The sequence below is a fragment of the Lipophrys pholis genome (assembly GCF_963383615.2).
Source record: "Lipophrys pholis genome assembly, chromosome: 10".
In the NCBI taxonomy this organism is placed as follows: domain Eukaryota; kingdom Metazoa; phylum Chordata; class Actinopteri; order Blenniiformes; family Blenniidae; genus Lipophrys; species Lipophrys pholis.
Window position 1 is genome coordinate 25,083,168 of NC_137640.1, and position 144,179 is coordinate 25,227,346.

Here is a 144,179-nt window from a genome sequence, read left to right on the forward strand (position 1 = left end):
TTGCACTTTAATTAGCAAATGTATTCACGTTATTTATGTATATTTAAAGAACAGTTGACTAAGATGGTGACTGGAACATTCTTTTTTAATTTACATTGTGAACAAAAAAAACCTTATGTGGATTCAGCATTTTGAGGAGAATTTTACACCTTCATGGATACTAGGCAGTCCCATCGTAATGCCCAGACTCAAGAGAAGTGTTCAGCATAGTCTGGTAAGAAGGCACTTTTTTTTAACGTTTAAAAACAAGAAACCGTGGACAACCTTCAACGGATTTACGCACCTGGTACAACGCAAATGATGTATGAAGCAATAAACAAACAACTTTCAACAAATATTAAAGTAAATTAAAAATTAAAGTGCCAGATTGATGCTAGATTTTTGTACCATTTTTCTTGTAAAAACAAACAAACGTAATGTGCATAACTTGTGAAAAATATGCCACGTCCACATAAGCCAAAACGATCTTTTTTCTCCCAGGTGTTCTCAAAAAGTCTTCCGTCCACACGCGGCTCAACACGAGGCTTCAGGGCATGTAGTACACATGCCAAGCCTTTAGGGGCACTGTGACTCACCAAATACACAAACACACAGAAGAAGAGATGGAGCACATAGAAATTTAAAAGTAGATTCCTGTACAGAGCCTTCTATAAAAGAGTTATAAAGCTCTATGCCCCCCCCCCCCCTTCCTTCCCGCGATTCGCCAGCCGACACCCGCCTTCCGTCACAAGTCGGTATCCGAGGCGGTGCACAATGCGACCCTGTAGGGGTTTTGCCCCGGGCGGCTGCACCACTTCGCCCATAGCAAAATCCGTCACTGGCTGTGAACCACCTCAGTTTATGTCGGACAAGAATGCGTCCAATCACCTGTGGAGTCCGGGCAGGTGTCTTATCTTGAGGCGCGGTCGCGCGGCCACGTGACGCCGCCCCCGTGGAGCTGAACAAGCTTCCCGTAAGTAGACCTTATCATCACTGACATGTTCGGTTCCATGTGCTTCTGGGACCACGCCACACCTAAATAAACAGCTTAAAATCATGAATTTATGATTTTTTTTTTTTCCTGCTGATTAAACTGAAAATCGCAAATTTGCAAATGAAGACATTTGATTTGCACTGTTGGCTCTGGAGTTGCTGAGTGTCCAGGTGAGATTAAGTGCTCACCTGATTCGTTCCCCTTCACACTGTTGCTTTAGTAGTGCCACTGATATGCTAATGTGGACGCGTGTGTTTGTTGGGCTCGGATTAAATCATATTTTGGTCTTGCGGGTGGCATATACTCCTTGTTTCATTTAAAATAGACTTTTCTGCTGATAGTTTCTCATTGATTCCCAACCAGGGGGCCCCGGCCCCGGAAGGGGCCGCCAGAGAGTCATGAGGGGGTCAGAGGGCCCTCTTGATTTTAATGATACATTATTCTGCATTTAATTAATTTGTCATGAAACTACAACATTAAAGCGTCATTTATTTGAAAATATCATATGGAAACGAGGGTTGATTATGAGTACTTAAGTGCCATTTAGCCTCGTCAATATGCAAACAATACGTGAACGCTATGCCTATGCGCACTGTGGACCGAGGGACTGATCCTCCTGGATCCACTGAGCAGTTAAACTTAAGAGTGACATCGGACTAACTCTGCTGGTCAGAATGTTACTGGTGTTGTACCAACTATCGTTCGCCTCCTAATGTGGCCGAACGTAATTTACCTTGTGTCTTACTTTTGTCGTTGTCATTGATATTAAAGAATCTCCGATCGACAGACGTCGCTCGTCCTCTTTTGCGTCCCTGCGGTCAACGTTGCTGGCGGACGACATCACTTAATGATCGCCACGTTGTATTATTTCACGAGTACACGTAGGCTGTGCAGTATCGGTCCTGATGCTGGTGTCGGTGCATCCATAGTTTATTTCCTTTTTTATTTTTTTAAGAATGACAATGTGCAGAACGCTTCCAGATTTCAATTAAGGGCACTTAATTTTTAAAGGTAGTCACATTAAATGTGCAGTGGTAGTAGTAATGGTTCCAACACGCAATGCTAGCCATCTGGTTTGGTAGTAGGCTTTTTAAAAATATTTTATTTTTGCTACTGAATTAATAAATACAGAGAGAGAGAGATGAGAGGGGTGGGTAGGAGACACAGGACATCGTTCAAGGATCGTATGCAGAACATCTTCACTTCAGGGTACAGTTTACTCCACAACACCCCGTAACAGTGCACACTGCTCTGTACAGCATGTCTGCTCTTTTCGGGATAGATATCTGTTGTTTATCTTGGTACTGGCAAACAGGGCAGCTGGGGCTCGGGATGTGTCATCATTTTTTTGTGCGTGTGGGATGTAGCTTGTAAGCTTTTCAATACAGTCACCCAGCAGACAGTTTTACTGAGGCCTTGTTCACACCACAACATTTTCAAGTGTAAACACAGAACTTCAATTGAGTTTTGGGTGTCTGGGAGCCGTTCTGGAAAAGTTGCATATTCAGTGGCTCCGAGCTCCGTTGTCATGGAAACAAAGTGGAAGTTTTTGACATCGCACCAACTCCTCCATTGACGTAGTGTAAATGTGGGGAAAACACAACTTTCTGACCAGGCTTGGGGTCCGTCTCTGCTACTGTGCATGCGCACCACGGCCATAGGCCACAGTAATACTTCTTTATGTGCAGGAGTAGATGGACAATCCAACTTGTAAACGTGAAACTTTTCTGAAGCGATAGCACAAAAACGATTCGTTCTCACGTCGTCGTGTAAATGGGGCCTGAGATGATATAATCTACTCCTTATTCTTGCATTCAGGACAACTTCTGATCAACTCAAATCTTTGCTTTTGTCTTGATGTGTAGACGTCAGGATGCAAACGTCTTGTCTTCCAATGGATTCCTGCAATCCGCCTCCACCACCGGTGGTAAATCTCCAGAAGCCTGGACGTTCAACCAACCAGCTGCGTTATCTGGAGAACGTAGTACTCAAAGCCGTATGGAGGCATGAGTATTCATGGCCTTTTCAAAGTCCTGTTGATGCAGTGGCACTGCATCTCCCAGTAAGTAGTGAAACGGCAATGGTCAATTTGCAGCGCTGCTCCAACGTGTTGCTGCCAGGAATTCACCGTGTTCTGATGATGTTTATTTGTTTTGTTCTGTTTTTTCCAGGATTACTATTCAATTATTACCAATCCCATGGATCTGGGCACCATCAAGCAGCGTCTTCAAAACAAATACTATTGGAGAGGAAGTGACTGCGTCCAGGACTTTAAGCGTATGTTCTCCAACTGCTACATTTATAATCGGGTAAGAAGACGTATTGTTCAATAACCAATGTTGGCATTAACACATTAGTGCAGGGTTGGAAAAATGGAAAAATCTGGGGTCATCAGGATGCCTTTTCCCAATAAATGTAGGCTATAATATATTAAAGTAAATTTATAACAGATTGTTGTGCATAAAAATGATCAAATTTGTTTAAAATCAGATTGTGAATGAAGAACTGCCAGATTTCAAACTTGTATTTTTTCTTGCCTCTCGACCTCAACAATAACTCTTGAATGTAAAAACAGAAAGTCCGACATTCAAACAAAAATTACAAGTTTGAGGCAAGACGTGCACTTTTAGCATTAGCAGACATCTTAATGAAAACTATTTCACTAAACTCACTCTCTTCAGAAAGATCATGACGTTTGTCCTAAACTGAATTCTCATTAAAAAGAATTGTCTTTACCATTAGCATCAACCTATATCCAGATTATACAGAATCTTTCTCCCACTGACTGACTCCTCACTCTATACATCAGTCATTGAACTGGCCCACACAGTGCTGACAACTGGGATGAATATAACATAAGAGTTACTTTGCCAATTTAGTAGTTACTTTTCAGTTTTGGTGACTCAGAAATAAACTCGTAGTAGGATAGAAACCTTTCTGATGGTCTCACCCAAATCTGAGCTTTATTACTTTTTATAAATTTAAAATTTACCATGAAGCTCGTTGTATTGGACCACATCAGATTACAGAACTTGACCTGATAAAGTTGTACCATTTAATTTTTCCTCTCTCAGTCTGAGCTTGACATCCACATCATGGCGAAGGTGCTGGAGAAGGTGTTTTTGAAGAAAATGGAAAATATGCCCAAAGAAGAACTGGTTCTAGAGAATGGAGGAGAGCACCCTGTAAAACAGAAGAAGACCAACGATGGTATGTTCTACAACAAAGTGTCACGCCTGATTCTTGTCTAAGTTCTCTTGTAATTCCAAAATGAGCGGTAAAAAGCGCTGACAAATGTTGCTATGTTAGAAAGTTCTTTGGCATTGTCCTTTATATTTTAGAGCTGCAACAATAAGTTTTTGTTTAAGTGAAAATAATCTGATTTCAGAATCACAACACAATGGAAAATCACCATTTGGGTTGAGGACTATACATTGTTTTATCTCTAGTCTTCAGCTGTTTCATAGATCAACCAGCTAATTCAATTCAATCGGTCCTATTTTTTTAAACCCATTTAATACTCGACCCAGTTATTGTGCTTGTAATGTCTTGAACTTGTGTTGTAGGTTCTGTAAAGCAGAAGAAGAAGGGCCCTGCTTATCAGCCTGGATCAGAACCATCCAAGCAGCCCTCTGCACAAACAAATACAACTGTAAGTACTGACCATTTAAACTTTGCTTATCAAGTCAGACCCCGTTTCCATGGCAACTTTTCTTTTTTTTTTTTTTTTCTGCCCTTGTCCTGTTCGGCAGCTTGGGCCAACAATATGATGTGATTGAGAGCCTTCGGAGTCAGAACAGTTTTTGGTCTTGCAACAGGGAGAGACCTGGAGTCTCCTCCTGTTGCCTTCTCCGTCAGAAGTTGGCACGGCTGCCGCACACGACCGGGGGGGAACGCACAAAGAGAGAGAGAAGAGAAGAGAGAGAAGAAAGTCGAGGGGGGAGGGGTGAGGGGGGAGGGGGGAGGGGGGAAGGGGGAAGGGGACAACATACAACGTCCTTGTTGTGCTACATATATTATTTGCAAATCACACTCATCCAAATACTTTCCAACTGTTATTAGATTGAACCAGCCTGAGCAGCTCTATCTAGACAGTAAGATGATTTTCTAGATTAACCAGCCTGAGCAGCTCTATCTAAACAGTAAGATGATTTCCTAGATTAAACCAGCCTGAGCAGCTCTATCTAGACAGTAACGTGAAGCAGGAACATGAAATAACAAAGAGGCAACAACAAAAGAGGAACATGATTTTTAAAGTTTGAGCAAATGATGACAGACAACAAGCAACTTCAGAAGCACCTTTCGTGAGGAGTGAAAGTGTGTGTGTGTGTGTGTGCGTGTATGTGTGTGTGAGTGCGTGTGGCTTGTCCACTGGGTGTGGCCGGAACTGTTGTGGGGGGACCCGTGGTGACACCCCGGGGTCCGAGGCCACCGCGCCCGGACACCGCCACCCCGGCAGACAGAAGCCCCCCAGGCCCGGGGAGACCCCAGCGAACCACCCCAGAGAGCCCCGCCCCCGCCCAAAAAGCACCCGACGGAGAATGCAGAGAGGAATCCCCCCCAGGCAAGAGGGGCCCACAAGAGAAGGACAAAGGGCACAGGGCCCCAGGCCCCGACCCAAGCCGCCAAACCGAGAAAAGGCCGGAGCAGGGCCCCCGGGCCGAGCGGGCCGAGAGCCCCCCCAACCCCGGCGGCGAGTCCCACCGCACCCCCGGGAACAGGCCCACCCACCGCCCCCCCCAACCCGGCAAGGCAGAGACGGCCCCAGCCGCCGCGCCCCGGACCAGCCCCGCCCCCAGACCCAGGAAAGCGAAGTCCGGCGCAGGCCCCGGTCGGAGAACAGTCAACTCTACACCCCCAGGAGCCTCATATTCCACCCGCCCCATAACCCCTCCCCCCGGGTCTTGATTGGGAAACCCAACCCATGACCCACCCCGCACACACACACACACACACACACACACACACACACACACACACACACACACACACACACACACACACGGAACGGGGGGGGGAGTGATGACTCTCGCACCCTCAGGCCGCCGGCCGGGCCCCCTCCCGGCCACCGCGGTATCCCAACCTCCACCAATCCAACAGCAAGTGGAGAAGGAGCACCGCACCCCAGCCCCCCCACAAGCGCCACGCCCGAGGGAGCGCGCCCCCCGCACTCCAGCCGCACCCACCCCGGGCCGGGGCGGGACCCCAGCGGGAGGTGCTGGGGGGAGCCACGTCTCCCGCCCTTCCCCTGCCCTATATGCAACTTTTCTGGTGGAAACGCATCGTTTGTACGTTTTCGTTTCAGAGAAGTTCGGCATTTACACAACAGCGTTTTGAAAAGAATGTCCGTTTTCACTGCAACAGCAGAACCACTGAACATTTAGTAGTTTTTATGTTGGGCCACTAGTGGGTGCTGTTGGTTTATTAAGATGAAACCACACACATAGGCAGAGAACAATACGCAGTCTGCACGAAACAAACTTTCGTTTACATGGAGTGTGTTTTGTTGGTAAATGAACGACCACAACAGTCGATGCTAACGTAAAATGCTAATAGATGCTAACAAGGCTTACTTCAAGCTCCCGTTGCAACATTCTCTCTCTCTCTCGCTCTCGCTCTCTCTCTCTGAGCCACTATCACGTCCATATTCTCCTCCTCCTGTTTTTGTGATTTCTTTCCAAACACATAAATGCCACAACGCTGAGGCTCCGTTCATGTGTATGTTTTGGTGAACGCGACTGCGCAAGCCCAACCCCCGCAACTCAGCGTGTGTTCATAGAGTCTGCAGACTAGTGTTGTCACGATACCATCATTTTGGTATCGATACCAATACCATCATGTATTTCGATACTTATGACAAAATCAAAAGAGAACACAGTTGTGGCCTTATAGATGTAGCAGCAGCCATTGTTTCCCTTCTTTCTCTCTCTCTCTCTCCCTCTTTTATTCCTCTCTTTCGCCAGACTCTTGATCTTTGCTGCTCCGTTAGTGATGCACTCAGTTTCTTTTTACGGAGTTTCCGCATGCGCATCCGGTATTCTTTTCAAAGTACAAGCTCGGTTGGGAGAAGAATGTTTTGAAAATACGTTGTTTTGACTTTTATTTTGAAGTTGTGTCCAGGAATGTTGTTGGTAAATAAGATCGAGTATGAAGCGCTTATTCAGTTGCAGATCTCAGGTCCGAGCGCGGGAGCGTGTGCGCACCCCGTCTCGGCTGTTATTTTCACAACTCTCGGAAACCGGAGTGCAAAAAAGAAAAAAAAGAAACTGGAGCGCTGTTTTCCGCACTTTCGATTATCAAAAACATCCCATAACCCCCCCCCCCCCCCCCCCCCCGATCGCGTAAAGAGCTGTCAATATCTCGTGTCCATCCATCCATCTTCTTCCGCTTATCCGTTTCCGGGTCGCGGGGGTGGCAGTCTGAGCACTGCCACCCAGATCACATAGCACCTGATTAAGAACCTTCCTGCAGGTGGTGAGCCCACAGGAAGGTGGCGCCCGCCGTAGGACACGAACCCACTACCCTGAGATTGTGAGTCTCATGCTCTACCAACTGAGCTGGCCGGGGGACAGCAATATCTCGTGTGCACCCCAAAAAAAAAACAACCTCCGTCAACGATGGCTGTCCGAGAGAGATCCCCCGGTCATTCGCCACGCTCCCACGTCTACAAAATCCTAAGTGAATGAAAGTCAGAAAGAGGAGCAGCCAGCCGACTCTTCCCCCAGCCTGACTACTCTCCTCGGTACAAATTACAACACAGTGACGCTACGTGGCAACATTAAGAAAAAAATAAAGATACTGGTACTGGCCGGGCCCAGTATAGTATCGTTTTAAAGGCGTCAGTACCGCGATACCAATGCAGTACCGGTATACAAAACAACCCTACTGCAGACTTGATTATTTACATTCGTCTTGTGCAGTGTGAGAGGCTGTGACGACTAAAGAGTGTTAAAATCCAATCTCCCAGTGTGGGGAAGCCTGAAGACAATCTTTACAGATTAGTCTGTTTTTGCACCTTCAGTCCAACTTTTCAATACAAAACATGTCCTTACTAGTGGTGCAATGGATATTGATCCGTGATCTGTTCGGATCAATATCTTCGGTTCGGCACACACATGATTCTCGGATTGATTCATGGAAAAAAAAGTTGTGCGCTCGTTCAGTCCACACACAGCGTGGTCATGGCGAGCGGAGGAACGGAGGAGCTTGAACGGCCCCGCGTCATTTAAATCCCCTGTATGGGAACATTTTGGCTTCCCTGTCAAATTTAATGATGAAGGAAAGAGGTTAGTGGCTAAAACCGTGACGGTGTGTCGGCACTGTGGCACAAGAAAGCCATATGACAGTGGAAAGACATCGAGCATGGCCACGCATTCGAAGCGACGCCACCCCGGTATTTCACCGACAGGAGTGAAAACGAAGCCTGCTCAACAGCCGCTTATCACCGCCGCATTTAAGCAGCCCCTTGCTGCACAATCCGACCGGGCAAAAGCCATCACAAAACGGTATCTGTGTGTTTAAAGGTGCATATATGACCCCCTATTCAGTTGTGCAAAACGAGGGCTTTAAACACACGGTGAAAGTGCTTGAGCCACGTTACAACATCCCGTCGCGCACCCGCTTCAGCTAAAAGATTGTGCCAGATCTTTATGAGCAGGAGAAGAAAAAAGTTGTGGGAGAACTATTCCGAGCGTCCAGGGGAACGGAGAGCTACGTGACAATAACCGCTCACTTCATCACAGCAGACTGGGAGATCAGACGTCCGGTGCTGCAGACACGCCGCCTCTACCAGAGTCACACAGGCACTCATCTTGCGCAGGTACTGACCCAAGCAGTGGAGGAATGGACGATAAAGTGGCCCAGTACTAATGTCCCAGTCACAACTGACCAAAAATCCAATAAATGCTGTGAATGAGGCAAGACTGGGCCCACAGATAGGGTGCTTTGCACATGTAGTGAATTTGGCATCCCAGAAGGGAATCTCAGTCAATAGGATGGACCGCCTCCTTGGGAGGATCAGGAAGGTGGTTTCCTACTTCCACCGAAGCACAACAGCTGCTCATGTGCTTAAGACAAAGCAAGAAATGCTAAAGCTGCTGACTCATAAGCTCATACTTGACGTCCCAACAAGGTGGAGCTTCACTTATATGTTGGAGCGTGATCTGGAGCAGCAGGCAGCTATATACTCTGTATTGACCGACAAGACCCTGAAGAAAAATGTCAAAGACATCGTCACCCTGTCTGATGATGATATGAGAGTGGCAGAGGAGGTCCTCCAGGTGCTTAAACCCCCTCAAAACTGTTACATCTCTGCTGAGCACTGAAACTTCACCATCTGTGTCAATGATCCTGCCGCTGAAAGCAAGGATTCTACAATCCATGGCTCCGAGTGTGGAAGACGGCACCATCGCTCATGTCAAGACTGGCATTAGAGAGGACCCGAAGCCCAGGTACACTTCACCCACTACTCTACAGGACTACCTTCACGGCTCTACTGCCCTGGATCCGAGGCTCAAGTCCCTGTCTCACATAGACCCTGACCTACGCCAGAGGACAAACAGTGACCTCACCACTGAGGTTGTGAGCAGTCTGGGCACTGAACACTGTGATGAGGTAAAGAAAAAGAATATTATTTAAAAATGATCAATTTGAATCGACATACACTTTTTATTTTCAGTGATAATGGCTTTTATTGCCACATTTTTCATGTCTGAAAAATGACAAGAAATAATGGGTTTAATTAATCAACAATTTTCTTTCTGCAGGGTCAAGCTGCAGAGCCAACAGGAGCAAACTTGGTCACGTCTCCTCCACAAAAGAAGTCGGCGATGGCAGAGCTTTTAGGAGAGACCTTTGCCCGCAAAGACATGGACAGCAAGACTCCCGCTGACATCATCAAGGAGGAGGTGGCATCCTCCCTGGCAGCAGGCGGCATTACAGTGGATGGTGATCCACTGACATGGTGGAAAAGCAATGAGTGTAAATACCCTTATATTGCCAAGATGGCAAGATGCTGTCTCGCCGTGCCAGGCGCCTCAGTTCCTTCCAAGAGTGTTCTCAACAGCAGGGGACATAGTGACTGCAACGAGGTCCACACTCTCCCCAGACAATGTAGACATCCTTGTCTTTTTGAAAAAGAATGTGAAATTATAAGCTTTTATAAGTATAAGTATGCTTTGCTGTCTTTCTTTTATTCTTCTTTTCTGATGTGAGCATTGACTTTATGTCACTCTCCATGTTTCAAGGAAGATGATGCGCCTTTTTATGTTGCACTTTCAGTTGTTTTTCATTAATTCTGTTCAAAAGAAGATATTATGCCTTGTGCACTTTAAGTTGATTTTTATATATTTTAATTTAAAAGTGTTAATAAACGAAAAGACAAAACTTTTGTTTATTTGTCTTTTATTTTCATTTCTTTTTTTGCCGTTAATCTGAAAAATGATCCGATCCGTGACTTTTGTGATCCGTTGCACCCCTAGTCCTTACGTCATTGTTTTGTGGCTTTTCTCATATCCAGATTAAAACGGCGGTCAAGAGGAAAGCAGATCCCGACATGACCAACAGGGAGGCCTTCTTTCATACTAAACCAAAGAAGCGGCCAGCAGATACCGCTGGCCAACAACCTCACAAAAAGGTAAACACTTTCACTGCTGGCTTGACACAACCAAGAGGTTGTTGAGATGAAATTAATTGCAGAGATAATTCACACTTTTTTTCCCTCAAGTTAAAGGTTATGCATCCTTCTGGAAGTGAACGCATACTTGTGGAAAAAGACGAATCACTGGAGAGCCTGTGGTCTTTTCTGGACTCCTTCCATACAAACAGTAAGTCTTGACCTTTTCTAAATAACTCTTGTTCCTAAAACGAATGAAATGTCTTCAACAGCTGTCTTTATGTTTACACCCTGTTTACACCACAACGTTTGAGTAAATGGTTCTCAAGATGGGACTTTTTGAAAACAGTGTTTTCCTCCAGAGTGTCATGACTCCCAGTCCATCTTCTCCTGGGACTCGATAGTTTAATAGTCGACAGTCACTGTAATAACAATCCAACTTGCTCGTCTGTCCAATAAGAATGTCTGTGCACTCGCTATTGTCAAGGTTTAATTGTAATTTGAATTGGTGTCGTTTCATTATAAAAACGAATGGCAACCACTAGTGGTCCTATATTAAAACATTATTTTCAGTGTAGAAGCAGACATCATTTTCAAAATGTAGACATGTAAAAGAAAAATGGAAAAACAATTTTCATGAGAAACGTTGTGGAAACGGGATCTAAAGTTACCTGACCCTCCTCATGTCATGTAGTGACCTTCAACAGCAGGTGTCCAGTTAAGAAAAGTGTCTTTGTCCATCACATTTCATCATTCATATACTACATCTTCTGTACTCTGCAGTTATCTTTGAAGTCGAACATTTAAATAAATTTCCTTCCCTTAGTTTGTTATTGTATTGATATAAATGTATAGACGCATGCCTCCCATTACATGTTGATCATGCTTTTGTCTTGTTGTTCATTTAACAGAATTGCCTCCACTGTTATCTCCATTGTCATCTCCTCATGATGTGCAAGACGTTGCTGCTCCTCCTGCTGGAGTTAAGGTACTTCCTATAAAACCGGCTGTTGTTGAAACAGTCTTTCTTTGCTTTCAAATGAGCTTTTTTAAAACCTCACCTAAAAGGGTTGCACAATGAGTTTTCCACTGCGTTATAATTTTCAAAATTTTTTTTTTTTACATATTGATAACCTCAACAATTCACTCATGGGATTGTTGTGACCTCTTCACCAGTGCCAGAGGAACTCATTTCGTGCACTCGCAAATAACAATGAGGAAATGTTGCTGCGGGGAAATTTGTGACTCTGACATTCATCTCATCCTCCATTTCTTTTCAACTGAGTCATTATAGACTCTCATTTCATAGAGCTGCTTATTTGGTTTGAACAAGAAGCAATCCTTCTCTTTAGGTTACCAGTTTCAGACCCTCTCATTTACCACCTTCAGCCTATTATCAGAATGTTTTCTCATCACCATACATGTGAAAGAATAGTGTGAATGCAGATTTCAGGACATGTTACTTTAACTCAGGAAAACCATTTATTTATTACAGCCAAACCCAGTGAAATTGGTGAAGTAAATTATGCTAAATCTTATGAAATGTTATCATGGAACTCTTTTAATTGTTAGCTGTTATGACATTTGACATTTTTCTAACTCATTCTGAGGTCAACAGGCACCACCGCTGTCCAGGGCCACGCCCATTAAGTTCTATTGAAAACTGCATCCATATTCTAAATGTACTAATGTCTTCACAGAGAAACAAGACTGAAGAACCTCTGACAAACACCACCAGTCAATATGCCAACGAGGAAAAGCCTCAAACTCACAAAAAGGTTAGAAATGGTCGACAATAACATACACACAGATGACTATGGCATGTAAGAAATGCAAAAAAAGAACAACATATTTAGTTATGAACATATCATGCATCTTTTTGTTGCTACTGGAGGTCGATGAAGCAAAACTTTGCTATAATTGTGCTCCGCTGTGGGAAACGACAAGTTTACTCATAGTTCTTTTGAAACCGTGCAACTTCTGACTTCCTGCCTTTGATACCTTTTACATTTCAAACAAGTGATGTTAATAGACCAGTGCACATAATTTAACTTTCCTCTTTACTTCTTGTTTAACATTTGTCAACTTGATTCCCATTGGGCTGCATCTTTTCCAGGTTCCACCACAGCTGTAGTAAATAGTGTGAGGAGATGGACAATAACAACAAGGTTTTCCTCCAGAGTGTCCTGACTCCCAGTCCATAATCTCCTGGGACTTGGTAGTTTTCTAGTCGACAGTCACTGTAATAACAATCCAACTTGGTCGTCTGTCCATATGAATGTCCGTTAAATCGCCACTGTTAATGTTTATAGCGTTTTGTTCTCTGCATGCATGTTTGTGTTTGTGGTTTCATTACAAAGACAACAAACGGCACCAACTTTTGGCCCGGCATGAAAACTACATTGTTTTTAGCGTTTCTGCCTTTGTCTTTTAAACACACAGTTTTTCCAAAGAATTGTGTTTTCAGTTGAAACGCTGTCTTATAAATGGACTATAGTTTTTTTTTAAGAAAATTGTATGATAATCTGCATATGGTTAATTTTTTTTCAGTGAAATATGAAAAACTCCTTTAAATGGTCAGAACTGATGTGGAATGACTTTCATAGTGTACAAACGTGTTGATGTCAACAAATTGTCAGCACTTTTTAAAATCTTTTTCTATATCTTGTACCTTTCAGGCCGTTGTGTCTTGGGCAGGACGTGGGAGTCAGTCGGTCACTTCAACCCACATCAAGTCCTCAAAAGAGCTTTTCCAGCAGTTCCGTAATACGGCTTTAGAACAAAAAGGGGAACATGAGCAAACTAAGAAACGGTTGGAAGACGCCACCAAGGAGGCTCCTGAAAGGACCAGGTGTTTACACACAAACAGAAAACATGTCTCACCTGAGTACTGAACTGTATTGATTTAAAGAGTGGCGTCTTATTAACGAGGACATTGTCTTTGCAGCCTCACCCTCCCGTCACAAAGTCCTGCGTCTGCTTTGCCAAAGGACATTAGGACCAAACTTCCCCCTGAGCGAGAGAGAGTCCGCCAGGAAGCACAAGAAGAACGTCGACGACTAACCGTGAGTAACTGTGTTGATTGTGAAACTGGGCTGTGTAATCTTCAGTGGCATAGTGCTTTCAGGTTTTATTCAGGTGTGGGAGCAAAGAATAAGCATTTTGGTTTGGAGTTCAGCTTTTAACAAACTTTTATCTTAAAGGAGACATATCATGCTTTTAAATCCTTCCTTTTTACATATAAATCATACAGTTGTGGTCTATACAACGCGAAACTGCAATGCTTGGGTCTGAATTCCTCATTATTATAGCTCCACAGGCCCCTTTTCAACCCCTTTTCTGATGTGCTTCTGAGAGCAACTCGTTTTGGGGCGGTCTCTTCAAATGCAAATGAGACACTTCATACCCCGCCTCCTCTCCAGGTTGCAGAGGTGACACTCGGTTCAACGTCACCCTGTTCGGCCATCTTTGTAGTTTGATAGAACAGATACAATTATCTAGCGGCGCAGAAACTTTATATTCACACATTATTTACAAAATGTCAACAACGGAAGATTTGTCCATCCAGCCATACATGTTGGAGCCAGAGTCGGACCCGGCGGAGCGAGATGAAAATGACGATGATGCACCTACAGAACAACGTCTTCATATGGATGTAACGCAATGGTGTGTTACTATATTTACACTAACTTCTCCATCCATGCCCACTACTACAATACTGCCTGTATTACAACGACTATTTAACACAGACGTTACATTATAATCTAAAACGAGCACACAGCGCTAACATATGAAGACGGTGCAACTGCTAATGCTAACAAAACAATGACAGGGACGTCTTATCATCACACTTTTTAGCGTTATATACAGCTTACCGAAGTGCTCTGTTCGTCGTCTCCATAGATAGAAGGAACTGACCGCTCAATCAGACCAAGTCTTTCGGCAAATCCTTCTTTATACTGGCGGAGGTTGCTGAAGCAGTCGTCCTTAAAGTGATTCGCGCACACAAAAATGACCTTACCCACAGATGTGGGTACATTTCTGTGAAAAATAAAACTCAACCAGGCACTTCGAAAAGGTTCTGATGCTGGGAGACGGTGTAACGAAGCTTGTGGGTTACTACATCCAACAACCGAACATTTCGACTTATCCTCTCGTAACTTCGGTTGGACTACAAAATCGCAGCGAGAAACAAAAATGGCGGATTGCTCGAAATGTCGATGTCCTAATTTGGCAGTTCCGCTGAGAATACTGTGACGTCATTGTTCAAAAAACGTAATAGAGAATAGAAAAATCGAAACCGATCGCAAAATATGACCAAAACAGAATATAAAGATATCAACGGAGCACCTGAAGAGACTACTTTGAACTTTTCTGTACTTCTAAACACTCTAAATATACAACAAAATGCATTTAAGGGCTAAAAAAGTGGATTTAGCATGATATGTCCCCTTTAAGCAGATTCAAACCATTTGTGTTTTTACTTCTGTCCCCTAAAGGAGAACACAGTCTGTCAGACTGCCTCAGGTTCTCCCAAACTGCCCCCCGAGAGAGAGCGAGCCCTCCAGGAAGCGCAAGAAGAACGCCAACAACTAACTGTGAGTAACTACAGCCGTGGTTCCACCGCGCAGTACATGCCGGAGCGGGAGGCTAAGGTACGGCAAAGCGCACCCAGACTCAACTCTGTCGCTCGGTCCTACCACAGAAAGTACGGTTAAAATGTAAAGGGACGTGAACGACGCAGGGGCGCGTCGAGCGAAGACTCCGCGGTCATCCGAGGCGTTCTCTGTAACACAGCGCAAACTTTCTCATTGTGAACAGCAGCGTCCAGCTCCTGCTGAATCTCCTCCTCCTGTTACTGAGTTTACTCGTTAAAACACCAAGCAATGTTGTGTCGCGTGCCGACGTTTCCATAAACCCAGTTAACAAAACAACCAGTGAGCGGCAAAGTGGCGTAATGTAAACCAGAGATGGGGAAACTTGGACTCGACTCGGACTCGAGTCCCGATTTTATGACTTTCTGACTCGACTTGATGAAATTAAAAAAAAAAACTCAGACTTGCTTGGACTCTAGGCTCAGTGACTCTAGACTTGGACTCCACGAGTCATATCAAGTCATGCCATAATGACAAGTGTGATATATAAATTCTACTCATTCTTACCCCTTCGTTTCATTATATCGACGAAGGGGTAAGACGCCTGCTGTCGGTCGCGGTAAGTCAGAATTAATGGAAATGACAGGGTTTGATTTTGCCCACCAGGGGGAGTGGATCTCATTCCCTTCCATAAGAGCCATTCATTCTCGATTTCTTGAATGAATGTGACAAAAATCGAAATTATGCTTGTATTCAACTCATTGTGGTGGGTGTCACTGATAGAACAAGTCATTTTAAAGGTGATGTGGACCTTCAGAGTTGAATTTTATTTAAAAACAAAACATTACACGTGAGTCATTTTTTAGGCAGTCTTGTATAAATAAGCCCCAAAGACTGTTATAGGCAACACAGAAAGTTGTGTGTTGGCTTTACTTTTGTTAAAATTCAGTGGCACCTTTTGGGGGAAAAACACATTGAAAGGAATAAAGATTTTTGAAATATTATCCGCATATCTTTTCTTTCAAGTTTCTTTCAAGTTTAAGGTAATAGATTTCTATTATCCTTTGCACAATATGACAGCAGCAGAGGGTTTCTGGATCCTTCCATCCATCCATTTTCTCCACCGCTTATCCATTTCAGGGTCGCGGTGCGCTGGGGCCAATCCCAGCCTCCTGTGGGTGAGGGCAGGATATACCCTGGATAGGCTGCCTGGCTGCCACAGGGTTTCTGAATGCTTAATGTATAAATGCTTCATGTTATTTAATTTTATTCAATTCAAGGTGTGAGAGTGTCTTCTGGGATTGTAGGAGTGGCGTATTGCATTTGTTACACTTGCTTGTGTTTGACAGATAAATATTGTGAAAATAACCTCCAAAAGCTTCCGTCTCAAAACAAGACTATGGATATCTCAGCCAGAAATGTCCTGCCTCAGCAGTTAATTATTTTAATGACTTGTTTAGGAATTGAGGGAAAATGTTTAGGACCTGGGTCTCGACTTGGGTTTCGACTTTGACTTCCTAAACAAGGACTTGGTCCCAACTCTGACGTAAACAACAACGGGAGGGTTCACGGCCGATGAAATATTTAAATATTGCGGGCAAGTCGAGAGTGACAATCGTCACGACCAATCAGCAGACGGCTGCGTTGTCGCTCCTCCTCACAGACCCGTTCCTCGGCGCAAGGTACCTCAACAATCGCAGCCGGTGGTCGCGTCTTCTTTCCGTACCATCCTCAACTTTGTTAGTCGGACTGCGCGAAAACCCGTCCTGCCCCGCGACGTCCCGACACAGAAGTGTTGATTGTGAAACTGGGCTGAGTTTTCTTCAGTGGCATAAAAGTTGTAACGTGTGCATATTTAAAACCTTCTTAGGAGGTTGTAGTGAATATAAAATACGAAGATACAAATGGCTGTTGATCGATGTGAATAAGTTCTGCTTCTTCCAGCTCCTTTTTGAATATTTTGGGCCATTTCTTATTAGTTATCTGTTACTTTTGTTTGCTTTGCTCTGTTATGTTTGTTTGTGTTAGTTTGTCTTTGTTTTGTTATGTACCCACATGTCCGAAATAAACTACACTTAATTTACCATTACCAATACCATTAGTATATATTTTATTTATTTTTTTCCAGTTTTTATTCAGGTTTGAGAGCAAAGCATAAGCGTTTTGTTTGGGATGAAATACTTCAGACAAATTCAGTTTTGTGTGGTTTAACAAACTGCTTCATTAAGCAGATTCAGACCATTTGTGTTTTTACTTCTGCCACATAAAGGAGAACACAGACTGTCAGAGATTCTCAGGAAGAACAAAACATTGAAACTCATGGTGGATACAGCCTCTCATCAGCCGAGAAAATTAGCTTTCTAAATGTATGATAATGGAGAGATTTCCACATCTGCTCTAGATTCTAGAAGGTCTTATCATGGCTTTATATCTACTGAAGTAAATGTGCTGAACATGCAAAGCCCCCTCCCCAGGCTGAGAACCACTTAAATCAATCATAGTGACTGGGGATGCACTGATACCGAGTAGCGATACGAGTACATACTGAATCCCATTAAGTCTGAATCACACTCCAGATGATGTGTGAACGCTCTGCGTTGCCGCGACCTCCCTGGATAGTGGGACCGAGCTCGCCGTTAATGTATCAGTCAAACTTTGATCATGTTTAACATGTAGCATCACTGGTGTGTGAGCCATGAAACTCTTTAGCATGTAGCATGTAGCATGTAGCTCAGCTCGAAGTAAAATCCTACTGGATCGGCGGAGCAGTTAAACTAATGAGCAACATCAGACGAAGTCTGCAGGTCCAAATGTCTCTGGTGATCAAGTTGCTGATCTTCCTCCATATTTTGCAGAACCTACTTTACAGTATCTCATACTTTTGTCACACCGATGGCGTCACCTAATACTCGCAGGGTGGCTCCAGGGATCTTTCGAGAACTCCCGATTAGTAGAACGTGATCTGTATTGGTGCATCTCTAATGGTGACAGTAACACTATGTGTTCAGACTAAACATTCCAACATTTTCTCCACCTTGCCTCCTCATACAGATGTTTCCTTTTGACTTGTATATGCAACGGGACATCTTGAGAGAATTTGAAATGGAAATGGACTCGTACTTGGACTTGGGTTAAATGTCGACTGCCTTTCACCGGAGACGCGACGTCTGTCTGCCGTTATGAATGTGGAGCTGCTGCACAACTGTGATTCCAAGAAATGGCTGTATGCAGTTTTTCAGTTCTTGTGTAAATTTACTTGTAAGGATGAGCCATGGACACAAACCTGTGATTGGTTACTGTGTGAACTGTCACTGCACTTTTTCATTCATATTGTTTCAAAGTAGTTTTTGTGCCACTAAATGTATAAAATAAATTAATGTATGAAAGAAAAAAAATTCTCTGGTTTTTTAACTTGAAGGTATTTTCACTAGTTTCAATTCAACTTTATTTATATAGCACCACATACAGCACAGTCCTTTCTAGGTACCTTTAACAGAGAGAAACCCAACAAATCCACATGAGCAAGCGTGAGCGACAGTGGAAAGGAAAAACTCCCACTAACAGGAAGAAACCTTTGCAGAACCAGGCTCAGAGGCGGTGGCGTTCTGCTCTTCTGGTTGGGGTGAGAGGATCCAGGAGAGAGAAGGACAGGACAGATAGATCAGGGTTGAGATACAGACACTGGTTTGGGTTTATTTCTCTCCCCCCCCCCCCTAGTTCCATTTGTCTTCGGTGTTTTGCAGATTTTCTGTGAAGAGGTTCATGTAGAGTTTAGTTTTTTTTAACTGCAGTTATGATCTGATCATTTTAAAAGGTGATCTTTTCTTTGATTGAGCTAAGGCCCCGTTTACATGATGTTTTAAAGTGAAAACGCAGAACTTTCATTGTGTTCTGGGCGTCCGTTGGAAACACTCGGACTCCGTCTCCGTGGTAAATAGTTCTTCTGCACATGCTCAGTAGATGGACAACAACATTGTTACCATTATGAAAGGTGTACACTATTTTTCATGTTATACACATTGCATTTTTCATGAAATTAAATGGTGCAATACAATCTGTTTTGGATCATTGCTGCAACTTCTACACAGTAGAGGGGGGGCTCTGATTGAGCTGGGGCTGGAGCAAGGGGACGTTTAACTATCCCTTCCCTCAATCACAATTTTCACTTTAAATGTCATAAAGAGCACTTCCTGCATTTATGTTTGTCATGCTGTGGTGGTTTCACTTTTCATTTTGATTACTGCAGTACAGTACACGCCACACCAGTCTCCATTCTCCCCTCGAGAGGTGGGCGGCGTGCGTGAATCTGAGTAGGCACCGGGCTTCGGTACTGTTACAATAAAGGAGAAGGAATGTTTAGAAAGGGAAAGGGTGCCCGCCTTGAACGCAACCCAGTATGCGTCCCACTGACAATGACAGGAAGCTTGTTCAGAAGGGAGGAGGTCATAAAGGAAAAGGCTCTGCGTGCTGATGTTTCAAAAATGAGGAGATCACAACTATTTGTTTTTCAATGAACAAAAGAGAAACTCCCCCAAACAAGGCCAAGGGCAGGGATTATGAATGACTGCGCATAGTTAGGAAAGTGCTGCACTGAATTCAGATTTGAATTGTCTTACATTTGGCCTTAGTGTTACATTTGGGATGATATCTCATAGTTATTCATGACATTTGCAATGTATATTATGTTATTATTATTATTATTATTATTAAACATACTTAGTCAACATTTAAAAAAATGTAGAATCTAACATTACAGAAATTCATTCATTTATTTATTTAAATACATTTTTGTTAGTGCGTGTGACGCCTGTCATTAGAAGACCATTCAACAGAGCAGGTCTCTGCATCACTCCAGATCGTCCATAAGAGGGCAACAGAATCCACATTTCAGTTTAGTTTTCTTTCTCCGGCTCATTTCACCACAGTCAGTGGCTGCATTCAATATGCTGCTTCTCCTGAGTGGGAAAAAAAACCTTCCTCTATGTCTTTGACTTAATGTCATCAGTATATCATAATGTATGGTATCTTGTAGTCATTTTTTATTACATCTCATGACGATCACTTGTGTACAAACTCATGTGAACTTAGAATTTCATAATTGTGAAGTCGCATGTTAAAAATTTGACCTAAATTCTTGACTTGTTTGTTTAAGTATGTAATATTAACCTAGTGTGTCATAATTATAACTTAGTACAATTTGATTAAAGTAGTGGTATCAATTTATTTTAATAATGCATTATATGAAGCTTTTTAGATTTGTATAATACCATATATATAATCTATACTTGTTTATAGATGAGTCTATAGAAATTACTTGTAAACTATTTGTTTACGTGAATAAAGGCTGTTTAGTGTTCCTGTATTTTGTTGTGATTATGACTTCAAATTTCATCGTTACAACTTAGTTAATGTCAAGAATAAGAATTTTGTTTTGATTTGGTATCTTGTAATTACAATATAGCATCCTGTTATTATGACTCTTCATAGTTTTGGCCTAGTATGAGTTTTATCAAACTGTGTTTAAACTGCGTGTATACTGTAAGGTGGTATTTAAAAAAAAGAAACGACCTAATATCTACATAACTTGTATGCATGGCTTGTAAAAATATTTACAAATTAGTATCTCTTAATTGTAGCTTCATATTCCAAAATTATTACTTTGTGAATTACAATGATGGGATTTTCTTTTTTCATCTTTATGAAAGGATCATTCGTAAATACAAGGTTACATCCAACAGTCCATCCTTAGTATTATTCATTGTCTCATAGTTTTTATTTAATATTTCATAACTATGAGTTATGTTTAGTGATTCCATCCTACTATCTAATAATTGTTATTGTGATTTTGCACATTTTACCTTACTATCTTGTATCGGTATTATTTTAATGTTTACAGTATTCTTTGATTAGAATAGCACATAGTTTCAACCCTTATAAATTCTGATTTTGCATTTTATTGTGTCTAATAATCCCAACCAGATCTTTCCTACATTCACTGTACATAAAAATCAGATGTGTTTCTGTAATGATTTTGGACATAAAGACTGTAGCGTCCCAACTCCTCTTTGCTGCTACTGATATGTATTTGTAATCAGAGCGAGTCCTGGTCCTTTTCACAGTCAGTGGATTATCAAGAACCAGCTGGAGAGGCTTTCTAACACTGACTCTGTCATCCTTTTTGTAGCATTTGTACGATTGCAAAAGTATGAGCGAGCAAATCCCCCTTTAGTCTTGCTCTTCGATAACACCCTGCAACTTAAGTCCGCTGCAGTTCAATAACAATCCCTGCCCAAGTCAAACATTCGGAGCATCACAGAGACTTAGCTGGACCAGAGAGAGAAGAGAAGGGGATTCTACTAGAGATGAAAAGTTATACTTTTCATTTTAAGTAGATTACTGCAACCTGGCTTGAAGTCGAATAAGCAAAAAGTAGAAATACACACTCTTGTAAATGCATTACATTCTGTAAAATATGATCCTCTTCGAAAGAGAAGCCAAACATAAAAGACATATATAGAAAAGAAAACAACAGTTTTTCAATCATTCATTCATTCCAAAAAAAAAAATGTAATCAGTGGAGTTCAGGGGATAAAAAGTAAATACGTTGCTGTCGCCAGAAAACAATTTTTGCACAACTCTCAACAATTGGCCAATTTCTTCTGCTTACAACATGCTTGAGGCCGTCCGTTTCTCCCACATGCCCATTTTATCCAGGATTACAGGGTGCTGGAGCCAATCTAAGCTGACAATAAGGAAAACGCAGGGTAGGGAAGCAGTCTTTCACAGTGCACATGCACCCATGCACAAGGACAATCTAGAGTGTCCACTGAACCTAACACACGCAGGTCTGAGGCAGGTAGCTGGAGCAGCATGACAACATCCAAACAAGAGAGAGAACATGCAAACTCTTCACAGAAAGGCCCAGGGGCTGCACACCATGGCAGATGTGACTTAAAGAAGGGTTTTGATGAACATTGATCTTTTACTTTTTGAGCCAAAGGCCTATAGATTTATTTGCAGGCGGATGATCACATCCCTATCTTGTTTAAACGACAACGTTTCAAGTGAAAACACGTTTTTTCTTTTGCATTATCATCTCATCAGATTTTTAGCGTTTACGTGGCCACGTCTTGAAAACTACGTTTATTTACACGGGAAGGGCAGACACTCTGTGTAGTTTTCATGTAGGGCCACAAGTGGGTGCTGTTGTTGGTTTTTGTCATGAAAGCACACGAGAACAATAAGCTGTGAACATTAACGATGGCGAGTGCACTGTCACTCGTATGAACAGACCACCAAGTTGGATTGTTATTACGACGACTCTGAACTATAAAACTACCAAGTCCCAGGAGAATATGGACTTGGAGTCATGACACTCTGGAGGGAAAAAAAAAATGTTGTTATTGTCCATGTACTCACGCATGTGCAGAATAACTATTTACTACGGCCGTGGTGGGCACACACAGTAGCAGCGTTTGCGCCGTCTACGTGGAAATGGAACCTGAGCGTTTTCAGAAAGTTGCGCTTTCCCCTGCTTGCCCGACGACAGAGTCAGAACATGGTCAAAAAGTTCCACCTTGGCGGCTGGTTTCAAAAAGTTGCTCTGAGCACCGTCGTCACGTAGACACAATGTAAGTTTTGAGTTGTCACTGGAGCACGTTGACGTGTAAACGAGGCCTTAACCTCAGCTTATGAACAAAAGGTCTCACATCATCATTACACTTTTTTATGACAGGATGTGGAATTTATACAAGTCACTGACTGTAAGCTGCCCAGTCCCTGTAGTACATGAATCCAAAACCACACGTCCACCTCCACAGGTCTACTTTTAGGCCAGACATCCCTCCCTATGATTTGTCTGACACAGGAATACATTCATCCGTCTTGGCCACTGATGTCCGTTGGCAAGCTACAGTTTTGCTTGAACACTTTGTCGAAAACTGAAAACATATCATTTTCGCACAATGCAGATCGAATTTGTAACGTCCTGTTGCCGTGTCATCATACATGCACTTTCTTACCCAGTGGTAAAGTGTTGCAAATCTTTTAATGCGATATGGCCCGCGTACCAAAACCGCAAGAGGAACCATTCCAGTATGTGAAGATCACACCCAAAATGTTCCAGTTGTTATTGATGGTTTTTTTTGTAGTAAAATGTCTTATAATAAAGTACATTTGACTTCAGTGTTTTGAATGGCCGATCCAGAAGTTGTGGTGAAAAGTGAAAGTACTGAGCTTTTCATCTTGCTCAACTTTTGCTCTGTTGATAAAACATCAGCTTTGCTCATTCCTGACTTATCCTGCAGGTTTTTCAGCCAAACTGAGGCATAGTTCATTCTTCCTGCCGCAGTATATACCGGCAGAACAGTTTCACTGGTATACATGAGAAATGTTCACTCTGCACATTTCCTGAGCGCCTTGAATTCTATCTAGATTCATTAAAGAAAAAAGGAGTTCAGCATTGGGTTTTGTTTCCCACGTGTGTGTAACAACATCACCCACTAGTGGCCCTCCATAAAAACCACATCGTTTTCAGTGTTTCTGCCGTTGCAGTGGACATTGTTTTGCAAGGCAAACGTGTAAATGTTCTGAACCGAAATTGCAAAAAACGACACGTTTTCACTTGAAACACCGTCAAGTAAACGGGACCTGAGATGCCCCCTGGATTGCGTCTACCAACATGTTGTGGTCAAACTAAATTCTGTCTCTCATGGACATGGACAGACAAAAAGAACGAGCCTTGAGAAGAACATAGTGAGCAGTTCCCCAGGTCTGCTGTCGATTGACGAACGTGTCTTATTTGGAATTTACTTGAGACATTTCAGAGCAGATACTCAAAAAGCAGACAGCGGCCTCGTTTACGTGACAAGGTTTTCGAGTGTAAGAGCAAACTTTCCGTCGTGTATTGGGTTTCCGTTTACACGACAGTGACGGTTGGAGCCACTGAAAGGCAACTTTCTGAGAACGGCTCCCAGGGTGGAACTTTTTGAGAGCAGAGACCCTTAAAGCAGACAAAACATCGGACTGTTGTGATCTCGCACCGGGGGGGGGGGGTCCAGGAACCCATGGGGGGAACCACTACTTATAAAAATGTTGTCAATTTTGAACTCCATCAATATTATAATCAATGCACTGATGTATCTGTAACTTTTGTACTCATTACCTTATACACCTTTTCATTCCTTGAGAGGCAGAAAAGAAGAGAGTGTCAGAAATGTATCATTTATCGTTCCATGCAGTGACATCTGGCGGCAGTATATTGAGCACTGAGTATGATAAGTGAGACAACGGTTGGAGGAAGCAGATCCCGCAACCATCTCCGTCATTATAAAGTCAAATAGTGAAGTTATATTAATTGAATGTGAGGCCGCCTCAGATTGCTCATATCTTTGATGCACTGTTACACTTCCTATTCCCCTTCATCTCAGCTGCATTCACAACCCTAACCCAGTGTAAATAAACAAAGTGGAACGCTTTAACGGAGACATGCATATGTATGAGATGTAAAATACCTTGATCCCTTTGAGCATTTCCTTGTCAACTCTCAAAAGCAGCACACTGCTGCGGTTTTTTTTGGTGTGTGTGATTTTCACAACAAAAGTTTCCTTCCCTCTTGTCGCAGGTGCCATCTCATTAGTGGTGAATCACTAAGCTGACATTTACGTTGTACACAGTCACGCAGCATCTTGTTTGGTTTTTTCTTTTCCAGCAGAAGTCTGATATCACAGTGAAAGCGAGTTGGTCTTTGCTCGGGAGGGAGTGAGAGATTTCACGCAAGGAGATCTTTCGGCACACAGTTTAGTGCTTGTGATTGGAGCAACTCTGGGAAGAGAAATGAAAGGATTTGACAAAAAAAATACCTTGTGAGAACGGTAAACAAAAGAGAGCATCTCATACCGGTCTTCAAGTGTGCTGGTGTGATCATGATGACAATCTTCCAGCCTAGAATCAAAAGGAGCCGAAAGGAGAAGTAATGTACAGTACAAGCGTGGAGATTAGGCCCACATTATATGAAACATTCCTCAGTAATTATGCAGAAAATAAAACACAGTTTGAAAAGTTGTGCCTTCCCACAAAAGTCTGAATGGAGACTCTCCTATGCAGAGGATGAACCGGCAGCAGGTCATTGTTTAAAAATGTGTTTGTTGTTTTAAAAATTTATATCCACCTTCTCTTTATGTTACACACAATTTCATCACACCAATAAGAGTAATTCTCCAGAAAGTTTCCGTCAAGTATGGTTTTTGAGTTTACGTAATTCAATTCAATTCAATTCAATTCAATTTTATTTATATAGCACCAATTACAACACAGTCATTTCTAGGTGCTTTTAACAGAGATAAATCCAACAATCAAACCCTTAAGACTTAATACTTTAGACTCCTCTATTCAAATCAAGTCTTTGGTTCCTCCTTCTGGACCTTTGCCTGCATTGTTTGATCACCAGTAGCTGAACTCGGGCCTGCCTGAACATGTCCTGCAATAAAAAAAAACATTTTGCAAAACCAAGTTTGAGCAGCGCAATTGTGTCAAGTGTGAAAACAATAGTACAAATGTTAGATACGATCATTGCTTTGTACTTTTTTAATCCCAGGAGGATTATATATATATATATATACACACACACAGTTGTGTGTGAAAGTCAGGGCACCCCTTTACAAATAGCATATTTTATATATTAAAAAAATTACATTCATATTTTTAGTCTCTCTGGTATATGGGGGGGGGAGAAGATAATATTATCAGGAAACATTAATGCACAGTGACATCTTATTTTATAAATTGAACAAAATTACAAAATATTTTTTCAAATATTGTCTTTTTTTCCCATATACCAGACAGACTATAAATATGAATATACATTTTTATTATATAAAAATATGCTGTTTTTAAAGGGGCGCCCTGACTTTTGCACACAACTGTATATATATTTAAATACATTGATTATTTCATTTCACAAATGATAAATCATCTTTAAATAATCGTTTACTTTTACACCTGAGCATGGAATGTTTTGTCGTGCACTTGCAGACGTTTCTTTATGTTAGGCATGTTCAATTTGATTTGAATCAATTGAATTCAATGAATTTAGACAAAAAGAAATGTTTTTAGTGCCAAATACAACACAATTATCTCAAGGCACATTCACAGAAAGAAAAACAAAACAACAATTCCACATAAACAAGCAAAGGAGATAGTGGAACGAAAAAACTGCCTTTCAACAGGAAGAAACCAGCAGAACCCGACCCAGAGGGAGGAACTTTCTGCAGAACCGGAGTCGGAGGGTGAGATCTTTGGCAGAATAAGGCTCGTTTTCGTTTCAGAAAGGTTTTGTGTTTACATGGCAACATTCTGAAAATGAGGTTCATTCATACAGCAACGGCAGAAACATTGAAGACGATGTAGTCGGCAACAAGTTACAAGTTAGGCGCTGTTGATTGATTTTGCAGTGAAATCACAAACACGCGTGCAGAAAACAATATCCTATAAACATGAACAATAGAGAGTGCATGACATTTGTATGAGCAGATCACGAATTTAATGCTATTAGGGACGACTCAACTATAAAACTCGATATGGACGACAAAACTAGAATATAAACTGGGAGTCATGCCACTCTGGAGTCGTCGCACTACTTTCAGTGGCCCCCGAGCGCCGTTGTCGTGTAAATGGGCAACCGAAATGCTATGGACGTTTTGCATTTTCACTTGAGAACATCGTGTGAACGGGGCCTAACAAAAGCACAAACCTGGAGAAGGCACCTACAGAAAGAGTTAAATCAGACCAGAAATGTGTGACACGGAAACAGTCAGTGTGGAAAGCGGCTCAGAACAGTAGCAGACTAATAGATGTGGTGATGAAACCGATGAAAGTGTGCTCCTCGACCCAGTGGGTGGAAAGTTTCAGCTTAAGAAAAAAAAGAAAAAAAAACAGGGACGTAAGTGTGGTTGAGAGCAGGGCTCTGTGCAAAATATGAAACAATGACTTTCCATTGAGGCTATCACCTCGCAGTTAAACATGAAGCAGCCAGCAAGGACGCTTGAGCTGCTGTGAGGGTTATAGTTCTAGTGATGAAGTCAAACAAGACAAAGTTGAGCACAGATGTAATGGATTGGTGACTTGTGAAGGACGTACCTGCCTGTGGGGCATTTCGAGCTGGAATAGGCTCCGGTGCCGTGCAACCCTGAACTCAACAGACATTTGAGCCATGAAACGGTATAATGAGTCACTCTACAGAAAGAGAGAAAGACGCAGTGAGCGTCACCACCTGTACGACGAACAATAAACACCACTAGATATGAAGCCCATCATAAATATGATTGAGAGCACAGACCTGATGGAACTTTGCAATGACTTATCACGGGTGTGGCTGTGCCTCATCCGTCATCATGAAAAGTACAAAACAAGTATGATAACATATTATCTGTAAATTGGCAAATATCGTAAATGCAATTCCTGTATGATACCAATTATTTGTGTAATAATCAAAATAATCAAATCTCTGTAAATATTGTATGAATCACACAGGTTTACACCTATTCTATTGTTGCTTTTCTTCTATGTGGAGATCAAATTAGAGGAGCAAGTTCACGATGACTGACTATTTTCTGTGAATACAGAAATTCAAGATTTGATATTTGATCCTCAAGATCTCTCAAAACTGGACTCCATCTATTCTTGCTTTGGGACGAGGGTGCTGACCACTGCTCCACCGTACGGCCTTCACATTGGACTCTCAGAAAATATCCATACTTGGAAACGAATTGATTAATGGGCCTATAATGTAATCTCTGTGTTTTCATTACATTTTTTAAATAACCTTCTCTGTATACTCACATATTCGACATTACTTCAGGGACATTATGAATGCCTACAGCAGTTATGTGATGAAAAACTATGAAGGTGCAGTGCACACGGCACAATTTTAAAAATGTCTTCCTTGATTGATGAAATATTTCAACTGTTATATCTGTGTGGACTTTTTTTTAATTTCACATGAAACACAATCAGTCGGTGTGCAAGCTGGTGACTGAATGGCAAATTAAAACCGTTCTATTGAATTAATCATATTCATATTTAAATATTGTCGTACTTGTTGTAATGACAACAAAGATATTCTATTCTACATATGACTCTGAAAGATATTAGATAACAAATTTGGCATTAAATTGCCATGAATGTGGACATTACAACAGAAAGCGAAGTTTTACGTCACTCTTATGTGTTTTGGTTTTGAAGTATTCTTTAATAATCTAGGAAAGATTATTAAAAAAAATACTGTACAATAGGGCCATTGATAAATAAATAAAAAAATCTAACATTTCTGCAATTCAGACTGTAATAAACGTCTGACTTGGTTGAAGCATAGAAAAAAAAGCACCAGCAAGCGTGTTACCTGGTTTGATCCGTGCTGCCCCCTACAGTGAGGCAGAGGTACTGACAGCCTTTCTTCCTGCCCTTTTCAAAAACAAATGAGCAAGGCATATTTCATGGATGACATGGTGTCCGATACTTTTGCTTATGCCAGCTGTCCACTGACATTATATTGATGAAAAACAGTGAAAAAGCCAAAGATACACACTCAACTTAGAGAATGTTTGCATGGGATCGCACAAGCCGAGGTGAGACTCACCTCTGATCGCTTCAGCTTGTGAGTCCCCTTGCTATTTCAACAGGAAATATGCAAAGTCTGTGATTTTGTTCATGAAGACAATAGCTGAAAATATGTCAATTACCCAGAAAATACATTTACAGCACGTGCATGCATGTTCATCTACACAGGCCAGGATTGCAGGGTGCTAGAGCCAATCCCAACATACGAGATATGAAGACAGGGTCCATACATCTCAAATCGCACTCTCAGATCTGCCTCCTCCCAGCCTCACTGTACCTGCGGCCCGCATGTCCACCATGGGGTCCAGCGCCTTCAGCCGCTCGGCCTCCGGCCTCTGGAACTCACTCCCACCCAACAACAAAAAAAACATTCATTCCCTGTTCAGTTTTAAATCTCATCTTTAAAAAGGCGTCAGCACCTGGTAATCTCACATGTCCAGTCTCCGTTAAATTGTTTTCAAACCAATTGTAAAAAATGTATTAGGAAAAAGAATTCAAACGTAGAGCTTGTTCCGACACTCTTTCATATACTGCAACGTTCTCTCGTGAGAGTACATGCAATATTTTTTAAGTAGTTTTTTTTATAGCTGTATTAAAACAAATAAAATGTATTATTATTATTATCCATCCGGACATTTTATTCCACTTATCCGTTTCCGGGTCGCAGGGGTGGCAGTCTGAGCACTGTCTCCCAGATCACATTGCACCGATTAAGAACCTTTCCTGCGGATGGTGAGCCCACGGGAAGGTGGCGGCCGGCGTGGGACATGAACCCACTTCCTTGAGAGTGTGAGTCTCATGCTCTACCAACTGAGCTAGCCGGGGGTGGTATTATTATTATTATTATTATTATTATTATTATTATTATTATTATTATTATTATTATTATTATTATTATTATTATTATTATTATTATTATAGTGCAGGGGGTAAAATGTGACCGTATTTTTGTAGAGAAGTGAAGTTGGGAGGACCGTGGGGGCGTGTGGAGGGGCTCCGGAGCAGCCCGTGCTCCCCGCTTTGAGAAGCCGTGCCGCGGCTCCTGTGACGCAGGGCTCAGCCTCTTCCCTCCAGGCCCCGCCTCCCCGGAGAAGCCCTCACTCAAAAGCCAAATAGACAGCGGGGAGATCTTCTGAAAACTTTTTCGGAGAGCGCCTCTGCCCAGCCTCGCTGTCTGTCTTTGTCCACTGTCTCCGTCCACGGCTCTTTTCCGTCGTGAATGACTTTCCGGTTGAGTTTGACATCCAGCGGGGGGACGACTTCAGCCTCTCCCGGACTTTCTTGGACGTTTCTCGGAGGACTCTGCATGGTACGTCCGCTCGTTTTTCTTTTTTTTTTTCTTGTTAATGCTCCCCCGAACAGGTCACGGCTTATTTTTCGGGAAGAAGCGTCGCTGCACGATCAGCCTCGGTGACTCTTGGCGGTCCAAGCCCCGGAGTTCACTTCACGATCTGTCAACATCTGTCCGCGGATCCGTTGACAGGCTCCGTCCCCCCTCCAGAGGCTGCGCCGATCGCTTCTCGTTGCTCTGGTTCATATCGAGCGATTGCTCTGGTTTTGCCTCGTGTTTGCAGAACAACAGTGTCCAGGAGGTAAACAGCAGTGAGGGGGTTCCCTCCAGAGAGTTTGTCCTGATTCCCGATGCCGGAGCGTCCCTGTCCTGCTGCGTTCACCTCGTGGCTTCGTTGCTCACTGGCTCTTCTCAGGATCTTGTTATTCTCACAGCAGCACAGCATTCCGACTCAGGTGTGTTGAAGCAGGTTGGCGTCTGAAACATACCTGCCAGTGGATCTCCAGGACCAGGTCCAGATCCAGGGTCACTCAGGATGATCTCAGGAGACACCGATGAGGCACTTATTGACAATACCTTCTAGTCCTTATGATTTCTGCATTCAGAGCAATGCACGTGCATGCATACTCGGGGAATGATATTGCAATAGAATGAACTATATAAATTCAAATCTAAGAAATGCTGCAATCAAGGGCACAAGCTGCAGCATGTTTGTCTTGAGAGACATATATATATATTTTTTTAAATTTAAACCTATGTAGGTGACCCCACTTGCACCACACCCATATCACACTATATGTGAAATACAGTTTCTTTGTTATATCCTAGTGGATCGACTCTTTGGGGTTACACACCGTCTCAGAGCCGCTTTATCATGCAGTTTCCAACTTCCATTCAACAGTTTTTCACGACAAAAATTGCATAATGCAAGCGCTTAAACGGAATATATTCTTTTGTCAAAAATTTATAAATTTTAAAGGGTATAACTTTTTTTTTTCAATGTTTTAAAAATAGGTGAGTCAGCATTTAAGAGGACCTTGCAACCCTCCCAGGGGCTCCCCGGTTGGGAATCACAGGTTTAAATGAAATGATATGCTCAGGAGGAATTGGGGGGGACGCTCCCACTCGATACACTTAGAACCTGTCAAACTTAGAACTTCGCAGTGGGAGAGGAAAGCAAAATGTCTCGTCACTTAACAAGACATTGAAATATTTCTTTCGGCAGTACTAACCAGGACGTTCTGACAGTCCGTCATTAGGAAAGGTAGAAATGGGCATGTTGTGAGGAGGCGCTCGCACGGTTTACTATCATTTCGTTGGTGTTCAAGCCTTTACAGCATTGGATCATCTATACCTAGTTTTTAATATGGCATTCAAGTATACCTGGGAATTGGTAGAAATACACTTTATACACAATTTCATGATGTAATGTGTGTTCAAATTAAGTCCTCGAGGAACATAGCCAATCATCAAAACAACACAAAACAAGAGCAACCTTACATTTGTAGAGACTTATTTCTAAGTGAGCCACATGGGTGATGACAGCATTGCTGGTAACCTCTGAGGATTATTTGGAGTCGTTCGGGATTGTTGTCGTCCTGTAAATGCTTTCATCTAAAAAAAAGCATCACTTCTCAACAGCCCGTAATGAGCAGGAGATAAGATATGGCTCTGTGACTTTCTACAGTTTGATGGTTCTAAAGTTCTGCTACTACGGCCTTGTGGCTGCAACATGTAATTATCTTGTTCATAGAAAACCACCGGGATAATGATGATAAATCACAGTGTTGTAAGGACTCCAAGGAGGACAGTTCAAACATTGGCAAAGGCGTCAGTTAGTAGAGAGTAAATGATAAGTATAATGTCTGAATTTCAAGATGAATTTGAGGCTCTGAACAGTCTTGAATGGTTGATATAAAGACTTAATTGAGAAAATCAAGTCAAAATGTTAAAGGCAAGTAAGTGGAAGAGCGTGTTACTTTGATTCCATTGAAAAGCTTTCACTGTTTAATTATATATGTCAAAGTGTTGATGGATGTTGACCGATCCTCGTGATTGAGATGAGCCTAAAATGAATACTACCATTAAGATAAGTACAGTAATTATTTTTTTCCAGGGACAACTAGTCCCTATGTTCACGGTATTCGGATTATTCTTATGGTTTCCCAAGAAAAAGAAACAAAATTGCCTCCCCGGTGGTTTTGATCAGAGCATTTTAGGAAAACGAGGCTCAAAACAATCAGTTGCTTTATTTTGATAAACTCATTTTATTATGGTAATCATTCTGTGTAGTGTCTCTGTTGTTGTATTTGGGGTGAAGGACTTTGTGACATGTAGTACATGTAGGTCAAACTGCTACAATTTCAAAATCAAGCCACAGAAATTAACATCTTTTCACTTCCTGTTATATCTGATTTCACTTTAAGTTGATTAACCTCAGGTTTTTTTTTTTTTGTTTTTTTTTGGGGAGGTATTGCGACATTTATAAAGCCACTATTCAAAAGGGCTATTTAGGAAAATAAATTTAAAAAAGTTGCGGTAGCTTCCTGAACTATCCTCTGTGTGATGGAAAGAGTGGGACGTTTGGTGGTTTCTTGTCGGCTTGGCTCATGTAGAGGAAGTTAGACTGCTGTCAGATTAGAAAACCTTAACGTCATAATTTTACTCCACCGGCACCTTTTTATTTCTTTACTCTGCCGCTATCTCTACATATGGCTTTGTGATCATGCTATTCCAGCGTGCACCCTCTGCTTTTCCTGATATTAATCTGCAGCACATAAGTGATGACACAGATATAAGCCAGGTCTTTTAACACTAAAGTGACCACAAGAATGCAATCGGTTGTGGGTCTGCGGGTGGGGGTGGGGGTGGCGGGGGTCTGCTGAGTCCTAATGTGCTTTCCAGATCCTCCAGTAGTCACTGGGCTCAGACGGTCAGGGCTGAGGAGAAGTCACATGAGGTGATTTGAGTTGTTGCTGCAACAAAACCAGCGCTGTGCACCTTTCCTCTCAACCTCGAACAAGCTAAAAAAAAAAAAAAAAAAGAGAGACTGCCAGTAAAGCTTTTAATGTAATAAGAACTGCTTTCCCTCAGCTCCTTTCATCGTCTGCCTCAGTGGTGCATCAGAAGAGCCCCGTTTTAAGTCATGAAAGCTACTCTCCTTTGATTGGGTCTTTGCACAGCAAAAAAATAAAATAAAGGCACAGTTAACCATTGTTGATCTGGTGAGGAGATAAAGGTCAAGGAGGAGCATGAATCAGACGGAAGGCTCTGGCGCTCCTTCTCTGCCAATGTGTAATATTCGTCACGATCTTCCCCCCCAAAAAAACGTAACCGACGCTGCAGCTGCCGCTCGCTGAAAGGCCCGTTTGTCACCGCGCGCGAGCTGCTGTCGCCCTGCGCAGCGATGCACCGCGGCACTTTGTTCATCACTTCCCATGTGCACCTTGCGGTTCACCGCGTGTCACAGAGGAGCACATCTGTTTTCTTCCACCCGGTGTTTTTTTAGCGCTCGTAGTGCGAACGACAAATTCCTGTCATAGCGGCGGCTTCGCCGTACCGCTTTGACTTTTCCACGTGAGCAGCAGTGTGCATGTTGTGTTGAAAGTAGTTGTGGCTTTTTCTGTGCATCACGTCTTTGGTGGGAAACTGATTTGGTTGTGGCTGCAGAACACGCTCGGTAACAAGCTCGAATTAGGCAGAGCCACTAGCCTCTACAGTGAGTAAAGACCCGTTTACAAAGCAAAAGCCTGTATTATTGTTTCCTTTTGTTTAGTTTTTATATTATATTTATTCATATCTAGAGTGCTGGGGTGCGTGTGGGTAAAAAAACACAGGGGTTTCAATATAAACTACACAAGTTATGATTCAATAATGCATGTTGTGATATATTTGATTCTCCCTCAAGTATTGATACCACCTTATGTGCAATGCATAGAAAACCAGCTGCTTTTATAAAAGGAGGATTTAAAAAAAAAAACATCCTATTTTTCTGTGTGCAGTGTTGTAATGAATGTTCTAATGAATTTGTTGATGAGAACAAGTTAGTTAGAACAAGTCAGAACAAGTAACTATGAAGACAATTCCAACTGTCACATATCGTGTTTTGGGAAGTGAAATACATTTGTCATTATTAATATTGGAAGATTTAAAATCGATTTTTGTGCATGCATGGGGCATAAATGATGTTAAAAGTTATTCTTAAACTTAAAGTGTAGTGTTCTTGTTCTGGACCAAACTTGGCAAAGAAAAAATGCAAAAAAAAGTTGCTCGAACTGAAATTTCCAATACTGAAACTAAAGATGCAAACAAAAGTCATGCTGCTCCGAGGTTTATTCTGTGGTATAACTTCCACAACAGTGCTGTATGATGAGCTAAATGTCAGCCAACCTCTGTTGGATTGTTGTGGTGAGATTTATAAACTTTGTTTACCAGCGAGGAAGTCGCAGGGTTGATATGAACCCCTCCTTTATGCCAATCAGTTACAATAAACCGCAGCATCAGGACACTTCACGTCCATCACGTCCTATGTTTGATGTGCGTACAGTCCATCGTTCCATGTTGTGTCTAAACATCCATCAGACTTGAACTGAACCCACCAGAGTACTTTTGCAGAGGTACAGAGACCCGTGGGTCCAGTCCGTTGTTTGTGGTTTGCATCAGGGTGCATTTACAACGACAACGTTTTCAAGTGAAACCTCAAAGCTTGTATTGTGTTCTGGGTGCCCGTTTACACGACAACGTTGCTCGCAGCCACTGAAAACGCAACGTTTTGGCTCTCAAGGTGGAGCTCTTTCGAAAATGCCTCCAACTCGGTACCAACTTGTGGCCCGACATGAAAACTTTGTTTTCATTGTTTGTGCCATGTAGACGGACGTCGTTTTCTAAACGTTGCAGTGGAAGGGAGGACATTTTCTGAAACGAAAATGAAACATTTAGTTCAGAAGACAACTGATCCACACTTGTAGTTTATAGCTTTTACATGAGTTTACATCATCTATACCACTTTATCAAACAGTTTGGAGTCCCAATTGGTGGAACACATTTTTAGATTGTGGAGGAAACCCGGGATGCTTGGAGAAAACTGACACACGCACAGGGTGAACATGCAAACTCTACACAGAATGGTCCTCAATCTTGGGAGTAGAACCAGCTCTATTCTTACTGTGGGGCGAGAAAGCCAACCAGTGTGTCACCGTCGTGTAAACATTCAATTGGGAGTTACTGCAAATCAAATGCGGCACTTGTAACGGATTCCAACTAAATGCAGTATGGGTCGAGTAAGTACAGTATAAAACACAAACGATCAAACAGTTATCACTCCCCTATGATCTCTATTATGTGAAAGTGTCTCTGAAATGCAAACATCTTGGTGTTTTTTTTTTTCAAAGGGCAGCAGCCGATGGACATTTGAGGGTCGGTGTTGCTAAGAGACGCAGGGACATCCTCCGTGATGCACTACTTACTGGAACTGGTCCTGGCCTTATATAGCCTGATTTTTCCATGTCTCTTTAAAAAGCCCACTTGGCCCCTTTTTTATGTGAGCCATCTGTCATCTCAAGAAGCATCCACGTTCCTCTCTTTGATTCACGTGTAAAGCATAACCTTGTTAGCTTAGCTGAGAGAACGTTTCAAACTAGACATTAGGTTTGCACATATCTCAACCCCCGCTGAGACGTCTTGTCGTCCGAGTGTTAGTACCACTTCGAAAAAAAAAAAAAGACTTCAGTCAAGTGGGTGACAGCTGTGTCAGTCAAATGAATGACGTTTTGATGCAACACAAACTCTGCACAGAACACAAAGCATCGTTGTCTCCGCAAACTCGACAAAGATTTTACTCATTCACAGGCTGTGCTTGTGAGATCATCGAGATAAGTGCGCTCATCCCCATGCTAAAACAGCGATAGCGTGATATCCTCGCACTCCCAAAATGGAATTGTTTTCAACAACTTTATTGGACTTAAGTCGTGGGGGTGGCATATTGTGCAATGAATTCTGGGTAGTAAACAAACAAAGTTGACCACGCGAATTACAAGCAGGCGCAGAAAGAAAAAGATGGAAAGTATCTCGCGGGCAGACGTGGAGCAGTGAGGACAAAGTTAATATCTGGTCTGAATACTATATCTTGCAGTTGTTTGTGGCTATCCATTAGCCACGAGCTAAATAGCCTAGCCACCACGGGCTAAAGCAACGGGACTTTCGCTTTTGGTCCGGACCAATCAACGAGCCGTGTTTTTTCTTTACTTCCTCTCTGGTCGGTCAGTGTTTGTTTTGGGCCACAGCGCCCCCAAACGAGCAGCTGTTGTAATTGCGTGACATTTCCCAGGCGGTTTCTCAAAGGTGATTGTGAACGCCACCCGAACGAAATGAAGGTGTGAAAATTCTCGGCTCCCCTCCCTCCGAAGTGAACCAAGTCCTGGACTATCCTAATGTGAAAGGCCCTTTAAATGACAGCTGTGGTCAAGTGACTGGTGAATAGTGACCCCTGGCATTCAATGAAGCCATTGTTTAAGTTTGAGCTCCGACACAGCCATCGGAATCGACAAGTACCATTATCTGTTGTCCTCGTGACTCCAGCACTTTCACTCTAGCTTATTACAGAGGCATCGAAGAAGGTACTGAGAGTAGCACTTTGAATGATACTTCAACTCAATTCTTGACAGAAGCCGTGTTGACTCTAGGGTGGAGGATATAGACGAACCTGGAGAAATCAGTTATAGTGGTAATCACAACTAAAAGTAGTCATGATGGCAAAAGCATACAGCTGTTTCTTAAGTTATGTTACCAAGTTTGGAAGGCACTGCTTTAATGATTTGTCCTGTGTGTGTCCATGACATTATGGTGTGGCGATAACAGAGTGGAACCGCACAGTGCCACAACCCGTCCTATCATTATTTATTCTCTTTCTCTATGAAAGAAAAATGCATTTCAAGCGTCACTGCTGCTATAAGTGTGAGCGAGTAGAACATGACTCGGCAGAAAATCTAATATGTCAAGAAATTTTAATGGACTACCACCAAATTGACAGGTCCACTTTGTGCTCAACAGCAACAATTGACCAGCTCGAAAGACGTTGTGTTACTTAAATTGAGCTACAAAGATCAGATCTTCAGAAACACTTGTGTGCTTTTGGAAAAGATCAAGGCTTTTCTTTAAACGCAAGTGGCCTCATGTTACTCTCGCTTAAAATGACATGCTGATTTGTAGCTCCTCAACGGGCCCAACCCCTTGGATGAAAGTCTTGTGTGTGATCTGTTTATCCACTGCCTTGTCCTCCAAAGTCCTTCTAAGTCCTCTTATTTGCTTGCATTATAAATACTACGGCTTCTGCAATTTGGCGATTCTATATGTGGGGCCCATTTTCAATACAGTGACTCAGTTTTGCTTCAGAGGATTTGTTGTGTGTTTCCTTGTTCGACGGTCTGCTTGTTTCTTTCAGATGTCAGGTTTTGCATAGCAGTAAGTTAAGTGTGCATGAAGCACAGTAAATAAACAGAAATTCCAACAATGCACCGGTGATTGATTTTGATTATTCCAAAGATGTAATAGTGGATTACTTTTTGCCGTGTCCCAAGGAAGTGTTTGGGGTCGGATTACAAAAGTTGAAGCTTCAGTCAAAGTCATGCTGGTTAGTGTGTGAGTGCTAAGCTGCTTACTCAAGACCCCACCGGAGAGTCGCAGTGTTTCCTGACGCTCTAAATGAAAGTGTGTTAATAACCTGTGGCATGTTCCAGAGTCCTTCACACCAAGAGAGCCCCAGCGAGCCGTCTCACACCCCTGACACACTCTAATGACCAGCCAGCTGATCTCGGGGCAGGGGCCGTCTGTGTGGTGTTTATGCTGTGGTCCTTTGAAGCGTGTACGACCCCCAATTAACCTTCCCGGATTAATCCGCGGTCCTCTAAGCGGCCGCGCCTCTTGTCTCATCTCATAGTACCCGCAGCGTACATGAAGCAGAGCACAGTTTCCTGCTGTTTGTCCACGTTTCACGTTCATTCCACTTCTTCTGGGTGACGTCTTCTGTTTTTGTTCTCTTTACAGCTGGGGCTGGAAGGCAATTCCCAGTAGACCCACACAAAAGGAGGGAAACCGTTTGGAAAAAAGAGAAAAAGACAGGTTCACCAACCCACACCAGACTGGAAGCAGCTGTATTCTACGATGGCCATAGGCTCCTACATTCCTGTGTTACTCTCGGCAATATTTTGCCTGGCTTATGCAGGTAAGTTACACTCACATTACCACTAACAGATATTGTGTAAACCATGTATAATTACTGAAATTAGTTGCAGTAAACAGCCGGTGTGTCAGGAGTAAATCTAAAACAGAGCAATTGGGGCACTTCGCTTCATGAGTATCAAACACAGTTTTGGCCGTGACATAAGATTTTCCGCTTTCTTTTAATGTTGTCTTTATAGACAATGATGTTCACATGCAGGAAAGTGCTAATACGTTTTAGTGCAAATATTTAGCAGGCCTATGTGTATTTGTCACATTGGTGGGAGGGACACTTGCTCGACCTGCCAGATACTTTTTGATATAAAGTTAATATAACAATCTGACTATAGACTGAAATTCATTCAGAAAACAGCTTAATTGACGAACTGTATCACATCTGCTGTCATGTTGTCATAACAAACATTGTATTGGCTGAATAATGTCACCGACTGACGGAAAATGCTGTACCTCTCATAACGAGGGCACTGCTTGTGGGAAGATTTTTATCAATGACACCCGAACTCTCGCTTTCATGGTTCATCATCTTTAGATTTTGAACGGTTGATTGAATTATATTTAGGCGCAGCAGGAAACGACTTAGCAGTTTGAATAACACGCGTGCACTGTGAAATGTCCTCATAAAAATGATTGTCAGTTTTGTTTCTCTAGTTCAAAATATTACTGGTACATAGTGATTCAATCCACTTTATTATAGTCTTTAAAATTCCTTCTTCAGGCACCTGTCTCGAAGCTGTCAGATCCTCAGGAACATCCTGTGGCCCTCTGCCACACATGGAGCTGAGATAGTCATCCTGGCACCTGCTTTTAGGAAAAATGCTTGCATACCATCAAATGAACAATACAGTGATTAGTGGACATATATTTGGCACCACTCATACCTTTACGAAATTCACCAAACCAATTGAGCTGATAAGTTTTTATAAGATTTATCCTCTTTGGAGCTGGATTGGAGAGATGAGATGGGACACTGTCGGAGTCATTACAAATCCTGTTTTCCGATAAAGAGGAGTTAAGTAGGAAAAAACGTTTACTTCTTAAGTATTAACTCCCAAGAAGAGTTCAAATTCAAGAAATTCTTCCTCTGGGGAGCAGGATTATACAGGATTAAATGTGCAGCTCTCTCATAATATCTAGCAGAATCTTGTTGAAACAAGTCATGACAAAAAAACGTTTATTTTTTATTTTTTTATACCTACGTTGGAGTCCCAATGGAAATGTCGAGAGATGGTCAAACGATCTAGAATTCATCCACTGGGGCAAACATCTTGAAGGAATTGTTGGCCTAATCAATTACACCAACATTATCCAAAGATAGGTTGGTTCGGAGTAAGGGTTTATACTCTCAATAGTTCGGTCACAGGAAAGGTTTGACTTTGGATAACTATCAGAAAAATATCACCTGGAGCTGTTGAGACTCATCAAGACAAATGAAAATGTTTTTCAGACTATTTGGATTCACCCGGGTCTGTTTTCTTCCTGTCGTTCGTTTTCCCTCCCGTCCACACAACACCATAAAAATGACTCAAAAGGATGTAGTACACATGCCAGGCCTTTAGGGGGGCGCTGTGACTCTGCCACAGAAATACACCAAAAGCGGAGAAGAAGAAGACCCAGCATACAAGACTGGAGAAGAAGACCCAGGACATGAAAAAAATCCTCGTATTCGAGAAATCCAATGTCTCACTCTGGAACTTTTGAGCCTGTTTAAAACATAACCTCGTTTTCTGGCTCCTGAAACGCCACGCCGTGTGGATGATCGGCCAAAAAGCGACGCGATGACATGAAATGCCATTGTTGTGTGACTGAGGAAGTTATCAGAGTTGTATAAAGTGTCGTTTGCACGAAGTTTTAAGTCAAAACGCATGGTTTTTGCATTATCGTTTCAGAAAACGATGTCCATTGCAGCGAAAAAAATATGTAGTCTTCATGTTGGGCCACTAGTGGGTGCTGTTGTTTGTTTTTGTAATAAAACAGTCAGGCCCAAGACAGATCCTGTATTTGTTCATTTTAGTTTGAATTATCAGAGCAACACTTGTGATAATAAAGGTTATTATGTATATTTAATCCATTTTTCTTACCTTGATCATTAGAAATTTCTTAGGAAATAATACTTTTACCTTTCATTGTTAATGATTTCATATTAAAAATGTAAAAATCCATGCTCTCTGCAGACGGACAGCTCCTGCTCCCTCCAATAGAGGCCTGCCTTATCCTTTGAACGATAACGACTAGAACGCTGAGAAAAGTTTGTCTCTTGCTTGTTTAAGATGTTATGGTAATTACTGTAATTATGGTAATTATTCTGAAAAGATTAACTAATAAAGTTACCTCTTCTGGGCCTTTGAAATCCAGTGTTTGGAGATCAGCTTCATCCAATAGTTAAACAGCAGCACATCAAAAGTTGTAAAGAAAACAGTATTGATGTTCTGTTTCTGTGGAGAATTTGAGAGTTGTGGTCTCGGCTGTATTGGAAAGAAGTGTTTGAAGTTTCACGTAGTTATGAGGTCGGCCGCAAGATGTAATTTGAGGCTCTGTCACTGCTGCAACATCCATGCTGGCTTCAGAATTCAGCGGTGGCTTCCGTCGCTTGGTAACTCAACCAAAATATTCAATTTACCGACCCAGGCCGAGCAGTTTGATGAAAAATCCTTCAGTTTGGCTACAATTGCGTAGAGACCACATTGAAAAATCTAGTGAACATTCCTGCTCTCTGTTCTCCACATTGTTAAATGTCCTGTTTATAGGGACCTGCTTCACAATATACGGTTATGGACTTGAACTCTCTCCAGTTTCAGGCTGCATCTCGTGTTATTTTTCTGTGGCAGGCACAGGAGTAATTACTGTGCGGTTGGCGTTTTTTTTTTTTTCATTCTTCCACTGCGTTTTGGACTGGAGGTTATGATTTCAAAAGTGTGTCTTCTACTCTCTGGAGGGTTGAACCGCACTCACGAGGGCTGACTTTTACTCGGAACAATAGCGGCGTAGTCGGTGTTCGCTGCGGGTAAAGCAAACATCATTTCCTCCACAATGCCAGGATCTAAAACACAATGCAATCCCCTATGAAGTTTTCCTCTAAATTCTTCCTCATACAGCAAGACACATTGTTATGCTGTGTCACAAGGGACAGATATTTACAGCCAGACCACCGAATGCCCTTTCCTCCATAAGTGCATTTGGCGCTCGGCGTATTCAGTTTCTGCTGCTATTGAGATTATGCAAATGCAATCATCTGGTTAGCGATTTTATGTTAGAGCTCAATTTATTCTTATATAATCCACTTTTGGCTTCGCAATTTTCTATTGGCGGCAATTGAAATGTTTTGGCTTTACTTCATTCTTTGTTTCAATTCCATGTCAGCCTCTCTCTGTCACCTTCTGTTTTACCGTCTATTTCGAATATCACGCAGCATCTGTGTAAACACTCACGTCTGCCTTTAAACTTGTCAGGAGAGCTCTTGCGTAATGTTTAGATTAGTGTGTGATGAGTCCTCTCTTGGTGTAACGCAACCCAGGATCTGAGTCTCCCATAACACTTTAAAAAGTCAGACTGAGAGCACCTTGACGTCCATATTTCCTCGGTGTAACTTTTCACTCTTTTCTGTCCCCCCCCCCCCCCCCCAATGTCATCACAGCCATTTTATGGCTGTCTCTCCTCTGCTTGCCTTCATCAATTTAAGAAGGATATATTATGGACTCCTCCACTGGCTTTGAGTTTCACCTTGAAATAAAGTCTTTTGCAAAAGCAATGCCAGGTGTTAATTTTTGAGGCACTGGCCAGAAACGGCTCTGGCAGGTTGCTGGTAGAGGAACTAGACCACAGTACACCCGCACATTGTAAAAAAAAATGAAAATCAACCTCGTTCAAGTTTGAATTATTTGTTACCTGGATGTGATGAGGCGAAGAACCTTTAGTTGACGGTACATAAATCAAAGGTTTTCCTATGTTCTCTTCACGACATTTCACAATGAGTGTGAAGTTCACATTTTGTGAAAATCCTAATAGTTCCTGTGACATTTATGTCTCTTTTTAACGACAAAGTTTTGAGTAAAATTGCATCACTTTTGCTTTTTTGTTTCAGCAAAGTTTCGCGTTCACACGACAATGACAATGGAAACGATGTAGTTTTCATGTTGCTTCACTAGTGAGGACCGATGTTAGTCTTTGTCATGAAACCACACATGTATAGATGATGACAGTGTCAGATCATTTTCAAAAAGTTCCCCCTTAGAAGCTTTTTTCTGAAAGTCGCATTTTCAGTGACTCCCAAAACCTAATGAAAGCTTTGCGTTTTCGCTTGAACACATTGTTTTACTGTATTGCTTCACTTGAAGACGAGAAAGTTGCCATCATTGAAAGCACTATTTGAAAAATCCATAAGATTTCTTTTATGAGAAATACCTTTTGATTGATTTTGTGCGAGTGAGTGTGCAGATATTCCCAAACTTGGATGTTGGAGATGTAGAAGATTAAGGCCCGGTTTACGTGACACCGTTCCAGGGGACAACGCCTCGTTTGTTTCAGAAAAGCTCTGCGTTTCCACTGCAACGGCAGAAACACAGAAAACAATGTGCAATGCCCATGACCATGAGGTCGTGCTGTTGGTAGTTTTTGAAATGAAACCACACATACATGTGTGCAGAGAACGGTACGCTATAAACGTTTAAATGTTTTGGTTTTACTTCATAGGATCGGGGGCGTCGCTGTTGTGTGAAAACAGAAGAGAAGAAAATAACTTTTTTTACAGACAATAAACGGAGTCAACCTTCGCTTCTTCCAAACTCCACTTTATGTGAGAGGAACGATAAAAATTTAGATGAAAATTTAACGCCATGCATTACAGATAAATAGTTTATGGAAACGGCACTGAACTGAAACTGAGCCTAAATGATAAAAAGCCTGTCAGTGTAATATCACAGAAAAACATTTCAATTCGTCTTCTGGGACTATGAATACATGAACCAACCCAGAGCTGCTAAATTGTGTAAGCAGTCTCTAATTGATGCTGTGTTTTCTGATACATAAGCCGTTATCCCATTTATGCCCAGATTTTTTATATATAATGCATATAATTTTCTCAATTGAGTCCCTCTGAATCATGTTATGTTTTTATTTTTTCCATTTTGTACTTTATTTTGAAGAAAATTGCATTTTTATGACGGGCAGCAATTGTTGCCAGTAGTCACACAGCTCGTCACTCGGTCAACTATCAGCTAATAATGATATAGAAATAATAATATAGTAATAACAAAATAATAATATAGTCATATAAAATGGGTGAAAATCATAAGAAATTTATGAAAACGACCTCTTTCTCGGAGGATTTGCATTTGCCATGTTTTCAGCCAGAAGGAGCGGGAAGCAGATGATGTCATGTGACAGGAAGCACTTGGAAACAATTTTTTATAAACCAAAACCTTTGTCTAAGTTGTCTACTAGCATATAAGTTGAAAAAGTTGCATTAGTACCTTTGAGATTATTTATTGTGAGTAGAAAACGACAGTGGTACACTTCGGCTACAATTGTTGCCAGTGGGGCAAAACGGGTTAGTTAATTCTAGATACTCTCAGTTAACAGGAAGTCATGACGTCGGTGTCTCGTTTTGCAGAAAGATCAACTGGATCTTCCTCTGAGGACCAAGAGTATATTTATTGGTTGATAAGTTGGTTACAAAAAGTGCTGGGATGGAAGTGAAAAGTTTACAGATCAGATTAATTTGATCCGTGCGCACCAGACCATCCGCTGATACCTAAACTTTTGGGTGATTCTGTTCAATGGATTTGTAAGTAGAAATTGGGACGAGTCACCCTGAAACTGCAGTACCATCGAGGGATCAAGTGCTTAAGATTCAACTCCGGGGAGCTGGAATCTCTGTGCGACGTTTGTCTCAGACAGTTAAATTGTACTTTTCCAGGAACATCTTTTATGACTGTGTTACTTGGGCGCAGTTAAAGTCCATACTTTAAGTCAAAGTGACTGAGGTAAGTTGTTTTTTTTATCGTGCACTTTCTCCTCCTCTTATTGTCTGTCCTGACTTTACTGGTGTGGCGGCTTGATGAATGATGAGGCTGTTAGGGCAAATTTGCCTGTAGGATCACGTAGCCGGTTACGCAAAAAAAAAAAAAGTGGATACAGATTGTGTGCAGGGGCTCGTATTCATATGTTCCATTTTGAGCTTTAACAGTAAGGTAAACAACTTTTTTTTCTGTCCGCATTTTTGTATCCTCTTGGCAGACACAGGTCACTGTAATGCCAGAAATGGTTGTGAAGTCACCCCAAGCCCCCCCCCCCCCCCCCCCCCCCCCTCCACCTTTCACTGCAGTTGAGCAAAAGGTTTGTCTCCATATCCGCAGTGCTTTTTTTTAAAGGGGCCAGCAGGAGTGTGACAGGACTGCCAAAAGGTATTGTGCAACCACTGTAATCTGAGAGGTGGGTTCGCCAAGGGGGGAGGAGAGTGAGAGTGAGAGAGAGAGAGAGAGAGAGAGAGAGAGAGTGTGTGTGTGTGCAGGCGTGGGTCGTCCAAATCGACACACTCCGCACACGCACGGTGTGCCAAACCGACAAACTCCCTTCCAGCACGCTAAACCAGATGTTGCCCCGTGATTCATGCGAGGGAGCTGCAGCAGCGCAGCGCCGACGCTGCGCTGCTGCTAAGGCAGAGTGGCTGGGATGTTGACATAGCAACAGGGAGTCCTGAGTGTGTCTAATTGCAGGACTTGCCCCACCCACCCCCACCGCCCCCTATGGCGAGGCCTTTATCTTAACGGTACCGTCAAGTAGGAGGCAGTTGTTGTTGTTGTTGTTGCCCCTGTCTGTTTATAGCTGTTGCTCGTTGAACTGGGGGCAGCCCCCAGCATTACGCAGGTTTAATTAACAGCGGCGTGGTGTTTACGTTTTTTTTTTTTTTAAATGCACTCTGGTGCAACGGTGTACAAACTCCCTTCGCATTTCCTGTCACACTCCCATTAAAGAGGATGCTTACGCAAATCTGGAGGAGCAAAACCAAACACACCCCCTTCTCCTTTTCTCTCTCTCTCTCTCTCTCTCTCTCTCTCTCTCCCGCTTTCTCTCCATACTTCCAGTAAGCGGGCGTGTAAATAATTCTGGTCATAGCCAGTAATGGGAGACAGCTGGAGTGATCGTGCACTATCCATTGTACTTCTCTGCATTATGAATAAGAAAAAAAAGAAAAAACAGACGCTGGGGAGAATTACATTAAAATGGTGTGACGTCATTAAAGAAAGAGAGAGTGCTCGTAAAAATCGAACTCTCTCATTTCAGATAACCTTCAGAAGCAGCGAGGAGGTAAAAAAACTAACCGTATCGACTCAAAAAGCTTAAGGCCTGCGGGTCGTGTCTTTCACCGACGACTCAGGTGGACAAAACTGTGCAAAGCTGCAGTACTACAAAGCTTTTGTTTGGACAATCTGCTTGACAAGATGACAGCAGGAAGTTTAACTTAGGAACAAACTTATAACTCTGAATCATTTTTCGACAATGCAAATTGAATGCAAGGAAATGATGAGCAATAAAGAATCATTAAATGTAGGAATGTGATTGCGTGATTTGAATTTCATGCCTTCAGTCTGATCGGAACTGACGAGGCCAACTGTTAAAGTAAACTGTTTAAGTAAAATAAAATAGTACTTGAAAATACACAGCAAGTTCACCAGTGGTCAAATCCCTCCCCGTTCCTCCCTGGATCAGCAGAAGGTCTTTTCTCCATCCTGTCAGTTTATGCCTATTCAGCTGAAAAGTCAACAAGCTCACTCCTGGCTTGTTTCTACTTGCTATGGTTGCTGAACGCAGCCCGAACCAGTCAATACTCAAAAACGTCATAACGGCACTTCTCCAGCCCACCGCAGATACTCTTAAATGAATGAATAAATGTGTATGATAGATATTAAACTATCACCAAAAAATATATATTAAGCTTTAAATCCAGTAAAATTAGACCAACATATATTTCCCAGATGTTTCAAGAAGATTGCTTGAGAAAATCAAATTCTAAACAATCAAACAGGCTGTTACTGTTAAATACAGTAGGTCTGTTGCTGCCCTCATTTCTTCCTCTCAACATGCTGGGGGAGCATCGCGGTACCGCAGCCTTCCTCTGTACTCGATTGCAGCACAGACGACCAGCCTGGAAACCCTCAGACTGGTAGAACATCTGCAGGAGTTTCCTGCTGGGGGTTAAAGGTTGCACGACTCCTCAGGAAGTGCTGCTCTGCACTTTGCTGAGGTGCTCGGTGTTCACTGACCTCTCTAGTTTGTAGGTCCTGACTGGCCTCCGAAGCAAGACCGTGTCGTTTGTCTCAATCCAAACATATGATATAAGGTCTAATGTCAAGTATTCCTGGCTGTTGATGTGCACTCGAGTTGGACACGGTTTAAGTTTGGTGTTAGGATCAATTGAGCTGTACAAAACTCTTTTGGATATGGCAAAATAGCCGTCAGTAACTACAATCAAAATGACAAAATTAGCCAAGTTTGAAGGATTTAAGAGTTCCGTGTAGAGGAGTTTGGAAGTATTTTTCTGTGTATGTGAGCGAGTGTGGTTTGGGTGGGCACCACAAAAGAATGTGTGTGTGTTTATTTTGTTAAGTGAATGATGCGTGCGAGCCTGAGTGTGTGTGTGTGTGTGTGTGTGTGTGTGTGTGTGTGTGTGTGTGTGTGTGTGTGTGTGTGTGTGTGTGTGTGTGTGTGTGTGTGTGTGTGTGTGTGTGTGTGTGTGTGTGTGTGTGTGTGTGTGTGTGTGTGTGTGTGTGTGTGTGTGTGTGTGTGTGTGTGTGTGTGTGTGTGTGTGTGTGTGTGTGTGTGTGTGTGTGTGTGTGTGTGTTGGACAGAACAAAATGGAAAATGGAGGGGGAATTTGATTGACTTGCTCCACGAGTCTGGTTGGGTGTTCGGGTGAATGTGTTTTGTATGTCGTTTGGGTGAGGTGAAGGGAGCCCCGACTCGAGGGAGGATAGTCAGCATGCAGTCGTGTGTGAGTCAGAACCAGCATCCACCAACAGCTGGAAGTCAAATCAGAGAGTTACACAATCAAAGAAAAAGGTGCTTTGCTTAGTCATGTTGTTGAAATGTTGAATGTGTGCCCCAAGAGAAACAGGGACAAGTCATACGTGTACTCTGCTGTGTTAGCCATTGATTTTTGATCTGGAGCTGAAGAGGGTTTTTTTTTAATGTTTTTTTGGGTCAACCGGAGATTTTACGGCAGGTTTTCCCTCCACTTTGCTGACGTGCTGACGCAGTGAGTGAGTGTTTTGCTGAGACAAGGGCCGGCCCAGACTCCACACCGAGAGAGCTCCACGGAAGTGTGGCAATCGCAAGCTTCGGGCAGAAGTTCTGGAGAAAGGAAACAAAGGATCATGCAGTGGATGGTTTTGGTGATGTGCAAAGAGCTCAGGGTACATTAACAGTTACATTGCAGCTGGGATCCTACTGTAGCTGGTATAAGAGATAAATGAAATGAAATAAAATCACATAATCAAAAAAGTTTTCTGTGGAGTACCTGTGGTCCTTATATAGTAGTCAACTATTATATCTTGCACTCTTAGATAAGCATGCAACGTGTTGAGGATTGTGATAACCCTAGAATTTTCAATACAAGCACTTAAGTTGATGATGATAATGTCATTGTGCCTTAAGAGTTATAATTCTCTTGTTTTCAATTTGAAGAGCACGAATGCAGAGTTCATGAAAACATAATGTATTGCAATATATTCCTATATATATTGAATATTATATTATATAATGGGGGAAACGCTGCTACTACACATGAGCACCGCAGTCGTATATAATTATTTTGCACATACTTGAGTAGATAGACCTGTGTACTCACCATTGTGGATGTTTATAGCATATTGTTCTCTGTGCGCACGTGGGTGTGGTTTCATTACCAAAACAAACAGCAGCACCCACTAGTGGCCCAACTTAAAAACTACATTGTTTTTTTTGCGTTTTTGCTGTTTCCGTAGTGACGGACGTAGCTTTCGAGACGTTCCTGTACAAATGCAAAACTTTTCTGAAATGAAAACGCAAAAAAAAAACAACAATGCGTATTGACTTGAAATGTTGTTGTGTAAACGGGGCCTGAGTCGAGCCATCCCAAACACAAATACGTCACATTATTTATTAAATGATATTGCTCAGATGAGTTGAACATGGCTGCTGTAACATACACATCTTACAACATCACCATTTGATTAACTTCAGTGCTTTCGGGAGGCTGCCTGGACCAACTTCTCCCTATTCCATTTAGCTAAGCATCCAGTTGAGAGGCCCACCCTTCAGTTTATGCGTGTTAACACACGAGAAAGCATGGCATTTGACACGTCATTCTTCTTCTTTGCTCTTCTTCTCGTGAAGGTGAAGGATCCTGGTGGAAATTCCCCCTCTGTGAGCTTGTGTGAAAAAGCTGCCCTCCGCACTTGCCCTTTCTCACCTCTGTGGCTCCTTCACTCTCAGCCTGCTTACTGGCACAAAGGCGCAGCAGTTTTCTTTTTCTTTTTTTTTTCACTCTTTGCTCCGATTGGCTGTCGGCAGCCCACTGATCCTCAAAGACCCCAGTTACCACATGTGGGTGGCATTGAGGTTTGTCAAATATCACCGGTACAACTTTTTTAGTCTTACGAAAAGTAAAAGACCTGAGAAACATTGCTTTTCATATATACACAAGTATTATTTAAGGTTTAAGTTTATTTATATATAACCTTTCCTAGTTTGATCACAATTCTAAAGCTGCTTTCCCCATGCTGAGCTATAGCTTTCTAATAGGCTTGGAGAGGTATGATGTTGGGCCACATGTCAGTGGCACTAAACATGGACAGAACTCTCGGCCTTGCGCTATTCTTCTGTTTGGAGAAAAAGACCCAAAAAAGAAAGAGGAGGACATGGACGTGGTCGTGGCTCGGAAAGAGAGGCGAGGTGGGGGTGACAATTTTGTAGAAAGAGCTTGAAGTACTTGCTTGTAAGCGTGTACTAGTATTTTACGTGAGCATTCCGGTGTCGCGCAGATGCCTCCATCATGTCATAATGTATTTCTATTGGCTTGTTTCAGTTGACGTGATCACAGCTGCTGCTCTATCAGACAGTCCCATAGTGGTCGCGGGCTTACAACCGATGCCTCGGCCGTCCTAGAACTGCATGTGCACAGAGCCTGAGCGATTTGAGTGGCGGCAGCGCATTTTACGAACGATTCCCCTGTGATCCGATCTTTCGTCCCAGACGAGCGAATGTCACGCTGTCTGTGGGAGGAGGAGATACAGCGGCCTGAGCTGCAGCCACAGCTTCCGCATTTGGTCCTGCGACTACTGTTGTGTAATGACGTTGCATACCTGTGTCGTTACGTGGCGATCACACAAACACACCCACTGTCATGAACATCCAAATACTGGAGCCTCAATGCTTTTCTGTCTGAAGCTTCTCTTTTCTGATCTTTTTTTTTTTTTTGTACAGAGCGGGGATCATTTCTTGAAACGGTCTTTAGCCAGTTTTATGAAGTGAACGGCTCATTCTTTTTATCACTTCAACTAGCCACGATTAGTCATAGAAGAATGACGTGTCATTAGTCATATTCATTAGTAAAAAACACTATCACTAGCTGCAGTGTAAAATTCAGACGGAAAGAACTAAAACTGTTTGCTCATTTAAATGACATTGTTAAAGTTTGCTCTATGACTTCTCGTTCAGCTTTGAGCTGTTTTTTTGCCCCGTTCATCCCTTGGCCATTTACCAGCTTGCCTTTTCTTCATATCCAAAAGGCGGGTTGCAGCAAAATCTGTACAATCTGGACAGGCAGCTGATCCATCTTCAAATAGACCGAGGTTCATGGCGAAGGGGACAAGAAGACAAATGACCCCGGGTGACGGCTCTCTGCTTCCACTGCAGGGTCTTGATCTTAGGGAGTTTAGAAGAAGTGACTGCTCCTGCAGCCCCGCTACGCTGTTGACAGAACACATGGCTTTTGTGTGCGCCCATGATTGATGAGAGAGCTGCCCCCGGGAGCAGCAGGGCGGACATTTCCCTGACCGGTGACGGCTGTTCTTCTCAGGTACAGGTTTGCCCTCGGAGCGCTGCTCAGCTCTGCTGGTTGGTGCACATGGTTCGCACAATGGGCTCCCTATGGGATCTAAATTGTTACCCTCTACCGAAGGCCATCCACCGGATATGATGGGGTTTAGTTTACTGATAGGGTACCGGTGAGTCTTGAATAGTTCTCAGCTGGTCTCGGCCACTTGCTTGTCTTTTGAACAGCCAGCTCTTGTTTCGGGACTGCGTTGACAACTTTTTAGTTCTTTGATATTATGGGTCCAGACAGCACATGTCAGCACCCATCAGTAAAGACATATAATAGTAGCACTGCCAGTAAAGTCTTCAGTCAGATGCTTGCTCTCTCGCAGCTGTCTCACTTTACACAGTGGCTCCTGTTTTCCTCTGGGAGTTAGCGCTGTCATCCATCCCTTCAAAGCCCCCTGATTTATGTCTGCATTGAGAAGTCGGGGGGGAAACAAATGTGCCCACTGCTGTCTTCTTTGCTCGCCTTCTTGGCTCTGCTGCTTCTGATTGGTCTTTTGTTGTTGTTGTTTTTTTTCTTTTTTCTCCTGACTCTTACAAACAGGTTCAAACATTATTGTCATGAATAATAACCACACTCCCTGTGGGTAACACTGGCCTTTTTCTCTATTTTGATAAACAAAAAAATGCTGCTGACCCCTTTCTTGTGCTGGACCAAAGATGGAAAAAAAAAAAGAAATAAGTGATCCTATTTCTCCAAATGTATTTTTTTAATTAATAATTACAAATACATTTGACTACCACCAACACCACCACTACTACTGCTACTATGTTTTCATGATACCAAAAAAGGACAAAATAATAGACCAGGCTGACAAACAATAGTCGGGTTGTGAATTTGATGGGAGGTGTTGTTATCAATCCCTTTGTTTTATTTCCACTTTGATCTTTTTATTGCAGTCTTATGACTTGTCTCTCATTCAATCCTGCCCCGCTTTCATATGAAAATACACACTGTTAATAATTAATATTATATGTCCTATAAGGATGACCAAGTGGAACTTTTCTCAGGTTTTACATTCTAAAAAATTGCATTTTACCGCCCTTTGATTAAACTTTTACAAAGGTCTGCTGTCGCTTTGAGAAGTTTCACACTTTTTCCAATTACAGACATCATACGATTGTACACAATGCTTTTGCAGTAGGTACAGAGATGCTCTTATTTGTTAACGTTAACAACCATGGACATTAAACACCCGTGCAAAGCTACTGAAATAATAAATTATTTCGAGGAGGATGTTCTTACATTTTCTTCTGCTGAGTTTTTTTTTTTTTTTAAATTTATGCAATTTATTGCAAAAATCATAAAAAAAAGAAAAACTGTGTATAGCCATTACACACAGGAAAAGCTTTTTAGTCCAAGTAAAGAAGACAAAATAGCTTACAGATTTAAAAAAGAAAAAAAAAGAAAAAGGGTTCTTTAGTTTTGACTTTCTTTTCCTGTGTTGGACCTTTGACATCCACATGACTAATTTAGTGTCTAAACACCTGTCGAGTCCCTTAAGAGCTGAAACAAGCGTTATCTGCAGATCCATACTTCACATACAGAAGATAAAATACAATCCATCAACAGTACCGTCATTTTCTGTTTTCTCAATTACGTTGCCAGCTGATGTGATTACACTACAGAGACGTGCGGATGGCACCCAAACACCAAAGAGTGTTGATTGAGTTACAGACCGATTCGTGGGGGCATCTTGACTTCAGATTTCACACTTTGAAGTGGGGAGTTTACGACTTCCCTATTGCAGTTCGGGCTCACCCTGTGCCCCCCTCCCTTCATGTCATTCCAGCTTCCTCCGCTTATTCCACCAGTTTTACAGCCGGGAGATAAATCCTTTTCATAGGCAGGGCCAGAGAAGTGAACTTACTCAACCCTCATGAAAGGCTTTGCTCACTTCCTGTAGTAGTGGCTGGAGGTTGAGGGGCGAGTGGGCTGTGCAAATGTCAACACTGCAGAGTTAGTAATTCTTTGGTCCCAAGCCCCCAAGGAAAACAAAAGATGGTAGAATATTACGTTCCCCCAACTGGTTTGCGTGGCTCATGGTCCATGGGAATCATGCCCTCCAGCCAAAAGGAGAGAGAGCGGAGGATTCCTTTAATCCGGCTCCTCATATGGGAACGGGCATATCTTTGGAGAAGATATTGAAACATGTTTTGCTTATGGTATTTAACCTGGCCTTATCATGTCATTACATTATTGGAAAGGTATGTTCAAAACTCATTAAGTTGTCTTATTGTTCTCTTCAGCACTGCTGTTTTTCTTTTTTTTTGCGTGCCTCTATTTGTGGTCTTCAGTGCGCCTCACTTTCTTTTACATCTGAAGAAGTACAATCGGGAATACTGGGAACGGCACATACAAGGATGTGTACGTACACACAAGAGGGAAGGTTTTGTTTGTTTATCTTCGGAAATGGCTTTGTGGGAATATCAGATTTGTCCCGAACTGGCATACACACTGACATCACTTCCTGTACCCAAATGCTGGCTGAATGCCGCACTGTGGAAGTCAACAAAACATATTCTCCATTTTGTGTGCAAGGAGTTGACTCTAGCAGGAGGTGACAGCTGAACCTTGTAGAGAAATATTCCACTTTCTTTGATGTCGTTCTGGGATTTTGCCAATGAAAATCCAAAAAGGCACATATAGTTTAAGCTTGGCCACCTTTGTCTTTGAAGTGACCTCTTGGCACAGCAATACCCTGCTGCTGGTTTTGCCATTGTTGTAAAATTGCCTGGACGTGCAGTTCTTTACACGTGCCGAGCCCCTGCATTGGATCTCCTCTGCTGCGCTGAATCTCAGGTTGAAGTTCATCTTGTAACAATCAGTAACAATCAGCCAAAGAGAGCATGGAGACATAAAGAAGTAATCTGTGTTCATTTTCATTGTTGTAATGGCCAAAGAGCAAATTACTATTATGTTCCATTGAAGGAGATTCTTCACTTCCTTCCTTTGAATGTTACGGTCGTAATACTGAGTTTACTCTTTCTTCTGTGCCATGCCACCCCCCCCCGGACCGAGCAATGGCGGACAACATGCTCCAGGTCGAGCTGCAGAAGCTTTAGGCGATATGTTGCATTTCCCGAGTGCGAGGAAGCAGGAGTATTCTCAGTTTTTGTGTTCTCCGTGTCTTCTTCTGCACTTTTGGTGTAATTGGTGAGTTACAGCGCCACCTCAAGGCCAGGAATATGTACTGCATCATTTTGAACCGTGTTCATAGTAACATGTGGACACATTTGTTTTTTTAAAGAACGCCGGGGAGAAAAAAGATTGTTTTGACTTATATTACTGCGTTAAATTTCATTACGATTCTCTGCATAATTCTCGGCTTTTCATTTTGAAATACGACAAGGTCTTAGAAAAGCAGGTTGGGCACTCTTGAAAGTAAATGTGTTTAAAATAAAAGAGAGATTTCTAATTGTTTTTTTTTTTGATGGCACATCTTCAGCCTGCATTGACAAATTACTGGAAAAGAATATGTGAAAGAGATATTGGTGTTTGAGTCACAAAGGAGGTTTTGGTCCAAAAGAGAGACCGCCAAGGACTGTGAAAATTGTATGATGACATCACTGCCCAGACTTTGGACAGATTAAATTTATCAAACATAAGTATTTTCACAGTCACCCTGCTTAATGTGGATTTACTACACTCGCTTCCTGTCTTACCTCTAATGCAATCACAGTGGAGCCTAAACACATTTCAGGCAATGTATAATAATAAAAGAATATCGTTAATATCTTTTTAGAGAAAATACATTTTCCCCACACGTGACCTTGTAACTCCATATTCTGTGTTTTTGTTATCATCAATGACAGTATATTCGATACTAATCTCCCCCAAAAAGCCCATAAGAGAAGAAATAAACATTGTGCTGGTGGTGGTTTGGAGAAAACCGAGTAGGGGAAGGTGCGTGTCAATCATTGCTGCCGAGTTTCCATGTTAATGTGTTTTACTCATGGAGTCAGTCACACTTCAGGGGAGTCTTGATCATGAACCATGGAGAAATATACCAACGTTAAAGAAGATAAAATCTCACTGGTGCAGTTGAAAATAAAGCACATCAAGGTAATTAAATGTTCAGTTTCTGTGAATGCAAATTGGAAAAGCGACCTCACCAAACAGTAGTGAAAGTGATAACTGCAGGAACAAATAATCCGTTTCTGTGTGAGAGCACACCTGTCTAAAAAGTAAATAGTGCACAATGTCTTCCTCTGTCATGGCCTGACACATAAATACTGTCTGGTTCTGTGCCTCGCTTTGCTTTTATAAAACATCTGAGAAAATCCTACCTCACATCTTGAAAGTCATTTATTAGATGTATATCTGCAATCATATCTTGGTACATGTGAAACAAAATCTTATTCACAGTTTCCTATTGCACACTGCTATTGTAATTCTTATGTCCCACATACTATATACTGCTTTATACAGCAAATGTTAGTTGCAAAATGGGCACTACGGTTTTGCAAATTCTTAAAGTTCGGAGGTAATACTTTTAATAAGTAATTGTTCCACATGCTTGAGGGTGTTCCTTCACAGTATTTCAGTATATGTTGGGTTCTAGAGACGTTCATAGTTTAGTTCAGAGAGCCTTCTCTACTCAGGCTGGATGTGTTTTTCAGATACGGAACAGCAGCTTCTCTTATTTCTCCTCTGTGGGTGTTTGGCCTGGCCACCTCAAAAGCCACCAGCAGCGAACGGAAAAGAAAAACTCTGTTCCACTTTGCCGTTTGCTGATTAGAAAGCAGGGTTAGAACCAGAACTGCACGTCAACAAAGTGACAGCAGAAGCACAGTGTGTGCTGGATCACCTGACGCAAGCTTTACTTTCTCACCTCGTTCTTTTTTCCTGTGCGTTCTGATTTTGGGATAATGGAGTTTTGTGGTAATGCAAATGAGCGTGTGTGATAAGAGTTGCGCTCCGTCTCAACGTAATGAAACTGAGCTGAGTGGGAGGCGAAAAATTGAGTGACCTACAATTAGAGCAGCAGGAATCCCTCATGAATCATTATACTAAAGAAAACTAACGTTGTTTCCAAGCATTTACGTAAGTGTTTTCTGACTATGAGAGAGAGTTGTTGTCTTTTGGGGGGAAATTGCATTTCCCATTTTTCTGATTGAAGAAATAACCAAGACGGTCAAAAGAATCTGCCCCAGTTCTGACGTTGTGAGGAAAAAAAAAAAAAGAGTTTCTGACACCGTTTGTTCACCCAACAACGGCCTCTAACGGTGCCTTAAGCTCACCTCTAAGTGCTCCCAGAGACTGCTGTGGAGCACCAAGCACCACACATTGAAAGTAATTACCGAGCTGGGGAGCATTTAGCAGTCAAAGACTGCTAAATGGGAGCTAATAGGAAATGTGATACGAGATGATATGAGATTTTGTTGTATTGCTTTGATTATTGAAGCATCCAGTAACACAGTTAAATGCCTACTAACATTCTACATCGGCTCGTTGTCTTTTGATGTTTGGTTTCATATCCAATGACGGCAAACCGCTTTGTGATAGTTTCATTTTGTGTGTTAAGATTCTTTTTTTTTTTTCCTTTAGAGACCCGACTGATGAGCAGCTATTGAAATGTCTAGAATGGGTTCATTTTAAGTCCTCTCAATTTTGTAGCTGTCCAAATCTAACATTTTATTTTTTGCGTGCGTAAAACTGGACCTTGGGAGAGCATCCAAGTCATCTATTATCAAAAGAGCATTTTATCCTACATTTTCTTTTAATAAAAGTCTAAACATTAAGGTAGTCTGTCTTGAGATATCTCATATCCCTTAACGGTAATGCCGGATGAAACTGGAATTACTTGGGACCATCATATGGGAGTGATTTTTACAGTAAGAATGGAGGATTCCTGGCGCTAAAGCCCAATTTATGATTAAGATTATGTTCTTACACTCTTTGGATGAACACTTTGATGATTATCATAAAAATCTGACATAGTTCAAAGAGGTAAAACTAGATAAAACCAGATTCACTGTAGATTATCCTCTGAGAATAACAAATAAACACCTCTCATGAATTCCAAGTATTTCCGACAGTCTTTCCTTTTCTTCTAAAAAAACACACTGCAACCACAATGACTGCCCTACTTTCCTGATCACGTGCTCCATTTTTGTCCCGTATGTGTCTCTGTTTTGTTGCATTTTCAAACAATTAGACAATCCAATCGTTGCCCAACAAATGGTGTAATCTTTTGGCAGTCTCCCAGAAAGAGCTCAGTCCTCCTTTGTTTGTCATGCAGTTGTTTTGTTATTCTCCATGTGTGAGGGGAAAAAGTGAGTTGAAGTGCCCTCAGACGTGTTTGTGGGAGTGAGGCGTGATGACATGGTTGGGAAGGGAGTAGGCTTTCGGTCCTTTGGGAGGAAAAGGGAGGTTGGAGTGGAGAGGTTGCAGGGGGGGGGGGGGGGTTGAAATACTGATACACCACAGGTTTTTACCATTAGACCCTGTGTTGTTTTCAACCACGGCAAGAAGATTCTGCCAGGTTTTTAATATATGTCTGCTCATAACAAGCCTGGAAGACAATCTCTCTGGGTTTGACTGAGCTGCAGAAAAGAGACGGCACAAACTCCAGGTTGAGTATGTCTGTCAAGGGCTTGGGATTTGTCTCCGGAGACAAGTATGGTAACAATAAAACCTCTGTGTTTCGCTCACAACAAAGAGAGGAGAGCTATGCCATACATGATCTCTGGCTTTGTGCTGATCTAACATGGACTTATTACACAGCACGGAAAGAGAAAACAATAGCTATGTGTTCTGAGTGCAAGAAAAGACAAAAAAACAAAAACACAGAAACCTTTTCCCCCTAGCTGTACCCCAGTGCTGAGCCTCTTGTGTGTTTGGAGTTTAACATTGTTATCTAACTGTCTTTCACTCAACCTTTAATTATTTCCAAATGCTCCATCTGATTGCCATTGGCAGCCTTTGCATGTTTTGCGTGATGGATTTGAAATGTGAGCGGGCCTCAGCTGGCATAGTGATGTAGGGGCAAGGTTTGACCTTGAAGGGGGGAAAAAAAACCCACAAAACTAAATCTCACATTCCCATATTATACACAAGTCTATAATAGAGAAAGAGCTGTTTTAGTGCCTTTTAGAAAACCTCTTGTATTGGAAGTTGAGTGAAGATTCCACCCAGAATGTGCTCGACACTAGAGGAAGCTCTCAGGTTGTGATGAAGTTCATTAAGTACCTCAGTGTTCAGCTGATAAAAGGGAGCTGCAAATCATGTAGTTCATGATGCTCAGTGCAAACTCAATGCACATGAGCGGTAAAGTCGAGATAGAAGATAAAACACAGATAAAGCCCTAACAATACAGGGTTGAATGTCCTTCTACCCTGCTGAGTCCGCCGTCCAGACCCTGAGGTTGTGGCGCCTGTGAACTTGGGAGATGAAACGAGAGAAACTTTGTGAGGGATTGTGATGGTGCGCTGACACTTGATAGGTCTGGTGCGATTGAAAGACAGTTCGGCACAATTACTTTGTATTGATGCTATCAATATCCCAGGTAGATGGTTTCCTTCTCCTCCTGAATGGACTCTGCTGTGAGGTTTTTAGAACAATGGTGTAGATAAAACACACTCTGGTTTTATAGTCTTCAAGGAAAAGATTTGCTCAGCCTTTCCCCTTACTGACACTTTTTGAGGCATCCATAAAACCCCTTATTTGTACTGCCACAAATCGTCTCTGGAAAACTCAGAGCTACACAATGAAGGCCTCCACAGACTCCTCCTCCTCCCCGGTGAAGAGATATGGTGCCTTTTTCTTTACACTTGGAAAAGATAAAGTTAGCATTAAGAGGTTCAAATTGGTGCTTTCTGAAACATATGGCCAGCCTTCCTTCCATATGTTTGTAATTTTTGACATTCCTCACAGGATAATAAAGGTGTATATCCATTTATGGAGGCAATTATGAGATTTGTTTCAGTTTTTTTTATTGTTGTGGTTGTTTCTCCCTCCTATTTCTGTGGATTTATGTGTCTACTTTTAGGTCTTTTCTTTTTTTTTTTGGTAATATATGATATGATTCTCATTTTTATGGTAGGGTGGGAACAGAAATTAGGGAGCGATGAACTTTGTTAGATAATAGTGATCCGTAAACATTTGCGTGGAACATTTTCTGTTCACTGTGAAATAAAACTGAAAACCTAAAAAAAAAAACAAAAAACGAATCTCCTGCTGATGAAAGTTGTTTGAATAGTGCAAGCTGTTGCAGTGGATGACTTCATGCTGCTGTTTCAGGTTTTGAGTTGCCGGCTTTTTTTGTTTTTTTCCTGCAAGTATTTTCAGCTCATCACATCACCTGTTGAAATATAGATGTTTTGTTGCTTAATTTCCATTCTAAAAATGTCTAATATGGTATACATCTGCACGTTTAGGTCTGATACAGTTGGACTACACAACCAATCAGACTGAAATATGAAATGATCTTTTAATGGTTTCCTTGGAAATATTCATTTATATATATATATATATGTATATAAATGAATCCTGACATTGACTGGTACACTGAACGTTCTTGGTTCAAACACGAGTTGGGGCAAAACTTAACAGGTTGTGGAGTGTTTGCTTCCTATTAAGTATTTATAGTTTGCTTTCTTTTGACAATATCTGCTGCATATAGCATATAGATAAATCCTCCTTTTCTTATCCTTGTGGGACGATCTATTTCTGGGTTTGATGCCGGATGCTCATGACACTTGCAACCACACAGATTTCTCTCTTAGTGCAATAGTGGTGAATAGGGTTTGAATCCTCTACCATAAATCTACCAAGCCTTAATCTGTAAATATCTATACAGACCCCTCAGTGAGTGTCCATCATCTGAAATTTTATTTCTCAGCTACCATAAAGCAATGAGTCCTTGGAAAAAAAAATAGCAGCCTCATTATTGCTACTTCAGCTGAAGTTGATGACACATGATAGGATCCAAGATGAGCAGAGTTCGTCGATGGCAGTTCTGGTAAAAAACTCTGCATTTATGAGTTCTCATTGGAAACTCACACCAAGAAACCTCTGGAAACGATCCTGAATTGTTTCAGGTTAATGGTTAACAGTAAATTGTCTCTCTGTTCGTCTGTCGGCAACGATGAAAGTTCGGAAAACAAAACTCAGAAGATAATAGTAATTTATAAAAAAGAAAAAAAACACATCTCTGACCTTTTTAAAACGTCTTATAACAATGTATTTTTTTTATTCTTCCACTACCTTAAAACTGTTTGAGCTGTTTTGATTCCTCAGTGGGTCGTCAAGGACAGGATGACATGTCAAGATCTGGACGGTAAAAACTGAACCATTACTGGTCAAATTGCAGGGATGTTTCTCTCCCACTCATGAAGGCCACAGGAAATGATTCTCACGGTTCTCATTCACTACAGAAGTTCCAATTTGACCAATCAATTTTTTATCTAATATACTGTATATGGCCAAACTGCAGCAGTACTGTCTTAAATTTACTTTCAATAAGTGCAATAGGTAAAAGATGGTATTCCACCAATATTCGGACACACAAAACAAGTTTGCTCAGAGTAGACACGATTATGTCGACATCACCGGGATAGGAAAATGTGAAGATGTTGAAGATGATCCTTGTTTTGTGCTCTTCTTTCCGTTGTGTTTGCTTCTGTAGGACCTTTGTTTCGTAGCCCATGCGAGCTGCTGCCATCAGGGACGGGACACCCGGTGCAAGCTGTCCTGAAGAGCTTCACTGCCTTGGCAGGGTGTGCGAGCAGAGCCACCATGAGCCAACCGCAGGAGGTCCATATCATCAGCCTGAGAGGCCGCGCCCCAGAGGGACCGGACGACTCGCCAGCGAATGTGAGTTCCCCTCAGACTGTGAGCAGGAATATATACTTGGAGGCGACCAGTTAATGCTGCATTTGCATATATGTTTTTTTTTTAATGAATTAGGACTCCATCCCTCTCAGTCTAGATCAAATCGCCCTCACACTGCCTGGAGGTGTGTTTGGGTTCATTGTTCTGTTGAAAAATAAATGACGGTCCAACTAAAGCAAAGCAGATAGTGGCCATTCTGGTTTAATGTGTCTTCAATTTTTTTAATGAACCCCGAACAGTGCCACCAGCCAAGTAGCCCCACATCATCACACCTCCTCCTCCATGCTTCACGGTGGAAACCATACATGTAGAAACCATGCGCTCACCGTTTTTCTGCGTCGCGCAAAGACACAGTGGGTGGAACCAAAGATCTCAAATTTGGACTCATCAGACTAAAGCCCAGATTTCCACTGGTCTGATGTCCATTCAGTGTGTTTCTTGGCCCAAACTCATCTCTTCTGCTTGTAGTGGTTTCCTTGGAGCTATTTGACCATAAAGACCAGATTGGTGCGGCGTCCTCCTCACGGTGGATGTGGAGAGTGTCTGCTAGTAGAACTCTGTGTGGCATTTATCTGGGCTCTAATCTGAGGTGGTTGTTAACTTGTGATTTCTGAGGCTCGTGACTCTTGGTCTTCCTTTCCTGGCCGGTCCTCGTGTCGGCCAGTTTCGTTGTAGCGCCTGTTGGTTTTAGCAATTGCACTCGGGGACTGACTTTCTGTTCTTGAAGTAATGATGGACCGTCGTTTCTCTTTACTTAGCTGGTTGGTTCTTGTCATAATATGAATTCTTACAGTTGTCAAATAGGGCTGTCAGCTATGTACCAACCTTACTTCTGTACAACACAAACTGCTGTTCCCTGCCCTGTTAAGAAGGCACGAAATTCCACAAATGAAACCTGACAAAGCTCAACTGTGATGTGAAAACTATTTCAGGTGTCAACGATGCAAAGGCTGGATACATTCAGAGATGTAAAATATAAAAAATAAATATTTCACACTGTTTCCTTCATAATTCCATACGTGTTCATTCATAGTTCCGATGCCTTCAGTGAGAATCTACGATGTAAACAGTCAAGAAATCAAAGAAAAAAACCATTGAATTAGAAGGTGTGTCCACCCTGAGATCAGGTTATACTCCGTCTTCTCCCAACATCAGCTATGATTGGCTTGAGCCGCCCGCAATCCTAAGTTGGACTGACTCGGGATGGATAGATGGTAGGAAAAACATTGACTGATTCGTGTTTGAATTGTGGATCGTTCTCAGCAGATCTTCAGCCAGGTTGTTTCCTCAAACTCAAATGGAAAAGGACTGGCAGCCATTATCGGAGTCCTAGATTAGAGTCGAGTCGAATGAGGGCAGTGGAAACACTGAGTGAAGCAGGTCTTACACTGTTTATCTGGCCTAGAAAAAGAGTCCCTGGGAGATGAGGGAGATCTTTCGGTTTATCGGTCTTGCTCTGCCACTTTGTCCAGGTATGGAAAACAAACCTATAGAGATAAAATCTCTTGTGGTGGAAATGGCCATGTGTATTAAACTTTGTCACTTGACGTGTTGAAAATGGAAGAAAGCTAACTGACTGTAATATGCCTCAAATATCCTTAGAGATTTCGACGTCATCCGTTAAGTCTGCAAGGAAAATAACACTTTTTCCAGACCTAACCATCAGATTAATTTCTCATAATTTACACATAACCTTTGAAAGATTTAAAAAAAAAAAAACAAAAAAAAAAAACCCTCAGAAAGTATTTCAATGTCTCTCTAACCACATATTTGTTTTGAGCCGCCCTCCTTAGTGCGTTAATTCCAACTGTCAGCTCGTCTCCTGTTGGAGTTCATAAAGCTAACATGGGCTGGAGAGTCACTCCCTGTCTTCAGGTGTTTCTGGGGCACATATTGTGGCTGCAGTCCTCCCCATCAGACATAGTTCAAAGATGAATCACAGACCCACGGCCTTCAAAAAGTGCTCTGTCTGGATTTTAACCTGTCCCGAGAATCATCATCCCCCTCACTCGCAGCAGTGTGAAAAGCAGCGTGCACGGACTTGCTATTGCAGTTTCACTGCTGATGTAAGCTTTAAGTATTGCCAGGGCCAAATATACAGAAAGGTATTGTGTGCGGATATGCTGCATCAGCAGGCAAATAAAGACATTAATCTCAGGACTTATTGACACTTGTCCCTGAGCTTTAAGGCATGAAGCTCTTTGAAAGGGGAAATTTTGACTTTAGTCACACTTTTGCCCTGTTTACACAACATTTTCAACGCATAACTTTTGTAGCACTTTGGATTCCTTCTTTACGCGATGGTGTTCGTAGCAACTGAAAAAAGCAACTTTTTGAAAATGGCTCCGAAAGGGAACTTTTTCAAATTGTTCCGACTTGGTCGCAGTGGAAGCGGGGAAAACGAAAACTTTCTGAAAACGCTCGGGCTCCTGCATCTCTGTCTCCGTGCAGACGAGGGAAACGCTGCTGCTCTACATGTGTAGTAAAGAGTTCTTCTGCACTTGGGTGAGCAGATGGGTAAAATGGGGACTTTCTTCTGCCGAGGACGAGCAGAGCTACGATACTTCACCTGTAGCAGTGATATTCTTCTGTGAAAATGAGAGTTAACTTGTACTTTTTGGTTGGAGTCACAAATTAGAAATTGTACTTTGAACCCTGAAAAAACCTCCACTAATAGTTCCCTTAAATTTGTTGCTCTGGTGTCGTGGTTTTTTTATTTCTTCAGGTCCCTTATGTACCTTCAAAAGCAGTTTATTTATTTCAGGAATAAACTATTCATTGCTTGATTGAAAAGCCTGTAATAACCAAGCACTATCATTCAAAACAGTGTGTACTCTTCTGAGCGTCTGACTGTCTATAATCTAACACCTGTGTTGAGCTGGGTTGTGATTAGACATATTTGGACTTAGAACAAACCTCATTTTTTTTCTACAGATGCAGTCAGATAATAAATTTCATTTCACTTCACAAATTCAGTTGTTCATAAATCAACGGCAGAGAAAGTCTGCATGATGTCATGTAAGAATATTTTTGTGTGTGTGTTTTGAATTGTATTGTGAGACCAAACATTGAGAACATTTGAGCAAATCACAGTAAAAATTCACATCCAAGGTTAAAGTTGACAATAAAGACAATTAAGCTAGCATGTTTGCTGAGTAAACAGGTTGTAAATATAAATATATATTCGAATGCATAGTGATAAATTAGGGATGTCCCGATCCGATCGGTAAATATCGGATCGGGGCCAATATTGGTGATTTGTGAGTGATCGGGGATCGTCAAATCCAGCCGATCACCCCGCCGATCTAAAAAAAAAAAAAAATAAAAAAAAAGAGGTCCGCAACGTCCCCTAATAACCACAACAATCAGGGACTACAAGCTCCGGTCGAGCTGCAGAAGCTAGAAGCAGGCGGAGTGGGGCCACAGACCTATAAAACTAGAGTTATATATAGTGGTTTATGTGTTTATGTGCAGAAGTCTACTTCAAAGTTTCTAAGTGGTCTGTCTTCTTTTGCGTTTTTGTTGTGTTTGGTGAGTCACAGCGCCCCTAAAGGCCTGGCTTGTGTACTACATGCCCTGAGGCCCCGTGTTGAGCCGTGTTCATAGTGAGGTGTGGACGGTTTTTTGGGAGAAGGCCAGGGAGGACAAAGATCGTTTTTTCGTTGTGTGGATGTACCCCCAGTTTACAACAACAACTAAGAGAAAGAGAAGAATTCTGATTCAATAAGTGAGTTTTACAATAATTTCTAGCTAAACAAAGCTTCTGCCAATAGTGCTTTTAGCTTCAAACATCTTAGTTGCTCCAAAAATACACTGTTGAGTATATTTGCAATAGCAATGTGAGTATCGGATCGGGAAAGTATCGGTATCGGTCGATACTCAATTCTGAAAAATCGGATTGGTATCAGGGGCAAAAAAAGTGTGATCGGGACATCCCTATAATAAATACAAATATTTATTTGACTAAAATGTTGTAAATTAGACAAATGTAAAGTTGAACACTAATAAAGTTTATATTGATAAGGTGAAAATGTTACAGAATAAGTTATTAGTGGACAATAAAAATGAAATGTGAATAGGGCCTCATGTACACAACAAGGTTTCAAGTGTAAACACTTTGTATTTGAGTTCTTTACGTTTGGCCACCTTATTATCCACATAACATGTCGATAATCCACATAACATGGATGATAAGGTTTAAATATGACATATAGTAATTAAAAAGAAGTGAATGAACACAAAGAAAAAGTTGGTAAGTAATCAAATCAATTGTTGAAGTTATTGTCTAAAGGTTGTAAATGAAGTTGACTTGTAAACAATAAAGCTAAACAAAAAGCAAATATTGAATTTGAACATTTGAAAGAAATTCACAATAAATGTTAAATTGTATTTGAAGGAAAACTCTTCGTTGAGAATAAGGTTTAGAATTGTAAAGGTAAATTGTTGAGAGTAGATTTCTGAGTTAATGATTAATTTGAAACGCAATGCTTGAAGTCGGTGCACAGTTTCAAGAACAAAATATTGAACTGAATGTGGGATAAAATTTTCGGGCAATACTATTTTGACTTTTTTTTAACTCTTTTTAACTCTTTTGTTTGAAGTTTAAAAACAAACCCTAATAGAGTATATTGAAATCTATATTGTACATGTTTCAATGTGACGGCATCAAGCTCTTTCTTGTTTTTAAAGTTGCACAGAAAACCTCACCTGAGTTGATTTTAGCAGCTGTTCAAAACCCTGAAAAGGAAAAAAAAGAAAAAAGGCTGTTTTCACTCGCTCCCGGGAGATTTCAGTGGACGGAGTAATGATTCATGAATACAGTCGGCTGACAAACTCAGGTAGCTCAGTTTATTTTTCTAATGTTTTGCTTGTTATTTTGTCCAAAGTGAATATTTGTCAGTCTTATGTCGAGTTTATTTATTGCGAAGGAGAACAGAATGATACATCCAGTGTTGGACTGAAAGTGACCACTGATTCTCTGCGGATTTACCTGCATGTGATGAAACTCACAAATAGATGTTTTGAAGATAATTAGTGCAGTCTGAATTGATTTTAATGGGGTACTTCAGCGGTTCCCATCTCAGATCCGTTTTGGGGCTTTTTCTGCTCTACTCAATGTAGAATCCAGAGCAGACCTGAGAAACTGCCCATTGCTTTTATTTTGAAGGATCCTGCTTTTGCATGTTTGTGAGAGGGGGGGTGTCCTCTAGTGTTTTGCGCTGAATCCTTTATAAGGCCCCGTTTACACGACAAGGTTTCAAGTGAAAGTGCATCGTTTTTGCATTTTCATTTCAGAAAAGGTTTCACGTTTTGAGAACAATGTCCATTTCCATGGAGATGGCGGAAACCTTGGGGGAGTGCGCAGATATTCGTATGCACCCCCCCAAACCCCCCCCCCCCCCCCCATCGTGTAAATGGGGGTCTTAGAGGTGGGTGATCTAGAAACGTTCAAGTAATTTAGGTTTGGAACTGAAAAGGTCCTTCTTGGCTTCTATTGGCATCACTTTAAGAAAAGGCAAACCATCAGTCTACAGAGTCACAATCAGGTCAGTTTGTAGTCAATCCAGGGGTTTAATGTGGAGGAAGCAGAAATCTGTCCTTCTGTCGTCCTTTCCTTTAGCCTTGAGTGTAGAAGGTCGCTCCAGCTCTGCTTAAACCTGTTCTGTTACAGGAGGTTCCTGATCATGATTAGATAAGATTGCCTAAGCCCTTCTCCCGTCCTTGATTGCTTTACCACCTGAGACAAGGGCAGATTTCAATCTAGACGGCTCCTTCGGTCCTTGAGCAGGACTGCGTTTGAGGAGGGGCGGGGGGGCTGACTTTATTGTCTCATTGACAGTATCTGGACCTGACCTTCCGTGGCAGGAGGACGTGATAATCCTGTGGAAAAAGGAATTATGGCTTTAAGTAAAGGGAGCCTTTCACACCCATGGTTAGATTGGAGGGAGACGGTGCTCACTTATGGAAAAAAGGAACTTGTTGCTCCTAATTATTTGTCCTTGACCCTTTAAAGTCCACAGCCAGAAGAACACTCGTCCTTTCACAAAGCATGGAAGCTTGTTTGCAAACACATCCCTGGTCCTACTCCTAAGAATTACTTCATTTGAATATCGTTATACTACGTTTCGCTGATGGTATATCGAGCGATTCCATTTTTATATGATATTCAGGTTTATCTGCAAAGTGTTGCTCAGGTGTATGATTATTCTCCCTGTCTGTAGACCTTTACATCGAATCATGATAAACGATTGTGTGGAGTTCAGTCCTCTGCTCCTAGCAGATATAGTTTAAGTTAAGTTGGAATATGATTGGTCAAATGCGGTGAAATAACTTACCCCAGGGGGAAAAAATTACGTTTTTTTCCTCTGTCACAGTTCGCTGGGATCGGCTCCAGTGCTTCGCTACCCTGAACAGGATATAAGCGGTATAGAGCATAGATGTTTGAAGTGTTCCCACTCCACGGACGACAAAGTACAGTGTGTTTAATCAAGTTCTTATTCCATCCCGCTGCGATATTAACCGCTAAACCAAAACGTTTCCTCATGGCTGCCATGAAAGGGAAGGGTGGAGGGTGGTTTAACCAAAGTTTGGTAATAAACATTTATATTCAAAACAGCCAACGTTAAGTGTGTTGAGGAGTTTCAAGTTGAACTGGAATGTGTTGTTTTAATTCCCAATCAAATTGAGAAACATCTACACGATCGTTTGATCATTGTTTCCGGTTTGAAAAATTTGAAAAAGTCGACAAACGTGCTTACCAAAGCTGAATTGGTCACCTCTCTTACCCACAACACCTCATATGTTGTCAAAGTTGTATTATGAAGATGTTTTCACAATTCATTGGCATATACTATATTCATTGTGTTTCACATTCTGCCCGCTGGCCCTTGTAATGACCTAAACCATACCTTTTTGGTTGATTACAAGCTTTCGCAAAACAGCCGTTCAAAGGACAAGCTCAAGCTCCTTTTCATTAGAGTCCTTCGGTTTGAAATGTGGCTCAGCAAAGAGTGTTATGAAAATCTGTGGACTCCAGCAGCACCAATTTTGAGGCAAAAAAATGAAGTCCACAAACCCCCCCCCCCCCCCTTTTTTTTTTTTTTGCAGAATCGTCCATTCCTTCTCAGTCAATGCATAACCACCACAGTGCCTGCCAAACCTTAACATTGTTTTAAAAATATATTGAAATGCTTTACTTGCCTCCTGCACAGTATTTGCAGGGTCAGTTGTAAACCATCAACAAAAACATGGAAGATGAGGACATTTTGGGATATGGGACCATCAAGAGTAAAGTTCTTTGTCCACATTTCGTATGAAGTGCTCAATTTAATGATGCCACTGAATCTCCAAAAAGTGTCTTGTTGTTTTGTTTTTTTTAATCCAGAAGTCATTAATTTGTCCTGGGATTTGTAGGTGTGCAGATGCATTTCATTCCATAATCGCCTATTTCCTGGGTTTGCTTTGGCATGTGTATCCTTTGCTTATTTTCTATGAAGGCTCGAGAGCGCCTGGTCAGTGTGCGGTTATGTAGATCTACTCCCGACCTCTCCTACTCACCCCTCCTGCTGGGGAATGGAGGAGGAAACGGGGTCTGGGCCACAGTGCTGGCTGTATTTGGATGTTTTGAATGGTAGACCCACAGCAAGAAGAGGCCTCTGTGGTTGACCTTTCTTCTGTCTGGAGAAAGTGATTAGACCCGGTCATTCTGCAAAGCCTTGACCAGGTAAGGGAGTGAAACTGCTGCTTCACATGTCGTGCCTGGGCTAATATGGACAAAGGCGGTTGATCACATGGCCTAAATTTGAACACTGTTCCACGGGAGCGCACACATCCTGCTATGTGTGAGCCCTGCTTTGCCTCTCTTTCATATCCACGCGTGAGAGTCGTGCCCCTGCAGCCAGTCTATATTGTCAGTGAAAGACGTGAAAGCAATGAATTGTTTCCTGCCTGTGCCAGTGAACCCATTCTGCATGGGTATTAACCAAAGGGTATGAGGTGTTACCCAGGCAGAGAAATGCACAGCTGGGCCTGACTCAGAATATGCACTTTGGATCCTGGCCAAAGCTGAGTTATTAGGTGGAATAGAATACCTCAGTGGTGGCTTTAACACTCGGCCCGGCGGAGGGGGGGGGGTTTAAAGAGCTTGCAGTGTTTGTGCAATAACAGCTACAGGTTGAAAGTATGCTAAACAGTCATACATCTCGAAACGTCATGTTAATATTCAGGATGGTATTTAGTTGAGCTCTGAGGAGGAGAAGGGGATGCATCACTTCAGTAAAGCATTTAAAAATCAAGCAGAAACTTCAGAATCACTGGGATTTAATGCAGGAACTGTTCGTCAAAAAAAGAAAGTAGCAACAGCTGTGAGGCTCTTGTCTCAACAATAAAGAATCCGATTGGAAAATGGTTCCGTCTTGCAAGTTCTCATGGAACTCTAATGACTTAAGTACAGCCTCCTAACAACTGTGTTCAATTGCAGTCCATAATTACCACAGTGTAATGTACAGTTTAAGGGACGATCCTAATAATGGTCTTTTGTTACTTTCCAGGTTGCCTCTGTCTTGTTTGTAAGTCTCTGAGTGGACTATTACCTTCCAGACTGTGAGAAGAACAAATTTTACATCTAAAGCGACAGGATTATATAGTGGACCGGAACGCTAGTGTTCAGAATTGAGGCGTCAAACTAATTTCAGTTGCGGGGCAGACTGACTAAACTCTTCATGAGTGGAACAAAGTTGGGCTAATTACAAAATAAATAATAACAATAATAAATCATGTGACTTTCAAATGCTTGGACTGGACTGTATGTTGGTCACTACGTTCACTATACATCTAAAGAGGCCACATCCTGAAAGCCACATTGTGAATGAAAATGTCACAACAAAAGTGATGCTTTAACCTACTGCAACAGTCTGCCTGCTGATCTTTGTTCTCACATCTAACGTGATATAGAAAACATGAAATCTGTACATTTTTCACTTCATACCAGCATGTTAGATGCTGGCGTCAACGTTACACAAGACAGGACTATGGTACTTTAGAACGGGGAGGAAAAAGTGGTGCTTATGTTTGGATTTTGAGAACGCTTCTGCTGCGGATAGTTGTCTTTAACTCGGCAATTATTTTGTTTCACAAAGTACAATGAGAGACTATCAAATGGTCCATTTGTGAAGAAGAATTTATCAGTGTTCCAGCAGATCAAACCACCTCCCTTTTGTCCTTTTGTCCTGAAATGTTTCCCAACCCGGACAGTGACCACCGAGCATTACCAGACTACTCTCAGTGAAATCTGTGGGCTGGCTCGACTGAGCGACTTCAAAACTTCCCTTTTTTTTTCTCTCTTCCTTTTCATCCCCCAAACTGTCTTTTTATTCAACCTCCCAATAAATCAGTTGGCTGTTTATTTCAAATACGCTCATCAACCTTTTTTTATGCTTTTTCTTCCATAAAATGACCACTTTAGCTGGACAGTCTTTTTTTTTTTTTTTTTTCCTAATTCACATTTGTCTGAAATAAAGTGTAATGATTATTTTATTTTTTTTAGCTCCAGTGGTCATGATCAAAGAAACAGAAACCCTTTCTCTGCCTCTTTTTACCCACGCGGGCCTCAGACTGGAAACACACGCTCTGCGGCGAGGTCAAGGCAAGTGACTGGATTGGCAGGTCCAATCACGGCCTGTGGCTGCCAGGTCAAGGCCACATGCTTCAGAAGGTAGTAATTTCCATAACTGATGGCTGAGAGACTTTCACATTTTCACAAAATCAAGTTTCGGTTTTGAAGAAAACAATCCGATCTCAGAGAGCCTCGGGAGGGGAGAGGGGAGTCGGAGCGACCCAACTGGCCCCTGCTGCTCATTTTTTCATCCCACCTCTTGACCCATTGGGATTTCCAAGCCAAATATCGTTTTTCGTTGGTTGACCGTTGACCTGAAGGTGTTGGTGTTTTGCCACTTCACTCAACTCGAGCCGTGATCTCATCCTGAAGTGTTGTTCTCTCTTTTCCCCGCTCTGGCGTTTGAAGGCGTAGGTATCAGCTTTGAACATTTTTCCACATGCTCCCCCGTCACATGAGACGGTGGCCTTTTGCACCCAGCTAACAAACTACCACCGCATGTGTGTTATTGCACACGCGCACACACACACCTTGTTGCCAAGTTGCAATACAGGAAAAACAGTACACACACACACACACCCACACACACACACACACACACACACACACACACACGCATGCACAAAGAGACCTGGCGGGGCTTACAGTAAGGGCGATAGGGTAAAGAATAAATAAAGGGGCTGGAGATATCGCAAACCGCCCGTCTTTCTTTCTAATCAGTTTACCAAAAGCAAACATCAAACACAGGCACTGGCTCGGAATCAGGGTGAGGCAGAGCAGATGATTGTTTTATCAGCTGGAATTCACAGATATCTCGGCCTGTGAGTGACTCGCTGGAGGATCTGGCCCGGCACAAACAGCTGGCGAGAGCACGGCATCAGATAAGAGCTGAGCGTGAATATATGACAAACTGCACACACAGAGCCAGCGGTGTTTCTATTTTGGCTTGCCTTGTTTGACGTTCTCTTGAGGAGTTTTTTATTCAACATCGGATGAAGATGGTATTCCAAACATCACCCAGGCAATATTTAGCGGAGTCTGTGGCAGTCAGTGGGGGGGGAGGATAATTATAAATGTAATCTCAGTTCACTATTAGAGTGTAATCTTAATCAGACCTCCAGAAAAGCTCCATTTCCTGGTTTTACTCCATCTCAGTGCAAACTATTTGAATTAAAACACTGTTGAGTAAACAATTGGACTGTGTTTGTTTTTATTTTTAGCTAAAAGCTAAAAAATTGCTTGTCACGCTTTGGTAATTGTTAAAACATCATTTTGCTCAAATCCTTGGCTTCTCCACTGAGCAATTAATCACTGGCCGGTCTGCCATTTTCCTTTAGTTTAAACATTTATAAACTGTCCAGGACAATTCCAATCAATTGTTCACAAATTCATGCTCTGGGCCAAGCTAATCTAATCACCTAACAATGCAGACAATGTAATATTAACTCGGTGGGCTTTCTAGAGAAACTATTTGACTTTATCTTTTTCAAACTTTACTTCCTTAATAATTTTATATCATGTGTTTAAGATACAGCGTTCCAATTCTCACTGGCTCGTCCACACAGCATTTCACCATCAACAAGACCATTATTGGTTACGAGTAAAGATACACTGATATCACTGTTTTAAGGATAAATACAAGTATGAGTACTAACCTTGAGGTACTTGCTAATACCGAGTACCGATACAAGTACTTATTAAATGACATAAAGTCTAATTAATACTCTATACGCCAATGGTATGCAAAGTATGTGCATGAGTTTTCTTTGCTTGAAGTTGTAGAGTTTCACAACCTGGAGCTGAAACTTATGTTCAAATCTCTTTTTAGGTCTTTGTGAAACTTCAGTATGTTCAGCAAAGTTTGATGTCAAAATGTCTTAATCTTAATTAAAATAGGTTTTTCACTTGTGTAACCCCCATTTTATCAAATCACCACGCTACTAAAATGAATAAGCAAAGATTTCACTCCAATAAAATGGACTCTTTTTCTTTTTTCACCTATTGGCAGAAGAACGCTATAATACTCTTAACAGACTGCCTTTTTTGCCTTTTCCTTCTCGTGGTTACAAAATAAAATGGTAGGTCATTGACTGGTCATAGTAGTGATGTATTTGATTAGACGATCCAATTCAATGTTAAGAGGAAAGAAAACATCCCAAACAAAATCAGCCAAACTAGAGACTCCATGGTATTTAACAGGAATTACAGTGTTCAGGTTGTCATGCATTAGTTAGACGGTAATCTTTGCCCGCTCGCTTGACTGCCCGCTTCCATCTCAGTGTAGTGTTGTTCTCCTCAGCATTATGCCCTATCACTTGGAAGATGGCTATCCGGGCATCCCTCGCCTCTCTTTGACGTCTGTGCAGATTTTTTTCTTTTCTATTTTCTTCAACTTGGCGCTCAGCAGAGCGCAGACTGATTACAATCACAGCCAAAACGGCTCCAGGTAGCATCCCCGTGGTGCTCAAAATATGTGGGTGGCACTGATAAGAGTGGTCAACAGGTTTTTCGTCTGCCTCCCCCTCTGTCAATGAGCTCCTTTGCTCCTGGGATCCCTCTGTAGGCCCTCAGTGATCCAGAAAGAACCAAGATCCAGACAGACAAGACATATGCGAACAGGCGCACATCAGATAGAGGAGCGTGATTGGTCCCAGCCAGTTCTTGGCTGAGTTCCTCAGCCAGCCCTTCATGTTTTCGACTCCATGGTTCAGTTGTCATCACAATCTAGTCGCGTTTCCTTAGTTGTTCTTTCGTAATAATCTTGACTTCATTCTGTTTGAACCCATAAGGGTTCCTCCGGTTCCAGAAGAGTTCAGTGAAATGTAAATAGAAAAAAGTTAATTATCTGCAATAGAACTACTGTAGGGACGACATTCCAAGTTTTTCAACCCAAAACTTTCGAAACTTTAGGAGAAACTTGGTGTTTGGCACTCTGTCGTATGAGCTCATGTCTTAAAAATGTGCCGGTTTTTGGAAACTTTAAAGTCCAGTTGTAGTTTAGAAACTGAAAGATTTACACAATCAGTTTGGGGTTTCTTTTATGTCTTTATTCTTGCCATAGTGCATCAAAAATGTTTTCTGTGGTTGAGCAGTCTGGATTTGAACCATGCAAGGCCGTACTGCAGGAATATGTGTGGGTTTTGGTTTGTCGTCCTTTTGATCAAATAAGAAAGGCCTTCCTTGAATTGATGTATCTTGGATGGTATGGGCGGATGTACGATTACTGGACATGTCATTATAGACGCCGTCTAATGGAACCGACCGCCACAGCTCTGCCAGAATTTCAGTTGTAGTTCACAGTGCTGTTGAGTATCACGGTGAAAGACCTTCCTAATATGCTGCCCCTCTGACCGCATTTATATCTGCCAGTGAGTGTATGTTCCTTATTGTTTTGCATGTTGTGCAAATTCATGGCCACCCATGCTGCTAATGCACCCTCGTTCCATCACAGATGCTGGCTTTTGAGCTGTGCACTGACAAGTACATGAACATCACCTCACCTTTACGTTCGTCTCTTCCTGAATACTATTTGTTTTGTACCTATCACGTTACTGACTTATTGCTGATGAACCCAACACTCCCAAGGCTTTTCTGTGTGGAGTTTACATGTTCATCCTGGGCATGCATGAGTTCTGTGGCGAGGTTAAAGGTTAGAGAAGTGAGGTTGTGTTCAGAGGTTGACAAGTTGCCACTGTGGGTCTCTGAGCAAGCCCTTATCCATATATAGTACTTTTCTACTACTTCAGCAGTCGCCAAAACATGTGTAAGGTGCAACTGGGAGCAATTTTGTGGTGGAAAGTGGAGATAAGGGCTCAAACTCACAACCGCTCTACCAAACTCAGCCCTTCGTCTCCATCTTCGTCTTCTTCGTCCTCGTTGTCTTCTTCTTCTTCATCCTCTTCTTGATCGACATGATAGCCTACACTATACAGTCCCCTTTTTGTTTCTTTTTTTTTTGTTGTTAATCTGATAAATACATGCTGGTAGGGAGAGTGTGTTCCTAGATTAGTTTTATGCTCCGTCTAATTAAAGGATGTTTTGGGATTTTCCGACTCACCAGGGCTCATCAGGTACTTAATTAGCTCTGTCAATAAAGGAAACTCCCTTTTCCTGCAGGATTGCTGAGCCGCACTGATACTGGTTCAACGGACTGCAAGCGTGGCTGCTGTTTATACTGTATTCACTTATGAACAAATTACACTCATTAACCACACTTGCAGTATGTTGCATGGAATGTTTCTCAACCCCCCCCAAAAAAATGCAACAACATGCATGAGACATGACCAGCAAATGGCTCATCACAGCTATTTCACATTAAAAAGCTCTCATACTGAATTATCTTTGTTCTTTTTTGGTTGAAGTTCTTTTTTTTTAAGCTGATTTAGGGGCTTGAGATTTGAGGCTTAATTGTTTTTCCTCTTTAACGTCCACATTGTTTACGCACACTAGCAGTGCTAATGGCATGCCCGTGACAAGGCCCTGCTACAGCTGTCGTCCCTTGTGTGGGGTTGGTTTCAGTAATGCGATAGGCCCAGACAAGCCCCCCCATCCGTGGACCGCTGGCAAATGCCCCTTAACTGTAATGGATCCCCCCCCCCCCCCCCCGCCCTTCACAAAGTCCCCGTGCCAGCCTCGTGATAATCAATCAGTCGCGCACCGTGCAGGGTTCTGTGAAGATATAGCAGTTATCCACCAAGGACAAACTCAGCGCCACTTGATCCTTACTAATGCCACAAGAGTTGCTTTGACGCCTTGTGCTGCTGCACTGAGGTCTCCTTCACTTCCCTGCCAACCTCTTCCTGGACCTCCACATCCGAGGCCCCGTGGGCAGAGATGCACAGCAGCTGTCTGTTGAGACCACGTTCACCCAGAACCACACAACCCAGATCTGGTTTTCATTTGTTTACCTGTTAGAAAAGAAAAAGCGTTACCATTTTCCACAGTTTTCACTGCCTCTTGGCACTTCCTCTTCCCCGAGCTGTGTTTATGCCTGTGTTTGTAGGTGACTCACGTCTTCTGGAAATGTTTCTGTCTGGGTTTTAGGATTTCTCATCTTTTACAGCTCTGTCTCTCGCTCTCTCTCTCTCTCTCTCTGTCGCTCTCTCTGTCTCTCGTTCTCTCTCTCTCTCTGTCTCTCTCTCACTTTCTGGCTTTTCTTCATCCGTCGTCTGCCTCCCTCCTCCATCTCTCAAAGCTCTGGCCTTCCAAGCCAAGCCAGGTATGATCATATCTTGGTTGTTGTTATTCTCGCAGGGATGATGCGTTCGCTTTTTCCAGTGTCTGGACTTAGAAGAGTTGGGAAGCAAATGTGAAAATAAATAAAAAACAGAGCACAATCTCTCTCGTCTGTTTATTTGGATCATCGTGCAGATTGCTCTCTTGGTAAGTGTTTAGTAATCTCCATTATCTTGTCTCGAGGAGACATTTTAATGATTTTTGTAACACTTCCAGGCACCACAACACTAAACACTCCTACAAGGCTCACATCTGCAATGGTAGATTCTATCTGTAAACAAGCTCATCTGGTCTTCATCAGATGATGAAGGAGGTGCTCGCCTGCAAGATGCCTCTCAGGCCCCATTTAAGGCCAATTCAAACTCCATAAGAACAAGAAGAAAGTTTGGACACTTCAGGTTCTTGCTGAACAAATGACATCATTTTCTTTGGCCAGCTCCTTCTTTCAGAAGAAATTTTGGTCGGCCGTGCCAACCATCCGGGTCCAAGTTCTGCAGTGTGGTCTGCAAACGCTTGTGTGATTGGTCAGATTTTTCTTGTTTACTTTTAAGTCCGCGACAGGGTTGAGCGTTTTGTATTTCCGCACGGATGTTCCCGCTTGCTTTTGAATGTATCAGTCATAGTTTAGCATGTAGCCTCGCTACTGTGTGAGCCCCGATGCTCGTTAACATGTAGCATGGGACGCGGTTTACGTGATGCCCCTGAATGCATCACTCAAAGATGTCAGCTCCTGCAGTTAAAACTGGACCAACATCGCGGGTCGGACACAAACTTTCTCTTTTATTACTGGAACAGTTCAGCGAAATGTATTTCTGAATACATGTGAAAGGGAAATAAGCTATGCAGGTGAAAAGTTAAAACGCCGCTTCACAGCCTGCTGTGAGGGGGCGTGGCCTCCGAGTTCGACAGCTTCTTTTCAGAGTATGAACTGTCCTGACGAACAAGAATTTTTTTCGGGGGGAGCTGGCTCATGTCAGCAGCCGAACTTCCTTCTTATTCTTATGGGAGTGTGCAGGGGTCTTTACACGACGAAGTGATAACACATAATTTTTGCGTTCTCATTTCATAAAAGGTTTGTGTTTACACGGCAACGTTTTGAAAATGATGTCTGTTGACACGGAAATGGCAGAAACTGAAAACGCAGTTGTTTCCATGAGTGGGGGCTGTTGGTTGTTTCTTTAATGAAACCACATGCATATTTGCGCAACACGCTATAAACATAACAATGGAAATAGACAGACATTTGTATGGACAGACGACCAAGTTGGATTGTTGTTACGGCAACTGTCAGCTCTTACACTACCAAGCCCCAGGAGAATGACGACTGGGAGTCATGGCACTCTGGAGGTTGGCATTGTTGTTGTTGTCTTCCATCTACTCACAAGTGCAGAAGAGCTATTTACTGCAGCCGTGGTATGCATGAGCAGTAGCGGGGTTTCTGCCGTCCACACGGCGACAGAGCCCGAGTGTTTTCAAAAACTTCCACCTTGGTAGCTGTTTTCACTCAACAATGTTGTCGTGTGAACGGGGCCTTTAAAAAGGAGAGACACGGAAAATAAGAAACCATCATCTTGAAAATGAAAAATAGCATTTCTAGCAGCCTTTTACAGGCGGTACAATTCTGCTGAACACATGGCTGCATAATCAGGAATCACTTAACATGAAAACGAATGTTTGTAGAAAAATGATTAATGTAGTCCTTAAATAAATAAGATTTTCACTTTGCCATCTGTGTTGGAATCAGTAAAATTAGCATCCAAAACAAATCCAGTGCTAGTTAGTTCCCGTTTACCTCAATGATCTCTGCAGCACAATACCAGATTTTTCTGGGACGTTCAAGTGACTCGCCGCACCCTCTTGCGGTGCAAAATGGTATTCAAAGACGAGACCGGCTGGTCGGCTATTTGATTCCCGGGTTAACTTTTTCGTTAATTTTTCAGTTTTGTTAAGAATTTTGCTGCCTAAATATCTGAAGTATTGTAATTTTCAAGGTCGACCATGATTCGCCAAGAGCACATACAAAACTCATTATTTGTAGATGTTTATGAAAGGCAGTTTTTCATAGGAAAGGCAGGTTCCTACAGTACCTTAAATACAACACTTCTTGAAACATCAACTGGTAATTAACATAAACATTCAAATATAAAATTATTTTCTTCTCCAAATTGAAAAGTTCTTGATCTACAATGAGTGTACTGCTGTGCTGAGTCCTCACATTTTTATATTTCTCAAGTAAAAGAAAAACAAACTGGCTGTTCAGCGTAGTTACTGTTTCGTTGTACTTTTAGCTTTTACACAAAATATTATTTTGTTTCAATGAAGTAAAAAAAAAAAGAAAAAAAGTCATGTTTCAAAAGAAGAGCAATGTCAGATGTGTCTAAAGTAGCCAAGCATTGTTTGCGATTATAAACGCTCAAATCAAAAGCTTATGAGTGGCGCAGAAACGGCGTAGAGGAAAAGTGCTTGTGGTTTCGATTGGAAGCCTGTCATGTTGATAATACCTACCATAACCACATCTAAACAAAGTTTGCCTGCTTTTCATGAGGTTTGGGCATTGACGTGACAACAAGCGAATTCTTCAGGATCTAACGATTAATTTAAAGGCGCTGAAACACGGGATGGAGATAATTTGATTAGTCTGGGGAGAGAGAGGCGGTAGTTTAAAGACGATCAAACCCAAACCCTCGAGCCACCCTGAGGGACAATCAGGAGTTTGCCAAGGCTGTTGAGCAAGCTTTGGCAAATGGTCATAGGTTTATAGAATGCAACTTGAACATCAGAAGACGACCGCAGGCAACCAGATCATATCTTTGTAAATGAGCTCAGGGTCAATATGTCCTCATGACTCGTCCAAATTGTCCTCGCAAGTCTTAACTGTGCATGCTACAAGACACATCCTGAAAACATGCATGTTTGTTTCTCAAGGCTGATTATCTCATTTAATGGGAGTCCGAGAACCAAAGGCGCAATTTGCATGCTATGGAAATGGTGGAGACCCCCCCCCCCCCCCCCCCCCTCCACACACACACACACACACACACACACACACACACACACACACACACACACACACACACACACACACACTGCCACTCTTTTAACAAAGACTCCACTGTGTGAAAGTTCACATCCTGCTCAGGCTCCATATCAAGCGCCTTTTAGGGAGAGAGAGCAGCCAGCGTTTATCAGCATAGTGAGTGCATAAACCACCACAAACGCTTGATAAAGAAGAACAATCTCAAACAAAACAGAGCCGCGTTCACAACAAGCGCACGGCTCTTCTGTTTCTTGTGAGACATAAGTGAACTTTTTTTTTTTTTTGGCGGGGGGTGGGGGAATCCCTCTTGTTGATTATGTAATGCATCTGTACGAAGCAGTTTTCACTTTCTCGTAGTAATTGTATATTTGTTGTTGTAGGGTTCCAATTACACCCTTCTTCTTTTTTTTTTTTCTTGCTTCACCAGGTTGAGCTCCACCTGAAGCCCATCCAGTCCATGCTGTACCACCAGAAGCCCCTGGTCTTCGTGCTCAGCTCCCCCCAGCCGCTCATCTGGAATGTCAAGCCGGAGAACCTGGCGCTTCGCATCAAACATACCTTTCATGTGAGTCCAGCATCACTAAAGTCCTGAAAATCCTTCTTCCGAATACTGCGTATTCATTTCCTCACCGGCTGAACGGTTGCTGCCGCTTCTGTTGCCCCTGTCCTGAAAGTGAAATACTTCAAGCCATGTGGGTTTGCAGAGGAGGCCGTTACGTGATCTAAGAGAGGTTTTCCTGCGTTACAGAGACGATCTGGACGGCATGTGTGTGCCAGTGGTGTGTACGAGTACATAACGTACAGCTCGCACACATGTGGATAGAGTGTATTTCTTCTTTATTATTGTGTAGCGAAAAATATGATTTGCTAAATTAGAACATAAGAGCAGAAATGTGAAACTGCTCATTGCCATTATTGATTGATTGATTGATTGATTGATTGATTGATTGATTGATTGAGTATCTAGTACATAGGTTTATTATGAAATATGACGCAAACGCAAAACTGCTGGTAACTCAAATGGCCCAACTATTGAAAACAAGATAAAATGTTCATTGCCATCTTTATTGTCCGACTCTTTAATGAGAATGAATAGAATCTCTCCACTCAAATAATGACTTCTGGTGCTATCTTGCTGGGAGTGTTTTGCTCGCCGGTTTACGTTTTTATAGCGTAAGCTACAAATAATATCAGGCCAAATAAGGCTGAGACGGCAGAGACACTGTGTACCGAATACTGAAGACGGCTTTTACTGAAAACAGGAAGAGGGTTTGTTGTCCTCTTGTTTTAAAGATGTCGACTGTATCAGAATAGCCAGAGAGAGGTTGTAGTTCGCCCCACGGTACAAAAGGGGCAGTAGGAGGAGGCAGTTTAATGGGAGTAGTCTTGGTGTACTTGGAGCCAGATCCCCTGGGGAGTCATCCATATTTAGTAAAGGTATCGAGGGTCCTCTCTGGGAAACTTCAGCGAAAAAAAGAAGAAAGTAAAATGGCACTTCACTGACGCTCCTGTTCAAAGCCGGTGGATCATATGAGAAAATGCCGCGAAAACGGGATCCAAGAACCTGATAAAGTTAAACCGTCGTTGTTTGCTGTAAGAAACTTTTACGTTGCTCTGAAAAAGCATTTCTGGGTTTCTCTGCTCCCCCGAGGTCAATTTTCTTCAGTCGAACGTTAACACCACCGCATTGTGCAAGAATGTAGCATCAGGTATACAAATTGTTTCCACATGTGGTTCAGAGTTTTCTTTCTGAGTTTTCCAACACAAAAACATTGCAAAATCTTCACGTTGGCTTATCAAGAAACACAGATTTTTACCAGAAGGAGCTCTGTGTTCCAACTTTTATGATCGCTGTATTTATTTACCTCCACTGGACCGTACGAGGTTCAGACCACTTTAATGGATAATCATCACACCTGCAGCAGCAGTGATAACTCCCACTGCTTGTTAGGGCTGAATTACACTAATAATAACAAGCCAACAGGTCATTTTGATTTGCATTGTGTGAAGAACAAGGAAACGAGAAGAAGGGTTGAGATTAATTCTGTCTATCTCAACTTTTTTCTCAATGTTTAAACTTCAGTCTCAACATTTCTGACTTTTCTTGACATTTCAGTTCTTTTCTCCACAATTTAGATCTTCATATTATTATGACATTAGTCCTAAAATTTCAATTCAGGCCTCTGCATTAAAACGTTGTTATTTTTATATATTGTATATTATATTTTTGATTTCTTATTTTTCTGTCCGGCTGCTGAGGCGGTAAATCTACATGCATCGATGGATGTGTGAGAAGATAGTTTCTGCTTCCTTTGCGTCGGACAGGTGAGCCGTGTCACAGAAACGGTTTATGTGTCACTCATATAAACAGTTTGTGTGACACAGCTCCAGCTGGCATTTCTAACACAGTGAGTAATCATGAAACACATCCTGAAACACCCATCGCATGAGCACTACTTCCAACTTGTATATTCGGGTTTTATTCAGACAGGGTATTTACTTTTCACCGTGCTTTTTTTCTTTTTCTATTGACCTTCTCAGTGAAAGTACATTGCTGTGTGAGCATACTTAAAAATGGGTCAATTTGATTGGTTTATTCAACAATATGGCAAAAAAAAAAACAACAACTCATGAGTAATTAATTGAAAAAGCAGAACCCCTTTGAATGATGTGCTGATTTTTCCCACAGACAACCCAATGTTCAAAGAGCTAAAGTTTGTACATCTCAAACTTTCTAATAAATTAAATCACAAAGTTTGGAAATTCACAAACACAAAGCTTTTTAAAGACATTTCTTGGAGCCAATCAAAACGTTTTATCAAATCATGACATTGAAAAATGCACCACATGTAATATTTGTAACTTTAAAGAGCGCGAGAGACACGTTTACATATTGCTTCCTGTGGTTAACCCCCCCCCCCCCACACACACACACACACAATAAAACCAGTGCTTCTCACTCAGATGGACGCTCATGTGGCCCGCTGGTGTTTTCCTGGGATGTGATGATGTGTGGCCAGTGAGATGTGCCTCTCTGCGGAGAGCAGCAGGTCGGCGTCATGCAAATGTCTCCTCTTGTCAGCGGTGGCCGACGGGAAACAGCTGAGAAGCGTCATTAAAAGGCGGGGGCCCAGTCTGAGCCGTCGCTTCACCTCTAATGATGTTAGACATGGATGCTTGTGCAGAGTGAGACGTTTTCACTTCTGCTTACCCTGAAATGAAAACCAGGCCAATATGCTTTTTTAAAAAGTAAGACATCTCTGTGTTTGAGGAAAATGCATCTACTAATTGAATAAGTAAATATGGTCAGATGATCGTCGAACTGAAGCAAATCTCTACTTTCGAGACCAAATGTGAGTATCAGCTTTCTTACTACAGAGATGTTCAAACCAGTAAAGACAGAAGCCCCTGCTCTCAGTCAAAGCCCAGCTAATTACTCCGACGTACCGCTCGGGCCCCTGCAGAATTAGGTGTTAAGTATTTTGCTTTTGAGTGATGCCACTGTGCGCCTCCTGGCAGCTCCGAGCTGCTGGTATATTACCCAGCTGCCCAACTTCTGCACGCTGCCGTAACCTGGAGGAGTGCCAGACGCTGCTCCTCTTCTCATATTTCCATCGCAGTGACACCTCTTTAACGTGCCGCCTAACATGATCCGGCTGGGGGCGGGGGGGGACCGCCACCAGCTTTCTCCTCACTGCTGATTAAGACTCATTGTTGTCATATTGTCGACTCGGCAAATATGCAACTGTGGAACCGTGGAGATGAGTCCACTTGTCAATCAAAAACTCTTCTGTGAATTTGTTCCTCAGCTCTGGCCATCGTGCTTTCACACCACGATTAGACTTATTTGTATTCAAACGGTGTTTACGTTCTCTGTCAGTTAAATATGGAAGTTTTCTGCGGAACTGTAGCAGCCTTCTGTTGTCATACTGTGACATGTCGTGGTCAAACATTGTACGTGACTGTATGTTTATATTAGTACTGTCAAAGGCATTTTTAATCAGATTAATTCAGATTAATCTTGATTAGATTTCATTTGTTTTATCTATATTCATTCTATTAATTATATATATTATGTTTATTAAACGCATATTTTAACAGTTCATGTTAACAAAACAATTATGTCCTTTTCAAAACAAACATTAAGAATGTGGCCCTGTTACTTCTTTTTCAGCCAGCTAATAAGACAAAATAAGTTGTTTACAATCATCGATGTGGTCGAGTTCTGACCAAACCAACATGGCGGCTCGGCCACAAACTTTCTCTTTTATTACTGAAACAGTTCCGTGAAAAGTACTCCTTAAATGGAAATATATTTTTGGAGTAAACAAAGAGAGCTGATCTTGTCTAATACTTCTTAAACTTCTAAAGCATCCAGCATAAGCAGTTAAATTATGTAAAATTGTTTTTGGTCAACACTGTAATTGTTTTTAACTCCTTATATATTTCAGAAATTGCTGATGTTACAAGTTTAAAATGTGGTCTGATTCAAGCTCATTTTAATCCTAACATATATATTTTAGTAGTTCATTTAAAACACTGTGTCCTCGTTAGATTACACCCACTGGAACGACAGCGAACGCTCATTTTCCAACTGTAGTAGGTGAAAATGTGTACATTATGTAGCATTTAAACAAGCATATACTCCTTATAATTATAATCATACAAGATACATGTGTAGTTGTAAATATTTTGCCCATTAAAACAGTTTTCATTTTGCTTGTGTTTGCATCCCGTTAGATAAGCTTGTGCCAAAAGTAGTATAACAATACTACGATGACGCAGACTTGATTTCTGCATCTTGCTTGTATTTGCTCATGTTTTTAGGAATTCAGCAGTGTTGAGTTAAACTTGCTTTGTGTTGCAAAGAATACACACACAGTTTGTCGCACCGCAACGTGAACAAGTCAATTTATTCCGAATATTTTCAAATCTGACTTTCTTCCTCTCCTCTCCCAGCGCTGAGCAACAGAGTAGAGAGGAGCCGGTTTTTTGGGCCCAACGCTTCAGAAAAGAGACCCGGTTGCCAGACCTCCCTCGCTCTCGCCTTTCCACTGGAGAAGGTCGTTTCCTGGGGCTAATAAGCCCCTGAATCAGGCCTGCCAGTCCCCGTTTCCTGGTCCCGGCGCTGTGGTGCTCAGTGGACGCAGATGGGCTGCCTGGAAAAGCTTCAGAGGACGCTGAGCACACTGTTGCTGTTGGCCACTGGAGCCTGCCAGCTTTAAAAAATAAAAAAAAATAAAGCCAGAATCAATTTTTTTTGTTGTAAAACATGCTCTCCGCAGCACTTTATGTCAATCAGCAGGTGGGGGAGGAATCATCGTCGGTCAAAAACATGACGCAAAATATGTGCGTTTAACAAAGGCCAAAATTTAGTTTCCACCGAGGGACGCTGGGATATGAAGTGAGACACATGTGCGGAGTGCGCTCTGTTGACTTTGTAGCCAAGTGTATATATTTCTCATTTGAGGAGGTTATTGGGAGGAGTGCTGCGCTGCATCTCTGCTTGAAAGACTCCATGTGGGAGCGTCATGACTCTTGATAGAATAACACTGCTGAGGCTCGCTGCTTGAACTTTGAGCCGCCTGTTCTTTGTTTGCCAAGGTTTGCCTCCTCATCCCCGTGTTGCTTAAATCAACAGTATGGAAAACCTTGGGGTACAGGCAGTTTCTCCGTTCTCGGTTTCTTTTCTTCTTTTTTTTTCTCACTGGGAGGAAGGACTGGTGGAGACATGTGGTATTGTTTTCTCACCAAGCTAAACCAGGGCCACCAGCAACACGTCTGCATTGCCAACAGAGGGGAGAGCAAATCAACACTTATCAGCACAAAGTTATTGTGCTATCTGAGACTTCTCTTTCCAGTTTCCCGTGATCCCCCCCCCCCTTTTTCTCACACGGTCTTTTAGTATTTCCCAGGCTAAGGCTGTAGCTTAGCTCTCTGATAATTGATCTCATACGTTTGGCATCCTTCCTGTTTTTTTTATTTAACTGCACATATGGGCGTGATACGTTGATGCTTATAGGCACATGGACATGGTGGTTTTGAATGTTTCAGTACAGGAAGTGCACTCATCCTTGGGTGATGTGGTTTCATCCAACTAGATTAGCAATTTGCAAAGTTACTTGTTTTCTGTGCAATGCAGTGATGTCAGTAGTCATTGAGGGAACACACCGGGCTGCAAGCACCATGACGAACACAAAACCGTTTTTTTTTTTTTTTTTTTTTTTTAAATCCTCAAAGCATGCAGCTGACCTCTCCTCAACAATTCTTTGTTAGTGCTCAACTGCCAAGTCGGAGGAATTCCTCTCCCCTGGAGGTAACACTATTCTTCATGGAAACGGACTTTCAGAACACATTACAAGGTCCTCACAGCTGAGAAACTCGATTGTCCAGACCAGACAGAAACGGCAATAGATCATATCACAGGTTGACAGTTGATAATCACCCTTAATGAAGTTCAGTTTTAATAAAGCATTCATAAAATATCACACTGTTTTTCTGAACACTCGACGAGTTCCAGTTCCCGACATATTGGTTGTACCAGCGGTTTGAACTTCATCAACCTCATGCAGCCCTATGATGTTCCTGTTATTATTGAAAAGGAAAGTCGGATGCTGATTTGTTTGGCCACGTTCACATGACAACGTTTCACAAGTGAAAAGGCGTCATTTGTGTATTTTCGTCCAGGAAAGTTTTTCCATTCCTTCATGACACTGGAGGAAAACGTTGTTGTTGTCCTCTGTCTACTTCTGTATGTGCAGAAGAACCATTTACTACGGCCATGGTGCGCATGCACAGTTTCTACTATTTACAAGGACACGGAGCCTGAGCATTTTCAGAAAGTCATGTTCTCAATTGTTTACACGGTGTTGGAGCGTTTTCAAAAAGTTTCACCTCTGAGACATTTTCAGAAAGTTGCGTTCTCAGTGGCTCCGAGCACCGTTGTGTAAACAGACACCTAAAACGATGGCCTGAACCAGCCCTAATTGTAAGCTTCATTAAATCAAAAAGTCTTAAGCCTAACTCTAAAAATAGAGAATGCATCAGCCTCCCGGACTGACACTAAGAGCTTCATCCACATGAGAGGAGCCTTGAGAAATTGTCTGTTCTGCCTTCAGACTAAAGCTGTTTAAAGTATGAAGACTGAGTCTACTGAGGATACAGTGGGTTAAATAACCATGGCCTTATTGAACCCACTTTAACTGGAAATCATCTTTTAATAATCTGACTTTACTTTATACAAGTATGTCACTGGTTCAAGTTCGTTTCTTCTAACTGTGGGTGTTTTTTCGGTTTTACAACAGAAAAACATGTACTAAGTTAATTAGTGATTTCAGGCCATACTAAAATAGTTCTTCTGCACATGGTCAGTCGATGGACAATAACAACAACGTTTGCTTCCAGAGTGTCATGACTCCCAGTCCACTAGAATGGCCGTGTACTCCCATTGTAAATATTAATAGCATTTTGGTCTTTGTTTATGCGTGTGTGGTTTCATTACGAAAACAAAAAACTGCACCCACTAGTGGCCCAACATGCTAAATACATAATTTTCAGTGTTTCGGCTGTTTCCATGTAAACAAACATTGTTTTCAAAGCGTTGCCGTGTAAACACAAAACTCTGAAACAGAAAACTTAAAAACAATACGAACATCATAAAAACAGGACCTCATCCATGCACACTTACAACGCTAGATTTGTTTAATTGAATGTGGTCATATCTGTTGTACTTTAATATAATGTGGGGAGGTATTTAAATATTCTTCATGCTCCTGTCTGTCTTCTCTATGAAAAATTATATATTTTTCTATTTGTGGGTGTGATGATGAGCCCTTCCTCTTGTTAAAAGCTGGATTACTTCTTTTTTTTTCCACATTTCATGACATGTTGCAGTCGCTATTTGCAGTTGAGATCCATAAACAATAAAAAGCATAATTATATTTTATATATCCTCTGCCACTGCTGCAGTCTTTGAAGAATATTTCTTTAACTCATTATTCGTTGCTTTACTCTCCAGTTGGTGCTTTTCATTAAGCTATTTTGAAAAGGCTTCCTCTAGAACCCCTCTATAATTAATTAGAGAACCCTTTGTCGGCATATGGTGAGTGCATGAAGACACTAACAACAAAAGTAATACTACAGCATTAAATGACAGCCAATGAAAATAGTCAGCGTGTTTATACATTTTGTTGAAGCTTTTCAGTTTCCAGTACTTTTGAGTTTGTCAGCTGAGTGAAAGAGAGAGAGACTTTGTTACAGCTCAGACTGGCTGCCTCACTTCCCAGCATCGGATTCCTGAGGTTTCCAGCGCGCTGCAAAGGCCTGAAGCTAATTTGGCTTTCAGGCTTTCCCCTCTAATTCTGTGCGACTAATTATGGTCGTATTCCCTCAATTAAACTGATAAACTCTCTCGGAGGTTAGCGAGAAAGAATCCGGCCCCCGCTCAGCGGGCCGAGGCTCCACCCATTTCTTTCTCTTCACGTCTGGCCGTAGTAAACACACTAAAAATAAAGCGAATTCTTCGACAGAGCCTGTCTCCTCGGCCTCCAGTATTTACGGCCTCTGGTGACAATGCCAGGAACATCTAGCGGAGCGTCCAGAGGTCAGACAGATGTTGCGCATGAGGAGGATTTGTGAAGTTATGTCTCGAAAAAGGCCAAAACACCCCAAAGGGATACGATTCTATTATCACTAAAGCGCGATTGTAATTTAAGGATAGCTTCATAACGTCACAGAGAGGCAGGCTTGCATATTCCTCTTGGATTTAGATGGTTTAATGTTTTAATTTGGCCTGTCTCCGCTCACGCATGCAGTCAGGAACTCTCAAAAACAAGCAGGGAAATAAAATGAGGTAGGCTGTCTAGACCGTGCACTGCTCTCAGGTGGTTGTTGGGTCGGGCTTCCAGCAGATGTGAATGTTTATCTCTCTGAAACGAAGCACACTGGCTGAGCACGATTAAGTGCTCTTAAATGCGGCTGGGTACATCTTGCCGTCCTCTCCTTGCAAGCTATTCCGCGTTATTCTCGTGCGGAAAAATATAACGGTCCCATGTTCATATGGACTCTTCTGCTTTATTTGCTCGTCTCTGTCGTATTTTGTTTTCAGCTCACTTTTTCAAAACACACCTACATTATCGAGGTGAGGCATCACCACGCAGCGCGCTGAGAAAACATTGGGAACCAGCTACGCTGTTGTGCAGGGGAACATGGGTAAAAATACACGAGGCATGTTTGTAGAAGCGTTTTCTGCAATGCCTGGGATGGAGTTTGAAGGATGACTTTCACCAGTGTATATGAAGCTGGTTTATCTAATTTATCCCCCCATTCTATCTGCAGGTCTCCACTTAAGCTTTGAACTATCGGTTGTATCACCATGGATGAGGGAAAAGATGCATTTAACTATTACATTATTGGCTGTATTTCATTTAAAATTTTGTGTCTATAATCTTGTCAATCAATTGGATGCAGTCTGAAAAAAAGTCTCAAAATGTTACGTGTACAAGTAGATTATCTGTTGAATTGTTTTAGAGGTTCATTACGTAAATCGACATCAATTCAAACGTAAGATATTTACAGTAGGATTATGGGTAAGTGATGGCTGTAGAGTGTGACGGCATGAAACAACTCAGCAGATCAACTCTAAAGTGTCTGTTAGTTCCCGTGCAGTGGATTAACGTTACTGAGAACTGCTAAACAGTTCAATACACTTCCATAGTTTGTATTGTTAGATTTGTTGTCTTAGCAAGCAGCCTCCACCTGTGCAACCATAAAGTGGCGCACGCAAAATCAAGAACAGTTAAAACGGTTTGGAACTTGAGACGGTCGCGTGCACACAGTGACTAACAAATGGAGAGACCCGGAGTGAAATATTCATTTACGCTCAACTCGCTGCACTTGAATGAAACCCAAACTCTCCCCAGCTCTGTACAAACATGAAAATAAGCCTGATATTTCCGGAGAAGTAATTTCAAAATGGAAACACTGTGTGCAAACACCTCGCTGCACATAGCAGTCCTCCATCGTCCTCAATATGATGACACTCAAATCTATTTTTCCTCCGTCGTCCCGGCGTTTACCTGGCTCGATTACCATATGTCAACAAACTTTGTCGCTCTCCATCTACAGTGAGAAATTGTGGTGTTCAAGTCGCATTACAAAGCGTTGTACATTCAGCCTCTGTGCTCTATACTGTACTTGGATGTGGAGCATTAGAGCGACTCTACGCGTTCCCATCCGTCTCTTTATAAAATGCTGATATTTTTCTCTCCTTCTCCAGTAGTGGAGACATCATGGCCTCTGTTATAGCTTTTACTGACATCTTGTTGCATATATCATGTTACTTTCTTTTATAAACACTCAGTGTCAAAACTGCACTTAAAATATGTTTAACATGAGTTCTTCTTAAAGATGACAAAGAGGACGGCTTGCATAAATACTTTCTTCCCGAAGTTCCTCCTTTCTTTCTCGGACCCATAATTTCTGTCTCTGAAACACCCACACAACTTAAATATATATCCCCACTGTCAGACGGACTTTTCCTCCGAGATTCCTGTTTGAATCATAGACTAGTATTCTTAAAACACACAACTTAATGTTATCTGCGCGGTAATAAATACAGATTGTACATGCGTGCACAGAGGATGGACGACTGCCCACCCTACCCTGGAGCAAGTGTACCGCTCACCGTGCCTCTAAAGCACAAAAGATTCTCAGAGCGCCGTCTCTTCCTGATCACAGGATGCTCCAGGACAATGAAAGCCAAAATACATTTCTCTGCGTGAGCCATATTTGCTCTAAACCAAGCATCAGTGTGTTTTTTTGTGTTTTTTTTGTATTTATCTGAATTATGTGTTCTTCCATGAGTTGTAATGTTCTATTTTTTTTCATTGGAATTCCATATGAGCTTCACCCCATTTGACTGTACGTCACAACATTGCTGATGGAAATCTCTGGTTTGAACTTCATCTGAACAACTTATAGGTGTCAGTAGGTAACTTGAGCTGAACAACGTTATAAGCGCCATAGCTATGCAGATGACCCATTGTTCTTTCACAGGCTGTACAAACACTGTAATGAACAGTTCAACCTTTAGAGGTGCCAGAACTTTCTTCAGCTTGGCAGAGTTTCAACTGAAGTGGTGGGTTTTTTTGTGTGTGTGTGTTTTTATAGGTATTTCTAATTGTTTCATCTAAAAATGTTACAGCGTGTAACTTTAAGCTCTATTCTTTAAAGCAAACGTTGCACGTGAGTGAAGCTGAACAAGCAGAAGAAAGCACAGTTCCTCTGTCCTCTAACATTTCCGTCTTCTCTCCTCCTCAAGGTATCCGAAGGCTCAGAGGTCCACTTCAAGCTGGAAAACTATTCCCTCTTCTCCCAGATCCAGAAGGAGGCGCTTCCCCACGGCAACGAGCACCTCCTCAACTGGGCCCAGAAGAAGTACAGCGCCGTCACCTCTTTCTCTGAGCTCAGGATGACTCGAGACATCTACATCAAAGTCGGAGAAGGTGTGCAAATTCCCAAACATAGCACTCGGCCTCCAGGCACAGCCCCCCCTCATTCCCCTTTAGCTCGCCCAACTTTCCTTAGCTTTTGTGTTTTAGCCCTGGCTACAGGTTTACGTGCACTACGCCGGGAAAAATAATCTCCATCCCCCAACAGACCTCCAGTCTTCCGTACTCTTTCGCGGGCTGCCCGTGGAAATTCTCAGCTTTTGCTTCTGACAATCTTAGGAATTATTGGACCGTCCAAAAATAATGGCTTCTACCCTACTTATCCAGTGTGATCATAAATTGAACATCTGAGGATTTGTCAGGAAAAGTAAATGATATACACGTAAAAGGAATATATTATTAGTTTGCTTTGATCAATAAACTAACACAGCACAGCCAACATTTTGAGTGATGCACACTAAAAAGCATGTATCGCTCCTATACTTCCCCTGAGCCACATTAATACAGATTTATTATCTCTCTGATTCACAAGATAAAACATGTTTCTCGCTGTCGACTCCTCTGGCGCGTACAATCTTTTGCATTGAAATCCCAGCGTACCGGATCCACATCGACAAAGACGGCATCACGCGGCCATGAACGGGGGGTCTGTCGCTTGCATTTTAAACATGGCACCTTTTCCATCGCACCCTGTTGAGAACCTCTCGGTGGAACACATGGCAATTTACCACAGGTACCTGAAAATGAGCCAGTGGAAAAAAGGTCACCAAACACAGCGCTAATGTCTCCGCCAGCTCCAGACTGGCACACTTGTCACTTTCTCACCCAGCGATCGTGCTGTTTAAATATCAAGTGTACCCACCTGTGAGCCATAGCTGTGTTGGGATTAAAATGAGGTGTGGTTCAGCACATGCGGGGGAAACAGAAAGTTCATTGCACTAAACCCGTCGGTGCAGGTTTTTTGTTGCGCTTGTGCACTTACATTACTGACGGGCTCATTCTGCCTTTACTCTCCGCTCTGGTTACAGAATAAATAGTTTTTGGAACTAAAGATGGGCTAAGTTTATCAAATGCTTAATACACCAGCAGGAGTCACATGTCCAAAGTGCATTGTTATGAATGATCCACAATATGGAGGACAGGACTCGTATTGTGTTGTGTACTTCTCCACAGACAGGTCAGTTTGTTATTCAGCAGACGTCCTTGGTCAACCAAATATTTATTATGTAACCAAACTAATTCATAGTTTTTGCCAGCACATCCATTTCCTCACAAAGACTTCACTGGCCTCTGTTCAGCATGTGGCAGTCTTGGTGTTTAAGGTTTTGAAGGGTTTTTGCTGCAGCGCTGCCACAAATGCTCCAATGTGTTGGCTGCAAGCTTCTTCTGTGGCTGTGCAGTCACTGAGTTGGCACCAACAGTCATTATTGAAAGCTAATAGGCGGTCCAGCTTGTCCTTGCCAGGTCTCAAATTCATTCCGATCCAGAAACATTTTAGGCTGAGGAGAGCAACCAAAGAGCTTTTGAACCCGCTGCCATGAAAACATGACAACAGCAAAGTTCTCTCCAAACCAGGATGTCCAGAGCTTGTTTAGCTCAGAAGAAAAGGCTTTCCAGCAATAACTCATGCTGAATCAATACTTTGGGGTGTACTGGCTTGTTGACCAGGTTGAATGACGGTAGAAGGAAATAAATAATAATAATAATAATAAAGGAGTAAACATTTGATCAGACTGTTCATGTTCTTCCAATAAGAAAGATTAGAGTGAAGTGTTTCTGAAGACGCATGTGGCGGATTGTCAGACGAGGCTGTTATCAAGCCATCGACTCCACATGGACTTTCCATCTTTCATTACTTCCAACCGTTTAATACGTCAGCTTCACAATGCTTAAATCTCGCGTCTGGAGAGAAAGAAGGCCTCCACTGCAGTGAGTCAGTTGCCTCTCTGTGTGTTGTGAGTTGCTGTGGAGAGCAGAGTGGGTTGCTCAGCCTTCCAGCGCTTGGCTTGTGTCATTAGGGGGCTGTGGTTTGGCAACAGCCCAGAGTGCTGTGATGTTTACTTGGAGAGGAGCTGTAGATTTCCACTCCTTCACATCTTCTCCAGCGCTTCACGGAGACGGGCCGATTTTCACTTTGCTTCCCCTACTCATCGCGTCTTGTCCGCTCTTTAAAGTGCCACTACAGCGCCTGAGAGGAAAGTGCCAACCTGCAGTTTAAACCCTGTTTGAGGCTCCGTCCAATAAGGAAGCGTCTGCCTTGTGTTTTCTTCGGGCCCTGAAAACGAGCCCAACTTTTAACGTGTGAGAAATAATCAATTGCTGAGAAAGTGGAGGCACAAACACAAGAACGGTTTGATTGAATGTGAATGGCGTTCTCCTGTTATAAGGACGGATTTCTGTTAACGTTTCTTGTTTATTTTTCCCACGTAAAAATCACAAGAGAAGTTTCCCCTGTTGATAGGAAGAAATGTCATGCCAACTAGGAAACGCCCAACTTCGCTGCGGGCACAGAAGCCTGGGTCTTGTTAGCCGCTGTATTTGGAAGGGACACAATGGGAATACCAGATGCCGGCTCGCAAGGAAACTGTTCTTTGGTTAGAACAGCTGGGTCAAAGCAAACATTCACCCCACTGAAGTCTCTGCGAGGAGAATTCCTCCCAAGATTCAGGCGGCTGCTGTTTTATAGCTGACCTTTCAGCTCTGACCTCTCAGTGGTGGAGAGGTAACAAAGAAATGAATAAATAAATATTTATAAAAAAAAAAAAAAAGCTGTACTTCTCCCTGAAATAGCTTCAACCAGTAACACAAACATATCTCCCTGCTTTCAGATCCGGATTTCTCTGAATCGTGCAAGATTGACAGCAAGTTCCTGTCCTTGAACTACCTGGGCAGCTACGATGAGCCACAGCCGTCGAAGTCCTGCGTCCTGTCCTCGCCCAGCAAGAACCGAGAAGTCCACATCATCGAGCTCCAAGCACCAAACTCCAGCAGGTGGGCGGCTGAAGCCGAGAATACGAATGTTGCCACGGTTCGCTGTTGAGGTCAAGAGGCTCTCTCTAATCTGTGTGGAGTTTGTTTTGGATGGGAACATGAACATGAAATCAAGGGGAAGGCGGGGAGGTTACTGCCCACTTAGCCGTGTTCTTTAGTAGGAGGGGTATTTCAAAACTGGGTCTTGATGTCCGAGTTGCCAGATAATGTCCTCACTCCCCCCCCCAGAGGAGTGATTATCCAGTACACCACGTAGACCTGCAAATCTAGAAGCTGCACTGTATCTCACTCTGCTGCTTTCGCGGCCTGTCGTGCACATGTCTGCTTTCGTTCTGGGAATCTCTCCAGATCTTTTAATTAGTCGGCCAGACACAGAAGGCACACGACAACAACATTTCAAACTCACCATCCAGAACATTTCTTTCTTTTTTTTTTTTAACCTCCCCTCCTCCGCTCTCGCTCTCCCAGTGCTTTGCAGGTGGATGTCATCGTGGATCTGCGGCCTCTCAGGGAGGAAGCCCCGGTGATACGACACGTCGTGTTGCTGCTCAAGTGCGCCAAGTCCGTCAACTGGGTCGTCAAAAGCCACAGTGCCATCGGCAAGCTGGAGGTCGTGGTAAGCTCACAGCCCAGTAACAAGCTATAATATTCACACCTATCTATAGTATCTTTTGTGGCTCGACAACAACAGAGAGAAAAACTCATCGCCAAAATAATGACGTCAACTGAATCGTTTTGTTTTTGCATTTTCGTTTGAGAAAGGTTTTCCGTTCACACGCAAGTGTATGGCATTGAAAATGATGAAGTTAGCTTGTTGGGCCACTAGTGGGTGCTGTTGGTCGTTTTTGTAATGAAGCGACATACTGAGAACAAGACGCTATTAACCAGGGGTGTCTTAACTCTGTCCTTGAGGGCCGGCGTTCTGCATGGTTTATTTTTCTCCCAGTTGCAACTAACCTGATTCCAACGAATTATTGGGCTTTTCCACAAGCTTGGTGATGACATCATCATTAGATTCAGGTATGCTGAAAGAGGGAGAGCGCTAAAACATGCAGCACAGTGGCTCTCGAGGACCGGAGCTGGACACCTCTGCTATAAACGGAAATTTGTATGGACAGACAACCAAGTTGGATTATTACAGTGACTGTCAACTCTAAAACTTCCAAATCCCAGGAGAATATGGACCGGGAGTCATGACACTCTGGAGGAGTTATTAAAAAGTATTTACCGGGGTTGTGGTGTGCATTCGCAGTAAGCAAAATCTCCACCGTTTACCCAGAGACAGAGCCCGAGCGTTTTCTAAAAGTTTCACCCCGGGAGCTGTTTTCAGAAAGTAGTTTTTTTAGTGTCTTCACGCGTCTTTTTTTGTATTTTCTTTTGAAAACATTGTGTAAATGGTGGCGTACGGTTACTAACGATGTAATGACATCGTATCATGACAGAGTATGGTGGATGATGATACCTGCTGGAACAAGCTAGATTAAACCTTCATATCCTATCAAGGGCAAATAATTTTTTTTTTTTATTGTTTTAAGTTGAGATTTCTAAGAAATACTTCAAGTGTTTATTAGGTGAAGGAGAACCGCTGTTTAAAAGCTGATAATTGTTGGTAAAACAAGCAGTATTGCACATTTGTTGATATTGCGATCTATTTATGATTTTTAAAAATAAAAGCACTGTGCACTTCTTTTGAATTTATGATTAGTTATTCAGCATTCATTATAACACTTAATAAATAATACTGGGAAAACATAGAGTTCAGTATTTTGATTATAGCATAAACCAATCACAAAACCAAGTTTTGTGAAATAATTGTGCAGTGATTTCAGACGTACATTAAGAACAGAAGGACTGCAGGTCTATAGTGCAACGTTTCCCACACAGTGCAGTTTACACCTGGCCCTCTTTTTGCTTTATAGACCCAGCGTCAGGTTTTATATCGTGGTATTGCACATGGCGGTAGCTCACAGACAGAAATGTCAACGCTTTGCATCGATGTCACGTAGAGGACGGGGTAAACCGGGATAACAGGTTCGGAGGACCTGTGAAAGTTTCTCACCGCAGCTCGGTGGACTGTCATCACTTCTCAAAGAGCCAAGGCCTGCTGCCGGGGGGCATCCAGTAATTTCAGAGCTCGGGCGACTGAAATACTTGAGGTGCATGAAGCCTTCTTCCCATCTTCACAATGTAAATTACAATCGGTGCTTTGCTTCACACACTGGCTAATTATGGCCACACATCACGTACGTAAAAACACAAGTTGGCTCTTGTCAACTTTAAGCACGAGTATATTTATAGTTTTTAAATTAGATCCTAATTACTGCTACCAGGAATCCTGAGCAACTAAAATAATATGGAACTTTTGCACGCTTTTGAGAATAATTAAGCTGTCGGTCATGTCAATGTGCACACCATACCATACATAATGGCGTTAGGTTGAATCGGCACAATGCTGAATGTAATGAAAGTTTAGTCGGGAAAGTCTAATTGAGACAGACCGATATTTAATCCAGCTATTGTTGAATTATCATTTAGTCAAAGATTGTTGCTACTGATGTGCAAAGTAGAGTCTCCATAATAAATCATAAATCAAACTTGTCAAAACGTGTCGGCTATTTGATTAGTTTTCCTGTTCCACACATAGAATAATGAATAGTGCCACCCTACAAACAGCATTTCTTGGCAAGTTCTTATTTCTTGAAGTCCCACATAATTCAAGGTATGTTGGGTCACGAATTATATATAATCTGGTTTATGATTTGTTGAAAACTGCTTATTTCCTCTGGTAGTTCACCGTAAGCTTTTTCTACTTTAGTTTTACAACAAATCTGTGCTTTGCCAGATGTGTGGCATTTCTAATTGAACCAGTGTGAGTGTAAACTTAATCCTTCCACTTTTATTAAACTCATTTTAATAAACTGTCTTTAGTTAGTATCTTAACATTTTATGTTGTTTTGTATTTGTTCAAACATCAATGTATTTGGGGAATTTTTTTTTTGATTAAATCATATTAAAAGTTGAAGTTAATCAGTTGCTTTGCATTTAGCGCGCTCCTTTAAAGCGATCTGATGTCTGCGTTACAGAATTCCTCAACAATAACATAATTTATTGTCATTAGTTAAGATTAGGAGGAGGAGGCTGCTGTCAAATTACAGACACCCGATGCATACGGGCTGGCTGTTGGAAGAGACACTCTGAAATGAAGTCATGAACATCAGTTTTACATGTTTCTTTTTTTTTAGTCTGTTACAAGTGTAAACCTGCTCCATTTTCCATCCATGTTAAACCTTCAAATTGACGGCGTTAACACGAGGTCAGTTCCAGCTCCCAAAGCAGCTCGGATTCTGACTTTCGCTTGACAGCAGCGGTACCCAGGATGCTGCGCTTCAGCGGCTCGCTGTCTCGAAGATTATCGGCTATTGCCGTGGTGTGACAGCCTCATAAGTAGCGAAGCCTCACAGTGGTGGGGAGCGTGGTTCTCCTCCTCCGTGTTCCTCCAGAGACTGGGGTGTGTGGGAAACGGCTGTGAGACAGAGTGAGTCCAACATTTGTCGAGCTGCGACACGCCCATTACCTCACATTTGTTCATATGATTCACACTCGACACAGAATCAGAGCAGGACTGTACATGAAGTGGAGGCTGTAGGAGTACTGTAAATCTTTTGTTTCTCCTCCAGATCGGAGTTTCTCCTCGCTATCGATTAAGAAAAAAATCTCTCTTCCTCTTCCACAGGCTTCTGATACTGTGAGTGTTAACTCGCAGATGTCGGTTTCCAAGTCCCCCAAGCAGCATTTGCCATCAGGGTCCCAAGCCTTGATCGACTGGGCGCAGGAGCACAACTACGGTCCGGTCACGTCGTACACCAGCACTCCCGTGGCAAACCACTTCAATATTCGTCTGAGAGAGCCAGGTAACCTCGGGAAACAGCCTCTCAAAGCTTCACTTGATTGGTAGTTATTCTGAAGTGACAAAAAGAAAAGAAAAAGGTGTCACATGCAAGACCAGTGCATTAACCTTATTGACACTGAGCATGAAGTTTTCGTCGGTGTTGCTCCCGTCCTGTAACATCAGCATCCGTGTCTCTCCTAGATGTGGGGGATTCTCTTGAGAGCGTATTGCCTCCGGAACTTTCCATCCTGCGTGACTTCGGCCCCGAGCCGAGAGGCGGGTCCGCTTCGCGTCGCTCCAGTCTCCCCTTTCAGTTCCCCCCCCTCCTGTCCGACGGCCTGCCCTACCTGCCCTCTGACTTTGAAGATCCCGCCTGGGGAACTGGAGGGCCCGAGGAGCACCAGGGCGTCCTGAGCGTCGGCCTCGTTGTGCAGTGCGAGGAGAAGAGGATGGTGGTCAGCATCGAGAAAGAGAGTCTACAGGTGCAAATCGCCAATGTAAATAGAAAAAGAAAAAGACATCCAACAGTAATGGTTAATAATAGGATGAAGTATCAAATATCTTATTACGCTATTGACGAGTTGGTACGTACGAGCTTCATTTAATTGAAAAGGGCCGAAATGATCTTCTTATGGGTATTATTATTATTATTTTTATTATTGTTGTTGTTGTTGTTAATTTTTTGAGGGGGGGAGTGCTTCAGCGGGCTCAGGAGATAAATCCAAAAAGTAAACTTTTTAAAAGAGGCCAGAGACTGAAGAGTGAAAAACTATTATACAGTCGATCATGAACGAAAAGCAGCATGAGCTGGTTTTTAATAGATTTGCTTTTATCTTTTTGTCAATGCTGGTATTTAACGTAAATCAGACAAAAAAAAACAAAAACTCAACATGGAAAGAAGCTGAGAACAGTAGAAGCCTAACAATACATAGACATGACTTCCTCCTATAAACACATGTAAATCCATTTATTGATTCAATTCTTTTTTCTTTTTGTACGACTAGCACCGAGATGTGATTAATTACTTACTTACTTATTACTTACCCCTACTTAGATGTAAATTTTCCGAGTCCCAAAACTAGTTTGTATCGAATAAAATGCTCATAATCCAGAAAAAATAAAAAAAAATAAAAAGTCAAATTTAACTAACTTTGAGATGTATATGCAAAGGTTACGCAGTGTAGTTTACAAATGAAATTGTCACAATTCCCCAAATCTTTCATTTTAATTAACTTAGTTAAGATATATATATAAAATATTGCTTCTCTCCATCATTTCAGCTGCAAAGAAACAAAGAGTATTTTGTCGGGACCAGGCTTATTGTTGCATATTTTATTTAAAAAGCGTTTGAAATTGGATTTTATTCCCAGTTCTTTGTTTGGGTTGTTTTGTCCTGCAGTCTCTTTTGATGCAGCACAGACTGGATGGGACAAGAAGAGCAGTGCACAACAATACAACAAACTCCGAGGACAATAGAAGTGTCCAGATTGATTAGGACGCAGAATGAGACTCGTCTAAAAAAGCCGCCGTTCTGACCTCTGTGTTGGATCGCCGTAAAAGCTCATATTGTTTTCAGATTTTAATTATTGCCAGGACAGTCAGCAAATTTAAAGCAGTGTGATTCCACATATTCTCTGGTCATACGTGGATAATTAGAGGCGGGTTTTACCTGCAGATAAATGTGTCGGAGCAAGCTTCACTTCCATATCGGTAAAGATAGCAAAAGTAAAATCTCTGGCAGGACCGCTCACAACATTTGGCATTTGAACACGGGGACAGCTCAGTCAGCCCACATCACAGAATGGAAACTGGCACAGGCTTTAATTAGGAGCTGGAGCTCGACCACCAAGTGGGATTTGTTTATTCCCGGGAATTCACAAGTTTCTCACAACTGCTTTGACGTTTTCTGCCCCCACCTCTTTCTTTTTTCTTGATTCTCAAAATGAGTTAATAAAGCTAAAAGTGTTTTTGATCCACGTCCAATGTCGCTGCCCTTTTGATGTTTCCTCAGGCGAATGGGTTCACTCACGCCAACCTCACTCTCCAAGACCCACAATGCAAAGCAACAGTCAATGCCACCCACTACACACTGGAGACTCCACTGAATGGCTGTCAGACCACCATATATCCCATGCGGGACAGCCCATTGGCCCTCCACTTAAACACTGTAAGTACAGCACGCGTGGTTTTACATTCAACTCAAATTAAGTTGTGGCAACAGCTGCACCGTGAAGAAACAATCTGTGAGAGGATTGGACTCATAGTTATGGATGTAAATATTATAGAATATGTTTTTCTCCTGAATCAAAACAAGTTGAACTGAATTTGTAAAAAAAAAAAAAAAAAAAAGAATTAAACTGTCGCTTCCTGGTATGTCCTATGTCCTGCAGCAGTCATTCATATTACTGCGGCCATCTGGTGAAACAATTGATATTACAGTTGGAGCTATAGTTTATATAGTGTTTCAAAATGTCAAATTGGAGCTCTGACCAGGAACCCCCCATCATCATCACACAATTCGTCAGGTCAAGGAAAATATCGATTAATCAGGTGGGTTTGATTTATATTCAAACATGTAAAAAGATGCAGCTCAAGATTTGTGTGAATTGGACATAAACACAGGCTGCAATAACAAAGTTCGTCTCTCAAAATTCCTACAACTGGATTCCTCACTTTCCCGACATTTGGACTCTCGTTGAAGTAAAAGGATTGAGGGTAATATCTGCATGCAACAGGAAGTCAATAACCAGACAAATGTAAACAATAAAGAACAGAGACGTTTACACTGTTTTGTTTAAAAGGCTAGTGGAGATCATGCCATGCAACAGACGTTGACTTTTTTTTAAAAAGTTGATTGCCCCACGTCACAGGGCGCTTTCACGGGTACGAGTACTCTAAGTCGTATCAGACCTGATACTATAATCGGTATCGGTGCATCCTTATTGTTGCCATTGTTTTTGTAAGTGGAACAAGATTTCTTGAAATGCAATGATGGCAAAAGGGACAAAGCAGTAGGGAAAAAAACAACCTGGAAATCAATGTAGCACCCAGCTACAACAATGGTGTCAAATCTTCTCAAAGTATCAACCCTTATTTGTAGTATTTTCATGAGTCCTGTCATGCTTCTCTACATGGTGTCCACAAAACCGTTCTTTCCTATTCCTTTCCTAAGGACTATTGGAGCATGATTTACTGTGTTTCTAACACGAGTCGTGTCCGCCTGCACTCCTTTGTGAGAATCATGCATACTTCTTTAAGGCACGTCTTTTAATTGTCCTGGGTATACCCGTCTGAACGCAGTTATCTCCATTAAGGAATGTCTTGGTTCGGGGTATTTGTCCTGACAAGCAGAGATGAATCACTTCCTGCTCGACCTCTACAAGTCTGTTTGCGGAGGGCAGATTTGGAGAAAATCCCTTTTTCGTCCCGTTAAGATTGACAACTTTGGCACATGTCCAAGGTCGTCTTTTGTGTCGTCCCCCCCCCCCCCCCCCCCCCTTTCCTGTCCTCAGGTTTTGAAAAGATAAATCTTCATTGTGTGGGCCCTCCTCCTCCTCCTGCATCAAAGCTAATTTGTCTTGGCTGTTGTCCTTTCTGAGCGGTGTTATGTTTATCTAACGGCCAACACTCCATACGGACGGCCCTGTTAGTGCCATCAAGATGTTTCCCATCAAGTCAAAGATTTCTAGAAACGGCCTCTCAGATCCCCAGCTTGTGTTTGCTCTTGACAGAAACATGTTTTAAGTTCTGTCCTGCTGAGTCCGGAGGACATTCCCACATTGTGAGCAGGAATGTTTTCCCGACCCTTTTCAAAGCGTTCAGATCTCTGCCTGAATTAGGAAACACTCCTCATGACTGGATACGTTCACAATAAAGAGGGGGGGGAAAAAAAAAGAAGGTCTGGGGAATTGTTCTTGGGTGGAACATTTTTCTCTTTTATTATTATTGTATATATATTTTTTTTTTAACATATCTGTGACTGATCTATGTACTTACAGGTTTTTGTAAGTCACAGTGAGAATAAGGACGGCAGTGGCGGGCCGCTGGATGACGAGGATCTGGAGTCTGGAGACGTGCTGAATCCGAAGGGTCCAGAGGAGCTGGAAAGACTATTTCGAGAACAACGGCGGCAGCAGCCGTCCAGTATAGGGGTAAGACCATGGATTCATTGTTGGTTGTGTAAGTGTCTAGAACACTGAACTGCATCTCTGTATTATGTAAATGAATCAATCAACATTGATTTGGTCGGAGCTTTGCAAAGAACACATTGCATTTTATTTTCATAAAAACACATCCAGAGTTTGCCAGCAGTGACAGTGGATGGACAGTTTATACACTATATTGCCAAAAGTATTAGCTCATATCTCCATATCATTGAATTCAGTTGTTACAATCACTTCCATGGCCACGGGTGTTTAAAATCAAGCAGCTTGGCATGGAGACTATTTCTACAATCATAATGAAAGAATGAATTGCTCTCAGGAGCGAAGTGATAGGATGCCACTTATGCAATAAGTTCAGCCGGGAAATTTAATTTCCTTTTCTGTGGTTTAAGAATGGGACGTCACCCAACTTCATTTGTGCGTGAAGGAGGGTGAGCAAATACTTTTGGCAATATAGTCTTGACTTTAGTACAACCACCATCATCATTGTGTAGCAACATTCCCCATAGCTCCTGTAACAACCAATGACTTAATGATTTCAGCCATTTTGAATTTAATAAAGCAAATTATGTCATAACTCCTGTGTTGTTTTGCCAATAATCTAATAAGATGATTGAAGTAGCATTGAAAAAAATAATCTTTTGGAATGTAAGAACTGTAGCCAATATTGTAAAAATACATAAATAGGGCCACATTTCTTAGAAATTAATCTTTTTTTTTTTTTTAGGTGTTTTGCAGTTTGCTTGCCATCGTACTCATTCATTGAACAAACAGACTATGCAGCCCTCTTCTTCAATTTTGTTTACTTCATTACATTATTGGGAAATGAATTTGTTTTTTTACATTTATGACATCCAAAATTGCTAAAATTGGCATCATCAGCAGTTATTACATTTTTGGGTTGCTGCAGTTTGTCTGTGCTAATAGAGCCTCATGTCACATTTTTCATTGTAAAGTTTCTCCCTCTTCAATTCTTTTTTTTTTTTTAATCGTCAAACTGCTCCTGGATCTGGTTGGGACGTCACTTCTTTAGCTCCGGCTCAGTTTTCCTGGTCCCTGTCAGTCAAGTGGAGTCCAATGTTTGGAAGCCCGCTGATGGTTTCACGTTGCCTTTTCTTTTTCAGTTCAACTGCACGTACAGAAAGGAAATCCCGGACACGGTCCAGAGGATCGTACCGAGGCCGTCCAGCCCGCAGCCGGTCGACGACCCGACATTCTACATGGAGCTGTACAACACACCGCTGTTTGCCAACCCGTCTCGACAGGCCTTCTTCACGGTCTCACACAAGCAGCCAGTGTTTGTGGAGGTATGCTGTGCATTTAGGTCATTTCAGTGGATTTTTCTTTTTACATATTTCCATCAAGGAAGCTCCACCGAGTTGTTAATCTGAGGTTTTCCTGTACAAATCCCTAAAACCACCAAAGGATATTTGTCAAAAAAAAAAAATAATAATTATTATTTTTAAACATCCTTTTACTATTAATCTAAGACAATCGCCTAAGCTGCAAGTTTTCTGTCAAACACAGAGACTCATTCAAGATACTTGAATATTTTGAAAGTTAGTTTGAAAAAAATGTATTGTGCAAGCCCACACAATCGTATCTCCCTTATTCATGATTAAGTCTGGTTTTGTGCGTAAATTACTCCCACAGCAGGTAAAAATGGTGGTCGTAGCCAAGAAAGACGAGGCCTGTCCACTGAGGCCCTTTTTGAAGAGATGACTTATGATGCTATCGGTGGGAGATGCTTCTCTGACAGTGTGGACAAAAAAGCCACCAGGTTACAAAGAGTTGTCTGTGTCGGAGGCGACCTCTCCTCAGAACTCACACTGTGCTGAGACCCGCCCTCGGGCCGCGCTCACAGAGCGGATTTCTGTGTGCCCGCTCATCAGTTGTAGACATGTGATATATTCTTCTGCATTCGTCCCAGTTTAGGTTCCCTTACACGGTAGAAGCCTTAATCTATAACCCATAAAACAAATGTTTTCTATGCGGCTGCGGCTGGTTTTCGCTCCGGTCGTGACCTTTTTAATGAGGATACCATCGCTGGCCATCCAAAAAAAGAGGAAGAGGAGGAATAATAACTCAAGGGACTGACTTGTGGTTACAGACGGAAAGATATCCTAAGTGGGGCTGAAATATATTTGAATGAATTCATTCTGACTTGTGTCATTATCAAGGAGGTAATCCTTTCTTTGGCTTTTAGAGCTCCAGTTTAGCAGCGAGATGTTGACAGACGATCATGATGGGCATTTTTATGTAAACTGAATACCGAATGAAGCCCACATTAATGGAGGGGATGTGGGATAATGCTGTGAGTGTTGCAATAACTGCAGTTTTCCCCAGGAGCTTTTCAGAAATGAAGCCGTTTGTTAAATTAGTTGTTTTAGGTTATTTTTTTCTATATATTCTATCTTCTGACTTCTTTCCTTTGGCCACCACGTATGAAATATTTAATGATGTCAATACAATGCAATTTTTAATCAATGAATTACACTTTTTTCAATGACTTAATTGCAATTAACTGAATTGGAAACACTGTTTATCACAGTTCATTCAGTCTTCTGTTGGACATGTGTATGCACAGACCCAGTCTGTCACTTTATTGTATACCGGAATATGGAGCTTTGAAATGTACCTTAAAGCAGTAGTGAAGACCCCAAATTCCCTAAACTTGTTTATTAAGTAAATAGATAAATGACTTTAATAATGAGTCCAAAGGAGGTGGTGAGATGGAAGGATTTATCTCCATAGTCGAATAGTGGTTATTGGTTTGCCAGGTGTGTTTCTGAGAGATAAGGCTTCACTTGTCTTCCTGTTCATGTCGTTGGAAGAAATGGCCCAGGATGGATTATAACACTGCAACCCTGTGGCTAAAGGGTCGAAGCTTAGTTTTGTTCTTCAGCAAATACAGCTGGTTTAATTTATTGGGTTAACAAAATGTGGTTGTTGGATGTTTGATGTTGACTTTGGAAGTTTGAGGGAGACGTGAAACAAAAAGCCAGATCTCACTGTTCTGATTGTGCCGTTAAGTATTTGATGGTGAGGGTTTTTGATTTTCTCTTTCTGGTTTGAATTTATTATATAGAGCAAAGTATCACCTTACTTCAAGTCTCCAAATACATTTCGGTATATAGAATTCTATAGTAACGCCTGATTCTTGCCATACGAAGTTGTACTGTTGGCCCAAATGGTACAACTTATTACATAAACATGGTATCAAATCATACACTGGAGTCAGGTGTTTGTTTAATGGAGGCTTCAACCTTTGACTTCCTGATATGAAGCATCTTCCTACTGCTCAACAGCAGCTCCAGATATAGAAATAAGTTAAGAGTTGTACCGGGTCCATAAAGTTCTGCTAAAGTTTCACCTCTTCACGAAATACTGCTGTTTGATCTAATGTTATTATGACAATGCAGACTAGATCAGCCGTGTTTGAGGTGAACAAAGTTACATATACTGTGATGTGAGTAATGTCTCACTTTCAGGAGGGAAGTGGGAGGAAAGAAATGCTCAGTTCAGGGAATCTTTGCATTCTCTCTGTCAGTAAACATTTTTCTTCCGAGTTATCACAATCAACAAATAAAACAATTCCTCCCCTCATGTGTCCTGTGATCCAGATCACTTCAACGACGTCCGATCCCGAGCTGGGCTTCACCGTCGTCTCGTGCTCCATCTCCCCCAACTCCAGCCCCAGCGCCACTCTGGACTTCGTTCTCATTGAGACGGTGTGCCCCACAGATGAGTCCATCCAGTTCTATCCTCAGAGGGACTTCCCCGTGCCGCACGCCAAGGCGGAAAAGAAGCGATTCAGCTTCACCTTCAACTCCAAGTTCAACATGTCGCTTCTCTTCCTGCATTGTGAGACGTCGCTTTGCTCGAAGACGCCTCACAGTTACCAAAACCTGCCACCGGTAAACAGCTTTCTTCTTCTTTTTCTACCTTAACCTCTTTGTTCTTTCATTCATTCATTCATTCATTCATTCATTCATTCATTCATTCATTCATTCATTCATTCATTCATGCATGCATGCATGCATTCATTCATTCATTCATTCATTCATTCATTCATATGTTCTCATTTATAATGACGACCTGGCCAAGACGCAGCAATTAGGCACAAACAGAACCATAGAAACAAATATACACACATAATCTCCAAAAGAGGGCAAGTCGTTTTTTTACAATGTTTGCAGTGATATATATTAAGACAGTAATGACTAAGCACTAAAAGCAAGTGCAGTGATCCTTCATTGTTGGTTTTATGGTATTTGTGGAATAAATGTAGAAAGTAGTATGTTGAAGGTGTGTTGCAGATGATTTCAGTCATTTGCAGCAAGAAACTGAAATGAGGAGCGACCAAAGGAGGTCGGGGCTTTTAGGTATGACCAGACTGATGAATCTACTAGAAGGAGCTCTATATAGAGGAGTTTTGTAAGTGAAATTAAACTAGTGGTTTGGTCCAGTTTATCAGGAAAACAGGCAGCAATGATGAGTGAGTCACGAAGCAGACAGCAGCAGCATGACAAATAACATCCAGCTTGTGAAGGAGAGTTCCAGAGGCAGATCTGTAGATTACATCACCATGATGTATGATTGGGAGAACTGTCATTTTAAGTAGAAATTGTTTGGCGGAATGTGTGAAGGAGGATTTTGTGTTTCAAATGTGAGTTTACTGTCCAGCCAGATGCTGAAATACTTCTCGCTTTCAATGGATAATCTCAGAGCGATCCAAGGAGGGAAATTTGAAGGGACAACCTATATGTGGCATATTTCTGTTGAAAACCAGGATTTTAGTTTTATTTGTGTTTTGAAACTAGAAAAACAAAGTTGGATGATATTGAAGCTGGCCTGTAATGAAGACAGGGCTGTAGTCACAGAAGGACTGGATGTAGAAATAATTGCGTCATCAGAATATAGATTTACATGAGAGTCACCTCCACCTAAAGCAATGTTATTAACATAAATGCTGAATAGTGTACGACCCAATATGCTTCCTTGTGGGACACCGTCGGATAGTGGCAGGGGATCTGTAAAGATACCCTCCACACTCGCCGTCTTTGGTTTGGACTAAAAGTTGATGGTTTTGACTTGGACCTAAGTCAAAACCATAAACCACTTGATCGGTTCATCTAAAGATGGAGGCTAATTCACCAGAGCAGCAGAAAAAAAATAAATAAATACCCCAAAACAAATAGTTTTGTTACTTAACCTATCATTTTAAGAAGGTGGTGAACATGCTGTTCCAGTTTGTCCCGAGCTGTGTCGTGTTGGCACCATTTAAAAGAATTATAACTCAGTGGTACTGCAGTTTTCACCTTGGCTGACCGGAGCTCACCAGTTTAGAGTCTGCAGGCCGAGCTGCGCAGGAAAACACTGCCAGGCGTCCTGCTGCAGAGCAAAACAACCGTCCATCCTAACCTTCCTTCTTCTCTCTGTATGTGATCCATCCAACTCCATCCATACTCTATCCATCAAATACCTTCAAAGCCTTCAATGCAATGATCTATTTCTCCCTCCAAAGATAATCGACGATTGTCTTAAAGTGGCTGCATAAAGTCAACTCTGAAGAATCAGGGATTCTGGTTAGGACCTGGGGATTTGGGGAAAAATAACTAATTCAATTTTTTTATTTTTTTTCTAGATACTGCAAGTTGACTTACTATTTATTTATTTATTTAGACTTTAAATAGTTCTAAACATATTTTTAATATAGCTTCATAAAAACGTGCGTATATTCTGTGCAGACATTTGTGCAGATATCAGTGCAAATCTTTGAAATACAGTTGACAAATAAATCGCACTATACAATTACCTTGGTACTTTTTGCCTTCACTGTTTACAAATGGAACTCGATTCTTTGCGTGTAACACTGCCAATCTTAAGGCTTCCTCTCCCGTGTCTCCACAGTGTCTCAAGCCCGGTGCATCCTGTGACTCCCTCTCTGTGGAAGGTGTCTTAGCTATGATGATGAATACCAAGCTCTCCACGAAGCCGCTCGTTGTTGTGGACGAATCGGTTCCGCCTGACGTGACGGAGAAAGGTCAGTGACGGACCACGCCATACACAGTTCACACACCTATTGGAGCTTGGTGTTTTGCGTTCACTTATTCTTCGAGCTCATTTGTCGCGAGCACTTACAGCGGGATAAATCGGTTGGAGTGTAGGGAGATGACGGTCTGAAGGCAGAGCGCCCACAGAAAGCCAAGACCCGTACTTGCAGATTACACTGAACCTCAAAATGTTGCACATCACTTTCCCACATCTGGTCGCCATTAACTACAGTGTGTGTGTGTGTGTATATAACTGAGCGTGCAATGCATGTGTGTGAGTGTGAGTTGGTTTACATCGGTACATAAGAGAGCGATTCTGGGCGTGTGTCTGCGCTCCAGCATATGGCTGAGTGGTAGTAAAAAGGTCCACTTCTTGTGGTCCTTGACTGGTCCAAGCTGCAGGGAGATGTAGGAAAAAGAGGAGTCATACTGCACTCGGTTCCAGTTGTTTTCATTTAGGCACTTCACTGTGGCCTCCCCCTTTCCACTGGAGAGGAGGGAGGAAGAGGAGTGGTGGTCCTCCAGTTGGCTTTGGGATTCAAGCCAAAACCGAAAGGCCCCTTGCTTAGTCAGTGGTTTGTTTGCTTGCTGTATCGCAGCATCTGGGGGGGGTTTAGGCCCGGTCGGAGTGAGGTAACAGGCTGAGGGTGGGTAGGAGTCGGGGGTGGGGGGGGGGAGTTTAGTCAACTGTATTCACGTTGTACTGATTATGACCTAATCTGAAATGGGCTGATATCATGACCATCCTCTAGTGGACCGCAGAGAGTTGTTCAAATTAGCATCCCTTCTGAGCAATGACATCAACGAGAGACCTGCGGTGATTCAACTTAATTGGCTCAAGATTTCGGAGAAATTCAATAATTTTAGCTGCAGCCCGACTTGTCCTCCCACGCGGCGCACATTGGCCAATTTGAGATTATTCGGTGCGCGTCAACTCCGCGGTGAGTCAGCGAGTTCCTGCGGTGTTGCTTCTTATCAAAAGGGTTTGTGGTTTGAAACTGTTGATCAGCAGGTTGTTTCTGTGAGGAGCTTACATACTCTCTGTTCTTTTGGTTCTCCAGCGTCCTCCCACTGTCTTGATACTGCAATTGAATGGTTTGTCTGCCCGAATGCAGACAATATTTTAAAGGAGAGTTCAGATGATAATAATAATAATAATAATAATAACTTGAACTTAGAAGTTTTGTGACATCAATTGATTAAATACAGTTTAACCTATATTTAAGACGTAAAAAAATCAGAGGTCTCAAACACATTTAAATTTAGGGGCCACATACAACACAATTTTATCTTAAGTGGGCCGGGCCTGTGAAATAGTGCCATGATAATGTTTGAATTCAAACTTTCAAGTTGTTCTTGTTGTGGCGCCGAGCATACATGATGAAAATCTCTATATTTTCCCAAAACCAAACAATTATGACAATGTCAACATAAAACTAATTACAATGAAACCTCCTTGTGGAAAATATAGTGAAATGTGAAAAAGAAAGACTTCCCCTAAAGCGGCTGCGTTAAGCATGTTTTTACAAACTCTCCCTGACAGCACGGCTTTGAGTTTGACAGTAACATGGCGGCATCACCAATATCTCAGTTATGTCTTGCATCTGCTACTCTTAAGAAATTAGTTGGGGTTTTTTTTAAACACAATTTGCTCAGTGGTTTGGTGACCGGGGTTTGAGTTTCATGCAGGCCAGTTTTGGCCCACGGGCCTTATGTTTGACACCCCTGCCTTAAAATCAAGAGGGCTTTGCGACTGGTTTGCATCACTGGCTTAAAGAACACAAAACCTTCCTTTTAATACTTCTGTTTTCACACAATGCCACTCGTTGTGTTATTTTTAATAAATCACCAGTGAAATGCAAAAAAAAAAAAAAACAACTGGAAGCACAATATACGATTTTTATGCAGGATCTCAGTAAATCAGGCTCTTTGAGTTCTTCTCGGATTGCCAAGCTCGGCACCCTATTAAGAAAAGTTTGGAACTTGTCTGTAGGAAATTTTGCTGCGTACAACAGCTCTTTATTTATTTCGATTTTTGTTAAATCTCTTTTGAAGTCAAACGATTTCTCATTTTTAGTGCCGTGAAATCCCACACAACCAGAGCGTCCACCGGGAGGAATAAGACGCTTAAAGAGGAAATCAGTCTCGGATAAACAATCCCGTCCAGGTTGAGATGAACACGAGAGAAAAAGAAGTTGCTTTCATTTTATTCTCAGAATATACAGGGATGGTTTGTCCTGACCACATGTGGCTGTTTGGACCGAGTTTATTTTGGCCCATTTTTGGAAGCGACTCGCTCCAGGGTCACCTTGAACTTTCTTGACAGCATTCGCATAAAGTCCACTCTATGATACCCCCGTTTCTACAGTTCTCATGAGAAGCATTTCAGAGATGAAGCAGTTTTCCTTTATTTTCAAATTTTTTCTTTTGCTTCTGACCTTCGACCTTTTGTCACCAGGTGTTATGTAACTGAGGCCTTGCTTCAGAAAGGTTTTGCATTTCCACAGAAACATAATGAAAACAGTGTCCCGTTTACAGGAAAATGACAGAAACGCTGATGCCCCAAAACAACGTTCTGCGTTTTCACTTGAAGACGTTGAGTAAACCGGGGCCTAAAAGCACGATTCATTCTCACCACAACATTTTATTCTAAGCTGAAAATGACTGGATTCAAAATGCCTTTAATGTGATTTCCTAGAATAATGAACATACTTTGTTTATGGCTTCATGATGAACGTTTTTGATTCCCCTTGCCTCTGGGGGTCCTATTTTTTTTCACAGCTACTATCGAGTTTGGGATTTACCAATCTTGCACTGCGCCAGAAATTGTGGCAGTTGATTTTCACCATTTATTATGAATTAATTGATAGACTTTATATGTGCAGTTGTACCACCAAGCATTTTTGTCTTTTCCGTCTTTCTCTTCTGTTTGAATATCCCTGTTGCCCTTCGGCCTTAGAGAATCCAGGGCGACTGTGAATCAGGGTCATTGAGAACATCTCCGAGCAGAACTGGACATTTCTCTCAAATGTTAATTGTGCCTTTGGTTCCATTGTTGTCTGGATAGAGTCACCTGTTACTGCAGACCGCGATGATGTTTTAAGATATTGGAGAAAACAAGGCCGTGAAATCTGAAGTAATGAGTGAGTGAGCTAATCTTAGTCCAGCGTGGGGAGCAGGGCGGACTGCCTGCCAGCTCCGCAGGGTTCATTTTCCATGGAGAAGAGTGAGTGAACACAGTAATGCTATAAACACAGTGTAAAAAAAAACAAAAAGAAAAATTAAACCAGCAGAGCTTCAAAGTCAGTTTTCTCGCACAAAGGCATCTTGTTATGCCGGGATGGCAAACAAAACAAGCGTTTTCGCCGGCTTCACGTTGGACTGCGTCCCAAAGAGCTGAACCTGATCTCCAGCTCAAAACGGGCCTTTTTTTCCAGCCAACTTGGATGCACGGAAAAATATAACATCCATTTAGAGTGGATTTACTGCTCCGCAACGTCAATAAATTGGAAAGCTTTTTTTTTTTTTTTAATGGATCTGCCGAGACAAAGTAGAAAAGTATAAACTTCTCTGCGAGCGGAGCGGTTCATGCAGTGTGAGTGTGTGAAAAGTAAAAAAGAGAAATGTTTTGATATCAGGGTTCACTTAAACTTAAGAGGCTGGAATTTCACAGTAATAAATATCAATGTGTCGACCCCTCCAGTGCGCCCGTCTTTGTAAGTAGCTGATTACTGTGAGGAAAGATGATGTATTGCTCTGAAACAATGAGGAATTCCTGCTCTATGAACACGCTGTAATTCACAGAAGTCAAGCAGCTCACGTTATCAGTAAAGTGATGCTAAACCTCCAAACTTATCATTTGCACACTCAGAATCAAAGGATGTTTGGACTTGTACAAGAGTTAGGATTCATCACTCAGGAAAATGTGACCATGGAAGAACGATAGCGCCGTGGAAAACGCTCTCAAGCAAGGTCATGTCTGATCTGAACTCTACCTAGTGTCTCACGGCCGCTATTTTACTGCCACCAAAATATTGACATATCCAAACAATGACTTATTATTAGTGCTGTCAATCGATTAAAAAAAATTGACTAATTAATTGCACAATTTTCTGTAATTAATTGTGATTAATCGCATTGTTTTTCCCCTGAAGACTGAAGCTTGTAATGGATATTTATTCAGGGAAGATAAGATAAGATAAGATATCCCTTTATTTATCTCGCATGTGGAGAAATTTGCAGTGGTACAGCAGGATAGTACAGAGAAAGAAGCACACATAGCAGGAACCAAAAAAAAGCAGATAAAAATACAATATAATAAAAGAATATGCACACGGTGCCTATAAGTGTGAACATGTACAGAGTATGGGGGTGGATGTATTTTACATAGTAAATACGTTCTTATAGATTATTGTAGTTATTTCACCACTTCTTGTCCAGTTGGAGTGGAGTGATATTGTCCGGTGGTGGTGTGCAGTGGTCTACTGGGAGCAGGCTTGGAAAACCACAGAATTAATGTCGACTCAACACACAGAGGCTATATTTAAATTCAAAGACTGTTTTTATTTGCGTGAAATTGACACAATTTCTACACATTCTACGCAAACGGCACCTGTTGTGACATGTCGTAAATGATTTCCCATGTCCTCTGTGATTATTTTTGTTTGGAAGAAACGGGATGAAATGAAGAAGTGAGCAGATCCATTTTACTTTACTGGTAATATGCACAATAAAATAATTACAACATTTAATTTTGATACCATGATATCTAAATTTGAGTGTGTCACTGCAGTCCATGCAGTTAAGTACCATAAATCAGGAAAGAATACATAAATACATATTGTTCATTGGATTTAGAAAACTAATCTAATGTTAAAATAATTCGACCATATTGTCCTTACGGTGAAGTCCTGGTAACCCGCTGGTGTTTTACAATATCTTTTTGTTTTTAAGGAGTATGGACCCATATGGTCCTGATAAATAAAATAAAAAATCCCCCCCCCTCTGAATTGTTGAGGGTCTTGCAGAGGCGACTTCGGGGGTTTTGCTCTCGGTGAAGGTCAGAGTTGAACTCAAACAAGTCATCATGCAGGAGCGGTTCTCTCATTCCACAAACAGATGACGTCGCTCCAGATATCAGTGGAGCTTCAGAGTGACGGTCATGAGTTTACCTGGTGGTGAAGCAGTAGAGCAGCCTGCAGAGAAACCTTATATAACGTGTTTCTAGCTCTATCTCTATCTCTATCTCTACTCGTATGGACAGACGACCAAATTGGATTGCTATTATGGTGACTGTCGACTATAAGACTACCAAGTCCCAAGAGAAGATGGACTCATGACCCTCTGGAATAAACATTGATGTTATTGTCCACTGACTCCTGCATGTGCAGAACTCTTGTATTACAGCCGTGGTGCACAGAAAGTTGCATTTCCCCCTGTTTACAAGGAATCAAAGTGGATTCACAAAGTTCCAGACATTTTTTATTTTCTCTTAAACATGTATTTTAAGTGCCTCCGATCACTGCTGTGGTGTAAACAGGGTCTGCATTCTTGGCATATCGAGTCACTGGAGACTGATAACACCAGAGCTGGTGGATAGAGGGGCGCTGCAAGGAGGGGAGGCGCGTCCCTTGGCCGTCGTCCCCTCCGAAATGAAACTCTTCCCTGATGACCTGTCATCGTCCGTCATGCGAGATGAAAACTTGAAGGTGTCCCGTCCTAGAATAGCCACCATTGTGCCGAGGTCTTGGCCGCGCACCAGCCCCGGCCCCTTGAGTTTGCCCGCACACAGGCGCCATTGTGTTGTTTTGTTACGGCATCATTACAGCTAATTTTACTTTTGAGAGCCTTCCAGGTGGTTTAGATTGAACAGGCGAGCAGAACCGGGCCCGGAGTCAGAAGGTTCATCCGTTTAGATGCAGTCGGTTCAGGGAAGAGTCGCTCTTTCGGCGCGCCGAGTTTCAGTATCACATTCCAAAGAGAAGAGCTTATCAGCACGGCGCGGTATCTGCTCTGTGGCTGACTGGCTCACCCCGGGCGATTACTGGTAAACCATGTGCGGGACAGTCAACATACGTGAGGGCTGCACTTATTTAGCAATACACTGTTTCTGTTCTGTGCATCCATGCTGTACCAAGTGAAAGCTTTTTGAATATAGCAGAAAAGTGACAGACTGTGATTAATTCACGACACAATTTAACTGATTCACAGCCTATTTCTAAAAAATTTGCTTAAGAAAAAAACACAGCTTTGTCACAGCTGGTGTAAATTGGTGGAAGTGTTAAGTGTTTTCATGTTTATCACAAAGCTCGGTGACAAGATCGCACCGGACCTGTAGCCACATGATTCCGTTTGCAATACTTTTACTGAAGAACCATAAAACCATAAAATTTTTCTGGATTAAACGATATACTTGGGCGACATTCGCGGCACATAACTACTATAAACTGAAAATGAATCAAGTTTGTTACGAAACTATGTATGAGAACTTCATTTCAAATAATGGTTCTAAAATTGGTCAAATCTGGTTGCTTCTTTTTGCTTCTGATGAAACTCAGTTATTAGTCAAATTGCTCCCCTTAGCCATGACTAGGTCATAACTAAAGCTTAGTTTCAAATGTTTTTATCTAGCCCTCGAACTATTTACCATTTGCACCAGTGTTAATAAAAAATAACGGGCTTCGGTCACTTTGGTTAGTATTGCAGTAATATCATTTAGAAACAGATGATTTTTCATCGGTTACCAAACAGTGTTGTTATCAGAACAGAGTTTTTCAGTGTCATATTTCTTCTCTCAGCTTCCCCATCCAAGTTTTGCAGGAATAAAGTAGCATGTCTTGAAAAGTAGTATCCCTTGCGTATGTAATTATCTTCTTTTGATTGGATTTGATGGCTGAGATACAAGTTCAACACTGCTGTCGTTACTTTGTCAAGCTCGTCACTGTCCCTTTACAATGATTTCAAGTGGAAACGCAAGTTGTGTTATGGTGGTCCGTTTACTGTGCTTGAAGCCACTACAAATGTACCTTTTTGAAAATGGCTCCCAATGTGGAACTTATCGAAAAACTTCTGACCCTGTTGTCGTGTAGACCGGCTAAAACGACACTTTCTGGAAACACTCTGATGGCTGAAATGCTGCTACTGCACATGCACACCACGGCCATAGTAAATAGTTCTTCTGCACATGCTCAGTAGATGAACGATAAGAATAATGTTTCCTCCAGAGTGTCATGACTTCCTGTTAATATTCTCCTGGACTTGGAAGTTTTATAGTTGACAGTTACCGTGACAACAATCCAACGTTGTCCTCCGGCAATATGAATGTCTGGGTGCTCCCATTGTTGATGTTTACAACGTATTGTTCTCTGCGTGCTTGTGTGTGTGGTTTCATTGGAAAAAAAAAAAAAAACAGCACCCACTAGTGGCCCAACATGAAAACTACCTCATTTTCAGCTTTTCCCCAGTTTCTGTGTAAACGAACATTGTTTTCTAAACTTTGTCGTGTGACCGCAAAACCTTTGTGAAATGAAAACGCAATAATGGTGCATTTCTTTGGGGTCTCAGTTTCTAATAAAGTGTTGCAGTGATTACAAGAACTAACAACCAGCTTCTCATTTGCAGAACAAAAAGTTTAAAAATAGTTTCTGAAAGGAAAAAATCTGTCTTTTTTTTTTATATATACATATATACATTTATCTATATCTCCTCAAGTTCCCCGTCTTCGAAGCTTCAACCTTAATTTGTTTCACTGACCTCCAAATGTGATTTTGTTCTTTCTTAGCAGGACTTAAAAAATACTTTAAACAAATAAATCAACACATTTGACAGTTTGAATTCAAATTATTTACAATAAGAAGTGTAACTAAGTAGGCAGGAAAACAACTCTTATTTTGTAACTTGCCGAGCACCCAACTTTGTCGTGAACATACAAGCCTCTGTAAAATACTAATGGAGGTAGGGACATTTTTAGGTAAGAAATGTAGATAAGATGTGTCTCTTCAACATTTTTTGCTTGATATGTTTTGTTTCTTTATATTATTATTGAAAACGTACTCCTGCTCTGATTATATCTGATGCATATTTTGAAAACCGTCACGTCAGCGTGTACTAATAACACTCTTCCCCTCAGAAACGCTGTACGTGCTGGACACTCCAACGGTGGTGGGGATCGCCTTCGCGGCCTTCGTGATCGGCGCCCTGCTGACCGGAGCCCTGTGGTTCATCTACTCGCACACAGGTGGGTCTTTTTACCTGCTGCTCCACTTGCCCTTCCACTCACCTTCTCCACGTTAATGAAAAGATAAGACGTGGAGGAATGTCCGAGCCGCTCGGTGCCAGAAATGTGCCGCTGCGGCTGCCAAACATCCTGCTGCTGACAGGGGCCGGCTCACAATAACATATTGACTCCTCGACTGTAAATATATCCTGTTGGTCAGCAGCAAGAGCTCCTGTCTTTCCTGCCTTTGAGTTCTTTAGATTAGATTGGGTGGGGGGGGGGGCTTGCGAAAGAGTTGAGGAATATGCTCAGTACAATGGCTGCAGTTGGAATTCCCCTTTGTTGGCTTTAGTGGACGCTCACAGGAAAAGACACACAATCTGTCCGTTGGATGCCAAGACCTTCCTCATCGTCCGCAGCCCGCTGACCCCCGCAGACCCCGGAGGAAGCCCGCAGAGTTCGCCAGTACTCGCGTCGGCTCTGTTCTCGTGTTTGCCTGGCGGTCCGCTGTGTCGTTGACCCGACCGCCCCCCCCCGGCCGATGTGTTTTCCATGGACGCCTTTCACGGCCGGAGTCGGGATGTAGAGAAAATACCTCGGTATGAGTATTGGAAGCTTAAGAGACGCCCGGAGTTTGTACTTTAACGGGGGTTAAATGTTTGGACTCGTAAATCACCCTCGCTGGTTGTTGACATTGAACCCAACGAGACGGACTCAGAAGGTCGCTGTACAACAAACCGTTGAGTTCTGGTCCCGTCACTGAGCGGGATTTCTTTTCTAACGATGGAGATCAGCTGTCAGATCTTTAGGCCCTTATCTCTGTAACAATATTGGTGTTGGCCTCTCTTTAGAAAGCCACTTTATTTCAGCTTTGTGGGTTTTCCAAATGAGTGACCAACAAAGAATCACATTGCTCGTGGGCTGGCTTTCCAAAGGTAGTAGGTGTTGAGTGAAAGAAAGGAAAACGGACGGTCAGAATAAATATGAACGCCACAGACTTTTTAAAGATGGGGTGGGCGCTAAGCTATATTTGCAGAGTAATCCTTTTATAGTAAGGTTTATAAACTCTAAAGGTAGTTGTTCTGAATCAACAACCCAGAAATACACTTCAGAGTGTATTTTAAACTAGTGTACGGGAATGAATCATTGAAGCAAACTTGATTTTATTCCCCGAGGGGCTTCAGGCCTTCCCCTTCTTTTCCTAATTTGATAGAGGCAGCTGGGTTTACACTTACTTGATATCTTTGTGGTCGCTTCAGTTTTATTCCTTATACGGTGATTATAAGTATCAATGCCTTCAGCAGCAACCCAACAACATGTTTCCTGACGTGTTGCTCATTGTCTTGGCACATTGATTCAGTTTGTCTTGTGCCAGAACTGCGAGTGCCAAGAAATCTGCTCTCCACCTCCGGTACTTGATCTTGAACACTCACACCGAGTTAATCACACAAACCAGGAGATCTTTCAAAACAGCTTTTTATGAAATTCATGATCTTATGTCTCAACATGCCCAAGATGCTGTTGGTCCTTTAACCATCCATCCATCCATCTACCCTTCCTTCCTTCCTTCCTTCCTTTCTTCCCTCCCTCCCTCCCTTCCTTCCTTCCTTCCTTCCTTCCTTCTTTCCTTCCTCCCTTCTGTCCTTCCGTCATCCTTCTTTCCTTCCTTCCTCCCTTCCTCCCTCCCTCCCTTCCTTCCATCCATCCTTCCTTCTTTCCTTCCCTCCTTCCTTCCTCCCTTCCTTCCTTCCTTCCATCCATCCATCCTCCCTCCGTCTCTCCCTCCCTTCCTTCCACCACAGAGGGTTTAGAAATGAACAGTTAGTTCAGTGTTGGAGTTTCCTGGTTTCCTTCCCGGGACGACTGGAAGACACTACGAGCTTTACTCTTTCAGAGATGTGAAGTCGAGTCGTGAAGCCAGTTCAGGTCTTAATAAGATCACTCCGGTTCCAAAGGCTTCTCATTCCTTACAAGTCTAGTCTCATTATAGTTGTGCAAGTACAGTTTATTAACTGTCTGATCCCTGTGGCTCTGAGTGGGACTGAAGAACTTCAATCTATATCAGTTTGACTTCTGCTCCATCGTCACTGTGAGATACCTGAGGAGTTCAGTTTGAAACAACAACCAAGTTCTGAGCTCAATAGATTGTTCATGGTACCCAGAGAATAGATTGATGTTTTGGTCCACGACCACAACGCTGATAATGTTTGTGATTATGAGAGAAAACCTTCCTGGACTGTTGCTAGTTTTCATTCCATCTTCTGGTTAAATGTCCCTTGATGACCAAACACCTTCAGAACCTCTTCAGTCAACAACCTTACCGTTTACTTTTTGGTTTGTGTTCTTTCATCATTAGTGGAGGTTAATATCATACCTGATGAACATTGCTGTATTTACACTTTATCTACAGACACGACATTTAATGTCATGAATCTTTTTTAAATTTTTTTACTGTCCAGTTAGTTTTGATGAGGATTCGATTCCATTTCCAGGTCGATGACGTGTGTTATAACTGCGTGTTGTTTATTTTTAACAACACAGCTTCATTAGTGTAGGAAAAATGTTAGAAATGTTCCAGGTCTTCCATTGTGGTTTAGTTTTCCATAGACATTGGGAAATCTACTTTCAGTTTCTAATTGGTCCCAGACAGAGGCTATGGCCACTTTCACTCATTTACTCTCTCATGATTTGTGGAATTCTGTGTGACGAATTATGTAGTGAGCAAGAAGAAACAACTGTAAGCTTGTGTTGTAGTGTCCCGAAAGAAGTATATAAATATGATAATAATAGCTTGAATAATTTCTTAACCTTGCTCAATGCATGATGGGAAACAAGTGACCGTTAGGTGGACACTTCATTTCAGGGTGTCTAATATCTGTATTTCCCTTCAGAGAAACTCTCATACCAGAAGTTTAAAGGGATTATTGTAAAGAGTAAACATGGACACCGCGCTGCTTTGTTTCATGGGATAGGAAGAAGTGAAAGAAAGCAGATGAACAGTAAATCCCATTTATGACCGTGTAAGTTCAGATTGGCGACGTCGCTGTGCTGAATGATATAATGAAGACTGTCTGCGTGCATTTGTGATTCGATATTGAAATAAAGCCTGAGTAGACGACACATTCTGCAACAGCGTCTCGCTGGGACGTCACGCACACTGTGTTTCTTCCTCAGTGAAGCGCTCTTCATCTCTCCTGTCTGAAAACACAATATTGGACTGGGGAATTCATATTTCCTCCGATGGATGAGGGGAATCTTTGTTTCGTGGAGCTCTTGCTCCCTTTGAGGGACGGACTGCGAGTATCCCTCCTGCTAAACATCAGCAGAACTGCGGGGCCGAAAAAAAAAAGTGGGGAGGGGGGAGCTGGATGTGAGACTGTCCGAGGAGACGCACGGCGAGCGCTCAAGACAAACGCACGCAACTTTGTGCGCCAGTGAAACTATCAACAACTCTTTGTCTGGACGGGAAAATGTGCGCTCTCCACGTTTCTGGCAGCAGAGATGCCATAAAGAGAGAGACTGCGGTAATAATTGTGCCAAATACTGAAATTAAACACAGACTTGGCCTTATTTCAGAAGTCGTTCATTGTCTGTCTAAGACGTTTTTTTATTTTTTATTTTTCCCAAACCAACACTGCTGGCATTATTTGCCCTTCAATGAAAACCCTGGGAGTTTTACGAAGAACCCAAGTTCTTACTTAGACATAAAAACAATAAAGCAGTCAGTGGCTTCAGCTCCAGTGTCGGGGCCCTCTGCTGTGTTTGTCCTGCTTTATCTGCCGAAGGAAAGCTAATTGATTCCAGATAAAAGAAATGAACTCGGAGGAGTAGGGGGAGGTGGAGGAGGAGGAGGCGGGGGGTGGGTTGGAATCTCCTCTGGCAGGAGGTGACTGTTTGTTTTCAGTTGAAAACACTTGGCGTATCTGTGGCTCATTCCGATCTAAATTGGTTTGAGTTATTGCAGATAAGCTCTACAGTTTTAATTGTGCAAAAGCAGAAAGTACAAAAAATAAATAAATAAATAAATCAAGCGTGAAAGCCATCAAAAACTGTGGGAGATTCTCAGGATGACAATTAGGCTCCACGGAACTTTTCTGAAATAATCTCTTGTTCCTTTTTAACCCCATCTTCTGTTGTTCCAATCGTTTCTTCTCCCGCTCTGCTCCTAGGTGAGACGGCCGCCGCGCAGCCGGTCCAGAAGCCTACGCCGGCCTCGGAGAACAGCAGCGCGGCCCACAGCATCGGCAGCACGCAGAGCACGCCATGTTCCAGCAGCAGCACGGCGTAGGAACCACCCAGCCACAGGGAAGGGTCTGTGGGGAAAAAAGAGAGGGAGAGAGAAAAAAAAAAAAGGACTGGTTTTTACTTATTTGAAAAGATAAAAAAAAATAAATAAATAGCGCCTTTTAAAATTGGAGCCACATTTCAAGGTTGTGCAGATAAATGTGGTGTGTTCTGACACACAGCCTGGCAGCCTCTGCTCACCTTAATGGTAAAGAAAAAAAAAAAAAGAAATGAATGCAAGCTTATTCCAGGAATTTCTCTGTAATCCAAATGCTGCTTTTGTTTTGGTTCGTGCCAAGCAGGTGTTCTTCAAGCAGGCTGGTGTCAGTATTAGTAAGTGAGATATTGATGGCTGGACCCGTTACACGTTACTTTACGACACGCAGTTCCAGAGAGCGGCTGAGGGGCCGAGCAACCACTAGTATCATCCTCACGCATGCAACCAGGCAAAGGCTGTTTGTTTTTTTTGTTGTTGTTGTTTTTTTAAGACGATGTGGGTTCTGAATGTATACAGAAGAGAAAAAATACGCCAAAAAATGTGAAAGAAAAATGTGAAAGGTGTGCTGAGAAAAATTCCACGTTGTATCATTTCAGTCATTTTTCCTTTTTTTCAGTGGATTCAGACACAAAGCTTAGATGCAGGATGCAGAAATGTGTTCGAGCCGACGTCTGAATCTTAAGTTACAGAACTAGAGAGGGGCATTATTGGATCCCTTGTATTAGTTGTTATTCATGGAAGAGAAATCTGTTTTTTTTCTGATTGTTCTGAAGTTGAATGAAGAGATCCCTTTTTTTTTTTTTTTTTTAACATCTGAATAGCATCGCTTAGCATCAAAGGAGAGACGGCCAGTTCAACATTTTACGAATTACAGAACAAAAGTCTCAATGACGAACCAGACATTTATTGTGTATTTCCAGACGTACATTCACTGAACCTTAGCTGTGGGCATAGGATGGCTAGATTCAAACAAAGGCAGTCTGTAAAAGACAAATAATGGAGTTCAGTGAAAACTTTTCGGTGAGTAAAGCCTGAGCAAGCCATTAGAATAGAATAGAATAGTCCTTTATTGTCACCCTGGAGCCATGTTAAAACACAGTGTTGGCAGCAGTGAAAAAATACAAGACCGTGAAGAGTAAAATATTAAGTATTAAATATTAAAAACCAAGTCTAGGAGGAAGAAACTAAAGTATTTACAAAAATAGTGCAAAAGGGAGTAAAGTAGCTGTGCAGATTATGGCTGACCTGAACATACAGTAGTGGAGGATCCCCTTTTAACTATGGATTACTGCTATACTTATTTTAGGATTATTTGGGTAATTTGCTATCTTTTCAAATACATTTGATTAAAAAATATATTTTCTGACTTGCCACTAGAGGGAGCTCACCCGTACCGCAGTTTGAAAATCACGGACACATTTCATGGACATAGTTCGCCAATACGCAAGCAATTAATTTCCAAAGGATCAAACTGTGACTATTTGTTTTTCGTAACTGATTCCGATCCAGTTTGGACTTTGATATATTTCTCAGTCTCAAGTCTCGAGCGCCTGTGTGTCACTCCCAACGGAAGAATTGACATCTCCACTCAAATTAAACAAACATTTTTTCTTTTTATAGAACTTGTATTTTAGGATGCAGCAGTCAACACGAAGTAATCGAGTCCCAAGTTTGCTGTAGCTGTAGCATTAGCATTAGCATCAACTGTAGCATTAGCGTGTGAAAAACCTTTAACAAAAAAAAAGACAAATAATAAATGTATATCATGGAAATAAGAAATAAAGTCGGTTTGTTTCGGGCGACAGCGCCACCAAAGGAGCAGCTGTTGTAATTGCGTGACATTTTCCAGGCGGTTTGATCCGGTGAATGTATTCGCCACCAGAGCCAAATGAAAGTGTGAACATTCTCTCAGTCCAGTCTAATTAACCAAGCTTCACTTTTTCCTACCAGGAGATCAGTTTGACTTGACACTGAGCTGTTAACTTAATAGGGAAATATAAGATAGAAATTAATTTACTTGCCTTAATGAAAATTTGTCGGTAATTATAGAATAAATTCCCCTCTAGAGCATCTACCATTTCAAGTTTTTGATTTGTGCTTCAAATAAATGCTAGAATTTAAGTATTTCAAAACTATGGAGAGGAGACCTTTAGCCTAGTTTTGCTTACTCCCTCACTCTACAACATGTTAGATCGACAAAATATTGTTGTTTTATGTACTTTTACTCTTGTGTTGATATTGAGCCGCTCCTCTGAGTCAATGCTAAGCTACGCTATCAGCTCCTTCCAGCACAAAGCTTCATTTGAAGCCTTGTGAATGCTGTCAGTCTTTTAGTTCTGAGACTTTGAAAGAAAGCAAATAATATTTCTCAAGTTGTGGAATAATTCTTTCAAGGATTTGTATAATGTTTGTGAATATTGTAAATATAGATGACGTTACGAGGCGGGGTGTGTGCAGATTGTTCTTCTGGGTTTGATGAGTTTAGAGGTTTTAAGGTCATTTGTGTGTTTTTCTCCTGTTCATAGAATAATGTTGTATGACAGAATAAACCGGAGTATAAAATAATAGTCACAGCTGAGAATAACCAACATAGTTTGGGTCCATATATTTGTGTGTTCACGAAACACAGTTTTTACTTTTAAATGTAATTCCAAAAGTATGATCCCGCTCATTTTTATGTAATCGTTTCCAACAGACCCTGAGAAACTATTTTTGTCATTTTAAATGTAGTTTTGAATTTGTTTCACCTGCTAGTTTTTCTGTAAATCTCGGCACTGGTTGCATTTTCAATAAGCTGCGGATGAGACGTATTGTTGTCATCGTATTTTGCCCCACCATCTCAGAAGAACATGAATGTTTCCGAGTGTTTGTCAGACTTTCTGTTGGGAAGCGTCTCTGACGACTACGCGAAGAAAGTAAATGTATATTATCTCAAAGCTTTTTTTTTATTCTTATGTAAACATGTATAAAGCTTTCTACAGAGAGTATGAATATATATATATATATATATATGTGTATAAAATTATATTTCGGAATACATCTACCAAGAGAAATCTATAAGTGTGTGTGTGTGTGTGTGTGTGTGTGTGTGTGTGTGTGTGTGTGTGTGTGTGTGTGTGTGTGTGTGTGTGTGTGTGTGTGTGTGTGTGTGTGTGTGTGTGTGGATATACTGTGAATCGTGGATGTGGTCGAACATGACATGTTTTATTTCAAACATTCATTGAAAAACATTTATAAATGTCACTTTGATGACAATCAAGTATGAATATTTGTCAAAGAATTTTTTTGTATTTCGAGGCAGACAAAATATATACATTTGTTTTTGAATAAAGTTTTTTTTTTTTCCCCCAATAAATATGTGCATTTCAACGTATAAATATTTTTTGTAGTGATTGTCGCCAAACAACATCAGTCTATTCAGACAATTTATGTTTTTAAAACACATTGTACCATCTAGTATTACGGTGTACTTGTGGTTGGCTACATTTTTTTAAAAGGGGACTTATTACAGGGCGAACTGATTTCAATAATGATGTTTTAAGTTTCTACACTGCTGAGCTTTGCTGGCATCCATTTGTAATTTGACACCTGCCTCACCTGCTGCCTTGAGCCTGAGCTGATGCCACTTTGTCTTGAGCAGCGATGTCAAACTCATAAGTGTTAGAGTTAGAGTTATGTTGTTTCTCCTACTCTTGAGAAAATGTAATCAAAAAAAAAAGAAAAAAACAGTCTGTGTACGATCCTCTGTTACTTAGACACAACAGTAATATCCAATTAAAGGAACACGAGAGGAAGCATTGAGGCTGGTGTCAAATTACAATCTGGACAATAATCTTGGACATGCGATGTTGCGCTTTGACCACTTCTTTGTGAACAGTCTTGCGTCGCGATGTAAAATCTTTTTGGCAAAAACAACTTTGGAGACGCCGCGTCGGCTCCCTTTTGATCAGTTTTGCTTATTATTAGTTGGATGTTGATCTGTCAGAATGAAAGTGTCTTTCATATTATTGAGGATGGGCTGTGTGTAAATATATCAAGAGTGTTGTTTCACGTAATAAATCCCGGATCACGAGCTTGTTTTGCTTCTTCAGTTGTCACAGCATTTACATATACAGCGGACAATCATCGGGGAAAAGTGATATCAGCCGCTGCTGGTAGCGGTTAAAGTAAATTTTGAGACGAGTTCCTGCCCTAAATATAAAGCCATCGTTTCGGTTTCATTGTGGAAAGTCACCTGTTTTAAATAACTCTTGAGAAATATTGTTTATTAGGTTGTATTAGAGGGAATGGGTTTTGGATCAACAGGCAGTTCTTGTTTGTTTGGTCGGGCTTCGGTCCAGCCGTCGTCACAGCCGCCAAAACCCTGCAACGCCGAGTTATGCAGCAGCTGTTGTGTCGGACGGCACGCCAGTATCACGGACAACAATGTGCGTGATACCGACGCGCAAAAGGCGGCCGTGGCCTGTAATCGTGGCTGCTGTGGGTTGACGGTTTTCTGACATTCCTGCAATTTTGTGGCTCCTCTTATCGACCGCTGCGAATCCGTCTCCCACATGTAATTATCCCCCCTCCGGTTACACTCCAGGCCTTATCGAGGTCATCTGTTGGATATTCTTTCACTTAAACTAATTTCTCACTGTTCGGATATCAACGATGCTCCGGTGAATTATGGGAAAAGCAAAATTAATAAAAACCCCACCCTGTTCCTTAATACATAAGATGATGAGTCTTGCTGTAATATGAATCAATTTAGAACAGAATACCTGTGATTGGAGCACAAATCCACCTATCTGGTTATTGATTGTATTTTCTGACCTGCCACACTACCTCATATTTTTCTTACGAATGTGTAATCTGTGTGTTCGTATGGATGCGTTCGTGCTGTGTGTGATTATACTGCAGATAAAGTGGTCACAGTTTCAACCCTGTCAAACGATGAAGAGTTTTCGGTTCCCCCGACGCCACGATCTTTGCTTTTTTGTTGTTGGTTTTTTGTATCAAAGTCATTTCTTTCAGCTCGCAAAACTTTTTATACGCTGTAAATAGGCATGACGTTTGTATTCCCATTACAACCAATAAATTTTCATGAAAACTCACCCCACTGTTTTCAGTTTTTTTCTGGGAGGACTTCGGGGCCCACAAGTGTGGGTGCCTCCTGTATGGATCTGCTCTATGACAATGAGCAGCAGTAATGATGTGTCAGGCGGCGGCGGTGAAGTCATGACTGGTCTCTAGTGAGCTCATAACATTTTATAGTGCATGTGGACCTCTGGCCGGGGGGGGGGGGGGGGGGGGGGATTTCAAACATGGGGGTTGGGTGTCCACTGAGATGAGTTTAATGCAGGAGTCCCTCCTCTTCTCCCCCCCCCCCCCCCCCCCCCATCACCAGCATCTTTGCTTTTGATTAGCGCTCCCTGGAGACATCCGTAAGCAGCCTGCCACGGAGTCGAGAGGAGGGGAAGAGAAGCCTTGGGGCAAACAATGAGGTAGCCTTGTGGGGATAGAGAGAGAGAGAGAGAGAGAGAGGGAGAGAAAAAAGTGAAAACAGATTTTCAATGATGAATTGTCCATTAATGAAACGTCTATAGAGTAATTTAGAGGTTGAAGAGGTTCAGCTGTTTAGTGTTAGTAGAGTTTCCTCATTGTGGTTCGTTGCGTGGAGACGGCTGTTTGTTGGAGTCGCCGCTTCATCGATGGTGATAGAATGACACCATGAAGATTAAAAACGCTCGTGAAAAGCCTCCACCACGGGCACCGCCTGGTCCAAAACTGAGTCATTTAGCCAAACGGAGGTCAGTGAATGATGAGACACCTCCAATGGGGTTCAGTGCTCAGTTGGAAGAACTTTTGCAGACAGCAATCATAACTGTCCCTAGAACGTGGATCTTTGGTCCTATGAGAGCAACATTTGGCCGAGAAGAGAAGCAATCGCTGCATGCAGTGTTCAACATGCCACAGTGACGGTGCAGGGCGGTGGCAGCATCAAGCTGTCGGCAAGCTCAAAGACTTGAAAAGAAGTGACAACAAAGAAATGCTGTATTACAACTTGAATCACTCTGCAGAACCACAAATACAAGAATGTTTCAAGTGAAAACGCATCATTTTGATGTATTTGTTTCAGCAACATTTTGAAAATGTAATTTGCAATTCCTGCAATAACAGTAGGACAGACATTAAGGCCCCGTTTCCATGACAACGCTTCATGACAAAATCATTTTTGCAATTCCGTTTCTGAAAGGTTTTACTACTACTACTTTACCACAGACGTTGTGCGCATGCACAGTCCCGCCGTCTGCATGGAGACAGAGCGCGAGTGTTCCTAAAAGTTGTGTTTTCAGCTTCTCCGAGCACCGCTGTCGTGTAAACGGACCCCGAAAAAATGCAAGAAAAGTTTAGCGTTTTCTTTTGCGCAAACAAGGCCTTCGGGGAAGATTTAATATTCATTATTAGTAAAGGATATATATTGGGAAAATGTCTCAGAGACAAGGTGGTGAATGCTCTGGAGCGATGAAGTCACACCTCACACCACAACCAAATGGATTATTTGTGGCAGAACCTGAATTGTGTGGTTTAGACCGAATCCACGGGCCATCCAACAGGAACTTGAGCTCTTTGAAGGAGGATGGAGACTAATTGCCGTGTCCCATGGGCAAGGCGTATCGTTCACACACTCGACACTGTCATGAAAGGTTGACTATCTTCAAATGATGGCCTGATATTAACGCCTGAATGACGTGAAAAAGAACCTCTTCAATGCACGGCAGGTCAAGGGAGCATATCTTAGCAAGGCAACAAGAGAGAGTCTGTCTTTCTCGACCCAAAAAGTTGAAAACATCAATAAATATTTACTAGTTTTCCCGCTGACTTCAAAAGGAGTTTAATTTAATCTGCAATGGGAAAGGAAATGGTTAAATATATATATATATTGCAAACACAGAATTAAGTTAAGTTGCTCATCAGTCACAGATTTAATTTGAACGTGTCTCAAACTTCAGACCAAAATGTTACTTTAATGTTGTTTTATATAAATTATTATGAAATGTGGCTTTGTTGGACTGACTTAGATTTGCATTTTATTTCTGAAATTTTAAATATAAGATCCAATGTAAAGGTTAAACTTCTGTCGTGATGGTTTTAGTTCAACACTGATTTTATTCCAAGCACTAGATTGATGTGAAAATAAGTTATATAAGTAGAGCGGCTGTGAAAGTGCTCAAATCCGTCACATAAGACACCCAAAGTTTGAATGATACTTCGTGAAATACATAGCAAATAGAGAATCCCCACCCCGGACCTGAACCAGAAATCTGTCAGATTGTCCTTTTCTCTCTTTCTTTCTCTCTCCAAACCTGGAACCGCAGCGAATCTCCTCCCCTGAGCCTCGTTGTGCCGCTTTAAAAAAAAAAAAGGACATTTTTCATTTCCAACATCTCCTCTGCTTGCTTATGTTCAATTGTTGGGTTTTTCCTCTGTCGGCGCTATAGAAATAAAATGGAATTTATTCTGCGTTACGCCTTCCATAACAGAGTCTTTGTGCTCGGTCTGAAAAACACTGATGTTAAGATCAACAAACACGGAATGTGAAAATCGTTGCATCTCTGTGAGTTTCTCCGAAATGTTTTCCTGGTCTCAAATGAATTTGTAATTGAATAGCGCAGATCTGTGCAGACTAGTTTGGAGAGTTAATCATTCTCTTAAAGAGCTCACGTCATACTGAGCATGACTCAGTTTAACAAACGTTCAAGGTTTTTCGTCTCTTTGTTGTCGACACGTTCAGTCTTTTCTTAACAATTCATCACATTTCCTTTTTTCTCCAGCTTGAACATTACAACGTTTTTTTTTATTTATTTATTGTTTCTCCAGTGTGGCCCCTGACAGTCACAGTTCACGCAGCGAGGCTTCCATCCAACTGATGAATAATTTATTGAGATTTTCAACAAAAAAAAAAAAAAACCCTTGCAAATCTCACCAGCTCAAAGAGTGTGATGTCATTATTTGTGTTTCCAGTTTTCCCTTCAGGGTCGCTGGAGCACACGTTTGTTATTGTACAGCTAATGCATTCAGTCACTCAGCCAAGACAATAGTGCATGACAAACACAGGATCAAATTAAAACCGTCTTTCTGCAGGGGCTTTTTGTTTTTTCCCCTCCGAGCTGACAAGACAAGAAACTCTGACGCCAGGGAGGCTGTGCTGATGTGGACTAGACCTTTGGTCCCAAACTTGATTACTTCAGTTATGTTGAGTTCGATGTTTTGAAGCTTTTTGGCAGGTGTTCACCATCCGAAGTGGAGGGGGGGTGGACCACAGGCCCCCCAAAGCTGCAAGGATCTGCAAACTGTTCAAGTGAGTATTCAGCTAAAATCAAACCACACAACTGCTGTTGACGTCATATTTTACACAAAAGCACATGGCAATTCGTACACGAAGGTCGATGAATAAGCAGCCTCCTTAAACAGTTTGAGGCAGTTTGAAGTGCATTTTGTCTGTTTACACGACAACAATGCTGAAAACTAAACCTTTTGAAACCACTCAGACTTCGCCTCTGTGTAAACGGGGGAAAACGCAACTTTCTCAAAACTCTGGGGCTCCGTGTAGATGGCGCAAATGCTGCTACATCGCAAGCACACCACGGCCATGATAAATAGTTCTTCTGCACATGCATGAGTCGATGGACAATAACAACGTTTCCTCCAGAGAGTCACGACTCCCAGTCCATCATCTCCTGGGACTTAATAGTTTATTAGTCGAGAGTCGCTGTAATAACAATCCAACTTGATCGTCTGTCCGTGTCCTCCCGTTGTTAATGTTTATACTTTATTGCTTTCCGCACACACGTGTGTTGTTTAATTACAGAAACAAACAACAGCACCCACTAGTGGCCCGACATCGTTTTCACGACGTTGGCAATGTCGATGCAAAACTTTTCCGGAACCAAAATGCAAAAAACACACGTTCACACGGGGCCTCAGTTTGGTTGTCTCACTCGTATGAGATCAGTCGGGGGGGTTTTTTGACACGTCGGTGTCCCGGGATCCTTTGTCTCAGAATCCTTCCATCATGACTCACAAACATCTTCCAAAGGATTCCCACCAGTCACATGCCTGAGTCACATTCACCCCAACCCCCCCACCCCCACCCCCACCCCCCGCCCCCCCTGCTCTCTGCTTTCATAGCCCTCAACTGTTGGACATGCCCAACACGTGGAGTAATGAAAGCCTTTATCTCGTCCCCCCGGTGGTTTTTGATGTGTTCTGTGTGTTTTTTGTGGAGCAGAATCAGGTTTTTCAGCCTGTGTTGATTCCGTCGCCGCCGACTGAGCCATGCTAACTTTAGCCTGCCGCCACAGCCGCTTCCTATATGCTGCACAAAAACACAAGCAGGCTGCGCTTCAGACTGCTGCCAGAATCTATAAAACTGGTCTCATTTTGCTGAATTGCAAACCGTGTTTTGATTGTGGCACATGAGTGCTGCATGCGTGTTATTTTTATTTATTTTTTTTACTTTTATGAGAGAGATTTTGAGGCCCTCGGGAGCTATCGCTGGAAAATACTCCAACGATTCCAGTTGAATAAAGACGACTCCAAAAACCAGTGCAGCCTAAAAATTACACTCCTCGTAATGAAAAAGCACAATCATAACCAGCTTTGCACCGCAAACATCTCCCAATCGATTAATGCTGACATCTCTGTTTTTCCTTTTGCCAAACCCCCCCCCTTTTTTTATTTTTTTTTCTCCCTCTGAACCCGAGCGTGCATGCACATGTGTGTGTTCTCATGCTCACACGCCATACCAAGTCTCTCCTCCATGCACTTCATGCTACTTACTGAACCACAAACTCAAAACAAAAACAAAATGGAAAAAGTGAGCTGACAACTTTAAAGGCCTGAATCCTCTGGCCTAAGTTCCTCCTGAGCAAAAGTTTCAAATGGACAAAAAACTTGTGATCCAACTCATGTTCTCGCTTGTTTTATGTTTATTTACATCACCCCTGATCTTTCCTCCGACAGACCGATCACCTCAACCCAACGGTTTCCTGTGAAAACACTTTTTTTCTTCTTCTTCATTTTAGGTGGTTGGGAGTTTGTGTTTCTGTGTGCTGCGGTTTGAAGTCGTTACTTTTCAGGAGGAGCATCGCGGCGCACGTGGCTTATGCAGACACATCATTCATTTAACTGTTAAACAGCTTGTGGCTTAAACCCCAAAGTGACTCAAACCGCTCTGGGAGGTACGTTTTTAATGCTGATGGCACCTAAACAGATTAAAATCCGGAAGTGTAACGAGTCTCGGTCACACTTTTCTCAGAGAACTCCGAGAGCAGGAGGTGTAAATGAGATGATACATTCGCTATGGGTTTTTTTGGGGGGGGGGGGCACTCTTTCACAGTCAGCATCGGAGAGGTTTTTCTAAAAAGCGCGATGGCCGCTGTTTATTTTCAGTTGGGGGAACTTTTGCTGGGCTCATTTGGACCGCTGCCAACACAAGCATATCATCTGTGGCACAGATGACATTTATGCTGCAAATGGTCTCTGCTGGTCATGCCTGCTGTCGTGGGTTTGAAATAGCTTCTTCTGTTTTTTTTCTTTCTTCTTCTGCCTCCTGGCTTTTCTAAAAATATAGAAAATACGTTTTTTGATCATGAGTCCGGATTACTTCTACCACATCCACCTCAGAGTAACTTAGAGTCGGTGACCACCCAAGTACCCAAGTAGTTCTTCTGCACATGTGAGCAAATGAACAATAACAACAATGTTTTCCTCCAGAGTGTCATGAATAACAGTCCAGATTCTCCCGGGACTTGACAGTCACCGTAATAACAATCATTGGTTTCAGCGGTCTTATGTAATGACGCAGACTCAGCTTTAAACGATTTATTTCGTGATGAGATTTTTGATTTTGACATGAAACCTCTAGATTCTTGACTTGAAAATCATTTCCTTTGAATCGATTGGGACTTTTTCTAACTGGCAGTTCATCTGTTCGTTCTGACTCGGAAATCATTCACCTGAATTGGGAATTATTGGTTTTGAACGAGCACATGTGGGCCTTCATTAGCCCTGTTATTAACCTTTTCTTCACCAGTCAGCTGGGATCAATTCAGCCTCCAGATGACCCTGTTGGACATAATGAGTAATACAAAATAAACACAAAAAACACAAAAAAAATGTTCCTAAACATTTTATAGCAAATTAAAGGTAATATATTTAAGCAAGACTTTCACATACAAAGGTCATTAAGCATAATGAATATTATTGCAGGAACTTGAGAAACTACTTTAAAATAAAATTTCCCTGATCCCCAAATTCCACCTGAGGGAAGCAAGTGACCCACTCACTAAAAACAGAACTTAAGGGGAAGAAAAACAACTTAATGAAATGAAATAAAATAAAATGATTATAATAATAAATATATAAATAGATGAATAATAAAAAAGTTGAAAAATAATAAAAGTACAAAAAATAGAAATAAATGAATAGACAGGAGAGAAGGGGGATGAGTCAGGAGGAAAAGTGTTCAAGGAAGCAAGGAAGACAAACTAGGTTGCCATTTTCTAAACAATCTGTCGGTACTGCCTCTGATCCAATGTGTGATCTTTTCTAATTTTACGAAGGACATCTGTGAGCCATTCACTGCAATATACGATGCCTGGCTATGGTTTTTAATGTAAAACTTTTAGAAAGACCTTTAGTCAGAGCTTATGAATGTTACAGACACTAGTTTGTCATATTCTTGCAAAAACTAGAGCCTTAACACAGGAGACATCGACACTGTAATGATTTTTTATTTTGTTTTCCATTCGCTGATTTCTGGTAAGTTTCCTTTAACTCTCCTGAAAAAAAAAAAGAAAGAAAAAAAGAACGTCTCTGTTTGCACACATGCAACACGCAGCACTATTTGCGAGATGGAAGGCCAAACTTCATTAGGATTTGTTTTTCCACCCAGAATCCTGAAAGCTGCGCCCTCTCACCAGGCCTCCGGAGTTTAAAAACCGGCTCAGCAACTAAACGAAAAGAAGCCAGGTCCAAGTACCCACTCCTTAAATGAAACCAGATGTCTCCCTCTCCCAATAGCCGGAGAAAATGCACACCTTCCATATGATTGGTCAAGTGCCGGCCCCAGCTGATCAGCGAGAGCTGTCATCCAGAAAACAGATGTGAAAACTGCGAGGAGAAATTACGCTCACAGCCGGAGGCTGCACAGAAAGGTGAAAGGAGCAGGGGTCCCGTTTAAGAAAATAGACAGATATAGCTTGGAAATGACAAACTCTGCAGCTGATTCCGACCCTGACGAGAAGATCAGAACCTGCTGCAGAGGGAACAAACGTTAGGAAAAGGCTTCTATGAACTGCTAATGCAAGATTAATTCTATTCTGCACTGATTTAGTTTTAATGGTTCATTTAAAAAAAAAAAAACAACAACTTAATGCATAATGAAAACAAGACTTCCACCTAATGCTTTCCGTCAAGCGGCATTCAAACATGAGGGGCGACTTCTTTGTAAACAAAGCTGGCCATCATTGGAGGCAGAGAGATTTCACAATAAAAGGGCAATCCCAGCTCTCTCCAGCAGTGTGAGAGGAGGCAGGTGAGCGCCATGTGGAAGCGATACCAGGCCGCCTGTGTGATTCTTCAGCTAATGAGGCTCTCCTTTTCCAAGTTAACAAATTATCGAATTGCCAACATGAATTATTTCTTCAGACTTCAATCATCCAGTTGATAAGAATCAGCGGTGATAAAGTGTTTTTTTAATTTTTTTGGATTAGCAAACGTTTGGAACATACTTGACTCATGCTGCCACATTTGAAAGGGGAAACAGTCCTGACGAAGTTACAATATCTTTTTGTCTCCAATAAAGAAATACTCTACCAAACATAAAGTTCTGAACTTCATCATCATCACAAATCACCGTCTGTTTCCACCCGGGTCTGTGTTTGGGTCCATGTTTGTACCCCGACTACATGACTTATTGGGCTTAACTTGTTTCAACGTTTAAATCCTTAAAAGACTGAACACGGTGAAGAAAAAACTGCAACGACCGCAGTGAAGTGTGGAGCCGGGATTTGATTCAATTCTTCTTCGCAACCTCATTACCGCTACGCTCCCCCGGTTGTCAGTAGTCATGGACTCATGGCGCTTCATAATTAAGTACAACAGCTCAAATTTACCTTTTGATTCACGTCACAGGAAGGAAGAATGAAAAGCACACCGAGAGGAGTCGTTGCCACTTCACGAGAAATATGTGGACGTTGAAAGTCTTGGTCTTGATACCGACAAGAATTGACATTTAACTCTGCAGATATCCATGAAAGACTCTGCTCTAGATATTCCTCGAGGACTTTTTTAATCTCCCGTCGCCATCTGAACAGACTGTTGTTATGCCGCCTGGTCCCAGTGAGTCCATACTTGGCTGTGGTTTGTGTCATTGTCACGCAGCTTCCCAATAACAAAACAGTTTTTTGTTTTTACCAAACAAGCACAGAATTTTCTTTTCTTTGAATCCATTTTGGCCCACTGTGTCCTCCACAGCGTTTCTGAGGGGCAGCAGGCCTAATAACTTATGTAAAGAAGCTGGCTGTCCTGCTGGACTGATTGCGCTGGTGTAAGCAGCGCTGCCTCCAGTCTGCAGATCCAGCCACGCTCCGCTGACCCTCGGAGAGTCGACACCCTATATGGTAAGCATAGTAAAAACACTCTGAGTTCGGGCCCAAAACAAATTATTCAGAGGGACTTCTGTTTATGGAAGTGTCACCGTCTCCAGGTTTCACATTTTTGTGGGGGTTTCTGTCCTCTGGTGGGGCCCAGACGCGCAGAATTTCATCCTCGAAACACACGAAAAGTAAAAACCCCTGCGGTGGAGCACGCATTCGGACGTTTCAAACACATCTTAATGGAACAAACCCCCAGTGCCCAGTATGTCACACTCCAGTCCAGATTACCACTGGACACCCATGGAATCGCCACACTTTCTGTGGCCCCTGGGAGACCCCCCCTGGGAGACCCCCCCCCCCCCCCGGTCCTGCAGATGTTTCTCGCCATCAGCTGTTCTCTTCGGTTTATCAAGCACACACATGTGTCTCATTTGTTCAGCATTTTTCAGTAATGAGGGGGATTTACTGGCGCGCTAACACCTCAGCTCTGGTATAAATCAGACGTGGATATAACGCAGCGACCTGGCCGGGCGGCACCGAAAGCAACTCGCTCACAAACTGTGTTTTGGAGCCGAGGTGTTGATGTGTTACGCAGCTGCGTCACAAAACAGACCTGGGCATCGTGAGGCCCCCGGGGGACAACAGTGGCTCCTCGGATGTGCCCCGGGGTGTCACGAGGAGACTGCGAATCAAATAAAATTTGATGATGCATGTTGTACTTTTTTTATCTTTTATAATTGACCATTGATGCATTACTGGATGCCACATTATGTGCAGAGCTAACAACTGTTTCCACATACATTTGTTTTTTGTTTACTTGCGTACCGGACCTAAAATTTAAAAAAAAATTGAGTCCCAATTATGAGACAAGACTGAGAAAAAGTGAAGCAGAGCAACAGTAGCTTATTAAAATAATGACACAAACGGCTTTTTATCAAGAGATGATTCTATTAATAAAATTATTAATATTCTTTTCTTGTTTAAAGTGGGTATAAAGTTGATGTGAACGTTCCTCATTGATGAGAGTATCTATCTTCTCTACCACTTCATCCAGTTCCAGGCTGCAGAGGTCTGGAGCCGACCCAGTTCATTATAGAGTAGGTGAAGGCAGGGTACAGTCAGGACAGATCATAAGAATTAAACTGTTACTGGGGTTTCCTGGGTCACATGTTGGAGTGTGAACCTGGAGTATATTTCCAATACCCAGAATGTGAACATGAAGGCTTTAGATTTTTAGATATTGATTTTTTTAATATAATCTTTTATAAGTGTCTTTTGTTTGCCTGTGTTCTTTGGTGAGGATGAGGCGTTCATCTGGACTCCTGGCTGAGACCAGAAACCTGATCTGGAAGGTGGCCTCTTCAGCAGGTTTTCTTCTTACAAGTCTGTGGCACTATTTATATTGATCTCAGCTGGATCTGATTACCTTAAACGTGGCTATTTATTCTATAATTGGCCCCATTACCACTGTGGAATAAAAGCAGTGCTTCCTACGGTAATATCCATCCCCGCATTGCTTTTCAGCTCCAGAGCAGCGGCCTGAGTACAGTGGTCTTATTACAATGGTATTACTACAGTCTCACTGCAGTGGTGGTCTTATTACAGTGGTCTTATTACAATGGTATTACTACAGTCTCACTGCAGTGGTGGTCTTATTACAGTGGTCTTATTACAATGGTATTACTACAGTCTCACCACAGTGGTCTTATTACAATGGTATTATTACAGTCTCACTACAGTGGTCTTATTACAGTTGGTCTTGTTACAATGGTATTATTACAGTCTCACTACAGTGGTCTTATTACAGTTGGTCTTGTTACAGTGGTATTACTACAGTCTCACTACAGTGGTCTTACTACAGTTGGTCTTGTTACAGTGGTATTACTACAGTCTCACTGCAGTGGTCTTATTCGAGCGGTCTTATTACAGTGGTCTTATTGCAGTGTTCTCACTACAGTGGTCTTATTACAGTGGTCCTGTTACAGTGGTCTTATTGTGGAGGGAGGCATGTGCTGCTTGTGATCCACTGGATGGATGTGACTGAATTTAACAGCTTGGTAAAGTTCTTCCCACAGCTGGAGGCACTGTCCTCACTTCTTCAAACACTCTTAAGTTTCTGAAATAAGACACTCCTCCTTGTGTGAAATGTTTTCCACTCATGCACGTCCAGCAGAATTATCCTCTCCCTTTAAAAGCTACCAATTGTTATTACAAGGACACATGATTCTAGGTTTCAGTGTTGGAAAGAATGTGTTATGATAGTGTAACACTACTGCTTTTGGTAATATAGTGACTGATCATTATCATAATAATTCTGAGGTTGTAAATTCATTTCATCCATTAAAACTGGTCAGGGGATTTTGACTTATAAACCTGTTTTCTGGGCAAAGTGCCACCATGATATGAAGTTACTCATTCCCCCTAAAAGTAAAATTAAAAAGCAGCTGAGCTTTACCCTGTAGTTCATCAACATGTATTTGTGGGCTTCCCTTTCTGAAAGATGTCTGTGTTTAGCTGTTTTGTCGCAATTCCCCAATATTTAATAATGACATTTCATAACTATCCTGGCTACTACTTACTTACAATATTATTATCATCATCATCATCATCATTATTATTATTATTATTATTATTATTATTATTATTATTATTATTATTATTATTATATTATATTATATTATATTATATTTTTACAATGTTTCATTGTTAATAATTAAGATGTCAATAAACTGTTTTCTAATCGAATCAATTTATGTTTTTGGAAATGACTGTTAATCTTTAAATTCAACAAGGAATTCCAGTCTGGCTGTTCGGATTCCAGATCGGGCCTGATTCCAATCTGGGCCTCAACATATACATATACTTTTCATACACAAATATACACATATCTATATACAAACCCCTGTATATTTTAGGAAAACACATAAACACAAAATAATTAATCCATATTCAAGGATACACACATTTATCTGGAATGTACTGTATATACATACACACATGTAATATAGGCATAGTAAATCACATTGTTGCACACTAATATTTTAGATATTGAGCTCTATTGTTCATTACTCTATTGTCTATATTAGTGCTAAATTGTTAGTGTGTGTTATTATTGTGTATCTGTCAGACACACTCTTAAATACCAGTTAATTGATCAGCAATATCAAATTTGTGCAGATTTTTAATATCCCTGTCCTTTAGTGGATGGAGCGCTGTTCTTTTTTTTTTTTTTGGATGTTCTTAGAAATACATCTAGTATTTGCAAATTGACTGAATTACACCCTTGGATGATTTTTAAAAAGTTACTATTCAGCAGTATGTGAACTAAGCATTACCCTGACCCACATTTAGATTTGTCCTTATTATAACTGATATATGCCTGATCTCTACAGGAGAAGTCAAAGCAGCCCTTCAACGCGCACTGAGCCACGGACGAGTGATCTGAAGCCGTTTTGTTTGCACTGGACGGTCCACTTTGATTTGACAGCCTCCCCGTTGTCCCGTCGGGGACGTCTGCGGTCCTTCTAGAGTTCCTCAGGTGCCCTCGAGGAGCTCCTGCTCTTCATCTCTCACCCCGCTGCTCATCCAGAGACTTCACTGGCCACTTTCCCTCAGAAGGGAAACCTCTTTCATGGCCAGCATCAAAGGATCTGCAAATATTCCCTCAAATCCATGTGAACTCCAGGCTTTCTGTGGCACTTTGTTGTTAACTCTTCAAAGTGTCCCCCCTTTTATTTTCTTTACAGGCCAAAGATTTTACTGTGAACATTCTGCATATTTACAGGCATTTCCAATTTACACCAGGGAATTACAAAATGAGCTGAGATGGAGAATGATTTTTCTTCTTCTTTTTTTTGCTGTTTGTTGTTAACAACCCTCTTTGTGCCGACTTTCTTGTATTTGCATGCCTGCAGGGAAACTGAGCAAAGAAAACAAAACAGGGGAAAGATGCTATCTGCACAGGGCGGTCTGATTTAGAAATAAGCAGCATTTAAGAGGGACTGACACTGATAAAACACATTCATGACAATTAACTGAGAGGATTTAGCTTAAAACCAGCACATTATTGTCGGTTTAGCCTGGGTCTGCGACACAGACCGGAGCCTGATTACAGCCACCGATACAGCGCGGTGCCGAGGAAATGTAGTGTGTAGTGTGTAAAAATGCAGACCACATGTGTATGAAGGCCTCACGGCAGATATGGGCCCTTTCTCTTTTGCTACAAAACCGTGTGGTTAATGACGCCGGAGCAGATTTGTGTGGCCGCCAGGGTCGAAAACCAAACCTCCGTTTCCCAGGGGAAAACACAATCATGTGGCCCGTCATTAAGCCTCAACCGGTGTCATGATGAAAACTGCGGTGTAGCCCAGAAAAAAGGCTCTCCCGGCTCTCATGAAGCATATTTAGACCATTAGATTAGCCACAACTGACAATTAGGCTGCTGGCTGGCTTTGCCACACGCATTCTCACTTGGAGTTTGAGGCGATCTTTGCACGGGGCGAGGACAGCGCGGCCTTATCGGACGCTGTTTGAGACGACGACCGGGGCGTAGGCGTGTGCAGACAATTCGTCTTTGCACACGGATAAAGCTCTTGCAGAGTTTCTCGATGCGCATGAGGTTTCAGTGTGCATCTTATCTGGGCCAGATGTTTCCAGGTTGAAGCTGTTTTGGTGCATGTGACTTTAAGGGTGTTAAGTAAAGGAAATGACATCAGATGTGTTTGGTTTTACTGTCAGACTACTGTCACATGTAGTCTTACATCCAGCCCAGAAGACAGGAACTGGCTTCAAATCTTCACTCGCTCTCATGGCTTTGAAACTACACTGTTTGTATGTTTGCATCATGCTTCACTCCAACTCTAGTGAAGAGAAATATTGGCAATATATATACCAACATGTGGAGGGTTGAAAGTTTGAGGCCTCTAGTGGCCAGAGTAAAAATTACAGAATCTCTGAAGAAACTCAATGACAGTCTGAACTGCTGGGGTCTTGCTGGATATGTTAGAATGGACAAGTCAGATTAAAGAGGCACATGAGTAAATAAAGTTGTGTAACCTAATCATTTCAATTGAGTCATGTCACATAAATGTCTTGAGTTTTTAACTGTTCTTCATCGTGTCTTGAACTGTGTTTGTACCGACTGCTGTGGGGTTTTAAAGAGCACAATCCACTTTACCCGTCCCGAATGGGGAGATTTGTTAACGTGTCAAAGGGAGTTTTATAGTCAGTTCTGCTTTATTGTCAGTTCTGCTGTACAAGACACCACACAAGACACACGGTGGAAAATGAAAAGTTTGTCTTGTCGCCCCCTCTACATTGTAAACAAACATCACCCAGAATAAAACAATAGAGAAAATATCGCCCTAAATGGTATAAAAAAGAAAAAAGAAAAAAGAGAATGAGGAAAAGAAATAGAAATATTTCCCTATCTGATAAACAAATGTAGCAGCATTACATTAAATCAGCCCCCCAAAAGGCTGCTTTTTAATTTTTTTGTTCACATAATCACAATGAAAAACACAAGCAGAGATATTTTGTCAAAGCTGGACTCTTGGACTGAAGAAATATCCACAACATTTATTCTTCAAAATGTATTTGTCAATCCAAAAAGACAGCTAAATGCAGTTTATTCTAATTGTCAAAAACCATTGATTTTGCTAAATAGATTATGTTAGGCATATGAAAGCATGCTGAGCAAGTGCTGGAGTTCTGTCTTTGGCTATACAAAAGATTTTACGAGTGAAAGCATACTGGAATATTTCAGAATTTGAAGGCGTCTCTGAAGAGATTTTAAGCCTCATTACAGCGTCCGATGACCAAACGACTCAATTCTGCCCCCTGGTCTGTGTTTCCCTCATTCTGCTTGATTATCTTTTCAATATGAGAGAGAGAGTGAAAACCATGTGAGTGTTTTCAATTTGCTTCACCCGTTTGGGTCCAGTAGTAGATTCTCTGTATTTTCAGATGAATAACCGCCCAGCCCGTCTCGGAGTCTGAGGACTCTGATCATGTTTTCCTGGATTCAAACTGGATCCTAACAGTTTCTGTCGTGACTGCTCTGAATGAAAACCCTGTCAAAAGATGGGATCCATCATATTCACTGCAGTCATGTCTGAAAGCATTAAAGCGGCTTGATGTGCGCTGTAGAAATTCTGAATAGCACTCTGCGTCATTCTGGCTTATATCATTAACCCCTCACTTGACAAGTAAGCACATCTGGTAATTTTCCTCACTTCTCTCTGATGCTTCTAAACTAACTATGATAACATTTAGAAAATGTGATATAATACGAAGAACTGTGACCTCATATGAAAGGATGGACAGTCCAAACAAACAGTGGTGGTGCTATAAGAAGTGTTTGCAGGTATGAGTTTACACATGAATGTGGATTCTGTTTACCCAGTGAGATCTTTCGCCGCACTCAGACAGTACCTGGCTTTCCTCCCAGACCTTCTCCTCTTCGGGAAGCGGCGGTCTGCTCTACCTGCTGTCAGACAGCCACCTGCTCCTGCAAAAACATCTGCAGCCCCCGGGGAGGGAGAGCTGGCTGCCGGGTGCAAGCCCAGAGAGCACACAACAAATCATAGAGGGGGTAGATCGTGGAAAGGAAAAAAAAATATGGAGAAATGAAAAGATCGACTCACAGATGCTGTATTGAGGATGAATGTTTATGATTCAAGGGCAAGGAGAGATGAAAAAAAAAAAATAGAAAAGGGATCCAGATGTGTGGAGGAAGCGACTCCCATGAGGGGAGTCCTGGCAGAGGAGCTGCGTCTCCTCCAGACAGGACAGAGGAATAACTCATCCCATCATGAACGCTGCAGACTGCTGCCTTCTGTGTGTTTGGGCCAGGGTGTTGCTGTGGAAACCCTCCTTCCCATCTGATTTATTTATTTCTACATCTAAACTGTATTGAAATCTTTGCATCAATATGCTGCTGTCATTGTTCGACACGTTGAAAGTTGATGCAATTTGTGCATCAGAAGCAGTAGGCTATCACATCTTATTGTATGAAAATCTAAATCAAAATGAAAAAAGTATAATCAAGGCAAAGATAGCAGGACTTGCTAAATTACGTATAATTCTTTAAATGTTTACATTTGAGACACATTTTTTTAAATAGTTGTTTTCTAATATGAGTAACGTGACGTGACGTGACTAAAATGTTATTGTGATTATTTTTGTAATAAAACCACACACGTGCTCAGAAAACAACACACTATAAACATTAGCAATGCAGAGTTCACGAACATTCGTATGAACGGATGATAAAGTTGGATTGTTATTACAGTAACTCTACACAGAGGTGGAGTCCAAGCACTTTCGAAAAGTTGCTTTCCTCCGTTTACAAGATGATGAGGGTGGAGGGTTCTCAGAATGTTCAAGTGGAAACGCAAAACTTTTGTTGCGTTTTCCATAGGCATGTCCCGATCACACTTTTTTGCCCCCGATACTTTCCCGATCCGATACTCACATTGCTATTGCAAATATACTATCATTTTTGGAGCAACTAAGATGTCTGAAGCTAGAAGCAGAAGCTTTGTTTAGCTAGAAATGATTGTAAAACTCACTTATTGAATCAGAATTCTTCTCTTTCTCTTAGTTGTTGTTGTAAACTGAGGGTACATCCACACGACGAAAAAACGATCTTTGTTCTCCCTGGCCTTCTCCCCAAAAACCGTCCACACCTCACTATGAACACGGCTCAACACGAGGCTTCAGGGCATGTAGTACACCTGCCAGGCCTTTAGGGGCGCTGTGACTCACCAAACACAATAAAAAAGCAGAAGAATACAGACCATATAGAAATTTAGAAGTAGACTTCTGCACTTAAACACATAAACCACAATATATAACTCTAGTTTTATAGGTCTGTGGCCCCGCTCCGCCTGCTTCTAGCTTCTGCAGCTCGACCGGAGCTTGTAGTCCCTGATTGTTGTGGTTATTAGGGGACGTTGCGGACCTCGTTTTTATTTTTTCAGATCGGCGGGGTGATCGGCTGGATTTGCCGATCCCCGATCACTCACAAATCACTAATACCGGCCCCGATCCGATATCTACCGATCGGATCGGGACATCCCTAGTTTTTGGTGTTCATGTACACGACAACGTGGCTCGGAGCCTCTGAAAGTACAATTTTTTTGAGAACCCTCCCTCCCTGTCTCCATTTAGCACCACCTGGTCTACAACCTGTGTGTGAGACGCCATGTCTCCTGGCGTCACTTCCTGTTTTATGTTGTAAGGCGTTTGGTCGTCGTCACTTCCTGTCAGGTCACTCAGATGAAATTGGTCCACTCTTTTACAGCACCTATACTTCATATGTTTTTTTGTTTTTTTTTCTCCCCCGAGGTTAAACACACCAAGTTGAGAAGTCCTGGTCTCACCTCCTGTGGTCCTTCAGGAAAACTTCCGTAGAGAGACGTCGTCCTTCCACGGTCCGTCCTCTGCCAACGCTTTCCATCAAGTTAGCTGTGGTTTGCTTAAACTCCAGAAAGGATTAGTGGCAACAATTCAGCACCTCCCATAATATAATCATTCCTAATAAAAACTACAGCCGGCAATCGGCATTAAGCAGCGTAATGAAAAAGGTCAGGGAGGAGCGCGGCTCAGGTTCCAACACAAAGAGCTCCACGTTTATTGATCGTTTAAATCTGTTCATTAAAGGGAGGCGGTGCAGCCGTTGTTTGTTCTGGGCCGCTCGGAGAAATCTCCCCTGTGATTACGCATGACACAAAGTGGAGTTTCTACTTCTGTCTGAGATGTGTTTGTTGGCACCTCGCGGGGTCGTGGTAACACACTGCGGAGGCAGGAAAGGTTTGTGTTGGACGGAGACCAGCGGAGCGGATTGTGCAACATCAGGCTGAGCTCACTCCGTCGACTATTTGGGGTGTGAGGTAGGGACGAAGGCAGCAGACTGAGGCGACGTCCCAGAGGAGGACGGGGGCCAAATCTTCTCCCAATAAAAGGTGACGAGTGGAAGCCTTTGCTTTGTCTGTGAGACACCGTCAAAGTAAAAGATCAAGGCTTTAAACTGTGACTATGTTAGTCTTTAGATAAGATCAACTTTCGAGGCGGATCACTTTTAGTGACTGGTGCATGACAATGTCACGTGTTTAATTAGTTGGAACTATATGTTAGTGTAAATGAAGGACGGATGAATGTGTTGGACATCACAAATCTTTTTTGATCTTTTCTGTTTTAGTTAAAATCGCCAAAAAATCACAAAAAAATAAAATAACACAGTGTTCAGTTTGCTCCAGACAGCCATGCTGTGTTATTGCTCCATAACCATGAAACTCAAAGGTCACTGCAGAGTGGATTTATTCATCAGCAGCACCCTCTGGTGGAAAGAAGATGAATTTACCCGTTGCAGAATCTAATGTATTTCATTCACTGCTGGAAAAGATGGTATCTATAATGACCTGTATATGGGGGAAAAGCATTTAATAAAATCTGTTATATCGTCTCTTGTGACATTTGGCTGCAGTCAGACTAAAGCTATGCAAAGTTCCACTGCGTGTAAACATGGAGGAGAGAATACAGTACAGAAAATCATTGAAGGGGTTTGCATCCAGCCAACCATTGTACTAAAGGTCCACAGTTCAGCAGCTCCACAGAGGGAAAGTGAGAGAAGTTTTCAGCAACGGACAGCAGCAGACTGCGTCACAGCCAGAGAGAGGCCACACAAACCAGGAGAAGAACTGCACAGACTGCACTCTGTGACTGAACCTCATGAAATGCTCCCTCACACGTTGACAGTTCCAATTTGTTATTTATTATCCTCTGAAACCAAGTTTGTATCCGTACCAGGGCCACTGATGTTTATTTTTTCAATATAAAAAAAGGTATTCTGGTAAAAAAAAAAGAAAAAAAAAGGCTGATAGTTTGTATCAAATTTGTTTTAATGAGTTATTTTTGAAACATGTTTAGTTATGTGTTTATTTAATCTTCCTGCAGTTTTACCTGTTAAGGTTTCAGTAATTCAGCTCTGGAGTTTTCTGTCTTTTAAGACATTGTTAAAACATTACTAAAATAGCTTAGCTTATGTGTGCATATTTAATATTACAGTTTGTATTATTATTATTATTATTATTATTATTATTATTATTATTATTATTATTATTATTATTATTATTATTATTTTGTAACATTATTATTGTTATTATTACACACAGTAGATAGATAGATAGATAGATAGATAGATAGATAGATAGATAGATAGATAGATAGATAGATAGATAGATAGATAGATAGATAGATAGATAGATAGACCTTTTAAATGGTCCATTACATTTGATACTGATCAAGACAAAATATATTTCACTAGCAGAGAGAGTCAATCTCCTTGACTATGTCCATTCTACAAATATCAAGCAACATGCAATATGATTTAGACTGAAAATATTGGTTTGTGATTTTTGTTTACCCTGACGACATGCCCAAATCATACCAAGCCATCTCTGGCTGGAAACAAAGGAGGAGAAACAGACAGTTTCAGTATACGTTGAGATGTATCTGAACTTGACTGAACCCCTGCAGCACAGGCAGACACTTCTGCAGTGAGAGGGATCAGCTTGTGGAGGAGTGCAGACTGCAACCTGGAGCCAAAGTCTGCATACCAGCAGAAAGTACAGTACGGTCCCGAGCACTGTAGCACATTTATTACGGCAGCTGGATGTACAGGAAGCCGCTTGGCTCGTGGTTGCATGCAAGTTGTGCCAGAATCTTGGATTGGGGGGGTGGATGGAGGTGGGGGGGGGGGGGGTTATCTGTCTGAGGCCTGTGAGCGAAGTAAGAGTGCATCGTATGCAGCCACACTCCATAAACAAAAACAAGTGCAGTGCTGGTGTCTGAAAAAACAAAACAACTAATCGTCAGCGTTGAAGCTTGCGCACACACACACACACACACACACACACACACACACACACACACACACACACACACACACACACACACACACACACACACACACACACACACACACACACACACACACACACACACACACACACACACACACACACACACACACACGTACATATGCTGAATATAATAGATACCACATGTGCTTTTAATACCTTCCAGATAAGGATAACTTCGACTCTTCCAGCGAGGATTCGTCTTTTCGAACCATTGTTGTTCAAATGGTGTCAAAACGTCCAAATTTCTCCTGACAAAGTCTAGAAAACTTTGTACATGACTATTTGTAAAAGGGACGTGAGAATACAGTGTTTAGAAAAGTTCTCCAGATGAGTGGGACTTTATCATCGCAGTGAAATAAAGTCATCCAGAAGTAATCCAGATTTCAAAGAACTGCCAGGAGGGCATGGAGACGTTCCTGAGAACTGAAACGTCATCAAAGGAA

General features: G+C 42.0%; 1 protein-coding gene across 1 annotated transcript; it reads left to right on the top strand.

The window, feature by feature from the left end:
- Positions 1–29,882: 29,882 nt before the first annotated feature.
- Positions 29,883–119,280, top strand: tgfbr3 (transforming growth factor, beta receptor III). Its single transcript, XM_080473501.1, has 16 exons — positions 29,883–30,104; positions 38,127–38,304; positions 60,029–60,216; positions 78,547–78,684; positions 89,440–89,623; positions 92,398–92,560; positions 93,029–93,176; positions 96,294–96,471; positions 96,651–96,931; positions 98,461–98,616; positions 100,448–100,600; positions 101,737–101,919; positions 104,236–104,529; positions 106,526–106,658; positions 114,797–114,904; positions 119,053–119,280. Exons 2-16 carry the CDS (start codon positions 38,244–38,246, stop codon positions 119,169–119,171), a joined length of 2,487 nt encoding a protein of 828 aa, XP_080329627.1. The 5' UTR covers positions 29,883–30,104; positions 38,127–38,243; the 3' UTR covers positions 119,172–119,280.
- The last annotated feature ends 24,899 nt before the right edge of the window (positions 119,281–144,179 follow it).

What these genes read in the sequence shown, in the direction of transcription:
- tgfbr3 (XM_080473501.1), top strand. Translation starts at nt 38,244, where the DNA reads ATGGCCATAGGCTCCTACATTCCTGTGTTACTCTCGGCAATATTTTGC. An exon ending in TCGAGAAAGAGAGTCTACAG is followed by an intron (nt 96,932 to 98,460) that starts GTGCAAATCGCC and finishes ATGTTTCCTCAG; the next exon opens with GCGAATGGGTTCACTCACGC. An exon ending in GCCTGACGTGACGGAGAAAG is followed by an intron (nt 106,659 to 114,796) that starts GTCAGTGACGGA and finishes TCTTCCCCTCAG; the next exon opens with AAACGCTGTACGTGCTGGAC.